The 117,955-nt window shown below is 36.1% G+C and overlaps 9 protein-coding genes and 1 pseudogene across 20 annotated transcripts; 3 read left to right on the top strand and 7 right to left on the bottom strand.

The window, feature by feature from the left end:
- Nucleotides 1-3,309: 3,309 nt before the first annotated feature.
- LOC111784118 (borneol dehydrogenase, mitochondrial) lies at nt 3,310-12,428 on the bottom strand. The gene is made up of 2 exons (XM_023664948.2): nt 12,278-12,428; nt 3,310-4,309 (listed from the first exon to the last, which is right to left on the bottom strand). The coding sequence occupies exons 1-2, from the start codon at nt 12,310-12,312 to the stop codon at nt 3,535-3,537; spliced, it is 810 nt and encodes a 269-aa protein (XP_023520716.2). The 5' UTR covers nt 12,313-12,428; the 3' UTR covers nt 3,310-3,534.
- Nucleotides 12,429-44,757: 32,329 nt separating this feature from the next.
- LOC111784102 (borneol dehydrogenase, mitochondrial) lies at nt 44,758-46,595 on the bottom strand. Its single transcript, XM_023664928.2, has 2 exons — nt 46,441-46,595; nt 44,758-45,747 (listed from the first exon to the last, which is right to left on the bottom strand). The coding sequence occupies exons 1-2, from the start codon at nt 46,473-46,475 to the stop codon at nt 44,961-44,963; spliced, it is 822 nt and encodes a 273-aa protein (XP_023520696.1). The 5' UTR covers nt 46,476-46,595; the 3' UTR covers nt 44,758-44,960.
- Nucleotides 46,596-54,952: 8,357 nt separating this feature from the next.
- Nucleotides 54,953-58,081, bottom strand: LOC111784094 (NAC domain-containing protein 40-like; annotated as a pseudogene). Its single transcript, XR_015414618.1, has 4 exons — nt 57,491-58,081; nt 57,053-57,306; nt 55,803-55,997; nt 54,953-55,466 (listed from the first exon to the last, which is right to left on the bottom strand). The product of XR_015414618.1 is annotated as an NAC domain-containing protein 40-like (transcript).
- Nucleotides 58,082-60,010: 1,929 nt separating this feature from the next.
- Nucleotides 60,011-65,333, top strand: NIT4 (nitrilase 4). The gene is made up of 5 exons (XM_023664947.2): nt 60,011-60,309; nt 61,386-61,565; nt 62,649-62,942; nt 63,215-63,496; nt 65,012-65,333. The coding sequence occupies exons 1-5, from the start codon at nt 60,168-60,170 to the stop codon at nt 65,164-65,166; spliced, it is 1,053 nt and encodes a 350-aa protein (XP_023520715.2). The 5' UTR covers nt 60,011-60,167; the 3' UTR covers nt 65,167-65,333.
- Nucleotides 65,334-66,081: 748 nt separating this feature from the next.
- Nucleotides 66,082-67,484, bottom strand: PSAO (photosystem I subunit O). Its single transcript, XM_023664923.2, has 4 exons — nt 67,323-67,484; nt 67,171-67,243; nt 66,891-67,070; nt 66,082-66,304 (listed from the first exon to the last, which is right to left on the bottom strand). The coding sequence occupies exons 1-4, from the start codon at nt 67,414-67,416 to the stop codon at nt 66,208-66,210; spliced, it is 444 nt and encodes a 147-aa protein (XP_023520691.2). The 5' UTR covers nt 67,417-67,484; the 3' UTR covers nt 66,082-66,207.
- Nucleotides 67,485-69,337: 1,853 nt separating this feature from the next.
- LOC111784090 (Leucine-rich repeat (LRR) family protein) lies at nt 69,338-73,480 on the bottom strand. Its single transcript, XM_023664917.2, has 10 exons — nt 73,260-73,480; nt 73,104-73,175; nt 72,928-73,020; nt 71,725-71,806; nt 71,573-71,629; nt 71,303-71,367; nt 71,107-71,202; nt 70,864-70,950; nt 70,701-70,781; nt 69,338-70,526 (listed from the first exon to the last, which is right to left on the bottom strand). Exons 1-10 carry the CDS (start codon nt 73,356-73,358, stop codon nt 69,837-69,839), a joined length of 1,422 nt encoding a protein of 473 aa, XP_023520685.2. The 5' UTR covers nt 73,359-73,480; the 3' UTR covers nt 69,338-69,836.
- Nucleotides 73,481-75,400: 1,920 nt separating this feature from the next.
- Nucleotides 75,401-82,591, bottom strand: LOC111784103 (pentatricopeptide repeat-containing protein At2g13600). 9 transcript variants are annotated; one of them, XM_087120707.1, is made up of 6 exons: nt 82,281-82,591; nt 80,830-80,919; nt 77,382-80,298; nt 76,964-77,038; nt 76,579-76,665; nt 75,401-75,752 (listed from the first exon to the last, which is right to left on the bottom strand). In XM_087120707.1, exons 2-3 carry the CDS (start codon nt 80,877-80,879, stop codon nt 77,592-77,594), a joined length of 2,757 nt encoding a protein of 918 aa, XP_086976833.1. In that variant the 5' UTR covers nt 80,880-80,919; nt 82,281-82,591; the 3' UTR covers nt 75,401-75,752; nt 76,579-76,665; nt 76,964-77,038; nt 77,382-77,591. The 9 variants fall into 9 exon arrangements, with proteins under 9 accessions (XP_086976833.1, XP_023520698.2, XP_023520702.2 ...); XM_023664930.2 differs by having other exon boundaries at nt 75,401-75,725; XM_023664934.2 differs by having other exon boundaries at nt 75,401-76,665; nt 77,382-79,745; nt 79,830-80,298.
- A 1,819-nt stretch (nt 82,592-84,410) lies between these two features.
- Nucleotides 84,411-90,432, top strand: LOC111784120 (NF-kappa-B inhibitor-like protein). Its single transcript, XM_023664950.2, has 9 exons — nt 84,411-84,632; nt 86,526-86,689; nt 87,339-87,443; nt 87,585-87,641; nt 88,543-88,623; nt 88,918-88,952; nt 89,302-89,391; nt 89,474-89,633; nt 89,778-90,432. Exons 1-9 carry the CDS (start codon nt 84,488-84,490, stop codon nt 89,892-89,894), a joined length of 954 nt encoding a protein of 317 aa, XP_023520718.2. The 5' UTR covers nt 84,411-84,487; the 3' UTR covers nt 89,895-90,432.
- An 849-nt stretch (nt 90,433-91,281) lies between these two features.
- On the top strand, nt 91,282-102,956 carry LOC111784105 (uncharacterized). Of its 2 annotated transcripts, none has more exons than XM_023664936.2 (14): nt 91,282-91,786; nt 92,290-92,459; nt 92,672-92,775; nt 93,561-93,627; nt 97,370-97,462; nt 97,550-97,714; nt 97,900-98,040; nt 98,158-98,235; nt 100,257-100,369; nt 100,492-100,552; nt 100,828-100,995; nt 101,545-101,646; nt 101,837-101,926; nt 102,475-102,956. In XM_023664936.2, the coding sequence occupies exons 1-14, from the start codon at nt 91,507-91,509 to the stop codon at nt 102,535-102,537; spliced, it is 1,695 nt and encodes a 564-aa protein (XP_023520704.1). In that variant the 5' UTR covers nt 91,282-91,506; the 3' UTR covers nt 102,538-102,956. The 2 variants fall into 2 exon arrangements, with proteins under 2 accessions (XP_023520704.1, XP_086976796.1); XM_087120670.1 differs by lacking the exon at nt 91,282-91,786 and adding an exon at nt 91,920-92,062.
- A 2,400-nt stretch (nt 102,957-105,356) lies between these two features.
- On the bottom strand, nt 105,357-112,930 carry OTLD1 (OTU-like cysteine protease family protein). 2 transcript variants are annotated; one of them, XM_023664924.2, is made up of 10 exons: nt 112,759-112,930; nt 112,462-112,498; nt 111,495-112,380; nt 110,949-111,110; nt 108,509-108,586; nt 108,328-108,406; nt 107,916-108,061; nt 106,147-106,212; nt 105,878-106,055; nt 105,357-105,797 (listed from the first exon to the last, which is right to left on the bottom strand). In XM_023664924.2, the coding sequence occupies exons 3-10, from the start codon at nt 112,200-112,202 to the stop codon at nt 105,583-105,585; spliced, it is 1,632 nt and encodes a 543-aa protein (XP_023520692.2). In that variant the 5' UTR covers nt 112,203-112,380; nt 112,462-112,498; nt 112,759-112,930; the 3' UTR covers nt 105,357-105,582. The 2 variants fall into 2 exon arrangements, with proteins under 2 accessions (XP_023520692.2, XP_023520693.2); XM_023664925.2 differs by lacking the exon at nt 112,759-112,930 and adding an exon at nt 112,597-112,717.
- Between the last annotated feature and the right edge of the window lie 5,025 nt (nt 112,931-117,955).

Raw genomic sequence — 117,955 nt, 5'->3', positions numbered from 1 at the left:
TATAGTATGATTACTTGAACTATATGTAGAGACATAAGAGTGGATCAAGTTCAAGTATATAGTCAAAATGATCTATAGTATAAGGATAAGGCTGAGTACCTTATTCTGGGGACACTATGGATGCGGCCCACTTTTGTATATGATATAAACAATGTGATCACTAAATTGTGCATGTGGAGACATGTGAGTGGGGGCGTCCTATGCAATGAGTATTGCATAAGATCGGACTATGAAGAAAACCACTCTCACTTTATAAAGTCGTTTACTGTTGAGACTGATTTTCTTTTCATTCGATAACCTAGGTAACTCGGTTTTAATCCTGAGCTAACCATGAACTCCTGTTTATTCGGAATTATCCTTAGATTTGCATGGGTGAGAGTGGCTCTAGTTCGCCGACTCAACAGGCCTCCCATTTCAGGGGTAAGACTGGGTGAATGGCTGGGGACGTGGGGTGCAAGACGGAATTCACTCCTACCCACTTTTAGGGATAGAAGAAAGGTAGTTCCCTTAAGCACTGACTCCAGGTCTTGAACAAGGGGCCCCACCCTCTCATTGGCCTGAGAGGGATTCGGTTTACTGGTTGGACCACAAACCAATTGTTCATTAGAGGATCAGTGAGACATAAGGAACAAGAAATAACTTCAGGGGTAAAACGGTAAATTGACCCAGCTCTAGTTACGAACAACCTGTGAAGGATCGACTTACTAATCATGGTTATATCAGATGGACAGAAATATATCTATAGTGAGGGGAGTGCAACTACTAGGCTATAGTGGAGTGTCCTAGTAGTTAAGGAATGTTGGTTAACCAGGTTAATGAGTTTAATCGGTTAATCTTGGATCGTTGGAGCCCATGATCTATAGGTCCATTAGGTCCCTCTGCTAGCTCATATCGGACTAAACCATAGAACAGTGTGACGAGTGAGTTCGAAGTGTTCGAATTCAAATTAGGGAATATGCGTTACATATATACGATATATTTAACCGCAATTTTGTTTTATTTACGAATTAAACGAAAAGAGAGAATCTGAGATATTTAAATAAGATTTAAATATCTTAATCAATTATGTGTCGAAATTGATTGGGATTGGCATTTGAATTAATGTTAAATATTAATTAAATAGTTTAATTAATCATTTAATGTTACTTTAATTTGAAATTCATTATTCAAATTAATTGTTGAATTAAAATGAAGAAAGTCAAAATGTTGACTTTCATCAAATGGAAAAATCCATGTTAGTGGAATTTTGAGGTGTCAAAATTTGGTTTAACCAAACTTGCATGTTTGCCAAATAAACCCCACAAGTTTGAGTGGAATTTTGAGTGTCAAAATTTGGTTAACTCAAACATGCATGCTTGCCACATAATCCCAAACATTTGAGTGGAATTTTAAGTGTCAAAATTTGGTGATCTCAAGTTTGCATGAACATGCAAACTTGACTCTTTAAATAGAGTGATCATGATACTTGGAAGGAATTCTTGATCTTGATAAAAAAACCTTGAAACAAACACTCTCTTTCACATATACAAAATCCCTCCCAAGTTTAGTCACTCACCGGATTCCACAATCCCGTTCTAAGGCCGGAGGATAGTGGAGAAGACACTAGTGGTGGTTCGAAACCGGTTCGTGAGGCAAAAGGAGTTTGAACTACAAAAGGTTAGTATTTAAACCCATTAAGTTTTAATACTTATGAACATGCTAGTTATTTACAATAATTGATGTTCTAAAAGTGCCTAAGATCCAAAATGCTTCCGCATGTGTTATATTAACACCGACACTGCGATGATAAGAACCTACACTCGTTTAGGTGATCTAGATTATGAAGAGTTGAACTCAAATTCCAAATGCACGATTTCATATGAAATGCTTGTGAAGCAAGCTCATATAGAAGAGAGCCTCTAGATAACACGATTTAAGAACTATCTCAGTGGTGGTAGTATTCACGACTAGCAAGTAGACAAGACTAATAGAAGAGATAGTATGTCACAAGGGATTCAAGGGATGGTCGGGGCCATTAGGTACTAAATCCAGATTTAAATTATGATTTGAAACCTGGGTATAGGACGTTACAACTACCTGTAGAGGAAGTACCAGGAAACTTAAGAAAAGCTAGCCACCACATTTGAGCTTATAGAGAGTTCTCTAGGGTCTAGTACAGGAGCCCAAGAGGTTAATGTGTTTGGATGAGCTAGTGATGAGATATCACGCCTAGAGGAGGCTTGACTGGGCCAACCTTGATATATTATGAGAACTTTCTTAGGTAAACACCAAAAAGACTCATAAAATTATTAACTACTCTCAAATAGCCTCTAAAAAAATTTAGATGAGTAATAGTGCTCTAGCGAGCAGGTGACAGAGTGTCACGCTATGAGAACTCGAGTTGGTCACATGAGAAGGAACTCTGAGGCTATCCTCGGTAAGACAAAGGACTACAAGGGTCATGTCAAGGTCATGTTACATCCAAATGAGGATTAGAGAGAAGAACATACCAAAAGTTGCCTTCACGAGCTATAAGAGAATTAAGAGATTACCCTTATGTCCTTCGGCCTAACTAATGTCTCGTCGAGTTAAAGGAACTAACAAATCAAGTGTTCTTTAGCAATTTCTTGATATGGTCATTATTGTCATCGCTGATGACATATAAGCGTTCCAAGGTGGAGGTGGATCACAAAGATCACCTAAGAAAGATCTTGATAGTGTCAAGTGTGTGCCAGCTAACGCCAAGTCCTCGAAGTCTACCTAGAGGAGTTTGAAAGCATTCATTTGAAAATTACTTATAACCGAGAAAGCACTAATAGATTTCCTACCCTTTCTCCACAATTTATCAACTACTAACAACTTGATTACTACTAACAATTATCCTAAAATTACCTCAAGTTAATAACTTCTTTTGCTAGTCTAATTTATTGATTCACAGTCGAGGCCTAAGTTAACCAAAAATCGTAAAAGAGCACTATGGTTGACTCTCGAGCTACCCTTAACTTTATGAAAGAGATTGGAGTGAAATGCTTAAATATTCTATAGCATTGAGATAAAAGAAGGATGAACGACGTCAACTCAACCGCCCTACTCGTCTCAAGAATTGTAAAAAGAACTCCAATCAAACTAGAGAATTAGAATGAATAGATCGATTTTGTGATTGTCTAGATGAATGACTTTGATGTCGTGTTAGATATGGATTTTCTACCAAAATACAAAGTAATTTCCATGTCTCTAGCTAAATTCTTAGTAATTACAGGATCCAAACCCACCATTGTTCAGATTAATACTCGACCACTAAAGTGGATGAAGATGATGTCAACACTACAATTGAGACAAAAACCAAATTAGAAATTAAGGAGCGAAAAATTAAATTACATTATTAGAATTCATATTCTTATAATAATGTTAAACACGAGAAAGATGCAACAAACACAAGTTGAAATAGTTCAATTGAGACACAAACTATAACAAGAAAACTTGGGAACATAATCCATGATCAAGTTTAGGAAAGAACCTGAAGTCTGAAACAAGTAGTTCTTCGTTTCAACTTTATTATTGGTAGGAACAAAGACCTTGGTTTGCTGAAGTGAAGCCTCCATCAACAATTAAGTTATGTCCACTCACAAATCTGGATGCATCACTTGCTAAATACAAAGCAACTTCAGCTATATCTTCTGACCTTAAAATACCTCCACATTTGAAATGCGAATAAACATTAGGAAACTCATCGCTATCTTCAAGCTTAAACAGGTCTCTAGTCATCTGCGTGGGCACTACATGGGGCGACACACAATTAACCCTTATCCCATATCGTCCTAAATCAACCGTTGCATTTTTCATCAATCCCAACAAGCCATGCTTTGAGCTCGTGTATGCATATGGCCCAATCCCACCAATGATCGAGCAACCACTTGCCATTATGATTATGCTGCCATGATGAGCTGGAATCATCACCCTTGCTGCATGTTTGGTGCCCAAAAACGCTCCAAGTAAGTTGACATTGAGTACCTTTTGAAAGTCTGATAATTCGTTTTCAAGAATGTTGAATTTGAGAGTTCCAGAAATGCCTGCGTTGTTTAACATGATGTCTAACTTTCCGTACTTGGAAATGGCTGTGTTAACCGCATTTTCGATGTCTTTCTCTTTCGTTACGTCGCAGTGGACGAATGAAGATGACGAAGAACAGAGATGGCGGGATAGAGAGTGACCGACATCGTCTAGGATGTCTGCAAGCACCACTTTGGCTCCATGCTTAAAGAAGAGTTTTGCTGTGGACTCCCCAATTCCTCTGGCGGCGCCTGTGATTACTGCCACTTTGCCTTCAAGCCTAGTAGTGCACCAAATAGTGAAGTGATCGTAGAAATTTAAGTGACCAATTAAAATTAAGCATATTAAAATTAAAATTCTAATAATGCAATGTCCCATGCTTAGAATTGGAATCTAGATTTGATACGTAACGACCTTGAAATTCTCTTGCATACAAACATTACCATGTTACCAAGAGTGATGACTACCACTTCCACAAATCATCGTGGGTTCTTTTAACATGATTTGTTATCACTCACATAGAAAAATTTCATGGAGGTCACACAATATAGAATCGCTATAAAAAAAACTACGCTTAATTTTAAAGTTTTTATGGTTGAGTTACTTAAAAAGAAAGTGCACTTTGTTAATATAAATGGTAACTTTAATCCTTTTAAATTTTTTTCAACCATTTTTCAACCCTTATAACTTCATGATCACTCTCATTCAAATGTGATCTTGGTTCATTCATGTACGCATCTTTCACTCGAGCATCGCATGCCCACATATATTATTATAGTCAAATGGAAAAAGAATTTTCGATCCGTTGCCTTGGCTCGGCTTGCCTCGTTTTGCCCTTTTGAACCGTTTCAGAACCATTTCTAGTACCATTAGTGCCGGAAAAGGTCATCATAACCACGATTTTAGACAATTTAAATTTTTTAGCATTATTTAGAATTAATCTTGGAATTGTTAAGTGATAATGGCTCTATGGTTACGCTCTAAGCCTAATTTTTTGAATGGATGAAACATGATAGGTGAAATTGGATGACATGAAGTTGAAGCTAGGAACAAATCAAGCTAAGGAGCATCGAGTTGAGTTTGACAGTTGGAACACCTACGAGATAGGTTGGATGAAGTTGTTTGTTGATGCATGAATAACACATCACTTATGATTCTATTTACATGTTATTATTTAAGTAATGATATCGGAATGAATTATGTGATGCATGTAATTCCTTTTATGTTTGATAATGATTGTTATGTTGATGGGACTATGTTTATGCTTAGAGAGATAACATGATATATCATGTATGATAAGCATGAATGAAATATCATGCATATGGATGTACGTCTCCTAAGGAATTTATGTCTTGATAAGCATGAAAGTATTTGTGTATCATCTTATTGACCATGATTTTAATGTGGGACCTCATGGATATTGTATGTCATATGATCATGAATTACTTCTCTAACATGTTTTGTATGGATGCGTACACCATGACATGTATTAGTGTTCCTTTCCTTTTTGTTAGTTATTGGCCGCACGGGTGTGCACTAGCTCATAGTCAAGCCTATGGTGTATGTTAACAAACCCACCTAATGGGTTTATGTGCTCGTGCATGAATTGTGTATATAGAATCACTCTGCATCTAACCCTATTAAGAATAGAAAGTAGAGCCTAGTGAACAATCATAAAAAGTTAGGTCCCACCACTCTGATACATATTGTATATAAATTCATTTTCTCAACTCCAACGGTGAAGTCACTTACTAATTTTTTTTTCACACTCATCATACGTTTTTTTAAGGTAAAGGAAAAGAGTTGATGCACAGTTGACCGTGTTTGCTGACGAGGCCATGCAAATGATTTAATGTTCGAATACTTTAGTAATATTTTTATCTTTGAATTTATGTTTAGAGATATTTGATCTTAGTTACAAGTGTACGAATGTCTAAGTAAAGAATGTTAGAGCCTCGTATACGAATGGTGGTGAGCTGACATTATTCCAAGGAAAATAACTAAATATTAGGGCCTCAGGTATAACTAGTGAAGGGTTGGTATGTTCCTTTGGGTGTTGAGGCCTCAAGTATAAATGGTTGGGGTGATACGCCAATATTGAATAAAGAGAAGCATTGATACCCTAAGTATAAATGGTTATGGGTTGATATAATTAATCTTGAAGCAAGTATTGAGGTCTTTGGTATAAATGTTCAAGGGCCAATATGTTGCTCACTAATTGAGTTCTTGGTATAAATGGTCAAGGGTCAAGTGTTGATATTTGTATAGAAACATTAGTCAAGTGTTGATATTTGTATAGAAACATTAGTCAAGGGTCAATGTATCTTGAAAGAGTAAGTCCCGAATATGGAAAAACGATGGATAAGAACTTGGAAAGAGGTTGAAAAGATATGTTAGGACTCGAGTAATGTTTGAAAAATAATACTTGTTAGAGATTGAGTGAGTAGATTGTTAAAATATCATCATTAGCCCAACAGGGTCAAACTCAATAATTGTACGAGCCTTGTCTATATACTTTAGTAAAATAATTTAGATATTTTAAGAATAAATAATTAGATATTTTAGGATTAAATTATCTAGCCTCTGCTATAAATACTCATCCACGGTACTAAGGTTTTCATCCCAAGAATCATCCTACTAAGGTTTTCATCCCAAGAAATCCAAAAAATCAAGTAAAGTGCAGTAGTATTCTACAAAGTGTCTTGTTTTCTCGATTGGTCTTAATCAAAAGTTCAAGTGTTTCTCACAAAGAGTTGTGTTCAACCATCTCCTATTATAGCAAGGTTGGTGTAGGTTGTCTGATCTCTTGAAATTCTTAGTATGCTCTATGTGGCAGCTCTATTTTATCTTCCACATCAGAAAAGATTTCTTAAGATTAGTAGTATGTGAGTTTTGTATCGTGATTAGTCATTGCCTCTGCAACTTTTGTATCGAAAAGGTTTGTTTGGTATTACTAACGTATTGCCAACACGATGGGTGATTTCCAAATTGTTGGAGGAATTAAGAAAATCAACCGTAATAACTATAACAAGTGGGCAACAGGCATGATGTCCTACTTACAAGGATAGGACGTTTGGGAGGACGTTGGCGGGAGTGAAACTACGTCACCAGAGGAGGACCCTAATGGTGCCTTTATGCAAATGGAAAATCAAAGTAGGCAAAACGATGTTTTCCTTGAAGACCACAATAGAAGAAGAGATGTTAGAGCATATTTGGGATGATAAGACACTGAAAGAGGCATGAAACACATTCATGAAGTTGTTCTCAAAGAAGAACGATACGATTCTACAACTTCTACAGAACAAAATGTTATCAATCTCACAATGTCATTGGATATGATTGAATGAAAATGATCATTATCCACGAATTACGACTAGAATATAGAAGTTTCTTTATTGTTGTACAAGGGCAACAACAAGAGTTCTCAAGGGAAGAGATTTGAAGGTATTTGCTACAATTGTGGAAAGAATGGCCACATGTCCAAAGATTGTTAGTCCAAGAAAACGTCTGTTGAAAGCAATGCGGCAGCATCCAAAAAGGAGATGGAAGATGAACGGGATACAGTGGTACTATGCACCATAGAAGAAGACGTGCTAGCACTCATGGTGATGATGAAATAGCATATTGATTACGAGAATGACTGGATCATTGATTCAGGATGTTCAAACCACATGACTGACTATCAGAGTGACGCAATGGAAGTAGAGTGGCTCTGGGAGAAGGAAGTATTACCAGACTGGGACAACATTGAAGAAATTCTTCCATAGAAGACGGGGGGGGGGGGGGGGGGGGTTGGGGGGACGGTACATATTTGGTTAATTGCTTATGCACCTTAAAATCCAAGTGACACTTATGTTGGTGAACAAAAAGTGACTCAACCAAGCGAACCTAGTGAAAAGGAAATGGCACCTCAACAACTTAGATGGTTAGAAAGAATCCAAAATCCAAATCCAAATCCAAAATATGTCAATGCAGCTATTTTAAAAGACGAAGTTACAGAGCTAGAGAGGTATGAACAAGCATCACAAAATACGGCTTGACAGCAGGAAACGGAGGAAGAAACTATAGCCATAGAACAAAATCAAACTTGGGAACTAGTGCTAAGACCAAATGATATTAAATCCATCTCTTGCAAGTGGGTTTACGAAATAATTTGTCTCTTAGAGGGATCAATCGAGAGATACAAGGCTTGGACGGTAGCTCAAGGGTTCTCTCAACAATATGGACTAGACTATGATGAAATGTTTAGTCTAGTGGCAAAGATCACTATTGTATAGGTTCCTCCTGCACTTGTGGTAAGTAAAGATTGAAAATTATGGCGGATTGATATGAAGAATGTTTTTTTTGCACGAAGAGTTGGACTGGAAGTACATGAACCTACCGAAGAAATTTGAGAATGCAATTGGAGTCATGAGTCAGTATATACAAAATTTGAAGAGAGGCTTCAACTTGATAGATCCTGCGATATGTTAAAGTTACAATTGGCTATGGTCATTTGTACAAACCAATCCAAGCCTTGAAACAATAATATTGTGATGTTGACTATGCAAGATATCACAATATCCAAAGATCAAACTCAGAGTATGTGTTCAACTCGGTTCGAGAACAATTTCTTTGTGTAGTGAAAGGCAACCAATAGTATCATTGTCAACTACAAAAGCGACGTATAGAGCAGCGATTGGAGCAACTCAAGAAATTACGTGGCTGAAACTCTTAATGGAGAATTTGCACCAAAAAGTTGTCTATCCAATACCACTTTATTGTGACAATAAATCTGCGACTTATCTAGTAGAAAATTTGATGTTTCATGGTAGAACTAAGTAGGTAGAGGCTACCATTTTATTAGAGATAAAGTCATGAAGGAAGAATACAGATGACCAAGTGGCGGATTTGTCTATAGAAGGCTACGAATAAAAATCTAACGTTTCTTTTTTTTATTTTCTTTTTCTAAGTTACTTAAATTTTAGAGCTTTTAAGAAAGAAATTAAAAAATGGAAGAAGGAAAAAGTTCCCAAGATAAACCTAAGAATTTGAGAGAAAAAAAAAAAAATAACTCAAGGAATTTTAAGAAATTTGGATATGGGAAAGTGACTTTTTGAATTTAACGCACGAATTTATCTATAGGGTCGACTTAGAATTGCATGGGTCGACTTAGAATTGCATGAATATGTAGGTATGAACTTATATCTAGAATTATGCATGTTGTAGCCTATAAATCTCGAGCTATTTATGCTTGATTGCATCTACAACCTCGTGACCTACTATTTAATTCTACTATACGCAAACTTTTCAAGATTGGTTAGAAAGCTTATGTAGGCTACTTATGCAACTCCAATGACTACTCCTTGACCCTAAGCCTAGTTAGTCAAGAGGTGTTGTTTCTAGAAGCTCGAGCCTAGAAAACGATAAATATGAATGTACGTTAGGAAATAAGCAGTTTGACTATAGATTTAGGACCTACAAATTAGAGAATATGATTGATGCCATATTCTTTAGTCCCTAGGGGACTAAGACATCCAAGGGTACTCCGAAACTCACAATAGTAGTTTAGATCTGAAGAATCTTTCTATTGTCCCAATAGTGGTGTAAAGGCTAAATTAACACGAACATAGGTTGCACTAAGGGTGCATGGAAGCACGTGAAAGGCACATGTGAGTCCTCTTTAGCTTGTTCGGCTTCTATTTCTTCATTTTTCGTCATGATTTTGATATTGACTTTGATTTTACTTGAACAAGGACCTACTAGTAAAATTTTCAAGAAATTTGAAGCTTCCAACAACCGGATAAGCAAGCTCAAAAAAAGCATTTATAGGGATTGCTAAAACGTGCTAGTATGAGCATTCCTTACCATAGGTGATTAGAATATGGATGTTTAGGACTTCAGACGAGAAATTTTGGAAGATAATGCATTGTACGTAGGTTATGAATAATCATTGTTGGTCTCTAAATGAAATTTTGAGAAGCATGTTGTTTTTATACTTTCTGCATAGCTAGAAAGCAGTTATGCACGACTAGGTTTTTAGTTGGGCAATTTAGATAAGTAAGCTATATAAAATGTATGAAATTACCAAAATGCACTAAGACGAGTTTTGTGATGAATGTTGGTTAATATGCTTTTTGCTGCGTAGAAAGAAGGATGGACTAATGTGATCTGTGCTTGGGTGATTGATGGATGTTATCTTCCGGTTGGATTCGCATGAGTTTTTTAGTTTATGTTTTCCACGTTTTAGGTGATTTATAGGATTATCTCTTTAATTAGCTTACACGAATATGTAGATTATGTATACCATGCTCTAGGTGATCGATAAGATAATCTTCCTAGCAAAGCATATACAAGAGAACCAAGTTAAGACTAAGGCACAAGAGTTAGAGTGATTTTGTGTCGACCTAGGTCAATACATTTCCATTAGACCAAGCACCCTAAAACTGTGAGCAGCGATCAGAGGTCTAGACTTGTGTACATCCAAAGAATGGATTAGCTTGAGGAGAAAATCCTACGCTTGCTATAAACAAGAGACGAGATTTAAACTGCCTAAATGTCCCTAAGAATCTTAGTAAACCTCCACAATATTCAAGAATGACTAAGGTAGCACTCCAAGCTATAAGTAGTAGGAACCGTGTCATCATAGTCTCCACTGCCCTTTCCCCTTTAGTACTAGTACTATCAAGCTAGGCATAGATCGGTTAGGGTAATGCGTGTGAAATAGTCATGGGTCTCTTGAATAGGGCCACTGAGTTGTAAACCTGTTTTTGAGAAGGGAGCACGAGACCACATAGGTTGATCCAGTAGCTGGCCAACACATAGGGAGTCGGTCCCCTCAAATTCAAGAGTTATTAAGGGTCTATCAATTAACGTTCCATGTGTTCAGATTAGTAGACACCATATTGTCTCATCAAATCTTTCTGAGATAGCACCTCAACCCAAGACACCAATCTCTCACTACATTGCAAAAAAGGTACCTTAATTCAAAAAACACAAATGTTGTAGAACCCGGACAAATTCCTAGAGGATAAGATTCAAACCAGAGAACAACTCAATACTAAGAGACCTCCCCACCAATAGATATGACTCTAACTACTTGGAGCGTAGAGAAAAGCCTATGGTGACCTACTAGGTTAAGGATGCAATGAGAGAATACCAATAGATTACGTACGGAGTATTTTATACCCCACCCTTCTCCTTTTATTCAAGTGATCACAGGTACTGGTTAAACTAGAGGTGTGCTTAGGAGCTACGTTATCATAGTAGGGTGTCCACTATGGGCTTCAGTTTAATCTGTATTTTGTGGGTTGTCATTTGTGTTCATGTTGTCTCCCACTTCCATTTTAATTGACAGAAATTTTTACCGTATTTTGCCTTCATTTATTTATCGTGGTTGTCTTGTCTTTCAAATCACAGTCTAAAATTCGAAGTATCAAACATCGAGTTATGACATCTCTCTTTCTCCTTTCCATCTTCCACGATACCAACCATTTGTTTTCCATCTTCCACGATACCAACCATTTGTTTTTGGATTGTGATGAGAGGAATTGGGTTTCTAGTTTTTATAGGATTTGTTTGGTTAGATCTAAGTTTTTATAAATCATTCTTAATGTACCCAACCCATCTCATTTTCACCTCTACCTTTGGTCTGGTTAAATTAAATTTAACCAATAAAAACGTGAGGACAAGGGCCTTAGGTATATCCACTCCGTGAATCTCGAAGACAAAGTCTACCCAACCTCAACATGATGTAAATGTTTTTGTATAAAATAATGATTATGTTCTTTTTTTTTTTTTTTTTTTTTTTTTTTTTTGTGGTTCTTGTTTTTGCCACCAGCTACCACCTTCAACTCATAAACTCATTAACCTTAATTTATTATTTTAATTATTATACTTTTCAATGTCTTATTATTGTTCATATAGTTTGATTAGATGTTCTAAAATCTCTTGTCTTCCCAAATTAACCACTAATCTTTTCTTAATTCCTATTAAAATATTTATTTCTCTCCTTAAATCTAAATAAAAAACTAATATTGTAGCCCAAATCTCTTAAAAAAAAACAATATCTAATTGATTCTTAGGGTTTTAACCGTGAATTTCTTCGATGAAGCCTTAGAAAATATGATCTGGAGCGAGTTATTTATTTGGATTAACTTAGATTTTAAGAGCGCTTTTTAAACGGTTAAAAAGTTAATCGAACGGGCTTAGATATAATTTTTTTTTTTAAGTAAAAGATATCGAAGTTCTTTAGAGAAAATAGAGTTACCTTCTTGCAGCAGCAGGAAGCAAGGAGACGCCCATGGCTGCTCTTGTTCTTCTTCTTCTCTCTAAGCTCTACTTTGTTGTTGTCTTTGAAAAAGTAGTATAGACAAAATGGAATAAACGCTTTAAATATGAGTATGTAAGAAGGAACCTTCAAAATATGAGTAAAGCTGAGTCAAGAGTCCTTGGTTCCATCCACTCAAAATTTTACAGCCTCGTGTTCAATCTCTCATCAATAAAAGTAGCTTTGGAGATGGTAACTTTTTTAAAAAATGTAACAACTCGTGTCTACGACTCAAAATTTGGATTTTGCATTTGATAGTCTAGACATGACGTTTTTGTGTGACATGGTCATGTTATTTACTCATTGATTCTAAGAGTGAACACTATCTCCATATACCAATACGAGTCCTGTCAATATATTGACTAATTTTGATAAAAATTTTAGCTATTCAAAGAAGGCGGTATCGAGTAGATGATGTTCAAATTCAAAGGTAAATTAATGAAAGCAAATCAAATATTTACTAGAATATTGTTTCACTATAAAAATGTATAAAAACATTGAAGTTAATAAACTAAACTATATTAATTTTAAACATCTAAAATATTATCAAAAAAGGAAAAAAAACAAAAATGAAAGGGATTTTATTTATAAAAAGAAGACAAGAACAAAGTTATCATTTTGACATTTGTGGGACAATGAAGGAAATGAAAGGTAGTGAGTGAGTGAGTGAGTGAGTGGTTCATGTTTTGTAACAGTTACTAACAGCAATGTCGCCCACCAAATGATCGACTTTTGACAGTGACCATTCAGTTCACGTACAAATCCACCCGTGATTGAAGTTAGGGGTGTACATCCAATCCGACAACCCGAACTAATTCAACCCAAAAATTGTAAGGGTTGGGTTGGGTTGTTTTTTCTGAACCCGAAGTGATTCGGTTCGATTTTCGGTTCATAGGATAAAAATCCTAAAAGTTTGAGCTTGAAAAAAAATTAGGTATTTAATCCCGCTACGGCTGGAGTATTACAAATTCTCCATTCTTTAACAAATTTTGGCCATGAAAGTTTCTTATTCTTGATTTTCACGGTTGGACATCCTCTTGTCCCTTTTCCTTACTTAAGTTACTACGTTGTTCGGCGTTAACTATACTGAACCGCGACTATGGGTGTCCACTCACGAACATCCTTTTTGTGGATGGTGAAGTCTACCAAAACTTACCGTTCTCTTGGGAACACTTCCTCGAATTTCATGTCCAATAACATGTTTTTAATTCTTGGGATGCTTCTAGAGCTACCCACCTTTTTTAGTGACATTTCATCTTGTCAAAGGTTTAAAGGTCATTATGAGGGCATTGTCGTCCATTAGGGCGTGATTACAATCTCATAGTTTTATAGGCGCCAACCCAAGTGAGCATATCAATTAATATAGCATTACGCCGTACCTTCTACGTAACGAGGAAACCTAGGCTATCTCAAGTTAGAAATTGAGACCAGAACCAAATTAGAAATTAAGTAGCTAAAAATTAAATCACATTATTAGAATTCACATTCTTATAATAATGTTAAACATGAGAATATTTCTCAATAGCTCAATTGAGACACACCACAAAAATAAAATTATGAACATAATTCATGATCAAGTTTAGGAAAGAACTTGAAGTCTGAAACAAGTAGTTCTTCGTTTCAACTTTATTATTGGTAGGACAAAGACCTTGGTTTGCTGAAGTGAAGCCTCCATCAACACATGTCTACTCACAAATCTCGACGCATCACTAAAGCAGCTTCAGCTATATCTTCTGCCTTTAAAATATCTCCACATTTGAAATGCGAATAAACATTAGGAAACTCATCGCCATCTTCAAGCTTAAACAGGTCCCTAGTCATCTGCGTGGGCACTACATGAGGCGACACACAATTAACTCTTATCCCATATTGTCCTAAATCAACCGATTGCATTTTTCATCAACCCCAACAAGCCATGCTTTGAGCTCGTGTACGCATATGGCCCAATCCCACCAATGATCGAGCAACCACTTGCCATCATGATTATGCTACCTTGACAAGCTGGAATCATTGCCCTTGCTGCATGCTTGGTACCTAAAAACACCCAAGTAAGTTGACATTGAGTACATTGAGTACCTTTTGAAAGTCTATAATTCTTTTCGAGAATGTTGAATTTGAGGTTCCAGAAATGCCTGCATTGTTCAACATGATGTCTAACTTTCCGTACTTGGAAATGGCTGTGGTAACTGTATTTTCGATGATATTCTCTTTCGTTACGTCGCAGTGGATGAATGAAGATGACGAAGAACAAAGATGGCGGGAAAGAGAGTGACCGACATAGTCTAGGATGTCTGCAAGCATCACTTTGGCTCCATGCTTAAAGAAGAGTTTTGCTGTGGACTCCCCAATTCCGCTGGGCGCACCTGTGATTACTGCCACTTTGCCTTCTAGCCTAGTAGTGCACCAAAGAGTGAAGTGGTCGTAGAAAATTTAAGTGACCAATTAAAATTAAGCATGTTAAGAATTTTTTTAAAACAAATATTAAAATTAAAATTCTAATTTTTATTAGAATTTTCTCACTTTTGGCCACTCTCCTACGAAATGAAACCTTTTACATTTGAATATATAACTTTTTCGATCATAAATTAACTATGCTTGGAAGTTTAAACTTTCTTATTTTTACTATTTTTTTTGGAAATGGTTAGCTACCTTAATTATATCTTTAATTAAGAAAATAGAGATTTAAATATCTCAATATCCACTTATTTATTGTTGAGTTAGAATGAAATGAAAATGATTTTTTTTTTTCTTGTCATGCCACATGCTTGAGATTCGAATCAGGATTTGTATGAGTTATATGATGATACATGATGTTATTTCCTTAATATGACGTTATGTTCCATATTAAGTTAAGATGCATGTTGTGAATGCCAGATTGCATTATGTAGGTAATTTGGCCTATGATACAACCTCTACAAAATATTATTTATGATATTAAGATCGAAAGTTAATGCACATATATTACTAATATTAATATAAGGATGCAACCAGGGTTGTGTCATAAATACGTTTTAAAGACGAGAAACCATAAAGACCTCATGCATTTTTGTATGTACATAAGCATAAGGATACTTTCCCTTTTATGATGACGAGTATGGACGTGTACGCTATGATGATGATGGTGATCATGTCGAGTATGACTCTCCGGGGTCTGCTGACCTCCAGACGTCGCTATGGACAACTAGTTCAACTATGATGGGTTTAGGGGGGTGCGAACCACCTGGAGTTTCACATTCGCACGTGTGGGTCGTGTGTAGGGAAATACTGCACATCCAATTTCGTCTGGACTGGAGGTCACCCCTAGGATGTTTTAATGATAAGTCCCTAGAGCATTATTGCATGTGTTTTCATCTTTTCACGGCCCCTGTAGTGGGGTTAGCTACCGAGTATTCTTTGAAATATTCAAACGTGTGCTACATCATTCTTCAAGTAAAGGCAAGGTGTCCCTATACGGTTGACGGTAGCATCGCAAATCAGAGACCATGACATATGCATATGAGATAACATATTTAATTTCCTAGAATTAGGTTAGAATGGGTAGTTATGCATTTCATGTTTTAAATTTATTTCATTTTTGAATTATGTATTGAACATGTAAGACCATGATGGTGTTTTCAATGATGAAGTATGTTTACGTTTGAAATTATTTAAATGAGAATGTTTTAAGAGTTATATTCCGAATATGAGCTTAGATTAAGATGATAGTAGCGGCTTTAGGTAGCTGAAATCTAGGGTCTTGCATTTGAAGTCTTTCTCAACCATCATAACCTCATGATCACTCTTAGTCAGTGTGGTCTCGGTTCATTCATGTACCCGTTTTTTACTCAAGCATCACATGCCCACTTATATTATAATAGTCAAATGGGAAAAAATTATTCGATTAGTTGCCTTTGATCGGCTTGCCCTGTTTTACCCTTTTGAATCGTTTTAGAACCATTTGTAATGCACTTAGTGCCAAAAAGATAAGCATAACCACTATTTAAGTTACAGCCGCTGTTCGTGGTCGAGCATTAGAGATAGTTCGAACTCAGTCCATAGATCTTGGAAAATTTTCACCTAGGGTTGCAAGATTGCGATGTGTTGGAGCTGCCATCGACGTAGTAGACCTTGTTGCGAGAATTCTTAATTCATGAGTTGTTGGGAGGGATCTTTATTTATTCTAATAACAAACCGTTGAAACGAAGTTTTTTAGTCCTCTACTCTACCAACTGAGAGATATCAGCTTAGCTTTCAATTTTCAAATGTTGTAAACCTACATGTCTAATTGATTTCTTGAGGTGGATTATTCAAGAATCAAAGTCGAGTTACTTTATAAAAAGAAGATATCAATATTTGGTCTTAAAGGAGATCTTCTATAATTTCGCATGTGACTGGTTATTTCTTGGTTTCATCCCGTCATTAATAAATTGATTATTTTAAGATAATAGGTTTATCGTACAATGAAATACCACATGAGTGGATACACATGTGCTGAAGTTCTTTCTTTCCTTTCTGGAGTTCACGGCTGATTGTTTGATAACTTGTTACGTGCCTTTCTAGATGCTAAACCCTGAGGGATGTAGCTACATAAAGCACTCTAGATGCTAGCCAAGAGCGGAGGTTTTCAATGCCTTGCCTACAAGCTATGTTTTTTTTTAATGCAAGTTTGCCAGCACACAGGATAAGATAGACCCATAGGGTAAACCAAAATATGATAAAAAGAATGAGAATAAAGCGTAGATCTCTGATTTACACATAGTTTAATGCATCAAAGAGTTTAGTTTGTCAACGCCTTAAAAGAACCTTCCTTCCTTTCTTTTTTCGTTAGAATTCATTCCTCACTACTCTAAAGGTACGTGTACATAAGCCTGACATCCCCATTAAATATGGTCCCAATTGGCTTGTAAGACATATTTCACTGTAGCTAGTCGAACCCAACATGAACTAAACTCATTTTACAATGCATTATTGCATATTTACCGTACAAACTCAATGATCAATTAGACCTTTGATTAATTAACATCTCTTTTTTTACCTCCTCCATTTTTGTTGCTTTAAGGGATAAGGGAGGTCAAATTCTATTAGGTTAGTGAATTTATTTCACTGTAATGCAATTAGTGAAAAAAAAAAAAAAAACAATTTAATATTATTAGCATTATTTTGAATTAATCTAGGAATGACATATGCTTTAAGCCTAATTTTATGAATGGACGAAATAAGAAACTGGACCACGTGAAGTTGAACCTAGGAGCAAAGCAAGCTTAGGAGAACTAGGTTGAGTTTGTACCGATACAATTAATCTATTCTAGAGAAAGTAAAATACATTAAATTTTTACAACGATTACGATAATAATTTAGAATAAAGTAATATACCGGAGACAAATTGGAAAAGAGGTGATAGGAAATCAAAAAAGAAATAATTTGAAAAGAAGAAATGATATAGGGAAAGAAGAAGGGGAGAACATGTCAAGATAAATTTTCGGATTTTTTTTTTTGTTTTTTTTTTTTTTTTTTTTACAAATAGTTTAATGATTATTCAGTCTTCTTTTGTAGATGGAGATTATTAACACCGTGGTTGAGAATCAAAAAATGAATCATTGATCATAGATTGTACCTGCTTCTACTACCATAGTGGGAGAGAAGAGATTGAAGGGACTGATGCCGCCTCTTGAAGAAGTTTTTGGAAATCAGTAAGTTGTCTCGGCTAATGCGTAGCCTAGATTTTGAATTGAGAAACTAGGTGGTTTCAATTTAGATCAATCTTAAAGGTGGCCGATAACCAAACCTTCACTACTTTGATATCTGCGTGGGTTCAAGTGTATTTATTCCACCATTTGATTTTGATTATCTTGAAGACCTGTTTTATCTAATCTTTCGTTTCTTTTATCTTGAAATGAATTCAGGAATTTGAAAATATATCATAGTCAATGGGAATGGAGTTTTGGAGATATTTTGATGGAAGTAATGAAATGATTCTTATATTGGAACGGGAAAGATATCTTTGGCAGATCCAAAGATATTCGACCACTTGATAAACTAAAATGGATAATTGATTTTGTAAGCATTGTGGCAAAATTGAATGCGGCTCGTAGTTTTGATACTAAATGACATTGAACTATGCCATCTCATAATCTTTATAGGAGAACGAATGAGGAACACAGGGTTTTGAAAAGGTTTTCTCCGTGTTTGGATCTTGATTCCAATACATCGAATTCATGACTTTGAAAATTTTTAATTTTGAGTATCCAATTTTTGAAGGATCATCGCAACTCGGAATATGAGTAATTTTAACAGAGTTGATGTCGACCAAGATGAATTCATAGAACCTTCAGGTCTTATGGAGGTCTTCCAAGACATAGAAGAATCCCGTGGATATGCTTTTTTGACGACCTTACTGATTTTTGGATCGTCATATTCTGGTTCTACCAGAGCTTCTGGTACTGATACAAATTTTTTAACGTAAGTCCTGATTGCAGGAACTGGAGAAAATTGAACGGGAACAACCCCGTCCTAGTAGGTTGAGGGGACAAAAGGTCCCTTTGAAGTGGAAGAGACAGTAGTTCTCGATGGAGTAACGGTAGATGGTCATGTTGAAGAAGCAGAAGGCTTCGTCGAAGTGATAACCTCCGATTGTTTTTTAGCAAGTTTTGCTTTAGATCTGGTCACCAAACGAGCATCCATAGTATAGCTATCTACTGTCAATGGATGGGGAGTGAGAAGCAATAGGTTTCTTCCATTTTTCAACTATATTTTCTCTAGTCATCAATGAAGGAGAGTGGTTGGAGAGAGTGTTTTTTTAGGAGAGTGTTTTTTTAGAGTAGGAATAGTCATTGAAAGGTAATCCTCCAAAGGATTTTTTATTCCTTTAGGCAAAATTTGAAAACAGAAGCAAGATAAAATTGCTTGCCTCGTTTAGATACAAGATTCTTCCCCTCATTTTCTAAAACAAATTTGGATGCTTTGAAAACCGTTTTGATAACAAAGTTTTTGTTAATTAAATCACTTTGAAATTTAGGTATTTCTTTACTCTTGAGTAATTTTTTTAAGTAGAGTTCCATATCCCCGAATGAAAGCGGACAATGGATTCTTTCTTGTCAAAGGACTGTTTCAGATTCCTCCATATCCTATATCGGATGTGTCGGTCTCCACTATTAAACTAGCCTTTGGATTTATCAGAGATAGACACAGAATTGATTTGACAAGGGATTTGATGTTTTGGACTGTTTTGGTGTGTTCTTCAGTCTACGGTTTTTTATTTTTTTGAGCCTTTCAAAGAGTAGTTTGCAAATGGGTCTGATATTTTGAAACAAACAGACACATAATTGAGACATCCAAAAATCTTTGAAGTTGAGTTTTATCAAATTTAAGGCAAACGCAATTGATTTTTGAATTGGTTTAATTAGACCCAAATGAATTTCAAATCAAATAAAACCGAGTATGGTTATCTGAAAATGGTCACCTTCAAAATTTATCTAAAAAGAAAACCACCGAGTTTCTCAATTCAAAGTCTAGGCATGCTGCAAGCATTAGCCCAGACAACTTCAGAATCTGATTTTCAAATCTTCAAGAGGCTGCATCAGTCGGTTCAACATCTTCTCCCTGTATACTAGTAGAAGAAGATATAATCTATGATCTCAATGATCCATTTTTGGATTCTCAACCACCATGTTAATAATCGCCATCTACAAAAGACTAATAGTCGTTAAACTATTTGAAAAAAAAAATCCGAAAATTTATCTTGACATGTTCTCTCCTTGTCTTCTCTTCCTATATCATTTCTTCATCTCAAATTTGTCTTTTATGACGAATTATTTCCTTTATATGATTTCCTATCACCTTTTTTCCAATTTGTCTCTGGACCAATTTCATCTCCATGTGAATTATTTATTACCTCTTATATATTACTTCTTCTAAATTATTATGGTAATCGTTGTAAAAATCTAATGTCTTTTACTTTCTCTAGAATAGATTACTTGTATTTGTGCCAGAATAGATTACTTGTATTATATGAAAAACCTAAAGGATATCAAGAATATCCAACATCAAAACAATTACTCAAATAAGATTTTATCCACGATTGCTACACAACTTGAGAGCATCGAAGGAAAAATCTCGAAGAAATCTGGTACTCAGCAAGAAAACGTGAGCAATTCTGTACCAAAGATCGATGAGTCAATACCAATACTCAGACCGGCAAATCTTGATATGTTTACAAGAAGAGTTTCAAAAGAAGAGGCTGTAATAGCCAAAATAGAAGAAAAATTGGATAAAATTTTAAATCCAAAGGTAACAAGTTTGGAACCATCTATCAATGTCGTCAACAATTACGACGTGATCAAAGAATCCGAAGATGAGATTGTAAATGAGGTAGAGGAACCTCTGAACAATCAAACAAAACAATACCAGTAATCAAAGAAACTAGTATCCTCAACCGTCTTTTCTGGATATTCAATTTGAAGAAAAGATGCTACAAACTCAAGCCCACTATGATGACCTAGCAATCTATGAATGGAGCGTCAATGGACTATCCGACTATCTAATAATGAATGTTGTCAATGAGATGATGATGGCCGCAGGCGCATATAAATTGCAAGGCCATAAATCCGACCATCAGATAGCCCATGTCCTAGTAACAGGATTCATCGGGCAACTCAAAGACTGGTGGGACAAATATCTTTATGAAGCAACTCCCCAACAGATATTAAACCACTAGGTTATTAGACCAACTACTCAAATCATTAAAGAAGAAGGTCCATCAACCAGGACCGAGGTACAACGTGAAAGGATAGAAGACACTGTCAACAACTTATCTATACCCTCATAGAATTTTTCGTAGATGACCCTCTGAAGTACCAGAAGAGATCGCTAAAATACTCATGAACCTAGAGTACCCAACCATAGGTGATTTTAGTTGGTATAAAGACATGTACTTTAGCAAAGTCTTCATTAGGACAGATAGTTCGTTGGAATTTTGGAAAGAAAATTTCATCAATGTGTTGAACACAACTCTCTGTGGGAAACACTCGCACTCTTTATTAACACCAATCGAGAAGAGAATACAAGACATTCGGTAGAATACTACTACTTTTTATTGTTTTTGGATTTCTTGGATGAATAACCTAGTTAGGGTGGAGGGGTATTTATACTACAGCCTACGCAATCTAACCTAACAAATCCAAATCTAGACCTAACATCCTAAAATATATAGATCTCTCTCTAACCTAACAAATCTGAATCTATTTCTAAAATATATAGATCTCTTTCTCCTAAAATCTATAGGTATCTTTCCTAACATCCCTACTAAAATAAATATACAATGGGCTCATACAATTATTGGGCTTGACTCTATTGGGCTAGAATGATATTTCAACACTCCCCCTTAGCACTAGTCCTCATTCGCTGCACCATGTTGAGCTGACAGCGAAAACTCTCATGTTTGCCAGTATTCAGCCCTTTTGTAAACAAATTTGCCACTTGGTCATCTGTCTTGATCTGCTGCATCTCGATTTCTTCCTTCAAGACTTTCTCTCTAATAAAATGGTAGTGTACCTCCACATGCTTTGTTCTAGCATAAAACACCGAATTTTTTGCTAGGCGAATTGCAGATTGATTGTTGCAATAAAGTGGTATTGGATACTCAATTTTCTGGTGTCAATCTTCCATCAAAAGTTTTAACCATGTATTTTCCTAATCTACCCTAGCTGCTGCTCTGTACTCTGCTTCTTCAGTTGACAATGATATTGTTGGTTGTCTTTTGTTACACCAAAAAATTGTTCTCGAACGGAGCTTGAACACATACCCAGTGATTGATCTTCGGGTATCGTGGTCTCCTGCATAGTCGACATCAGTATATCCAGCTAGCTTCTAGTCTTCGCTTCTTTTGTATAAACGATCGTAATTGATTGTACCTTTGACATATCTCAAGGTCTGTTGAGACGTGTCCAAATGAGTCTTCTTTGAATTTTGCATATATTGATCAATGACTCCAACTTCATTTTCGATTTTCTTCGGTTGGTCTATGTAGAACTGTCAGTTTAACTCTCCATGCAAGAAAGCATTATTCATATCCATCTGCCATAATTTCCAATCTTTATTTATCGTAAGTATTGGAGGAACTTGTACGATAATGATCTTTGCCGCTGGACTAAACGTTTCATCATAGTCTAGTCCATATTCTTGAGAGAACCCTAAATCTAAAGTCTGAGCTTTGTATCTCACGATTGATCCATCCGGGGTACACATTATTTCGTAAGCCCACTTGCAAGAGATGAGTTTGGTATCTCTTGGTCTTGGCACTAATTCCCAAGTTTGATTTTGTTCCACTATAATTTCTTTCTCCTTCGCTTTCTGCCAAGCTAAGTTTTGTGATGCTTCTGCATATGTCTCCGGCTCATTAACTTCGTCTTCTACTTCGTTGGCATACTCTGGATTTGCCTTTAGGATTATTTCTGAATGTTTGAGTTGTTGAGGTGTCATTTCATTTTCACTAGGCTCGCTTGGTTAAGTCACTTCTTGATCACCAACACTAGTATCACTTGAATCTTCAGGCACAGCAGCAGTTAAGCAAATGTGTACAATTTGCTCCCCCGTCTTTTGTGGAAGAATCTCTTCAGTTTGCTCCCCTGTGTTCTGTAGAAGAATTTCTTTAATTTGCTCCCCCGTGTTCTGTTGAAGAATTTCTTCAATTTTCTCAAGGCCTGGTAATACTTCTTCTCTGAGGGCCACCCCTCTTCCATTGCACCGCTTTGATCGTCAATCATGTGGTTTAAGCATCCTTAATCAATGATCCAGTCATCCTAGTAATCGATATGCTCTTCCATCATTGCCATGAGTGCTAGCTCATCTTCTACTATTGGACATAGTACCTCTACATCTCATTCATCCTCTATCTTCTTTTTGGATATTGCCACATTGCTTTCAACAGACTTTTTCCTGGACCAACAATCTCTAGACATGTGGCCCTTTTCCCCGCAATTATAGCAAATACCTTCAAATCTCTTTCCTTGGAAACTCTTGTTGTCGTTCTTCTGAGCTCTCTCAGGTTGTGAAGTTCCTTGGTGGCTTCTTCTTTTGTCACCATTGTATCCACGACGGCCTATTATTGCTCCAACTTTCACTTGTGTAGAGTGCTTCTTCTTTACCCTTCAATGTCATGTCTCCCATTTGTTTAGCCGTGGCTTCTTGGCTGGCTAACAAATTTTCGAACTCTACAAGTGATGGTTGAATAGGCCATCCTTGTACAACAGTAATGAAGCTTCGATATTTCGATCGCAATCCATGGATTATAATCCTCTTCATTTGAGATTCTACAATGGCGGACTTCGGGTCTAGTTCACTAATCTCCTGACAAATCGACTTGACCTTGTGGAAGTACTGAGCAATTGTCATGTCCCGTTGTGAAATTGACAACAACTCATTCTCCAAAAGTTGTAGCCTTGTATCGTTCTTCTTTTAGAACAACACCACGAACGTGTCCCATGCTTCTTTCGGTGTCTTGTCGTCCCAAATATGTTCTAACATCTCTTCTTCGATTGTGGTCTTCAAGGCAAACATTGTTTTGCCTGCTTTAATTCTCCATTTGGGTAAGGTGCCGTTAGAATCCTCCTCGGGCGGCGTAGTTTCACACCCGCCAACGATCTCCCAAAGAAGCTGTCCTTCTAAATAAAACATCATGCATGTTGCCCACGTGTTGTAGTTGTTGTTGTTGAGTTTCTTGATTCCTCCAACGATTTGGAAATCACCCATCGTGTTGGCCATACCTCAGTAATACCAAACAAGCTCTTTCGACATAAGACTTGCAGAGTCACAGACTACTCACGACACAAAAGAAATTCACTCACTACTAATCTCAAGAAATCGTTTCTGATGTGGAAGATCAGATAGAATTGCAACCACAGAGCATACTAAGAATTCCAAGAGATCAGATAACCTGCGCTAACCTTGCTCTAATACCATTTATTGAACACAACTCTCTGTGGGAAACACTCGCACTCTTTATTAACACCAATCGAGAAGAGAATACAAGACACTCGGTAGAATACTACTACTTTTTATTGTTTTTGGATTTCTTGGATGAATAACCTAGGTAGGGTGGACGGGTATTTATACTACATCCTATGCCATTTAGACTTAACCAATCTAAATCTAGACCTAACAAATCTGAATCTTTTCCTAAAATATCTAGATCTCTTTCTCCTAAAATCTATAGGTATCTTTCCTAAAATCTCTAGCTATGTTTTCTAAAATCTCTAGCTAACTTTCCTAAAATCTCTACTAAAATAAATATATAATGGGCTCGTACAATTATTGGGTTTGACTCTATTGGGCTAATGATGATATTTCAACACAATGGACTGCCAAAACACTTGTCAAGAAGAATCAAAGACGGTCTTAAGACGAAGTATAATGGAACAATTCCATGGCAGACTTTGTCATATGGATCCATAGCCTCCTTCATCATAGAAGAAGGGCTCAAACTTTGCAATGAGTCAAAAGATTCAAAACAATCTCAATTCTTTGGTATCAAACATAAAAGAGCTTGGAAGATTCTGTGATCAATATGGATGCAGGGGAGTAGAAGCTCCCTCGACCTCTAGGAGAAAGAGCATCAAAATGTATCCAAGATCATATAGATCGTGCAGGCCCAAAGAAAAATATCGGAGTAAACCCGTGCAATCTCAAAAGCCAATATATTCAAAGAAAAGGTATGCCTCTACAAAAACCAACAAAGGCAAAAGAAAGCAAACTTGCTTTAAATGTCGGGAAGAAGAACACTATGCCAATAAGTGTATGCTCAAAGGAAAGATCAATGAATTAGATATTGATCAAGAGCTGAAAGATCAACTACTAACCGATTCAGAACAATCAAGCGAGGGAGAAATCCTCGAACTACATGAAGAATCTGATTCATATTCAAGCACAGAGTACGAATCAGAACAAGAAAGAAAAAGAACATGCGAAGGATGCATAAATGTCCTTACAAAGGATCAAGAGATTCTACTCGAGCGTGTAGAGAAGGTCCTAGATTCAGAAATTCAACAAAAAAAACCAAAAAAATTGCTCAAAGACTTAGAGACACAAGGATGATCTCTAAGCCACCAGAAAGGAAAGAAAGAAATCTCTACCGGCTCCAATTAGTTCTCCAAATGTTTGAAAAACCTAGAGAACTAACTAATTAAGACCGTGAAAGAGAGATAAATAATCTCAAACAAGAAGTCCATGCATTAAGACCTGAAACAATGTTAAAATCTTATATGCTTTGCCAAGAAATTCTCAAACTTCAGGAAAGGCCGCCCGAACAAAGGAAAACGATGCAACCGAACTTGGACGAGGATGATTTTCAAAGCTCTTTTGTTGGAGCCAACACCACTTCTCAATATAAAAAATGGTATGCTCTCATTATCCTAAAAGTTTATGATTTCAAAATAATGTTAAAGGCTCTCATAGATACAGGAGCCGATCAAAATTGCATTTAAGAAGATATACAAAATATTTTGCAAAAACAACGAAAGGTCTTAGAGGTGCGAACAACAATAGACTCAAAATTAATTACAAATTATCAAAAGTTCATATTTGTAATGACGAAATTTGCTTTGTAAATTCCTTCATTCTAGCAAAGGACTTATGACAAGAATTAGCGGTACTCGTTCATTACTCAATTATACCCTTCGCAATAACTGAATAAGACTAGGATCAAAAGCCTTAGGAAAGAAGATAAAGTTTAATTTGCTTTCCCCGGTAAGGATCAATGAGATAAATAATCTTCAAAAGAATTCAATCTTTTCGTCCATCAATGTTTTGAATTACAAAGAAAGGCAAATCTCTTATGTGAACGAAGAGATTTCATTCAAAAGAACAGAAGAACAACTTCAAAGTAAAGTTCTTCAATCTAAAATCAAAATCATACAAAACCAAATAGAAAAAGAAATTTGTTCAAATATTCCTAACGCCTTTTAGACTAGGAAACAGCATATAATCAATCTTCCTTACATCAAAAATTTCGAGGAGAAAAATATTTCTACGAAGGCTCGACCTATTAAAATGAATAAAGAGTTACTACTCTTGAACTTCAAGATAGGTACAAAAATGTCGTTGATCAAAAAATTAAATTTGCGACAGTGAGCAGCGATAAGAAAGTTCTCTGTATCTTCATTTCCAATATTTGGATTTTCACCAAATTTGATTATGTTCTAGAGGAGATACACCTCATCACATCTAATGGCCATAATTCAAATTGGAGGTCAGTTGCTCGTTAATCTGAGATGATATTTTCGACGAAAAAAAACTCAAACTCCAAATCACGAAGATTCTAGAGGTTTCAACATCGGTTTAAACTCCCTCTATAAAGTCTAAAGTGAGGGCTTTCATTTGGAACAAGAATCAAGCTAAGTCGATCTCCCAATTGCAAGTTATAGTCGTCGAGTTTTTTGGGTTTTCTACTCTCTAGTTTCTTCCAAATTCGAGAGGAATTGTCCAAAATTTCCTTAAATACTTGTTCTTACACCTTCTAAACAAGATTACCCACAAGTTTTATGAAGAAATCGAGTGTTGAAAGAGCCTCAAATACCAATTCCCAATCGTGGTCGTCATTGAAGAAGAAGCTTATAACTTGAAAAAATCAATTTGTGCCTACAAGCAAGTTCATTGAGTGATACCCATCTCATTCGGTTTCTACACTTTCAAGAAGCATTTCAATAGAAGACTACGAAGGCTAACAAGTCTCAGAGCGTACCCAATTGAAGAATGTCATTCTTTTGTACAAATTGGGGGCAAGGCTTGAATTCCCATCTGTAGTCCCATTTTTCTTAAAATTGAGCATTTCTTTAGCTTAAGAGGATCAATATGAGTAACTTTATTAAATAAATGAGAGCTAAAACGTGTTCGAACAAGCTGCCCAAGAAAATGAAAATTTGCTTTTTCTGGTGAGTTTCAAACTGAGGAGTAATTTTCAAAATTAAGGCCACATACTTAAAGACGTTCCCTTCAAGTGTTTCAAGTCAAGACTCAACTAAAGAGTCATTCTCCTTCACCTATCGATTTCTTCTAAACGATTCTTTTAGCTAGAGAGGAGTACAAGGATGAAATATCATGAAGAAATCAAGCCCTGATAACCTCTAGAATCGGTTGTCCAATAAGAAGTTCTCTAGTTTGAACTTTGGCAAGGAAACAATTTTTCGATGAACTTTGGAGGTGAATAACTCAGGCTAATCCATGAGAAGGTATGAAATAATTCTCTAGCTCTTCCCTATGACACCATCTTTGATGTAGGCAGTTCAACTGAACCACCCATGTCAAGCCAAAACACGATCCTCCCTCGGATTTTCTCAATATTAACCTTCTTTCAGACGGGTTCTCAAGAAAAACTTTATGGTTCCAGAAACTAAAAACTCTCTAAGGATTCAGTCAAAGAAAATTTTAAGTAATTCGAATACCGGAAGCTCGAGAACGAAGGTCCCAAACTTCAACAATAAGATAAGTAGTCACCTTAGACTTTTCTTAAAAAATAATTGTAGGAATCGATTGAATTTCTGTATGAACCTTAAAATGAATATGAATTAAGTAAATACGAAAGAAAAATACCAAGAACCATGAATTAAGGCCCTAAATCGATCAATTTGCTCGAAATTCAAGTAACAATAAAATAACTCACTAAATGAACTCCGTTGCCTATTAATTAAGTCTTGTCTTTCAAATCATAGTATAAAATTCGAGGTATCAAACATCGAGTTATGACATCTCTCTCTTTTCCATCTTCCATGATACCAACCATTCGTTTTTTGGATTGTGATGGAAGGAGTTGGGTTTCTAGTTTTTATAGGATTTGTTTTTCTTAGATCTAGTTTTTATACATCATTCTTAATGTAGCCAACCCTTCACAATTTCATTGGTTAAATAAAATTTAACCAATAAAAACATGAGGACAATATAATTCACAATGTTTGTCTAAAATAATGATTATGTTTTTATTGTGTGGTTCTTGTTTTTGCCCCAACTACCACCTCAACTCATATTATAAATTAAGCTTGATGGCAGAGTTCATATAAATTTTAGAGCTCAAGCCATTAAGCGTCCCGATGATACCAGAGCATCGATTTTTGTGAGGGAATAAGAGTTACTCAATCTTTAAAGAATGATAATGTTGAAAGCAGGAAGATGATGAGAGAAATTCAGAGGAATTTGGAGTATGTGATAGCTGAGCGAATAACCCTTGTGTTCCAGGTGGCAAGACGCGAGAAGCGCAGTAAGTCCGTTTGCAAACTTGGGTGCTTAGTCATACGAAAGATTCCGAAGAAAATTTTATCATCAACCTGACATCTTTATTAAAGACAAAATGAAGATTGATAACTTCTCAGCCACACACGGAAGGCTCGCATGTGAAATATCAGTTTTTGTCTTTGTAAATTATTAGTCTTTTAAATTATTAGTTTGCATTATGTCTTTTCTTACTTTTAGAAAACCGATCTCGCATGGGTCCTATCCTGATCTTATCACTTAGTTTACGTTTTTCAAATCAACTCTCAAGTCCGAAGTCTATAAAATGACTTCATCAATGTTAAATAGGAAATCGATCAGCCCATAGCTCTCTCTCTTGAAAATCAATTGAGAAATTCAAAAAAAGAATTATTATATTCTATCTATCTCTTATTTCTCATATCTCTTCTTATGAACGAATTTCTGAGAAAATTCAGAAAATGAAGTCATTTCAAATGTCCTAATTAAAGAAGAAGAAAATTCAAAGGAACACCAAAGAGGAGAAAATCTCACCATCTCAAATATTGTCAACCAAGAATATCATATTGGCAGAATTGAAGATCAACTCCAAAATTGGACTATTCCAAAGGTAGATCCTAAAACAATCAAACAAATTTCAACCTTCAATTTTACTCCAAAATCAGCATCAAATTCTCACATAAATAATCCAATTCATAGCAATACGGAATCTCTGAATCATTTTTCAAAATCTCTTGTACTCCAACATCGTGAAGAGTTTAATTATCTTCACGTCGGTCTTGTTCAAGTCGCTGTAAAGCCATTCTTCAGACTTGGATTAGATATCCCAGTCCTTATCTCCCTACGAGATAAGAGACATGAAGACTTCTCAAATTCTTTACAGGGAATGGTTCAATCTAATTTAGAGAATGGACCAGTCTATTTCAATTGTAATCCAAATTTTACTTTGTCGCTCACGACCCGCACATATTATCAGCCCTTATGCTGGACTTACAGTAAAAAAATCTGAACATCAAGGCTAAAACTCATTTTTCAGTCGTCATATTCAGGGTTTATTATAAACTCATGAATACAAATATTTGTCCGAGATCATTAAGATCCTCACCAAAGGGATCAACCATGCTCATAGAAGCAAATATTGGAAAGTCTTCCGTGACTGTTCCAAAAACTCTCTATTGGGATCAAATAACTAGAAATACTCTCTGGAATAGAAGATGCAAATCTTCCAAAAAGAAAAGAATCTCAAAACCCAGTCCAAATCATCGAACATGATGACGGAAGCGTTGAAATAAAATTCAGCTAAGAAGCTTCGTCAGATTCGAAAGTAAAAGAATTCCTGAATTATAGACCAAGTACTTCAGGAGTTTCGAGATCAACATATGACCGCTTAAAGGTAAAAGAGGTCAGTTATGATCAAAGAAAGGCATCAATCCACTACGAAGATGGCTCAAGATCTCCAACCCATACTGATATGGATACTCAATCCGTCTGCGAAAGTCAGCTAAATGTCATTAGAGCTGATTTCCAAATAGACAAGGAATCTCTAAAAATAGATTTTATGTCGGCTACCAACTATTAAAAAAGAAATGCCTTCTTTCAAACCTACAAAGAAGCTGAGCGAAATGAATTAAAGGCTCAGTGGTATTCTCATATGGAAGCCATAGAAGAAAATATATCATTCTTCGAATGGTTTGAAGAAAATATTTTGCAGATATGCACCTTGACTCAGAGAAGCTAGAAGACTACGAGAAGAGGCGAGGTATATTCAAAACATCCTCCGTGGGAAGAAGTTGAATTTGACAACTACTCCGGAGAAAAGGTCAAAGCTAGTCCTTTTAAAACGATTCCAAAAGGACTAGAAAAGGGTAATCTGACCATAAAGGATATCAAGAATATCCAGCATCAAAACAATTATTCAAATAAGATTTTATCCACGATCGCTACTCAACTTGAGAATATCGAGGGAAAAATCTCGAAGAACTCTAGTACTCAGCAAGAACAAGCAAGCAGCTCTGTACCAAAGATCGAGTCAATCCCAATACTCAGACCGGCAAATCTCGACATATTTACGAAAAGGGTTTCAAAGGAAGAGGCTGCAATGGCCAAGATAGAAGAAAAATTGGATACGATTCTAAATCCTGGAATAACACCTCAAGATTCATCTGTCAATGTCGTTAACAATTACGACGAAATCCAGGAATCCGAAGATGAGATTGTAAATGAGTTAGAAGAACCTCTCTACAATCGAATTGAAATATTCTCTAGAAGAAGTCAAAATAGTACCAGTAATCAAAAAAACTGGTATCTCAACCATCTTTTCTGGATATTCAATTCGAAGAAAAGACGCTACAAACTCAAGCCCATTACGATGGTCTAGAAATCTATGAATGGAATATCAACGGATTGTCCGACTCTCTGATAATGAATGTTGTCAATGAGATGATGATAGCCGCAGGCGCGTATAAATTACAGGGCCACAAATCCGACCATCAAATAGCTCAAGTCCTAGTAACTGGATTTACGGGGCAACTCAAAGACTTGTGGGACAAATATCTTGACAAATCAACTCGCCAACAGATATTAAACCACTATGTTATTATGCCAACTACTCAAATCATTAAAGAAGAAGGTCCATCAACCGGGACCGAGGTACAACATGAAAGTGTTAGGTTATGTAGCCTGCTGCTTATTTATAGCTTGGTCAACCGTTATATCCGGTAAAGCTATATTTGGTAAAGCTATATCCGGTAAAGCTATATATGGTAAATAGCTATATATAGTAGATGGTTAAATCGGGTAAAGCTATATATAGTAAATAGCTATATATAGTAGATGGTTAAATCTGGTAAAACTATATATAGTAAATTGAACTATATATATATCCCGTCCGGTAGAGGTTTGAAAAAGTACTTTCTATTCTCTGTAATTCTCTCTTACTGTACATACGTGAAGTCATCAATAAAAACAAATCCTTTTAGCCAAAGTTCTCCTTGCACTTTTCTCTATCCTATTCTTTGTGTTCATCTAGATCGAGCGTGTGAGTTGTTGTGTGATCCTAACAGAAAGGGTAGAGGTTGCTGTCAACACCCAAGTCTATACCCTCATAGAATTCTTCGTAGGTGACCCCTTGAAATACCAGGTGAGATCCGCCGAAATACTCATGAATCTAGCTTAATTTACAATAGAAAATACTTAATTTACAAGTAGTAGACAAAATTGGCTCTTGTCCACGTGAAAGTAGTACATTGAAAAGGTAAGAAAAGAAATACTAGCATGACAACCTATAAAGAAAAGAAATACTAGCATGATATCCTATACATAAAAGAAAAAAAAAATAATGTATCTCATCAATTATATTGATGAAAAAGGAAATAAAGAAGAAGAAGGCAAATAATTTAAAGGAAAGATAAGTTAAAAGGATAAAGAAGACATATCCTTTCACAATTTGTTTTTTCAAGTAGTTTAACGACTATTCAGTCCATTGTAACTGCCAAATTTTCGCAAGGTGGTTGAGAATCCAAAAATGGATCATTGAGATCGTAGATTGTATCTTCTTCTTCTACTATAGAAGGAGAAGATGTTGAACCAACCGATGCGTCCTCTTGAAGAAGCTTTTGAAAATTAGCTTCTGAAGTTGTTTAGGCTAATGCAGCAAACAGCCTACACTTTAAATTAAACAACTCGGTGGTCTTCTTCTTGGATAAATCCTAAAGGTGGTCATTCTCAGATAACCCGACCTTTCCTACTTTTAAATTTGCGTGGGTATAAGTGTATTTATCACACCATTTGATTTTGATTACTTTGAAGACATGTTTTACTTGATCTTCAGTTTCCTTTCTTTGGAAATTCCAAGTTAGAATCAAAAGAATTCTTGAAAATATACGCTAAAAGCGCATAACCATGGAAAAAGAGTTTTGAAGATATTTTGAACGAAGTAATGGAACGATTCCTGTATTGGAACGGGAAATATATCTTTGACAAATCCAAAGATTTTCCACCATTTGATAAACTAAAATGGATAATGAATTTTGTAAGCATTCTGGCAGAATTGAATTAACCACGAGTGCTCGTAATTTTGATACCAAATGACATTGAACCATGCCATCTGATAATCTCTGTAGGAGAAAGAGTGAGGAACAAAAGGTTTTGAAAAAATCTTCTCCGTGTACGGATCTTGGTTCCAGTACGTCGGATTCACGACTTTGAAAATTTTTAATTTTGAGTACGCGATTTTTGAAGGATCATCGCAACTCGGAATATGAGTAATGTCGACAGACTCGGTGTCGACCAAAATGAATTCATAAAACCTTCTGGTCTTATGAAGGTCTTCCGGGATATAGAAAAATCTCGATGGATAGGCTTTTTTGACGACCTCGCTGATCTTTGGATCGTCGTATTCTGGTTCTACTAGAGCGTCTGGTAGGGATACAGATTTTTAAAAATAAGTTCTGATTTTAGGAACTGGAGAGAATCGAACGAGAACAACCGCGTCCGAGTAGGTTGAGGGGACAGAAGGTCCCTTGAAGTGGAAGAGACAGTAGGTCAAAATCTTATATGCTTGGTTGATATTGAGAAGTGGTGATGCCTCCCACGAATGAACTTTGAAAATCATCTTCGTCCAAGTTTGGTTGTGCCGTTTCCCTTTGTTCGGGCAGCCTTTTCTGAAGTTTGAGATTTTCTTGGCGAAGCATATAAGATTTTGACCTTTTTCAAATCTTAATGTCTGTACTGTCTCTTCCACTTCAAAAGGACCTTCTGTCCCCTCAACCTACTCGGACGCGGTTGTTCCCGTTCGATTCTCTCCCGTTCCTGAAATCAGGACTTATTTTCAAAAATTTGTATCCCTACCATAAGCTCTAGTAGAACCAGAATACGACGATCCAAAGATCAGCGAGGTCATAAAAAAAAAAAAAAAAAAAAAAAAAAAAAAAAAAAAAAAAAAAACTATCCATCGAAATTTTTCTATATCCCGGAAGACCTTCATAAGACCAGAAGGTTTTATGAATTCATTTTTGTCTACACCAAGTTTGTCGAGATTACTCATATTCCAAGTTGCGATGATCCTTCAAAAATCGCGTACTCAAAATTAAAAAATTTCAAAGTCATGAATCCGACGTACTGGAACCAAGATCCGTACACGGAGAAGATTTTTTCAGAACCTTTTGTTCCTCACTCTTTCTCCTACATAGATTATCAAATGACATAGTTCAATGTCATTTGGTATCAAAATTACGAGCCCTCATGTTTCATTCAATTCTGCCAGAATGCTCACAAAATTCATTATCCATTTTGGTTTATCAAATGGTGGAAAATCTTTGGATCTATCAAAGATATATTTCCCGTTCCAATGCAGGAATCGTTCCATTACTTCGTTCAAAATATCTTCAAAACTCTTTTTCCATGGTTATGCGCTTCTTGCATATCTTTTCAAATTCTTTTTATTCTAACTTGGAATTCCAAAGAAAGGAAACTGAAGATCAAGTAAAACATATTTCAAAGTAATCAAAATCAAATGGTAGTAAAACAGATTTCAAAGTAATCAAAATCAAATGGTGGGATAAATACACTTATACCCAGGCAGATTTAAAAGCAGTAAAGGTCTAGTTATCTAAGAATGACCACCTTTAAGATTTATCCAAGAAGAAGACCACCGAGTTTCTTAATTTCAAGTCTAGGCTGCTTGCTGCATTAGCCAAGACAACTTCAGAAGCTAATTTTCAAAAGCTTCTTCAAGATGTCGCATCGGTCGATTCAATATCTTCTCCTTCTATAGTAGAAGAAGATAAAATCTATGATCTCAATGATCTATTTTTGGATTCTCAACCACCTTGCAAAAATTTCACAGTTACAATGGACTCAATAATCGTTCAACTACTTGAAAAGACAAATTGTGAAAGGATATGTCTTCTGACATATTCCTTATCCTTAACTTATCTTTCCTTTAATTATTTGCCTTTTTCTTCTTTATTTCCTTTTTCATCAATATAATTGATGAGTATTGTATACATTTTTTTTTTATTATTATTATGTATAGGATATCATGCTAGTATTTCTTTTCTTTACGGGTTGTCATGAGTATTTCATTTCTCACCTTTTCGATGTACTACTTTCACGTGGACAAGAGCCAATTTTGTCTACTACTTGTAAATTAAGTATTCTCTATTGTAAATTAAGCTAGATTCATGAGTATTTCAGCGGATCTCACCTAGTATTTCAGGGGGTTACATACGAAGAATTCTATGAGGGTATAGACTTGGGTGTTGACAGCAGCCTCTACCTTTTCATGTTGTACCTCAGTCCCGGTTGATGGACCTTCTTCTTTAATGATTTGAGTAGTTGGCATAATAACATAGTGGTTTAATATCTGTTGGCGAGTTGATTTGTCAAGATATTTGTCCCACAAGTCTTTGAGTTGCCCCGTAAATCCAGTTACTAGGACTTGAGCTATTTGATGGTCGGATTTGTGGCCCTGTAATTTATACGCGCCTGCGGCCATCATCATCTCATTGACAACATTCATTATCAGATAGTTGGACAATCCGTTGATATTCCATTCATAGATTGCTAGACCATCGTAATGGGCTTGAGTTTGTAGCGTCTTTTCTTCGAATTGAATATCCGGAAAAGACGGTTGAGGATACCAGTTTTTCTGATTACTGGTATTATTTTGACTTCTTCTAGAGATAATTTCAATTCGATTGTAGAGAGGTTCTTCCAACTCATTTACAATCTCATCTTCGGATTCCTGGATTTCGTCGTAATTGTTAACGACATTGACAGATGAATCTTGAAGTGTTATTCCAGGATTTAGAATCCTATCCAATTTTTTTTCTATCTTGGCCATTGCAGCCTCTTCCTTTGAAACCCTTTTCATAAATATGTCGAGATTTGCCGGTCTGAGTATTGGGATTGACTCATCGATCTTTGGTATAGAGCTGCTTGCTTGTTCTTGCTGAGTACCAGAATTCTTTGAGATTTTTCCCTCGATATTCTCAAGTTGAGTAGCAATCGTGGATAAAATCTTATTTGAATAATTGTTTTGATGCTGGATATTCTTGATATCCTTTAGGGTCAGATTACCCTTTTCTAGTCCTTTTGGAATCGTTTTGAAAGGACTAGCTTTAACCTTTTCTCCGGAGTAGTTGTCAAATTCAACTTCTTCCCACGGAGGATGTTTTGAATATACCTCGCCTCTTCTGGTAGTCTTTCAGCTCCTCTGAGTCAAGGTGCATATCTGCAAAATATTTTCTTCAAACCATTCGAAGAATGGTATATTTTCTTCTATGGCTTCCATATGAGAAAACCGCTGAGCCTTCAATTCATTTCGCTCAGCTTCTTTGTAGGTTTGAAAGAATGCATTTCTTATTGAAGAATTGGTAGCTGACATAAAATCTGTTTTTAAAGATTCATTGTCTATTTGGAAATCAGCTCTAATGACATTTAGCTGACTTTCGTAGACGGATTGAGTATCCATATCAGTATGTGTTGGAGATCTTGAGCCATCTTCGTAGTGGATTGATGGCCTCCTTTGATCATAATTGACCCCTTTTATCTTTAAGGGGTCATATGTTGATCTCGAAACTCCTAAAGTACTGTGTCTAGAATTCAGAAATTCTTTTACTTTTGAATCTGACGAAACTTCTTCGTTGAATTTTATTTCAACGCTTCTGTCGTCATGTTCAATGATTTGGACTTGGTTTTGAGATTCTTTTCTTTTTAGAAGATTTGTATCCTCTATTTTACAGAGAGTATTTCTGTTTATTTGATCCCAATAGAGAGTTTGTGGAATCGTCACTGAAGACTTTCCAATATTTGCCTTTATGAGCATGGTCGATCCCTTTGGTGAGGATCTTAATGCTCTCGGACAAATATTTGTATTCATGAGTTTATAATAAACCCTGAATATGACGACTGAAGAATGAGTTTTAGCCTTGATGTTCATATTTTTTTACTGTAAGTCCAGCATAAGGGCTGATAATATGTGCGGGTCGTGAGCGACAAAGTAAAATTTGGATTACAATTGATAAACTGGTCCATTCTCTAAATTAGATTGAACCATTCCCTGTAAAGAATTTGAGAAGTCTTCATGTCTCTTATCTCGTAGGGAGATAAGGACTGGGATATCTAATCCAAGTCTGAAGAATGGTTTTACAGCGACTTGAACAAGACTGACGTGAAGATAATTAAACTCTTCATGATGTTGGAGTACAAGAGATTTTGAAAAAAGATTCAGAGATTCCCTATTGCTATGAATTGGGTTATTTATGTGAGAATTTGATACATGATTTTGGAGTAAAATTGAAGGGAATAGTCCAATTTTGGAGTTGATCTTCAATTCTGCCAATATGATATTCTTGGTTGACAATATTTGAGATGGTGAGATTTTCTCCTCTTCGGTGTTCCTTTGAATTTTCTTCTTCTTATGTGGGACATTTGAAATGATTTGATTTTTTGAATTTTCTCAGAAATTCGTTCATAAGAAGAAGATATGAGAAATAAGAGATAGATAGAATATAATAATTCTTTTTTTGAATTTCTCAATTGATTTTCAAGAGGGAGAGCTATGGGCTGATCGATTTCCTATTTAACATTGATGAAGTCATTTTATAGACTTCGGACTTTGAGAGTTGATTTGAAAAACGTAAACTAAGAGATAAGATCAAATCTAGCAGGATAGGACCCATGCGAGATCTGTTTTCTAAAAGTAAGAAAATACTTCATGCAAACTAATAATTTAAAAGACTAATAATTTACAAAGACAAAAACTGATAATTCACATGCAAGCCTTCCGTGTGTGGCTCACAAGTTATCAATCGTCATTTTGTCTTTAATAAAGATGTCAAGTTGATGATAAAATTTCTTCGGAATCTTTCGTATGACTAAGCACCCAAGCTTGCCAACGGACTTATTGCGCTTCCCGCGTCTTACTACCTAGAACACAAGGGCTATTCGCTCAGCTATCACATGCTCCAAATTCCTCAGAATTTCTCTCATCGTCTTCCTACTTTCAGCACTATCATTCTTTAAAGATTGAGTAACTCTTCTTCCCTCACAAAAATCGAGGCTCTGATACCATCGGGATTTTTCTATATCCCGGAAGACCTTCATAAGACCAGAAGGTTTTATGAATTCATTTTGGTCGACACCAACTCTGTCGAGATTACTCATATTCCGAGTCGCGATGATCCTTCAAAAATCGAGTACTCACAATTAAAAATTTTCAAAGTCATGAATCCGACGTACTGGAACCAAGATCCGTATGAAGACTTTTTCAAAACTTTTTGTTACTCTTTCTCCTACCGAGATTATCAGATGGCATGGTTCAATGTCATTTGGTATCAAAATTACGAGAACTCGTTGTTCATTCAATTCTGCCAGAATGCTCACAAAATTCATTATCCATTTTGGTTTATCAAATGGTGGAAAATCTTTAGATCTGCCAAAGATATATTTCCCGTTTCAATACAGGAATCGTTCCATTAATTCGTTCAAAATATCTTCAAAACTCATTTTCCATTGACTATGCGTTTTAGCGTATATTTTCAAATTCCTTGGATGAATTTTCAAGTAAAGGAAACGGAAGATCAAGTAAAACATGTCTTCAAAGTAATCAAAATCAAATGGTGGGATTCTAACGTGTAATACTACGCAGATATCAAAGCAGTAAAGGTCTGGTTATTTGAGAATGACCACCAAGTTTCTTAATTCAAAGTCTAAGTTGCTTGTTGCATTAGCCCAGACCCTTCATAAGCTGATTTTCAAAAGCTTCTTCAATAGGCGGCATTGTTCAATTCAATATCTTCTCCTTCTATAGCAGAAGGATACAATCTACCGTCTCAATGATCTATTTTTGGATTCTCAACACTGAATAGTGTTAAACTACTTATAAAAAAAATAAAAAATAAAAAATAAAAATAAAAATAAAAATCCTGAAGGATATGTCTTCTAACATCATCCTTATCAACTTATCTTTCTTTTTAATTATTTGCCTTTTTCTTCTTTATTTCCTTTTTCATCAATATTGTACATTATTTTCTTTTTCTTTAATTTATAGGATATAATGCTAGTATTTCTTTTATTTATAGGTTGTCATTCTAGTATTTTTTTTTTTTTTCTTACTTTTTTAATGTACTACTATCACGTGGACAAAAGCCCATCTTGAGTGAGGGCTTTCATTTGGAACAAGAATCAAGCTAAGTCGAGCTCCCAATTGCAAGTTATAGTTGTTGAGTTTTTTGGGTTTCCTACTCTCTAGTTTCTTCCAAATTCGAGAGGAATTGTCCAAAATTTCCTTTCATACTTGTTCATACACCTTCTAAACAAGATTACTCACAAGTTTTATGAAGAGATCGAGTATTGAAAGCACCTCAAATACCAATTCCCAATCGTGGTCGTCATTGAAGAAGAAGCTTATAACTTGAAAAAATCAATTTGTGCCTACAAGCAAGTTCGTCGAGTGATACCCATCCCATTCGGTTTCTACACTTTCAAGAAGCATTTCAATAGAAGACTACAAAGGCTAACAAGTCTCAGAGCTTACCCAATTGAAGAATGTCATTCTTTTGTACAAATTGGGGGTAAGGCTCGGATTCCCATCTATAGTCCATTTTTCATAAAATTGAGCATTTCTTTAGCTTAAGAGGATCAATATGAGTAACTTTAATAAATAAATGAGAGCTAAAACGTGTAGAACAAGCTGTCCAAGAAAATGAAAATTTGCTTTTTTTGGTGAGTTGAAGACTGAGGAGTAATTTTCAAAATTAAGGCCACATACTTAAAAGACGTTCTACAAAAACAATTCTTTTAGCTAGAGAGGAGTACAAGGATGAAATATCATGAAGAAATCAAGCCTTGATAACCTCTAGAATCGGTTGTCCAATAAGAAGTTCTCTAGTTTGAACTTCGGCGAGGAAACAATTTTTCGACGAACTTTGGAGGTGAATAACTCATGCTAATCCATGAGAAGGTATGAAAGAATTCTCTAGCTCTTCCCTATAACACCATCTTTGATGTAGGCAGTTCAACTGAACCGCCCATGTCAAGCCAAAACACGATTCTCCCTCGGATTTTCTCAATATTAACCTTCTTTCAGACGGGTTCTCAAGAAAAACTTTATGGTTCCAGAAACTAAGCCCTCTAAGGATTCAGTCAAAGAAAATTTTAAGTAATTCGAATACCGAAAGCTCGAGAATGAAGGTCCCGAACTTCAACGATAAGATAAGTAGTCACCTTAGACTTTTCTTAAAAAATAATTGTAGGAATCGATTGGATTTCTGTATGAACCTTAAAATGAATATGAATTAAGTAAATACGAAAGGAACCATGAGTTAAGGCCCTAAATCGATCAATTTGCTCGAAATTCAAGTAACATTAAAAATAACCCACTAAATGAACTCCGTTACCTATTAATTAAGTCTTGTCTTTCAAATCATAGTATAAAATTTGAGTATCAAACATCGAGTTATGATATCTCTCTTTTCCATCTTCCATGATACCAACCATTTGTTTTTGGATTGTGATGGAAGGAGTTGGGTTTCATTTTTTCATCTCATTGGTCCTTATTTCTGTTTTTATGGACAATATAATTCACAATGTTCGTCTAAAATAATGATTATGTTTTTTTTTTTTTTTTTTTTTTTTTGGGTGTGGTTCTTGTTTTTTCCACCAGCTACCACCTCAACTCATACACTCATTAACCTTAATTTAGTATACTTTTCAATCTCTCATTATTGTTCTTATAGTTTGATTAGATGTTCTAAAATCTCTTGTCTTCCCTATTTAACCACTAATCTTTTCTTAATTCCTTTTAAAATATTTATTTCTCTCTTCAAATCTAAATAAAAAACAATATTTTAGCCCAAATCTCTTAAAATTTAAGGAAAGATTCTTATTCTTATCCATATATCTAGTGGATTCTTAGGGTTTTAACAGTGAAATTCTTCCATGAAGCCTTAGGAAATATGATCTCGAGCGAGCTAATCGAGGATTTGTTTGATTAACTTAGTTTTTAAAAGCTATTTTTAAACCGTTAGAAAATTAATCGAACGGGCGTAGATATAATCGAACATAGAATTACCTTCTTGCAGCAGCAGGAAGCAAGGAGATGCCCATGGCTGCTCTTGTTGTTCTTCTTCTTCTCTCTCTCTTTACTTTGTTGTTGTCTTTGAAAAAGTAGTATAGACAAAATGGAATAAACGATTTAAAGATGAGTATGTAAGAAGGAACCTTGAAAATATGAGTAAAGCTGAGTCAAGAGTCTTTGGTTCCATCCATTCAAATTTTTACTCTTTCGATCCGTGTCCACGATTCAAAATTTGAATTTTGCACCTGATAACTCTGACATTTGTCTATGATATGGTCACGTTATTTACTCATCGATTCTAAGAGTGAACACTATCTCCACATACCAACACGAGTCCTGTCAACATATTTACTAGCTTTGATAAAAATTTCAGCTATTCAAAGAAGGTGGTGCTGAGTGGAGGATCTTCGAATTCAACTACCCTAAATTTCTACTTCTTTATTGTTGCTACCGTCGTTATCATCTATACTCATATGGAGAATTAAACATTTAAAACTTCATCATAAAACATAAATTTCATCTTAAAACATTGTCATAGACTTACCTATTCGAAAACATCTTTAAAATGACACAACAAAATGCTAAATTAAAAATTAAAAACATCATATTCTAACTTAAGTCTAAGAAAACTCAATGCAAGTCTCATGGTCTCGAATTGCGATGTCACTATCAGCCGTACAGAAATGTTTAAAACTACCATATGCATGTGTCATGGTCTCGAATTGCAATTTCGCCGTCAACCATACAGGGATGTCTACAACTACCATATGCATGGAATTCTCGAACGGTCGGCGACTATATTTTTTTATGTTTTAATCCTTACATCAAAGGTAAATTAATGAAAGCATATCAATATTTACTAGAATATTGTTTCACTATAAAAATGTATAAAAACTATTGAAATTAATGAACTAAACTATATTAATTTTAAACATGTGAAATATTATCAAAAAAGGAAAAACAAAAAACAAAAGGGACATTATCAATAAAAAGAAGACAAGAACATCGTAATCGTTTTGGGGACAATGAGTAAATGAAAGGTTGTGAGTGAGTGGTTCATCTTTTGTAACAGTTGCTAACAGCAATGTCGCCCACCAAATGATTGACTTCTGGCAGTGACCACTCAGTTCACATACACATCCACCCGTGATCAAAGATAAATGGACAAAATGACCAATTTCTTCTCCATTTTCATTATTTTTATTTATGTTTTTCTTTTGTTCTTAGGACTATTTTAAATATTTTTTTGAAATCCACCCTCTAAGAGCTTGATGATGACGTGCCTTGAATCTAACAGAGTGATCGAAAGTTTGGTACGCCAGTTCTTTCAAGCGAATTCCCGAACTACTGTCCTCATCCTTAGACAGAGCTGCCAGCTTCAAGAATTTAATATCAAGTAAAGAGGACTCTATCATGATCTTACGCGGGCTTGGGTACGATCTAACTAAAACGATTCCACATGAAAGAGGATCGGACAATAGCCTTCGTCGAGTAATGGGAAGCAGGCTAGTCCCCGAAAATGCTCGTTCCTTTGACGTTGGGGCTGACAATTCACCTTGTGACTCATTCCTTCGGTCGAGCGTTCTTCGAACGTCGATCAATCTATCATAGGTCGCTCCGTCATTGTCTGATGTTTTGTTGTCTGATCACAAAAGAGACTTGATGTTAACCTTGTTAATGAATAAACTGAATTCATCAATAATGAAATGGGTGCACATGGACAGATTTTAAAAATGAGGTTCATTGGATACATTTTGAAGTTAGATTCATTCGGTGGATACATGTATTAGATTATTCATGAATCACCCTAATGATTAATACATGTACGAAGTAGATTCATTATTTCAGATTTGGTACATGAATGGCCATGGAAGATTAGTACCTACTTTTTGTAATCTACACAACCTTATTTCAAATTTGGTACAGATTAGTACCTACTTTTTGTAATCTACATAACCTATTCAAGGGTAGGTTCTTACTATCATGGTGTTCGGTCTTCTCTCCCTAGATGGTGAAGGTGTGGCCATAGCTTGACCCTTTTTTCGTTGCCATCAACTCCAAGGTTATCTGGTCTATCCTTACAGTTCCACAACCTTATCCCGATGGGCATGCTTGTTCAAATCTAAGAATAACTTAGAATGTTATCACATAATTCTAACAACCACGTATGGGCTTGGTCCTATTTTCTAAAATCCATAGCAAATTGTGATCTCTTGGGAAATCCTTTATCAGGAATATCCTTCACCCCATAAATCATAAATGGCATATCGTGCACTTTGTAATCCTAGAAGTCCATAAACTTGAGCTTAGTCACCGAAGACAACAACCAAAATCGTGCAACCATGTCCCCCATTGCTCGTCTCTCAAAGTTGATAAATCTTTTTTCTTGAAATGCCAACTTTTCTAAAACTTCCCTTGGGTAAAGATATGCTCAACAGGTGCTTGGTTCCACTGTAGTCACCCTTGCCTAAGTGAACTATATTTTCTGGGCCTACTACGTGATATGTATGGTGGCATTCTTGGCCTTCGAAGTTATGGCCATGGGAGGTTGGGTATTAGGTACCTCCTAACGAGTACCAAGTGTTAAATCTTGTACCCAAATTCATGGGTTGGATGTTGCACTCTGTGGCATTAGCTCTCTTCATTCTTAGGGCCAATCTGCTATCTCATGAACTCTCTCAACTTCAAGTTCATACACGTCTTACAGCATATCATATAATACTAAATAATACTAAATAGGATTAGATTGCATACTTAGTCACGATGAGGCATATCGTAGAGCTGAGTCACAGAGGTGTACAAATCTCCACCCTCAAAAAAAAAGTCTACATAACCCAAAACCTTACTGATCGAATACCAATTTGTCATAGTCCAATTTTTAAGGCATTAAAACTTCGTCCATGACTAAAAGATAAAGACCAAGAGAAAATAAAATAAAAATAAAAGATGAAAATCCGATAAAATGTGAAGCAAAATAAAGATAACAAACAACACAACAAATAAATATAAGAGAATCTCATTATAAAATGGTGTTGTTCAAATTTAATACAAATGGAGAAATATGTTTGGGATACATTTATAAATCGAAATATTAAAACTCATCATATAAAAATGGATTGACGCTCCGAAATGACCCCTTTTATGACCACACAACTCTCGTATGTTACTACACCTCGACTGATAGCCTGCGAACACCTGAAAAAGAAAAGTGGAAAGGGGAGAGTACAAAATACTCAATAAGCAACTTACCTGTAAGCTCTTATCGCATCCTTATCCTAGTAGGTATCAATGGAATTTACTTTGGGCTATAAAAAATTCGAGTCTAGTCTACTACTATCTAAGCATCTAGGTGCCTTGAAGTTCCGAGCAGTACTTTAGCTACTTACAGACTCACTCTAGGTTCGAGGGAGGTGGTTCACCTATTTCTGGTCGCGAATCTCCTAGGCTACAAATCTCATCTCTCAGATGAACTACTCTTCTATTCTTAGACTTGTAGCTTTCTTTGCTTGAGCAATGTGAAACCAGTGTCCTGAGTAGAGATTTTACCTCGTAAAACTCTCTCTCTCTCTCGTGAGGACAGTATGATGTGTGCTAGTTTGGTCATCTTCCATGGAATATTATCTGACGAACCCTTCCCATAAGACCATATAGTCACCAAAGGTTGGTGGAATGACCCTATGAGCCAGTTAGCTTTTGAGTCAACCTATGTGGCACCTTACCCCTCACCCCTCCTAGAGAAGGTTTACTATTGCAGCTCCTTCACAAGGTTAGGCTACTAGTCATCTTAGCGCACTACCCTAACCGGCCTAGGCCTAGCTCCATAGTACTCTTACCCTTTGTTCTTGTGAGTTATGAGTTTTAACTAGTTAATTACTTTAATTAATAAGTGTTCTTATAAGTTCATATAAAGTTAAGGCCAAAGCTACTATTATTTGTGACAATTTACTCAACAATTACAAAGGATTTGATATAATAATGAATTTACATAAGATTGAATCACATGATATTTAGCTTCTCTTTGTAAATATTTGATAAGATTGATCATATGTCACTTAATTCAGTTCTAAAGTGAATTATACACTTTTTCTTATGATGGTGTCTATTGATTTGGGTGAGCTAATATAAAATATTATAACAAGAACCAAATTACATTATTATTATAATTCATATCCTTACAATAATTTTAAACACGAGAAAGACGCAACAAATATAACTGGTGATAGTTTAACTGAAACACAAAGCACAAAATTAAAACTTGGGAAGAAAATTCATGATGAAACTTTAGCAAATAACCAAAAGTCTGAAAGAAGTAGTTCTTCGATTCAACCTTTTTTAGTTATCAGATTGTTGATAGGAGCAAAAACCTTGGTTTGCTGCCGTGAAGCCTCCATCAACAATTAAGTTATGTCCACTTACGAACCTTGATGCATCACTTGCTAAATACAAAGCGGTTTCAGCTATATCTTCTGCTCTTAAGATATCTCCACATTTGAAATGCGAATAAACATTAGGAAACTCATCGCCATCTTCAAGCTTAAACAGCTCTTTAGTCATGTCCGAGGGCACCACATGGGGCGACACACAATTAACCCTTATCCCATATCGTCCTAAATCAACCGTTGCATTCTTCATCAATCCCAACACGCCATGCTTTGAGCTCGTGTACCCATATGGCCCAATCCCACCAATTGCCGAGCAAACACTTGCCGTCATGATTATGCTACCTTGACGAGCTGGAATCATTGCCCTTGCTGCATGCTTGGTGCCCAAAAACGTCCCAAGTAAGTTGACGTTGAGTACCTTTTGAAAGTCAGATGAGTCGTTTTCAAGAATGTTGAATATGGGATTTCCAAGAATGCCTGCGTTGTTCAACATGATGTCCAACTTTCCGTACTTGGAAATGGCTGTGTTAACCGCATTTTCGACGTCTTTCTCTTTCGTTACGTCGCAGTGGACGAATGAAGATGACGAAGAACAGAGATGGTTGGAAAGAGAGTGACCGACATCATCTTGGATGTCTGCAATCACGAGTTTTGCTCCATGCTTAAAGAAGGTTCTTGCAGTGGACTCCCCAATTCCTCTGGCTGCGCCCAAGATTACGGCCACTTTGCCTTCTAGCCTAATCAAATGATTGTATTGTTGTAAGTAATTTTTCAATGAATACAAATATCCATCCATTCTAGTTTATTATTCTTTTTAAAAAATATAATATTTATTAAAAAATTATAAAAAAAAAATCTTAATAAATCGATATATTTCATAAACAAACGTATATATAATGTTTTGTTGAGAATTATTGGAAGTGAGTCCCACGTTGGTTAATTTAGTGCAAGATGATGGCTTTATAAGTGAGGAATACTATCTCTATTGATATGAGGCATTTGGGGGAAGCTCAAAACAAAGTCATTAGGAAGAGTAACCGTGGACAATATCATACCATTATGGAGTCATTGTGGACAATATCATACCATTATGGAGTCATCGTGGACAATATCATACCATTATGGAGTCATCGTGGACAATATCATATCATTATGGAGAGTCACAGTGGACAATATCATACCATTATGGAGAGTCACAATGGACAATATCATACCATTATAAAGAGTCACAGTGGACAATATCATACCATTATGAAGAGTCACAGTGGACAATATCATGGTATCAGAGTCATGCCCTAAATTTAGCCACGTCAATAGAATCCTCAAATATCGAACAAAGAATTGTGAGTCGAGCCTCGATTAAGGGGAGTGGGTTATCTCCATTGGTACGAGGCGGACCGAGATTAGGTTTTGAGAGAAAATAAGGTTACCTTCTTGCAGCGGTGGGAAGCAAAGAGACGCTCATGGCTGCTGGTTGTTCTGCTTCTCTTTCTCTCTACTTTGTTGTTATTGGCCAAATGCTATGAAAGCTTTATATAAAGGAATGCTTTGAAATATCAAAATGAGTAATGCTGAGTCACAACACCTGGTTGGTTCCTGTCCATTCAAAAGTTTAGGATTTCATCTATCCCTCTACTCTCTCATCAAAAAAAATTATGAAACACGTGCTATTAGAAACAATATCTCATTTCAAAATTTCAATCTTTTTTTTTTTTTCAATTAGCATCTTTTTTAAATGGACGGTCAATCCAAGTTGTTGGATGAAATGATCATGGGTTTGTAATCAAGGAATACTATCTCCATTAGTACGAGGTATTTTGGAGAGGTGCAACGCAAAGCCATGAGAGCTTATGCTCAAAGTGGACAATATCATACCATTATGGAGATCAGTGATTCCTAACACAAGTCATCAATAAGTCGGAGAGTCGATTAAAGATGATTATTGAGCCATAGGGATAGGAAACAGAACATATTAAGGACCGATCATCCAAAGAGATCAAATATGCTATAGAACAAGCTTTTCGACCCGCGTGTTAATTATATATACAAGAGAAAGAATCACATCACACATTAGATAGTATGTTTGTAATGACTCATACTCAAGATTCGGAATCTGGGTTCGGCACTTGATGGCCACAACATTCTCCTGCATCCCTTGTGACATGGTTACGTTACTAATGGTGTCAGAGCAGTACCTCTCCCATTGAAATGTGGTTCGAGTATGAACTAAAACAGAAGTTAGTAGACATGTGTATGAATGAACTAATACTATATATACCATTCACATATAACCGTTTTGATCGAAATAATTTTGATACAAAGATAGATGTGATACCACTAACAAAGCAAGACAAGAACAAAGTAATCATTTTGACATTTGTCGGACAAAGAAGGAAATGAAAGGCAGTGAGTGGTTCATCTTTTGTAGTAGTTGGTTACTAATAGCAACGCCGCCTACCAAACGAGTGCGTTCACATGCAAATCCACCGGTGATTTTAAAGGTAAATGCTCCAATTATTATTACATTTGTTCTTTCTCATTTTTGTTTATGGATTAGAATAAACATACTTCTAAAATTCATAGAGAAAATATTGTTGAAGTATATTTAGAAAAAGAAATCAAGGACGACTATTTTTTAAAATTATTGAATGTACGAGAATTACCAAAATGCCCTTAGGATGAATAGGACTCCCGGGCAGATCAGGTACAAGCTCCCCAATTGCATGTGAAATGTTGTGATGTGTTCTGGGCATTTGATGGATGCTATCACCTTCTTGAGTTTGCATGAATGTTTAGGTTATGCTTGTTGTACTTTAGGTAAACGATAGGAATAGATTCCTAACAAAACGTGCATTAATGAACAAAGTTAAGATTAGGAAATTAGAATTAGAGCGGTTTCTATGTTGACCTAGGTTAGTATGTTTCTAGTAGACCAATCACCTTAAGATCGTGAGCGGTGATTAGAGGTCTAGACTTAAGTGGACCTAAATAATTGGTTTAGCCCCGAGGAGCTAACTTCGAGTGACTAGGAAACGCAAGATAAGATCTAAATTGTCTACACACCCTAAGATCTTACTAAACCTCTATAGTGTCACAATCGCACTTTTCTTGGCAGCGGACTAGCGATTGTGTGGCACTTGTTGTAACCCAACAAATAAGCCAACCGTGTCAAAATTGAATTTTGCGGACAATTTTAATGTAGGGTCGAGCCTTTAGCCATGTTTTGAGAGAAAAAGGTTTTGGAAAATGCGGGCAACCAAAATCATTGAAAACATGTTGGAAGTTTACATTGTGAAAATCAATTGCATTGAAAACATTTAGGCAAGAGAAATTGAAATACTTGGTCGGGGCAGGTTTGATGACTACTTATTCCCCCTTATAGTATATTTTGAGACAATTCAGGTCGGGCAAGATTAGACATGATTTCACCGAACAGTAATACAACAAAAATAAATTTAAGAAAATAATACAACATGAAAGTAAGTAAAGGGGTTTTAGCGTGTCATGGGCATGTGGCCATGGGCAAAATGTCCTAGATGAGCATGACCATGACACACAGCACCGTAGGAAATTTTAGAGAACTTATGAGCCCGCTATCAACGTGAATGGTATCAATTTGAGGAGTCTCTAGTTTGTGTAAGATAAGCTAGCCTTGAGAGTGGACGAGGGACGACATAAATAGTTGACTTGAAGATTAACTACTACAACAACCCGAATTTCGAGGTTTCCAATCTCGAGCTGTGACTAAAAAGACAAGACAAACAATATATAAATGAAGGCAAAAACACAGTAAAATTTTGGGCGAATTAAAAACATACAACATCATTATCAAAATCCAAAATAATACAAAACAGGTGTTGTTTAGGTTATTTATAAAAAGTGAACGAGAATAGAATACAAAAGTGTACAAATGACAACCCATAAAAATATAGACTGCATTAACACCTCGGGTCGATAGCCCTCTGTGACAACATAACTTTCGAGAATTCCTCCACCTTCATCAGTACATGCATTCACTTAGAAAAAAGGGAAAGGGGTGAGTATAAAAAAACTCATTAAGCAACTTATTTGCAAGCTCACGTCACATCCATTTTCAAGGTTTTTCTCTCGACTCAATAAAGTTTGGGCCTATTCCTACAACTATCTATGCTTCTGTATAGGTCTTGAAGTTGAACAACCAACACGAATCAACTACTTCTGTAGTCTCAAGTCTCTCTTCATGACTGGTTTACAAAATCGCGATGTTAGCCTCAATCTGTTTCTACACACAATAGAAACACTCGCCTTAAAATAACTATCTGTGTAATCCCAAACTTCTCTTTCAGATCAATTTCCGGAGTGCGGCGTCACCTTAATTTATTTCTACAAACAATAGAAATACTCAGCTTAAAATAACTACCATATAGTCCCAAATCTCTTTTTAAGCTCAGTTTACGAAATTGAGGCATCAACCTTGATCTATTTCTACACATAATAGAGAACTCTCACCTTAAAATAACTACTTGTGTAGTCCCAAATCTCTTTTCGAAATCGATTTAAAGAATCATGGCGTCAGTCTTGATCCATTTCTGCACACAATATAAACACTCACCTTGAAATAACTACTCATGTAGTCCCAAATCTCTTTTCGAAACAAATTTACAGAATCACGATGTCAACCTAGATCCGTTTCTACACACAATAGAAGAGCTAGCAAACCATGTGGTCCCATGTCCCTCCTCAGGACCGGGTTACGGGATTGTGGTGTCAGACTTGATCCATCCCCACACACAATAGTAACTCAAATTACCTTAGAGGTTTTGGTTACACCATTCTTACTACCAATAAGTCTGGTAGGCTTTCTAAATCATCCTTATCGTAGAGTTTACTAGGTTCTTTGGGCATCTAGGAAATTTACATATCTTCTATCATTTCCAGGACATTCGGGGCTAACACTTCGAGGCTAATCCAGCCTCAAGGTACTCTTAAATATATACTTCTAATCGTCGCTCAAGATTCTATGGTACTCGGAGTACTGGAAACTATTGACCTAGGTCAACTAAAAAACTACCCTAACTCTACTATCCTAAACTTAACTTGGTTCGAGCTTGCTTGCTTTACTAAGTAGATATTCCTATTGATCACCTACAGTACGGGGAACATATTTAAAATATTAATGCACGCGTATTCAAGATATATTCCTACAACCACCTGAGCACAAATTCATAACAGACCTCAAAGTCAACTAGGATATATCCATCAATTACTCTGAGGCATATCACAATGTCTCATCTTCCATTATATCAAAGCGGAATACATTAAAATAGACATGCAACTTAAATTCCCATCATATGGGCATTTTCGTAATTTTCTATAACATACATTGTTCACTTATCTAAAATTGATCATTATAGTCGTAAAGATGCATATTCTAACCACCCAAGGAATGATTTGCTCGCATGCTAGAAGGTCCCAGCGATCCCTACAAGTATTACTTGCCTAAACTCCATGTGACTACTAACTGGGATGTAGAGTGTCTCTTCGAGCTTGCTTTTCCACTTATTGAAAGCTCCAAAATTTTTGTAAATTAACTTGTAGGTCCTGATTCAAGTGAAATTAATAACAATATCGAAATTGGGATGAAAAATAGTAAAAAATATAAAAAAAAGGAATTCACACTTCGTCCATGCATGCAAAGGAGAACGAGTACGCACAATTTCACGTGCAAATAAACATGTGCACCTATGAGGCGTATGTGTGCCTATTGTCATAGTCCTACTTGTCCAATGCTTGTTGCATGTAGTCACGTTTTGGATGCCCCGGTCATACTTATCCAAGCCATGTTGTCCATGGTCGTATGTTCATTCCAAATTCCTTTTGCTTGCTTTTATGTGTCGTTAGGTATCTACACTCGCCAGGCTAAAATGCGCCAAAATTGACTATGGAAGATATTACTAATTGTCAATTATTCCTATCTGGGTTGTACTATCAAAGTTATGGTTGTTGCTTATTTGCTTTTAGCCTATAACAATATTTTCACTCAAATTATTTTCAACAAATTTACTCGCTCACGTCTTATAAAATATTTTCTATCAAACGTTACTCGATGTTTGATTATATGTCAAGATTACCCATAAAGTTTGATTTTCACATGGTTGACTTGTTCGCTAGGTTAGAACAAGTGTCGCACAATTGCTCTTTCGTTGCCGCAAGAGTGCAATTGTGACAAGTGGTATTAGAGTTGAGTCAGCTCCTTGAATTATAGTAATCAAACATATCTGCTGAAAACAACTAGGTAAGTCTCGGACTGACTGAATCACGGAGATCAAAGATCAGTTGCTCTGTCTGAGTGAAGTTCCTGATGGGATGGGGCTTTTGAAGTCTCAAATGAATGAGATTGCTGCTAAAGCCAACATGATTAATAAAATGGCAGGTTGCCTTGAGACAATGCTCATTCGTGAATTAATGGTTAGGATCGAGGCTCTAGAAGACAAGGTCACAACTGTTGGTGGCTTCGAGCATGGGGATAGCTCAACAGGCTTTGTTGCCTAGATGGATGAACATATCGAGGGCCTAAACAATGCCCAAAAAACGATCATTTAGATTTTCTTAGAAATGTCTGAGATTTAAGAGTAGCCCTTGGAGTGGTTAGGGCTAAAGTGGCAGATCTGAGCGCCAAGCTAAATCTCACCATGAGAGTAGTGGGGAACAAAACTTCAATTGAGAGTGTGATCCAATTTGACACGATGAATGTCTTGAAACCTAAGCCCATCTGTGGGGCTCCAGATACTAAGGCTTTAGAGAACTTTATCTTTGACCTCGAATAGTACTTTCGAGTAACAAATATTAAGGTAGAAAAGGCGAAGGTCACGTTTGCCACAATTCATCTAGCTAACAATGTAAAGTTGTGGTGGAAATTCAAGTATATGGACATTCAAGATGACCGATGTAGCATAGTCACTTGGGAGAGCTTAAAAACAAGAACTCCGCTCATAGTTCTATCTAAATAATGTCAAGTATTAGCAAGAAGTTAGTTAAGGGAGCTGAGGCATATTGGAAATATTCGTGACTCGTTAAACAGTTTTCTAGGCTTATTTTAGATATTCATGATATGTTCGAGAAAGAAAGGATCTTCCATTTTGATGAGAGACTCAAGCCGTAGACAAAGGCCAAACTTACAAACGAATAGTCCAAAACCTTTCCACGACTTATGCTACTGTTAAACGATTGTTTGACCTAATCAACAATTAATCCTAAGCAACGATATTTTGGACAATTCTCTGTGTTGAATCTTACCGCTAGGAGTGTGTACATGTTTTCCAACATTTTTGTTCGTTGAATTAGGTAGCATATGTTTGCCTATGCAACATAATGACCAGCATCACCTCATTAAGTTTTGATGGGACAGTATGGTGTTTACTAATCTAAAAATCATCCATGAAAGTTAACTAACGGACCCTCCCACAGAACCATAAAGATCTAAGTTTTGGGAGAGCAACCCCCCATGTGCTAGTCAATTACTAGGTTAACGTACGTTATTCCATGCCCCCTCTCCGGACAGGTTTGCAGTAGAGTGACCCTATTGAGGAGAACTCTAGCTACTTCCACAAGGTTGGGGCACCTAGTCATCTTGTCATACTACCTTAACTAGACTAGTCATAGCTCAAAATACTGGTGCTAGAGTGGAAAGGGTAGTAGAGACCTTGTTGACACTGTTTATACTACTAATAGTCTAGAGAGTTACCTTAAAATCGGGGAGGTCTACTAGGTTCTTAAGAGCGTCTAGGCAGTTTAAATCTGGTCTCTCGTTTCTAGAACATTTAAGACTAACTTCTCGGGCTAATCCATTCTCTGGGTGCACAAAAGTCAACAACTCTGATCACCACTCACGATCCTAGAGTGCTTAGTCTACTAAAAATAGACCGACCTGAGTCAACTTGAAATCGTCTTAGATCTAGTGCTCTAGTCTTATACTAATTCTCTTGTGCATGGTTTGTCAGGGAGATTATTCTATCGATCACTTAAAGCATGGTATTCATAATCTTAACACTCGTGTAAAATTATTAGGGAGAAAATCCTATCAATCATCTAAAACACCAAAATCATAAGCTGAACATTCATTCAAACTCAACGAAGCAATAACATCCATTAGTCACTTAGAGACAGATCAAAATAGCACATCAAAGCATAGATTACAGTATCTCATCCTCATTTCAGACAAAGTGAAAAGTATTTAAAACAACATTCATCTCAAAATCTCGTCCTAAGAGCATTTTGGTAATTTTTTACATCTTACATAACTTACTCGTTTGAATTGCTTAACTCAAATTCTAGTCATGCATAATCCCTTTCTCGCTTTGCGAAAAGCATTAAAACTAGTATGCATCTCGAAATCGCATCCTAAGAGTATATCATAATTTTTCATAACATACATAGAATGCATTTTCATCCAAAATAGCACCTCTAGAGTCCTAAACATGCATATTCTAACCACGTAAGGCAATGAATGCTTGCATGCTAGCACGTCCTAGCGATGTCTACAAATATTACTTGAAAAAGTCTAAGTGGTTAAAAGTAATAACAAGGTCAGGCGTCTCGCACGTGTACAAACACACCGAAGGGGGGTGCAGATGCACTCTTGGTTCAACATGTGGCGCACGTAGACTGGCACATCCGTCAGGTCAATTCAATGTTAGGAATAGTGAACCTCCACATTGGTATGATATTGTTTACCTTAAACATAAGCCCTCGTGGGTTTGCTTTTGGATTCTCCAAAAGACATCGTACCAATGAAGATAGTTTCCTCCACTTATATACTCATGATCTTCCCCTTAATTAGCCAATGAAAAACTCCAACTATTTTCAATATTTGGGTCAACTGATTCGAGTCGAAGCTTGGATAGAGTGCATGTGATTTTGAGTGGACGAGTTAGGTCAAAATGGTCTGTGAGTCCTCCTTAACCATTGAGACGTGTGCCTCCCTTTTCTTTTGATGCATATCCATACCAATGGTAGCACGTTCCACCATTACTTGTTTGACGCATGTCCGCTCCTCATCAGCCAACGCATACGCATATGATTCACAAAATTCCTTTAGTTTTCGATTTCTTTTCTAATTTTTTAATTTTTTATATCTTTTTTTAGGTAACTCGAATCAACTTCTTTCTTCACCAAAGTTGTAAAGTTTTATACTATTCTTGGTGACACTAGAACTCATCTTCAGGTCCGATTTAATTCCGGCTTTATTCACGAAGGTTGTGTGAAATCACTTCAAAAACAACATATTAAAATTTTAGAACCTTCAAATTTGACCTCTAAGACTCAATTTCAAAAAATATTGGGTATCTCATTCTCGTTGGGGCTCGAATTTTACACGATATCAACACTCAAGGGAATCACTCATCTACTTCTCCTATATAGAAAAGAGCTATATATAAAAGAATGAATTTTATCTCTTAAGATTATATTTTCAGCTTCTTATTTCGCCAAGTTCCCAAAATGGCATATATATTGAATTGCATCGGTCAATTCGTGTACTTCTTCCTTTGGTGTACTTCTTCCTTTGAGGACAAGTTACATGTAAGTAAAAAGGTGTACTTCTTCCTTTGAGGACAAGTTACATGTAAGTAACCAATTCGTGTAGGTTTGTTACATGTAACGACGACTAATTCGTGTCGAAGGCAAAAAGTAATATAATACTTTTTCTCTTTAATAATTGAATTGAATTTGATCCCTAAAATTTATAAAATAGTGTTAAGTGAAAAAGATCTCTACTAAAATTCATAAATTTTAAATTTAAAAAAAATGTAGTCCGTGAATAAGAAAAGATAGTAATATGTTTTGTCATGTCATGCCATGTCACTATTGCTTTAGCCGAGTCATACGCCTATTTTGAAAGTAGAGTTACCAAATAGATATCAAACTTAAATCTTACTTATTCTACGACTAGATGTCAATTAGATATCAACTTCAAATGCCCACAGATTTATTTACTTGGTTGAAGTAACCTCTTGTTGGCATATCAGCACAGATTAGTAGAGCCCTTTGGGCATACCAAAGACCTCCAATCGAGACATAAACAAAGCTAACAAATCAACAAAAAAGATATCACAACAACTCGAACATAGCAACCAACAATGCTAATAGAAGAGGCAGTGTTCATCAACCTGCTTCGCCATAGTTCTAAGGAAGAAAACCTTACTTTCTCAACCTTATATCTGGAACCACCAATTTTCACAGCGTCCAACTTCATTGCTTTAGTGGCTTCTCTCCTTTTCAATCTGATTCTCCTATTTGCAAACCCTTGGCTTGGTAGCCATTCCAATCCGTCGTTCGCCTCAGTCTGGGATTCTCGCGCTGTGTCTGATCTATGGAAATCCAGTGGCATCAGATCTGAAGCAGCATCGTAAGGTGCCGTGTCGAGGTTTATAATGTCATCTTTTAGTATGTCGGAGTAGAAATCATCAGAACCATGATCCTGGATGCGAGAAAGCGGGACTTTACTAATCGACGTGTTGGGTGTTCTTTTTCTCTCCAGAATCCCATGTTTCACTAATCTACTTAGGCATTTAACTAGCTGAATGTCTAAACTAGGTCCAACTAAATATATAGCTTTGAGAGTATATGTGATGAAATGAAAGTCTAATAGAGTCCCCTTGCCACATTTCTGGGATGAAATGAAACTTGGGAATGAATCTCTAGTCAATAGTTTCCTTCACAAGATTAGTAAGAGGAGTGCCTATACATTAGCAGATCCATTGCACAACTGTAGTACGAAGAACAAGACTACTGGTGACAGGATGTTAGAATTTACCTTCTGCCCATCAGAGCATTCCACAAGTGCAGCTTCTGCAGCATCTTTTTGATTGGATTCAGATGTAGAATCAACCCGCTCGCCAGAATGAGCTTGCAAAGAGGATAAATTCATTTGACTACAAGAAGCTCGGTTTGAGCTACTATGTTGACGAAATTCATTATTCCTCCTGAGGCGGCAAACAACTAGAAAATCCTGCATCGTACAAAAGATAGTTTGTCAATTTTGTAACAACAAAAGCTCACTCCTACCAGATATTATCTTCTCTGGGCTTTCCCTTTCGGACTTCCCCTCAAGGTTTTAAAACGTGTCCACTAGAGAGAGGTTTTCACGCCCTTACAAGGAAAGCTTCGTTCTCCTCTCCAACCGACGTGGGATCTTACAATCCACCCCCTTGGGGGCCAGCATCCTCGCTGGTACACCACCTGGTGTCTAGCTCTGATACCATTTGCAACAGCACAAGTCCACTACTAGCAGATATTGTCCTTTTTGGGCTTCCCCTTCTGAACTTCAGTTCAAGGTTTTAAAACGTGTCCACTAGGGAGAGGTTTCCACACCCTCATAAGGAAGGCTTCATTCACCCCTCCAACCGTTATGGGATCTCACGATCCACCCCCCTTGGGGCCCAGTGTTCTCGTTGGTTACTGCCCGGTGTCTGACTCTAATACCATTTGCAACAGCCCAAGTCAACCGCTAGCAGATATTGTCCGTTTTAGGCTTCCTCTTCCGGACTTCCCCTCAAGGTTTTAAAATGTGTCCACTAGGGAGAGGTTTCCACGCCCTTATAAGGAAGGCTTCGTTCCCTCTCTAACCAATGTGAGATCTCACAATCCACCCCCTTGGGGGCCAGCGTCCTTGTTGGTACACTGCCCGGTGTCTGACTCTAATACCATTTGTAATATCCTAAGCCCACCACTAGCCGATATTTTACTCTTTGAGCAACCCTTTCGGACTTCCCCTCAAAGTTTTTAAAACGCGTCTGCTATACAGAGGTTTCCACAATCTTATAAAGAATGATTCATTCTCCTCCCCAACCGACGTGGGATCTCATAATTTTTTTTTTGTCTAAACTCAAAATGCTTAATGTACTTGCAAGGTGCTAGAATTGGAACAAACATTCTTCTTCTAAGTAAGACCAATAAGAAAAGTTATAGAAAGAATCAACTCCTAGCTTCTTTGTGACAATATATCAGTGACTATATTTGAAGGAAAGATTTCAGAACAAAGGCAAAATGTAGTTAACAGCATACCTGAGCTTTATCCTTGTTGTTATATTCATGCATAATCCACTCTGTTCTTTCCCCTTTGGGTGCACGGCCAGTATGGAAAACCAGAGTCCTCTTGGTTCCAATAACATTGGAACCTGACTTAACATTACGCTCTTTCCCTGTAGCTTTCCAGTAGCCTAAATCAGTGGCTCTCCTTGTCTGATTACCATTTGGGTACTTCTTTCCACGAGGGGAGAAGAAGAACCATTCATTATCTGATTGAATTATAGACTTGGCTGATTACATGAAGAAAGAAAAAAGAAAAACATCCCCTAATCAAACACCAGAAAAAGCCCAACCAAATTGGAAAGCATGAATCAAGAACAATCGAAATAGCCGCCAATGAGCATAATAGAATCGATGTAGGGTTTTCGCCTAGGGCTCTAAGAATCAGAGACCATTGAAAAAAGCAACACTGACCAGGTAAGTCCCAGGGTTCGTACTTGTAAATTTCGACCTCCGCGATGATTTCAACGCTCTTCTCGTAGCCATCTAATTTGTTCTTGAGATAAAACGAAATCAACTCCTCATCGGTCGGCGAAAAGCGAAAACCAGGAAACATAGACGAAACCGTCATTGAAAGCTGCAGTTCCTTGGAAACGCCGTTCTCAGCAGCAGCCGCCATTGCCAAATAGGTCGAGTTTTCGACTCACAAGAGGTGAAACAAAGGAACGAATTCGTATCTTCTCGGAGGGTTTGCGGTGGGAGAAAAGGAAAAAAAAAGGTTGGGAGAATTCTTCGCTTTGGCCGCATGTGAAAGGGATTTTGCTGAGGCGTTAGAAACCTTGAAGAAAGTGAAATGACGCATGGGGGTTGATTTGAGCGGTGTATGTAGACAGTTGGATCGGAAATTGATGGCTATGTTGGGGGCATTTCAATGGCGATAGGGTTCTTTATTGAAGGGAAATAACGGTGGAGTTTTGGATTCATCCATGGGTGAGCAGTCATCGCAGCAGAGGTGACTTGTTACCTCATTGGCCATGCCCATACTTCTCTGTCTCATGTGATTTGGGCTCTCAAGCTTTGTTCCTTTTTGTAAGAAACAAAGAAAGTGACTGAAAATAGTCTTATTGGTTGCTATAGGAAGGTTGACATCCCACACATCCTTTGTAGAGGAGAACGATTTATAAAGGTGTATAAACTTTTCATTAGCAAACGGGTTTTAAAAACCTTGAGAGGAAGCGCAAAAGAGAAAACCTAAAGAGAACAGTATCGGCTAGCAGTGGGTTTGAGTCGTTACAAATGATATTAGAGCTAGATATCATACGATGTGTCAGCGAGGAGGTTGTTCTCCAAAGAGGGGTAGACACGAGGCGGTATGACAGTAAGGACGCTGGTGAGGGTCCTACATTGATTGCGAGGACACTAGACCTTGAAGGGGGGTGGATTGTGAGATTCCACATCGATTGTCGATTGGGGAGGTGAACGAAACACCCTTTATAAGGGTGTGAAAACCCAAAAAAGAAAGCACAAATAAGACAATATCGCCTAGCGGTAGGCTTAAATAATGAGGAGTGCAGAGCTTAAATAATGAGGATTGCATTCCCTTGGAGAAACCACCATAATGTTAATATCTAAAGAGCAACGCAGCCTACTATGATGCTCAAGACTAGCTCTTCTTCACAGCACTATGGTCTTGATTGTTAGATGAAGACGACTCTCCACAATGGTATGATATTGTCCACTCTGAGCATCAACTCACATAGTTTTACTTTGGGCTCCTCCAAAATGGCTCATACCGATGGAGATAGTAGCCAAAAAGACCTCATACCAATGGGGAGAGTATTATTTGATTATAAACTCATAATCATTCCCTAAATTAGCCGATGTGGGACTTTCATCATCCAACATTGATCACTGATTGCAGCTCATGATCCTACTATGCTCGATCTACTAAAAATGTTTTGACATAGTTCAACGTGAAACCAGTTTAGCTTTAGCGCCCTATTCTTAACATAGTACATTCATGCATACTTCACCTAAAACACAAGATACGTTCTTAACATAGTACATTTAGCGCCCTAGGAAGATAATCATATCAATTACCTAAAATACAAGATACATTTTTTAAACGTTCAAATAAGCTCAGTAGGGAGATAACATTCATCAATCACTAAGAACACAGATCACAACCTCTCATCCTTCTTTCTAAGAGATCAGCAACCAATAAAAAGAGCATGCATCTTAAATTCTCAATCCTAGATATAATATTTTGAGAATATATTAGTTATGGAATATATCTTAAATATTATATCTTTTTATATATATATATATATATATATATATATATATATATATATATATATATATATTAATGATTTGATTAGTAGTATATTTTATTTTATTCTCAATATTTAATTAGTTCATATTTTCCTTATTTGTAAGTATTAGTCAGTAGCTTGTATCCTATTTAAACGTTATGAATATCTATGAGAATACATATCTTCGATCTCAATTCTATTTCTCATTCTTAACATACACGCAATTTGATTTTTTTTTTTTTTTTTCAGAATGTACTTAACTTTATTACCCAAATTGTCTTTCTCCGGTCATAATCAAGTATATTCTAACCACCTAATGCAAGATATGCTCGCATGCTAGCATGTCTTAGCGATGCCAACAAATACTACTTGAAAGTACTTACTTGGGTGATGCATCTCTTCTTGGACTCGTTTTTTCGCTCGCGACGGAGCTTCAAATTTTTTGAAATTTCTGTGATAAATCATAATTCAAGTAAAATTTAGGTCAGTATCAAAATTGAGGCGAAAAATAATCAATCTCGAGATAGAGTCATGAGTCTCGAGATAAAGCGCGTATACTCCATCTCGATGTAAACTTGTAAGTTAAACTCATAGGATATAAATGAATATATATATATATATATATATATATATATATATATGGATAATAGAAAAAGAAGGAAACGTATTCCATTTTTTACTTAATTTTATATATCCTTCTAGCAACTTCCACGAACTATCTGAAAACCACTGGACTCCATTGCAGCCATTCATCGCACACTCAATTCTCTGCTCCAATCTCAAGCTCAAGTTCAAGCTAAGAGGGAAAAAGGGCGATTCCGAACCATCCATCCACCATGGCGCTTGTGCCAACCACGGCCGCCACCGATACCCAACTGATAGCGGAGGTGGATATGGGCTCCGATGTATCTGTACCGACTGTTCGAGCCACCGTCGTTCAGGCCTCCACCATCTTCTACGACACTCCTGCCACTCTAGGTTTCCTTTCCTCACTTACACTTTAATTTTATCATTGTGTAGTTCTCTTACTGCTGTTTCTTTGCTAACCATCTCTTGGCTTGGGATGGTCATTTCAGAGTTTGGAATGAGTTCCTGGTTGTTTTTTGGTGTGATGTTAGAAGCTTATCAGTTGTTTGAATGTTTTGTTTACTCTATGAAGTTTCTTCCCTTCTATCTGCAGATTTGCGAATAATGAGATTTAGTTCATTTAAGCTATTATATCCTCGATTTTTTCTTTTCGTTTTTCATTGGTTTTCCTGTTTGCGGTCAATGTGAATGTAACTGTCCGTCCGCAGCTAACAGATATGGTACTCTTTGGGCTTTCCTTAAAACGTGTTTGGTAGCATACCCTTATAAAGAATCCTCCCAATGTGGGATCTCACAATCCACCCCTTCAGGGCCTAACGTCCTCGTTAGCACTCGTTCTTTTTTCCAATTGATGTAGGACGTTAGGCCCCGAAATGGGTGGATTGTGAGATCCGGAGCTAGATACTGGACGATGTGCCAGCAAGGAGGCTGATCTCTAAAGAGGGTGGACACGAGACGGTGTGCTAGCAAGGACCTTGGGACCTGAAGGGGGTGGATTGGAGGGTCCCACATCGATTGGAGAAGGGAACGAGTGGCAGCAAGGATGCTGGGCCCCGAAAGAGGATGGATTGTGAGATCCTACATCGTTTGGGAAGGAGAACGAAACATTCTTTAGAACGATGTGGAAATCTCTCTCTAGTAAACTCGTTATAAAAACCTTGAGGGGAAGTCTGAAAAGAAAAGTCCAAAGAAGGCAATATCTACTAGCAGTGAGCTTGGACCGTTACAATGAATTTGGCAATGTCGCCTAACATTGTACTCTGATTGTTCTTTTCTCCTTAATTTCAGTGGATTGGAGAAATTATTTAATTCATAAATTCCAAAAGTGATTAATAGAGTTGTGGATCATCTCACGTAGATAGCTACTATTTTAGTAGATTTTACGCCATCTACTAGCCTATGACCATGTGGGTGTTGTTTAATTTCTGGGGTTGTAATGAAAAACTAATTCTGGTTTACATGAACAGATAAGGCCGAGAGGTTGTTGGCTGAAGCTGCTGGATTTGGATCCCAGCTAGTTGTGTTTCCAGAAGCCTTTGTTGGTGGTTATCCCCGTGGATCAAATTTTGGTGTTTCCATTGGGAATAGAACTCCCAAGGGGAAAGAGGAATTCCGTAAATACCACGCAGCAGCGATCGATGTACCTGGTTAGTCTTTGTTTCCAATTTGACTTTGTTTAACTTAGTTTTGGTTGCATCTGTAAAGAGAACAATATTAGTGTCTTACCATGGATGATTCCAGGTTAAATGGACGTTGTTAGGTTCATAATAATAATACTCATTCTTGAAGGCCGACTTCGTTCCTCTATGAGTCTCTACCAAACTTTATTATATGGTCATATATTAATATCAAAGTCTTAAATCTTAGTATGCATCTTCTGTTCTTTATGAACTTTCAATCTTTAAGTAGATACTAGCTCATATTAGGACACTACAATAAGAACTTAGTGATGTCACTCTATTCCATCTGAAATATGAGTCGGTTGTTCATGAAATGTGAAATGGGACTTAAGCCCTATTTTAATGGCTCCTGTAATTTACAATTGATGAATGAGAAACAATGCTTCAAAAATCTACAGGCATTTCCCTGGTCGAGTCTTTGCGAGTTCATCCCAAATAAAGCGAACCCCTTCTTTCTGGGTCATGGTCAGGAAGATGTAGATAAAACGCCAATAGTTTGATTCTTCTATGGCATAAGCTTTGAAGAAGAGAGTTATCAATCATCAGAAATTTGTCTTTTTTTCTCTCTTCCAAAACGAAACAAAATCCGTCAATAAATGACGAACCCCCTTATATGGATGATTGGACAAGGCTAAGGCAGTAATCTCAACGGAGATTAGGATGAACTTTGACGAATAAAAGACGAATTGGTAGAAATTCAAACCTTCCTACTCTTGCTTACACCTAGACATAATATTTTGAAGGTCTAAAAGCTATAGCCATTGTCTGTCTTAGGTGCTGCTTGGGTTTGTTTTGAAGTTCTTTTTTTGCCTGGGACTGGGTTCATGTATGACCTTGTTTTTACTTTCATTCATTCTAATACAATCTGGTTGGCCTTGTTTCTAATTCCATTCATCTTAGTGAAATCTGGTTTTCTCATAACTAATTGTCTAAAACCATTCTTATTCACTTATATGGTCGTATGTCACAATCACAAAAGAAAGCACTTGAAGTGCATTACATGTAGTTCTAATTGAGTAAATGTTAATATGTTGATAACGATACATGCAGGTCCTGAAGTCGATCGATTGGCAGCAATGGCTGGAAAGTATAGGGTGCATTTGGTAATGGGGGTAATAGAGAGAGATGGCTACACACTGTACTGTACTGTTCTATTTTTTGATCCTCAAGGTCGTTACTTGGGTAAGCACAGGAAAGTGATGCCAACTGCATTGGAGCGGATAATCTGGGGATTTGGTGATGGATCAACAATTCCTGTTTTTGAGACTTCAATTGGAAAGATAGGTGCTGCCATTTGTTGGGAAAACAGAATGCCACTCCTTAGAACAGCTATGTATGCCAAAGGTTAGTTATTCTTCGCTTGAAATAATAAAATCCCTGACCTTCCCATTTTAAATCCAATTCCATTCATTTCGTTAGACTGTAAAGTGCTCATTAACTGAATTAGATGAAAATTTTCATTTAACAGAAGATTTTCATATGGTTAAAGTTCTACTGCTACCTTAACGTTCAAAATTTTTACTTGAAAGTTACGTAACTTCCGTCCACACGTTCCTTTTCTTTTGCTCGGCCTGTCGATCACTAGAAATGACTTATATTTGTGGTCCTGTTTGTAGGCATTGAAATATATTGTGCACCTACTGCTGATTCTCGGGATATATGGCAAGCATCTATGACCCACATTGCTTTGGAGGGTGGATGTTTTGTTTTGTCAGCCAACCAGTTCTGCCGAAGAAAAGACTACCCACCTCCACCAGATTATGTTTTTTCTGGCACAGAAGAGGAACTCAGCCCAGATTCTGTTGTTTGTGCTGGGGGTAGTGTCATCATATCGCCATCAGGTACAATCCTAGCTGGACCCAATTACGATGGAGAGGCACTTATTTCAGCAGATCTAGGTATGTCATGACGTCCTTCTACTTATAGTCATTAGAGCTTTAGTTATGTACTACGTTTAGTGGTTTATATAAAAAAAATGTTTAATCTTTAGGAAACCTACTATTTCATTGAAGCCACTTTTTGGGGATTCTTTCTCCTAGATGATCTAATACTCCTGACAGTCGAGTAGTATGAAAACCATCATTCTAAGCTCTTATTCTATGCTTAGCTCTTTTTTAGTTACAATACGAGTGAATGTATAACAGCCCAAATCCACCGCAAGCAGATATTGTCCTCTTTGGGCTTTCCCTTTCAGGCTTCCTCTCAAAGTTTTTAAAACGCGTCTGCTAGGGAGAGGTTTTCACACCCTTATAAAGAATATTTCGTTCCTCTCTCCAATCGATGTGGGATCTCAAAATTCACCATCCTTCGGGGCCCAAAGTCCTCGCTGGCACTCGTTCCCTTCTCCAATCGATGTTGGACCCTCGTTCTCCTCTCCAACCAATGTGGGATCTAGAATGGCTTGTCTTCCCTAGTACAAATTGATTTCCCAACCAAGTGGGTAAGTTATGATGAACCAACCAACCATTTTAAGATAGGGATGGCCTATATGTCTCTTGCTAACTAACAAGTTCCTTGGAGAATAGAGTGATAATCCGAGGTAGTTTTGTTGAACCTTCCATGCCTTGGTTGTGAAAATTTTCCATCTTTGTGTGAGCCAAGGTTGAACTTGAGATTCCTAAGGTAAGTCTCTTAATTAGGTTGAAGGGTTTTCCTTCACTTACTAAGGTTCCCTTCTATTTTTTCCACAACCACAGTCCAAATAATGAACGTTAGATCACCTTCAAAGGGAGCTCCTAATATTTGATAGGTCAAGAAGCAATAAAGCTAAGAGAGAGTTATCGGATTTTTTAACCTCTTAAGAACGGTCACTAATGCCAGCTTCTAAACTTGAATAAGAGATTGGTCTTCAAGCCAAACATTGAATAAAGGATTGAATAAAGGATTAAAGACGCACAATCAAATCTCTCAAGCAGAAGCACTAGTATCATCTGCAAATGAAATTTAGAGAGATTGTCGAGGATTGTTGGGTGTGAGTCCTACATTGTCTAATTTAGAGGATGGTCATGAGTTTTTAAGCAAGAAATACATCTTCATAGGAATGAGGCCTTTTGGAGAAGCCCAAAGCAAAGCCACGAGAGCTTATGCTCAAAGTAGACAATATCATACCATTGTGGAGAGTCGTTATTTCTAACAAGATGAACTATGTTCCCATTTCAAATGATGTTAGGATTAGCCACCTGGATACTAATAGTCCCACTATTTACCAAAGATTCTACAATGTGCTATTCTATAAAGGGGAGCTACCCATTTAAACAAGCAACCATAATGTGTGGTGCTATCCCATCATGGTACATTATGATATTATTGATCCATCCCAACTCTTAACAAGTTAAACTTTCTGATTTTTTATTGTTATAGAAAGTTTTTGGTATGACTTGCATTTATATAATTTGGATGAATAACTGAAACAGATCTTGGAGATATAGCACGGGCGAAATTTGATTTCGACGTGGTTGGTCATTATGCAAGGCCTGAAGTGCTTAGCTTGGTTGTGAGGGACCATCCTACAACCCCAGTTACTTTCACATCTGCATCTACAAAAACCGAAGATTCTTGTAAAAAATAGTAAGTTTATTGTCGAAGCTTCAATTTAGTTCCATTAATTGTTCTAATCTACATGTGTTGTCTATGTTTTACTGTTTCCTCATGCGTTCAGTGTTGTATTATATTCATCCTAATCATTCAGAACTGTGAATATTTCTGAATTTATATCAGCGGTGGATTTTAATATCACTATTTCCTTCATTTCTAGCCTAGATTGATTCATGATACTGTATTTAGGTGGATCAAGATATTGGTATATTGATGTTAGTGTCTAGAGAGATGAATAGAAACTTGGCTGAAGATTATTATGATGGGAAAGGGCAAAGATCATCTGAATCACCCAAACTAATATGGATTGGTCTAGTGGTCGAAAATGTTATTGCTTAGAGAAAACCTACCTTGAATTTAATATCCTACCGGTTACATAGGCAACTAAATGTAGTAGGGATAGAGTTATATTATGAGACTAGTTGAGATGCGTACAAGCTGAGTTGGACACTCGTGGATGTCTAAAGTAAAATAATAATATTGTCTTGATTTAGTTCAATCATTCTCAACTATGAAACCAAAACTAGTTCGACTTATAATCAAATTGATATGGGTTGGTCTCAAAATAATAGCATTACTTATGCTCTGAGTTGGGTTCGGGAATTATTTATGTGAGATTATTGTGTAAAATGTACTAGTAAGGAGTGAAGTTATTGTTTACTTCCATGCCCAACTTACACAAAGTTTGGTTGACATGTTGAATATTATTAATATCAAATTTTATTTATTTATTTGTAATATAATATTTTCTTTTTCTCAAATTAGACATAATTTGACTATCATCCAACTTAGTCAAATTTTGAAAAGATAACGTTTCAAAATTTTGACATTTAAAACTTAATAAATTTTAGTATAGCCAAGTGAATATGATCCAATTTCGAGGTTGGAATGATAAAAAGGCGAAGAAAATGATAATTATTCAAACACTAAACACTAGTTGATAACTTAATAAAGTAATAAACATGAAGAATAAAAACTGAAATTACATTTCCTTTAATAACAATTATTACATTTTTCACTTTTGAAAATAGTCTTCGGTCCTCCCCTTGAACCCTATTTGTCCAAATGTCAGCGTAATGAACAGACCCAAGTGCCACGTAATCAGCCACAGCCTGAGTTTCACAATATTTTTGTTCTAAATATATATATCATTTTTATTAATAATCATTTCAAGTTAAATACACCCGAAAAACTCGAACAATCCAATTTAATCTATACTATTTACATTGAGGTTAGATTTGATTCATGAATTCTCTTCAAACTAGATTAAATTTAATTGAATAAACTCAAAATTATTGTTAATTTTTTAAAAAAAAAATTGATCTAAATAATTATATATATATATATATATATATTATTTAATTTTATAATTTTTGCTTATTTATTATCCCACTAGTTTTAAAAATAATAGTTTAATATTTTTGAAATAACTCTCCAAAATATATATTAAAATTGAGTTAAAATAGAGCTATTTTTAATAAATAACCAAAAGTCAAATCAAAACCTAAAAAAAATTATGATAAATTGAGTTTATTATTTAATAAAATTTATTTTAGTTGAAATAAAACAATTAAGTTAGTCTAAAATAGGTTTGGACAAATACCCTAATTTTTAGTTTTAAATTATTTAAAATAATATTTTAACTATTAATTTTAAAATTCTGCGAAAAAGAAATTGGCGGTAAATTATATATGTTACCAGAACTGAGAAGTGAGCGCCGGTGGAGACGGGAAATGCGCAAGCTCTGTTCCAATGCTCTCAAAGAAGAGCCCCGTCAAGCTCTTCCCGTCGATCACCGGGATACTCGACGGCGCAATCCATCCGATGAGTCCAAATCCGATCACATTCAGATCTCTCCTCAGCCAATCTCTCTGAAAGCTTTCAAAACACGAAACCGTACAACAAAATCGTCAATCTCCAAATCGAATCCCAAACCGATCACAACTCATATACTATCTCTCACTCTAATCTTACTTACCAGGTGATCCTTCCGCCGAATGAACGCGGCACGCCGAACGGATTCCTCGCGACGACGGGAGGCTTGACGAACTCTGCGAAGACGAGAAAAAACGCCAAAATCAATTAAAGAGGAGAGGAAGGGGAAAATAGTTGCAAGTGGAAGTCGGTTACCGGAGACGAGACGGGGAGATCTGGAGGAAGGAGAGGAGAGGGAGGAGCTCCCGAGGCCGACGACGGAGGAGGAGGTAGCGAAGGCGGACGCCATTTTTGGGAGGGATGGTGCGGATTAGGGTTTGGGATTGGTACGTAGTGGAAGTGAGGGAGGGGTTTTGTTGGGGAGGAGATTTGGGGAAGCGCTGTTGATTCGATTGCTGTGGATATTTGGATGTATTTTTGATGAATCAGGCTTTGACACGTCGGATTTATTTGGATAAAGTGGGCCCATCAAACATTTGTGGTATGGTATGGTGTGGTGTGGTGTGGTGGTGGGAGCTTAGATTTTTCATTTCAATTATATTTTATTTATATTTCTCTAATAATTAAATATATATCAAAATTAGTACATGAAACTCTATCGATATATATATATATATATATCAACTACTTGATACCTTGCTATTACGAGTCGTGCCGTAACAAACCATACTGTGTAGGGTGGATACGTGGTTAGGTGCTCCATTTTATTTTCCCATTGAGGCCGAACCTAAACTTGTGCTCGAGAGATAGCTGTCCATATACTAATAAGGGATGCATGAGCAGCCGAGGTGGTCCCCCCGGACCGCTCGGATCCCACGAGTCAATAGAAAGTTAGATCTACATTGGATCTCATTTGAATCAACTCATCTATCCTCCTGAGGAAACCTCAGTTCAAACAGGATATATATATATATATATATATATATATATATATATATATATATATATATATAGACATACGTACATATATGTGGAAAATTATGTTGTAATATTTAGTAATGTTTAAATTTTTAGAAATGATTTTTTTTTTATGATATATTATTGAATTTATTACAATGTTTTGACTTTAAAGAGATTATATGGAATATGGAAATTATCGATTAAAAAAAAATTTTAATGTAGTTTTTTTAAAATATAATATGTGCCGTAAACACGTTAATTTCTACCCATTGTACAATGATGTTAGGGTATATTAGGGATCGACTTGTTATTTCATTAACATATAACTAGAAATATCGATGATTAAGTAAATCGATGAGTTGTAATTAATTGTCATGTATATGAGTAACCCGTTGCATCGTCTTTTTTAAGGTTGTGGAAGATAAAATTAGTTTTAATATAAAGTAGGTAAATTATATAAGCGAATTATCAGTATATATTATAATAGATATATCAATGATATAGTTAATATAAAATATATTTGTAAAGACCCTATTTTTCTACTGAAATGGAGTCGCTACCACATGCATGATGCTTTTTTTTATACAAAAACATTTCTTTTAAATAGTTTATAAATGATGTCATAATGTTAAAAATAAAATAGTTAATCAAAGTAAACAGCATTTAATAAATGAAAAATAAACAAATTAAGAAAATTAGGAAATAAATGATGTCCTATACTAACCTAGGACTAATAAGCAAAATAAAAAAAATAGCTACTCGAGTACCGGTTTTATGGTCTCTAACGTGACATCGTTGTCATCCGTATAGGAGCGCTTAAATTTATGAGTAGCACATGGTTTGAGAATTTTAATAAATACTAAAATGTATGAGTATGCACATGGTTTGAGAATTTTAATAAATACTAATAAATACTAAGTAAACATGAGGACCTATTCTTTTAATGTTAAATGCATAATACTTCTCTATACATGACACACGCATGCGAGTATAGGTCCACCAGGCAGGCTTGCACACTCCCTGGGCCTAACTTGTCGTACCAAACACTTACTAACGGACTCCTTGTTGAACACTAAGGAATGGTATCCTATACAATGAGTTTGTACAAGACTAAATCCCGAAATCCTTAATGTCTCCTTATAAATCTGTTAATTGAGAAAATTGATATTTCATGAAATGATCATATGTGACTCGATATTAATCTTGAGTGAGTTATGAGCTCGACTCTCAATGAACCATGGAGCTTCACCCCACCCTTTTGTGGACTAGAATTGAATTAGTTTATGATAGATTCATAAACAAATGGCTCGTTAAAGAATCAGCACCTTTTCACTCGTATTCACTAAATATTCCTGGAAGCAAAAACTTCAAGAAGCATTTAAACCTATTTTCCATACCTGAAGAAGCAAAATATCACTTCCAAGGGCGCAATATGATCATGAACTAAAAAGTACAACTAATTTAAAATTGTTCTCCCTACCGAAACCGATCGAACCTGAAACTTCGATTGCATCAAGTCTTGCTCGGTTGCCCCAAACTAAGCCAACATGCTACAACGTGATTTGGTTAGTCACAGTTTAAATTAACTAGGCAGATTGAGGTATCATGACAATTCTTCACCATTCCATGTTTGTGAAAGTCTCCCAACATCAGTAGACGATGCCCAACAGCAGCTGCTTATGCTTATGCTTCATAGCTCATAGCCAGACTAAACACCGAAATGAGTTCATATTCTAAACATCTGTTCAATCTAGGAACTCCCAGGAGATCAAAACTTCCCCCAAGTAACTGAATGGATTTGTATCGCAGTTACTCATCAGCCCATGCTGATGGTCCACCCATTCCGATTTCAACTACTGGGGATATTTGTAACCTTGTAGCTCTGTCTGGCTTTTTAGATTCCTTTCTATTAGCTGCAAATGATACCAAGTTGGACTTTAAATTCATGTCCTCTGCTACTTTCTCATCAACCTTTCTAAGACCAGCATCCATGTCTTCAACACCATCTCCTCCGAAAAGCTGTTCGAATGGCACTTCAGTATCGTCGACAACATCAACCTGCTTTTCCCCTTCCTTCTTTGCTTTCTTCTTCTGCTTTTCGATCTTGGGTGAAGATGGCTCCTTGTTGCTTTTTAACTTTTTCTGCTTCGAAGTCTTCTTATCCTCAGCAATATCATTTGTACCATGATTTCTCTTATTGTCGAGAGATGGAGCTTCTTTCTCCTCCCTGGTGACCTTGTCCATCTTGCGTTTTTTCAGCTCCGATTTCGATTTCTTTTCCATATCATCATGAGAATGATCAACTTCGCCATCACTGCCTTCATCAGACAGCATTTTGGCATTCCTTTTCAGTTTTCCATCCTTTTTCTCTTTTTGTAGCTCTAGCTTCTTGATTGAAGTGTCATCATCTTTATCACTCCCGTTATCCTTCTCATTCTTTATGTATTTATCAATTGGTCTAGCATTCAATACACGCAAGCCTGGAAGCAGTCGACGAATCTGTAGTTTCACTTGTCAGAAACGTATTTTTCGATGAACAGATTTATTTAAAATGGGTAGCCAAAGTAAGTGTTGCTCAACGTTAATTACATGTATTCCCTCCATTGAGGTCGGAGGTTCAAATTAAGAAAAAAAAGTAGAGGTAGAAGATTTATAGAGAGAATGGGGACGGACCTTTTTATCTAACTTAGCACTTTCTGCAATAGGATTCCCTTGAAGATTAAGATTTCTCAGATTACCTAATGAACTCAATACCTAGAATAGTACAAACAGTGATTCATGAAAAAGAGGATAAAATGGAGACAATATTAAGGAAAAATGTTAGGATTTATCTTACCTTCACATCTGACCATCTTATTATGATATTATTTCCCAAATCCAAATTCAACAATTTCTTGTTATGAGCCAAATCCTTGGGGAGCATCTGGATAGGGGAAGTACGCTCGAGAATGAGTACGAATTAGTTTCCAAAAGCAAGACAAATAAAGATTCTATCCCATCATTGTGCAATCTTAGTTGTAATAAACAAGTTCTCAAGAGATCTGCATAAGTAAAACAAACTAATCCAAACAGCACATACCTTGATTTCATTGTGAGCAAGTCGAAGCTCTTTCAATTCGATACAAGATTTGAGGGAAGAATCAATAGATTGAAGTTTGCAATTAGAAAAAGATAGCTGAAACAAGGATAAATATATCACTTATAAGATTCTTGGACGTATTCAAGTACGAGTAATCATCAAACAACATCGAACAGAAGAACAGATTGTTTCTTACTTTTTTCATTGATTTCACTTTAAATAGAGAATCTCCAATACTATGGATTGGATTTCTGGAAAGAACTGCATAATAACTCGAACGGTTAGATAACTTAGTTTATGTTTCTAATGAGAATAACTCTGGAACATGTAAGACAGATTCGAGAATAAGAAAAGGCTATTCTCAGAACATGTTATTTAATAAAAGAAAATAAAGCTTGGTAAGAATCTTGAATATGCGAACTACCAGAAAAGCATTAAAAGTGGACATGAAAATGAGAAACCATACCCAGAGTATTCAGGTTCTTCATCTGATCAAGCTTGCAAATAGAAGATATCTCATTGTCTGTAAAGCCCCAAAATGAAATAATCTGATTGATATGATCATAATCAACATATAAACCTGATGAAGAAGTTTTTTATGTCAAGCAAAATGCTTACCATTCAAAATCAAAGCACATAAGCCAACAAGGGGTCTGATTTCGTCCATTGATTGAAGCTTATTCTTTCCCGCATTTAATACCTGATTAGGAAAATACAAAGGACACTCAAAATCAAATCCATTGCATCTACATCCATATATTTACCGTATAAGAAAATGTAACAGCCCAAGCCCAAGCCCACCGCTAGCAGATATGGTCCTTTTTAGGCTTTCCCTTTTGGCTTTACCCTCAAGGTTTTTAAAATGTGTACTCGGAGGAGGTTTCCACACCCATATAAAAAATGTTTCATTCTCCTTCCCAACTGACGTGGGATCTCACAATCCACCCCTTTCGAGGCCCAACGTCCTTCCTAGCACTTGTTCCTCTCTCCAATCGATGTGAGATCTCACAATCTACCCCGTTCGGGGCCCAACGTCCTCATTGGCACACCGCTTAGTGTCCACCCGCCTTCAGGGCTCAACGTCCTCGTTGGCACACCACCTAGTGACTGGCCCTGATACCATTGTAACAACTCAAGCCCACCGCTAGCAGATATTGTCCTCTTTGAGTTTCCCCTCAAGATTTTTAAAACACGTCTACTAGGGAGAGGTTTCACACCCTTTTAAAGAATGCTTCGCTCTCCTCCCCAACCAATGTGGGATCTCACAATCCACCCCCTTCAGGGCCCAGCATCCTAACTGGCACTCGTTTCTCTCTCCAATCGATGTGGGAGCTCATAGAAAAATGTTAACGTATTCCAAGTAGCATTCATACAGAAATTTGTGCATATCAAAAATCTATAGATAACCATGATTGAACAATTGAAAAAATACTTATATTAGATAAACATAGGGTTTCGAACAAGATACATATACTGCATAAACATTAAGATTCATCTCAAAACCAATTGACAATGAAAGGAGTAACTACATATCTTATGACGTCTCTTTATCTTTCTCATGTGGAACTCTCATTGCAAAATTCTTAAGAGAGTATAGAAAGAATAGAATACAAAGAAAAAAAAAGAAACTACACCCACATAAATAAATGTACTCTCACATAGTGTTTAAATAGACGGTGAATAATTCTACAGATGGACAAAGGCGATTTTCTATATTCAAGAAAACAGGTCATTTCATATCTCAAGGATCGAAGAACACTATTTACATTATGCTTATGGTCCATTGGCAATAATATAAGATGAAGGATAAGTGGTACTTACAGTAAGTTTAGAAAGCCCCTCAATTCCTTTTAAGCTTTCAAGCTTGTTTTGTACAACTGAGAGCCACTTCAAATTGGTGCATGACTTCAATCCCTTCAATTAAACGTCCAGAATCGACAAAAGCCCAATAATACATCAACACATTAGTGATGAGACACAGAAAAACGCGCACATACCTCAAGCGATGTAAGCTTGTTGAATGTCAAATCGAGCTTCTCCAAGTTTTTGAAGACGGACAAATCATTAACCTGCAAAACAACACGATTGCCGAAGAACTCAATGAAATGGAAAAACAGAGAAAACAACAGAGATAAAGAAAGGGAGGATCGTACATCAGAAAGAGCCTTGTGATTGAGCTTGAGAGTACCGATTGCGAGCGGGTCTTGGGTGCTGTTATCATTGAGAACTTGCTCTGAATCCAATCGAGTCATTGTAGCGAAAATCCAAGTTGCTCTGCTCGGAACGGACGCTGCCTTCCGAAGACGCCTTCAAATTCTGTTGTCGGCTGGATTGATTTTGTTGAAACTTGGTGTCTCATGCATCCCTACCCTAAAATATTGAATGGCATATTTTCTGTAATTATTTATTTTGGAAAATAAATTACTTTATATTCTTTTAATCAATTAAATACAAATTATGATCGTCGATTATCGATACCCGAAAAAATGATCGATGTGTACGTTGCAAACTCATACATTATCGAGGAAAAATTCATATTAAATAACTAGAAAATGTGAAAGATAAAATAAAAACATGTCGTAAACATATAATCACGATAATAATGAGAAATCAATGGACCTATAAATCGTTGTATGACCCGAAAACATTTTGAAAAAGTTGAGTATTCAAAATACTCAATGAATGACCTCCCTTCTCAAGCTAGATATGCATATAATCACAATAAATAACGAGAAGACATATAAATCGTCCTGAATTTATCAATTTTCATCGCATAGATGAGCAATTGTTGCAAGTAAATTCCGTGAGATCCCACATCAATTAGAGAGAGGAACGAGTGTCAGTGAGGACGCTGGTCCCGAAGGGAGTGGATTGTGAGATCCCACGTCAGTTAATATTTTTTATAAGGGTGTGAAAACCTCTTCCTAGCAAACGCGTTTTAAAAACATTGAGAGGAAACTCGAGAGCGAAAGCTCAAAGAGGACAATATCTGCTACCAGTGGACCGTGGGCTTGAGCTGTTACATGTTCAATCTCCATACACACAGATATGCGATTGTCGTATGGCCATATCATGAAAATGTGATATAATCCTTATACACATATAGACAATTTACCCAAGACTCTAACATAATATCCAAAGTAATTTTCATGCATAGATATAAGTAATTGTCTCGCATCGGGTGTAATTCTCATATACACAGATAGACAATTACCATAATTCCCAGGAACACATATAAGTATTCTTCTTAAATCAGATGCATATTGGTCCTACAAAGTTTCATAAGGATCAATTCCAAGTAAACAAAACATCAAAAAAAATTATACACCAATTTATAAACGATCACATACATACACATCTAATAGTTGAAAAATGCTTAAAGTGGGTTTAATTAATTGAAAAGTCTCTACCTTGAAATCCAAGAACTAAGCTGGAACCATTTCGATGCTCCTTAATATCATGTTGACACGTTATGTCGTTGATGAATGAGACATGCTAAGAAAATATGGTACCATATTGTACATTACCTTATGTAATGACATGAAATAATTATGGTATGTATGAATATATTGCATCGCAGATACATGTCATGATTTTAAACTATGGGATCTTATGCATATTGTATGTTCACAGACATCGGGTACTTTTCTTTTATTATTAGTAAGGACACGTAGCTTACGATATTTATGTTCGCCATGATATTATAATACGACATTGTATACACCAGAATACTATGTGTGCTCCCTTCCCTCTGTGGTATGATGGTAGCATGAGTGTAAGCTAGTTGAATGTTAGATTCAAGGGATACGTATACGAGCTCACCAAGGGGTTCATGTGCGAGTATGTAGGCCGTTTGTAGAGAAGTACTATACATCCAAGTTTGCCCATACTGGAAGTTGAGACCAAGGCTATGTAATGACGTGTTATAAAACAATAGGTCCCAGATATAATTGTATGTGATTGCATTTTCTGACCCTAGTTGTGGAGTTACTGAGTATTTTTTTTCAAAACTTAAGCCACGTGATACTCTTACTTTTCAAATAAAGGCAATGCACATCTTCACAGATGACGACGTCACGACGATAGCCATGAGATTGAAGCTAGGGTAGATGCGTTTTCATGTTGATGGCACCTACACAGCTGCATTGCATACAAGGGTTGGTTCATTGTCCAACCAGTTTGACTATACAAGCTTCAATCCAATCAACCAATAAATTAAATTCAAGTAACCTATTCGGACCTCTTTAAAGAGATATGCCCTCACAAAGTTCATTTATTTGTTTGAAAATGTATGAATTCGAAACTTGCATGTTTTCTTTCATTTTCCATTTTAAGAATGTCATCAACAAACACTAGGTAACACATTGAATCAACCTAGAGTTTTAGAAAGTCGAATCTTAGATACATATTTGGGTTGCGAGGGGCGAATAGGATTTAGCACCGACTTGAACACGAACTCGAAGTTTGTCGCAGAGAGATGGGCAAGAAACTCTGAGTTAAACGTAAGAAGGCTCGAATCCAAAAGGTTGGTGGCTGCATTCGCAAGACATCTGAACTTCGCTTCCATACTTGATCTTGATATAATTTGTTGTTTCTTTGAGCTCCATCTTACCCTATTCCTGCCAAAAATAAACCATTTTCCATCACTTCGATCCATGCCCCAATCCGCATCAGCAAAGAATGCCCTTAAAAATCACTACGTCTAGATGATAACAAACCAAAACACTGAGTCCCTTGTAAATAGAAAAGAATACGCTTGATATGAATCCAACCACTAATCAATTACATGTACCCAAAGAAGCAATTACAAGAACCAAGGCAAAGAAGATTTAAATATCAAATCAAAAAAATAATGGAGTGGCAATAAATACCGGTTGACATTGGAAAGTGATTTGAAGACTTTTTATCTTTGATAGTTGAACTAACATTTAAGACTATTTATGCTGTTGTTTTCTTCCATTTTTATTTAATAGTTTTTATTGGTAGTTTGTAGTTGATAGTTTGGATTATCTTTTTGGCTTATTTGAAGGCATGTAATATTCAGTTTAAAAATCATGTGTTGTTTTGAAATCCTACTGGGTGTTACTTTCTTTTTCAAACCTTGCTTTAGGTTTGAAGTATAATCGATTCATTAGATTAGTCTTGATCAATCTAATTCTGAAGTGAGCCGTCTTGGGATCTAAGAATGACCATCATAGATTCTATGTACGATCTAAGAGTTATTAATCTTTCTAACTAGCTCTTAATTGGAAGCATTCGATAAATTAACTTTATTATGAAATTTTGCAAGAAACCTAAAAGGAACTCTAGCTTTTGCAAAATCTAAGCATTGTTCAGCAAAGAATGCCCTTATAAAAATCACTACGTCTAGATAATAACAAACCAAAACATTTGAATCCCTTGTAAACAGCAAAGAATACGCTTCATAACCCTCCAATGCAGAACAGTAGGAGAATGAACAAATTGGCATACCTTGTTGACACAATATGCATGCAGGTTCAGCACACGTTATGGCTTATGTATCAAAGCTTGCCTGCAATACACCTCCTTGTTGGAGGGCTTGCCGCCCAAATAAAAAAACAAAACAGTTATCAAATAATCATTTAGTTTCGAAAATTAGGCTTATAAACACTACTTTCATATACGTATTTCTTTATTTGTTATATACTTTTTAGGAATATTTTTGAAGTAACTTAACCTATTCCATACGAAATATCAAAATCATTGTATAGAAATCGTGAAAAAAATGAAAGCAACTTTCGAAAATAAAAAATAAAAGAGAAATGGAGCATAGATATTCATTAACTGTACATATCTAGAGCATAGATACAACAAACCAATTACTGTAAATATGTACCTCTGCTCCAATGAGTTGCAAAGACGCTAGTTTTCTCTTTGGAATGTTATTGAACGCATAAGCAATAGCAACATCCTATAAACAAATAAATTTGTATGATCAATAGCCATCAAGGTGTAGCAAGGAATGTACACATATATTCCCTGCTTCAGATCTATGCATGGTTAGCAAAAACAGAAAGATCGAAATATTTATCAAACAACATCACCAAAATCACTGTTTGTTCGGCAGACAATTAAATTGTACTAACTATACAATAGAACCAATTGGAATTTGAAGCAAAAATACTGAAAATGAACAAAACCAACCTATCTTTCTTACAGGATAAAAGACCATAATAACAGGCAAGACACCTAAGATTAGTGCGAGAAACGGGAAGCATTTGAAACATAAACACTATAAAATGGAAAACAAATACCTTTCAATCTCTAATGTCCCTGCATCTTTAATCGATTCGTTTAGAGTCACGTAAACTCAAGACATGATAAAGCCAGCAAGTTGAATCAAATCACTGGATGAACACCCTCACTTCATCCCTTTCACAATCACTGGGGGAGATGAGTTCAGTAATGTGCTAAGCTTCTTCCTATCCTTTCTTAAATCAAAGCATCAGAATTCAAGTTTATGACTACCAGTAATCTCCACAAGAGCAACTCCCATTCTCCAAGTGATGAAATCGGTGCCCATCGCGCACAACAAGTTTTCTCATGGAAACAAGAGAAATCAATTTCATCACCTGGTGACAATCGTTGCAAACTCGAAGGTTCTTCATCACATGGATTGGCATCCAATCAGGCAAGCTAATCAAACCAAAGGCAATAGCAAGCTTCTCACTATGATAGCCAATCGAACTTGACGCATCAACATAACCATAATCATCTTTGATCTTCTTAACAATGTCTTCCAATGCCTTATAAATATCCTTGATTTGTGGATGGTTTGTGTCATTGACAGTGAAGACATGGACCCTATTGCTCACCTCTATCCAGCTGCAACCAGGATCTTTCTGTACTCCTTTCTCTCTCATCAATTGTCTCACATCAGAAACACATTCCAACTTTCCAGAGCTGGAGTAGACATTTGCTAGCAGAATGTAACTTTCAGAGTATTCAGCGTTCAATTCTAGCAAGTTCTTCATTGCCACCTCTGCCATTTCGGTGTCATGGTGGATCCTACAAGCGCTGAGTAGAGTGCCCCATATGGTGACATTTGGCTTAAATGGCATTTGATCAATCAGATCCATGGCTGACTTTAGTAACCCAGCTCGACCAAATAAATCTACCATACACGCAAAGTGCTCGGGAGTTGCAGAGATGCCAAAATCTTTAGTCATGGAGTTAAAGTAATGTTTTGCTTCTTTCACAAGGCCTGAATGGCTGCAACCTGAGAGAATTGCTACAAAGGTGATATGATCAGGTTTGCAACCAACCATCAACATGTTCTGAAACAGTTCAATCACCTTCCTGCCTTGACCATTTTGAGCATATCCTCCCATAATTGAGTTCCAAGATATCAAGTTCTTCTCTCGTATTGAGTCAAAAACTTTATGCGCATCTTCAATTTTACCACATCTAGAATACAAGGTAATTGCACTGTTAGCAACTGAAACATCAGAACCAAGCCCTACTCTTACTGCTTGGGATATTATTTGTGTTCCAAGTTTTGAAATTGCTAACTCCGAACAAGAACTAATCGTGGTAACAAAGGTGACCCAATCGGGCCTAACTTCTTGTCTTAGCATACAAATGTATAATTTTAAACCTTCTTCCCAAAAACCGTTCTGGAAATATGCACTTAACATTGAATTCCAACTTACGACATTACGCTCCGGCATTCGGTCAAAATAATCCTGTGCTCTTTCTACATTGCCATTGCGAGTGAATGAAGTGATCATTGTTGTCCATGAAATAACATCTCTAGCAGCCATTGTTTCAAAAGCAAGACTTGCCTTCTCAACATCTCCACATTTTGAATACATTGTCAAAGTAGCATTGCCTACAGGCAAAGATGAATCCATCCCAGTCTTCACCGCAAATCCATGTAATTGCTCCCCAATTGAAATATTTTCTTCCCCTTCACATACACCAAGAATGGTTGCAAGAATAAAGCCATCCATAATAACACAATCTTCTCTCATTCGATAAAAAATATCATAAACTTCTTCTTGACTACCAAACTGTGCAATTCCACTTATTAGTGAAGTCCAGGTTACTACATTGCGTTCGGTTAACGAGTTAAATACCCTTTTTGAAGCTTCGATGAGCCCACATTTTGCATACATATCTACCAACCCATTGCCCACCAAAACATCTAAAAAGGGTTCGATGCGCACAATTCGGGCATGCAAATGTTTACCCCATTGAAAATCATAGATATTGGCACATGCGCTAAGAACGCTTGCATATGTCATTGAATTTGGTTGACAATCATGAATCCACATCTCAACAAACGTACTAAGACTCCGTGTGTGCAGGCCATGTTGAGAAAATGCTGAAATGATTGTGTTCCAAGAGACGGAATCGTGTTCAGGCATTTTCATGAAAGTGTCAAGTGCTCGTCCCATCTCGTGTAATTTAGAGTAACCATAGATCATACTATTCCAACTAAATAAGCTTGGCTTTTCAATCCTTAGAAAGACCTGCTCAGCAGCATAAATAGCACCACACTTTACATACATATCAATGACAGAATTTTGGATGGCTTCGTTGTTTCCAATGCCATATTTCACTGAGAGACCGTGCAACTGAAGAGCTATCCGTAAATAACCAACACTACTACAAGCCTTCATTGCACAAGAGAAAGAAAACAAGTCAGGAACACAATCTGAATCCCGAAACATTGAAACAAAAAGCTTAATAGTATCCACCGCTTGACCGTTACGGAAGTAGCCCGACATCATTGCAGTCCAAGAAACAGCATCTCTAAGGGGCATTTCACCAAACATCTTTTCTGCTTCCCTTACTCGACCAGAATCCAACAACCCATTAAGAATCGTGTTCCAAGTAATGACATTGCGATGCTCGCTATCAAAGAAAATCCGAAGAGCCTCACTTATTAATCCACATTTTGAGTACATATGTAAGAGATGGTTTTGGAGGAAAACAGAGGAACACAAACCAGTGGAGATGAGTTGGCCATGAAGCTTTGATGCAATGGATGTTGATCCAAGAAAAGTACAAGCTTTCATGGCCTCAAAGAATTTTTGGGAGAGTTCCATGTAAGAAAGCTGAGCAAAGGGATCATGACCGAGATTGAACCTTCCATAGAGGAATTGTTCCTGAGTTGAAAAACGGCGAACCTGAGGAGGGAGGCCATGGAAGAGCCTGAGGAAGAACCTGGAAATAATCTAGGTGAGAAAGCCAAACTAATAGAACTGTATACTTGCATCTTCAAAATTATAAATGCTCCATGAATAACTTCCATTACACTAGTTCAGAGTTTCAAAGAAATTCATCAACTTAATGAACAAGTCTGGAAATTACCATAAGCTCTATCAAACATGTGAGAAAGTCAAAAATTACAACCTAAATGTATTCACCATATTGGAAGTATTTTCAAAATGATAAACCCCATCAACCAATATGAAACTATAAATGTATTCCACCAATAATCATGCTCATACACAACTTGTATTTAGCAAACTTTCAAAACTAGAGATTCATGTAAAAAACTACAATTTGACAACTGGTAATCATATAACAGAAATATAAAAGCCAAAAAGATCGAAGATTATCGCTTCCATAACTACAGAATAGCCTAGCCAAATAGCATGTGATATATTTCCTAAAAAGTAAAGAAACATAAAAGTATAGCAATCACAAACTCTATGGTAGAGCCGTAAGGAGGAAGGAGTGAGAGAAATAGACCTTGTTTTGGGGAGACATGTATACAATGCAACCTTTGTGCAACAAAACATTTGTGTCTGATGTTAAACTTCCTACGCCAAACCTGCAAAACTGAAAAGACACGTATCACTAATACATGATATCACCTTAACCACATGGAACAAGTCCCATCCAACAAGAGGTTTATTTAAATACATGAATTCACCTATAACATATACACACAAATGACGTTTATTAACTCAAAAGTACCAATGAACTACAAGATGGCGGATGGTGAAAAACACTATCGGCACTCACAATTGACAACAAACTCCAAACTCAAATATGTCAATAAACTCTAATACTTCATATCATAATCTCCTTACAAACTTACATATTCCTGAACCTTCTTATGACGATTTCTTCCCTTCAAGATAAATCCTCGAGTAGTTTTTTTTTCTTCTTTTACTCTTCTAACAGGTCCCTCCCCAAGGTAAAGTGGAAAGAAAAAAAACCTCAACTAAAATACATGAAAGTGGTTAGCTTAGGATAAAATAATGCAGCAGAATTGAAATAACAAGACTCTTGAACCCATCATCCCAAACACCAAAAATAGAAGTGCATTCCAAGAAAATAACATTTAGATGAATCTAAACTTTTTATTTCCTTGAATATTTAACTAGTATAACATCCCTAATTCGATTTACTAAAGCACCAAGAATTCGAACTATTGCTAGGAATTGAAAGAAACAATACTGCACAACCACTTTCTATATGGTTGTTTGGCAAAGTTCCAAATCCATCAAATGTTAATAATGTGAGAAATTAATAACAGGTGAAATAATAAAAAAAAAAACAAAATCAGTAGCTCATAATCTCAAGTACTAGGACAAAACCGACACTGCACTAACCAATGAGATACGTGATGTTCTTATGAGGCAAAAACAAATACTACAATATTAGCTATACAAATGATAATATCAAGGCTTTGTCAAGTAACCAATTCATAGAACTCATTGCATACTAGGTCCACCCCTACTAAGAGATGTAGGCCCCCTTCTCATTCATTAATGTTAAATACTTCTGAGAAAATATTTTGCTGGTTTTTGTGTGATTCCATATCAGAAGACGTAAATTTTGTTTACCTCCCATTGCAAGTTTGCTTCGCAAATTTTCTTGCACTGAACCTCTTCATCTGGGATTAGAGGTCTTATTTGTTCCCTACACTTGCTGGTCATTTAGTTGTAATCTTATCTATATATTTAATTTCAAATGGCAAATGATACATTTCCTCTCTTTCTATTCCTGAACTTCAAAAAAAGTGTACGCCCAGATTCTACAAAGTACCGAACTAATCAAGCAAAAAGGTAAACTGTTCAAAAAAGCTATCAGGGATACTATAATTTGAACTCCATGCTTCAACAAAGAATTCATCTAGGCAGACCTCATAATGCTTATGATATGGAGGATTTAAAATCAAGCATGAGACTTACTTCAAAAAATGTGAGCGGATCGGGCCGCCCACCCTCTCTTCTTGCTTCTCCCTCCCGCCGCCCCTCCCCTGTTCAGCTTCAACTCCGGCGACCTCTTCCGGCGGACGACGAGCTGCAGTCCATGTGCGACAGTCCGTCCAGTTGACGAAGATCCACGGCGTGCTGCTTCTGTATGCAGCGGCCAGTCTCCTTCTCCGACAACGAGCAGAAGGCGATACACAGCTTCCTGCGGCGGTTTTCACGACCGGCGACTCAAAGCAGCAATACCGCGCGTTTCTCCTCGGTGAACAGAAACCAAGAGCTAAAGGTAAAAAAAGTGTTCAAAGAAAAACAACATGGCTTTATACAACATTTAAAAAATACTTTAAATTTTAAAAATATATATATATATATATATATATATACTTACAATTAGATACACATTTAAAAAATATTTACCCAATATCAAAAGTTACATTAAAAAAATTTGAAAAACGTCGCTAGAAATTTCGAGGATCTCAACCAATCACCCGTCTTCCCTAACAACGACGAATGGTGCTCAGATCACTTTAGTGTGAAGTGAATTCGGGATATATCTTGTAAGAGCTTAAACCCATCATTAGCAAATATGGTTCTCTTTTAAAAAACATACATTTACCAAGTAAAGAAGAAGAATCTATGGGTTCAAAACTCGGGTTGGATCCAAATCTACTCCAGGTGCACATCCAACCCAACGTTAGTGCATCTAACCCGCGACCTGGGAAGTATTACAAGCATCCAGCCCACGAGCAAGTTCAGCGACTCCCACACACCCAAAATACACAGCCCACTTCATTTCTGCAAGCACGCACCCGTGCATCTGCTCCGTAAACCGACCTAACTTTTAAGTACATTAAGCTTGTTAATATCTTCTAATCTGATGTTGTGGGTCCATATAGGTTGAATCGAATGTTGAGGAACAAATATGGGCCAGCTCTAAGAATATCTAGCGACTCCAGTCTAGGGCAACCGAGTAAGTGGCTCTACTGTTCGCTTGGTTGGACAAATTTATATGATGTACATTGATGCGTGCCTTGTCGCCCCTACATTGTCATAAGTATGAAAATTTGACATAAATTATGTATGCATGATTCATAGGCTTATTATGTTATTAAATGAACGGAGACATGGCCTGTATCATAAACTTATGTCATGATTTTAAGTTATGGGGACCTAATACATTATTGTGTATTATAAAATAAGTGGGATACTTCCCCATTGTGATTAGTACGGAACCCCATAGCAGGAGGTCTCCATAAATATCGAAGGTACGTGTCCGTGCTAATCATAACGGAGAAGTATTTTGATGCATATGACACACAAAAAATGCATGAAGTTCTCATAACATCGAAACTCTATTAATTTATAAAATAATTAGTCTATTAATCATGCATTCATAATTCCTGTCAAATCTTTGGTACGTAGCATAGCTTACATGGTGTGATGTATAGAGGTTTATGCATCATAGATTATCAACATCATAACATAATTCTACGACATGTCATAGCCACTCTATAATATAGCGTATAAACACGACATAACACCACACATCACAAAGTAGCATAACATGGTATAACATAACATGGCATAATATAGTACAATATAACATAGACACATGTAAGGGCCATAGGGCACATGTCATCATACATCATACATTCATCCAACCAAACAAACAGTAGAGTCACTTGCATAGTTGACCTACGCCAACATTATATTAACTTATATTTGGTGCGAGCTCGAAACTTTCATCTGCAATCCAAATCAACCTAGAAGATCATCCAGGGACTCTCGTGATGGACGTAGCTCTTCTAATATTTCCAATGAGTGAAGACTATCTCCACAAACCGTTCGATATAGTCTCGGTTCATTCATGTACCTCTTTGAGTCTTTCTTAGTTATCCTATCCCTAGGATCGCTTGTCTTGATTCATTCATGTACCTCTCATTTACTCGGGTGTCATAATTTATTAACCATCATATCTTTATGATCTCTTTCATTCGAATGCACTGTCAGCGTGACATATAGCCTTCAAGTATATTTTCAATTTATTTTAGTTTTAAATTAAAATGAAAATTTTTAGAGGTATTTTAATAATTTAATCGAGAAATAAAGTCGAACTCAGCCGGCTTACAAAAAATGCTTCCCGGAAAGATATTTTGGTTCCCACGATTGTGAAGCTCGGATAAGCCATGGAAACTCTTTCTATGGTTACATGCTTCACCTGCAAGCAGACTCCACCGCCAACCAGATTCCTACCTCGCACAGCTACAGCATTATCTCATTTGCAGAAATCAAAGCTCCCTATTCCATTATCGCGAACAAGAATTCGGGCAGGTCTGTTCTTCCATACTTCTTTTCACATTGTTAGCTTGATTTTCCAGTGGACTGAGAAGAGCGTAATAACGCGAGGTTAGAATCGAAGTTAGGAGTCATTTTTTGGAATTTCGGTTTGGTGATTTGATATTCTATTGATTCTGTCCAATTTGAAGACTGTTTGGTTGCTTCAATTGGAAGGTGATTATAATGGGGGAATTTGAAGTTTTTTCCACTGAAATTCAACAGCGTTTTGATAAGAAACTGAACGCTTTGTTCTTAACTCTGTATACGTAGAGATAGGGAATTAATAGGTAGTCTTACTTCTCCCATGTAACTCAGTTTTCATTGATCCCAACTTCAAGGACACTAGGATGTGAAAAGTAGATTATTCGTTTGAGTTGTTGACGTATTCTAACTTCTAAGCTACGTTTCCCAAAGGAATTGACAATTTACTGGGGAAAGCCAAAGTTACTAAGTCCTATTCTTCAGAAAAGCCAATTTTCATGCGGTTCCTCTCCTTAGAAGAACCAATGGCTGAAGAGTGATGTCAAGCTATTATGCGATCCCAGGATGACTCATGATATTTTTTTTAAGAATCAGAGAGATATTAGAAAAGAGAGCTTAGAGAACTCGAATGATTTCTCCCGCATCTTCCTCCTTCATTCGAGTGGTAAATGCTCACTCACTTCCTGCGTGATTTCTTCACTTAGAGTTGTGAATCTAGTGAAAGTCGAAGTCTAAGAAGAATGTGTCAAAAGTTGAGATAACGTCTGGATACGATAATCAGACCATTCACCACAGAATAACAGAATAAGAAGAACCACTGTTGAATCAACTTGAGTTATCAAGTCAACAGTTATAATTAAGAACTAGGATAAGTAGGGTGGGTAGCAGCTAATATTTACTAATGCAGTAGGATTAGTGGTAAATTCATGTTAAGCTTAATTCTTACTGGATTACTTTGTTAATGCCTTTAGTATCTGTTTTTATTTTTATACTCCCTTTAGACTAGAATCTCTCTCATGTATTCAATAATATTTGATGCAAAGCCTTTGGTTTGAGGGGAACATTAGAACTTTCAATGATAAAGCAAAAAAGCATAGATTACTGCCTTGACAATGTTTATTTTGTAGGCTTCTCATGGTGTAAACTGTATCCTTCCTTCAATGGCTATCTGTAATTTTTTTTTTTTTTTGCTTTGGGGCTTTGTTTCTCTTCCCTCTGTTCGTAATTTGTTAATTTAATACCATCTATGAAATTCCTGTTTGCTTACTAAAAAAGTATATCATCCAGTTAAATTTTCTTCAATTAATTTGATTTTGCAAACTATCTAATGGCCTTGAATGTCTTTTTATACGTAACTTTTAATTCATGTTTTTTAAAATAAATTCAGTAATATTAATATGTTTTCTTGAAATATTCTTTATATATGAAAAGGATATTATTTGACTATTTTTTAATCAAGTAGGATACGATCAACTTCATAAGTTTTGATATCATTAATATATAGCAATTGTTTTTTATTTGTTCTTACAATAATATATTATAAAATTCATCATTCAGCCTTTTTCTAATTTTTGTAATGAAAAATATTAATTTTCATGAAGTTATTGTTTAAATTGCATGTTATCTATGCATAGATACTCTTAACTATTTATTAATAATTGTTTATATTAGATACAAGTACATAGTAATTTACTGGCCTATTTGAAACTTACAAAGATTTTGTCCTCTTCTTTGGGCTTTGTACTGTTGACACAATGCTTGTGATTTTCCTTGCATTTTCATTAGTAGTTTCTTTACTACAAGTAATGTATTATTGTTATTTTCTGGCAGCCTATTCCAGTGGTTTTAACTTTTAGTTGGCTAACGAGCGCATGCTGATCTTCACATAGTGTCTTGTTTTTTCAGTAAGTGAAATTGCAGAAGAGGATGTTTTACAAGCATTCTTCGAGGAACGAAAACTAAATGCAGATTTTATATCAAAAACTTCTGATATGCTTTGGCAGAGAGAGGTCGTGAAATTCGAAGATGTGACTGATGACAGATTTACTGATACTTCCCAAGAAGTTCTGGTACAATATGCTTAGCATTTTTAATGCTTTCAGTTTCAATGTTCAATTTATGATAGCATTTCAATGCTTAGTATTTATGATGTCAAAGGGAGGTCTGCATCATAGCCAGCCATTGGAAACTAAGAAATTAATATGTTTCTACAATATTTAAAGAACATATTTGTATCGTCACTTTGGTACCCTAGTAGCATTTTGTTACTCTAGCAGTATGATAGTAGATATCTTCCAACTTAGTATAAGTAGATGAAACACAGGCTCAATCATGTCAAATTATGTGAAGAAAATGATAAAAGTTGTGGCTATGCCCATCTAATTTTTCAGGAAGATGAACAAATAACACCAAAATGTTCTATGTAAGAATTGTTTGCAAACTTTTTGGCTATAGTAGAAGGAACAGACACTGAATGTGAGTTTCCACGTATGCTGTTGAAATCAGTTTTTTTATCTGCACTACATGTACTGTACATTACACTAAATTGATGAAATTCATGTAATTTTGAAATCTTTGTTAATTTTCTGAATACTAAACTGTATTTTGAATGGTTTTATCAATGCTTAAAATGCACCAAAACGGTGTTCTGCTTTTTTTTTACCTTCTTAAGAGGATAGTGTAGTATTTTCCCCTTAATTCTTGATTTACAACTTGTAGGTTGATGAAAACAATGATGGTGGTGGATTTTTGAAATTGTCCGCCACTCAAGCATGGGTCTCAGGTGGTACCTCTGCACCAATCAATAAAAAAGCTGGTGATAAGGTGTGCCTACTCCAGCTCTTATGTTATGAGTTATAGAATTCATTTTATATGTGGTTTCCATGAACCAGTTTAATTGCTCTGGATCAGTTGCCAGATAAGATCAGTCAATCACTTTCCTTAACTCTCTATTTTCTTTAACAGATACTGCCAGATGACCGTGAAAGAAGGAAGAAACTAAATTTTCTCAAATATGAAGCTGTATGATACTTGAACTCAGTATGTTCATTGGTTGTTTATGTAAGGTGGTAATACTTTTATGTCATCTAAGATCATCTTGATATAAAATTAATGTCTGCCCTTCAATCACTAAACTTGTCCAAAATCAAAATTTCCCATATTTTTCAAAGTTTGTTCCTAATATAAATGGGTCACCAAAAGAGTTGGGGCTGGATTGAATTGGGGCCTACAGAGGTAAGAGCCTCCCAAGGAATTGTTTTCATTTTTGAAACATAGGCGGTTGAATGGACCAAGTCTAGCATAAAAACATTTGGCCCAAACAACCCTTAAACCTATAGTTCGATTAGTTGGGCTGTACTGGCTAATTGGGCCATAAGCAGACCTTATAGTTTTATATTTTTAATAACTGATTTTAGGAAAAAATTATGAAATTATTATATGTTTACCTACAAGCTTAAATAAATTATTTTTTTTTAATGGAAATCAGTTATATATTAGTCATTAATAAATTCTACGTAGATAATATTCATTATGCATTTTAACCTACTTTTTTTTTTTTAAGTTTCTATAGTAATTTGTTGAGCATGTAAACTTTCTGTGCTTGCACACTTATTGGTTTACAGATGCTTCCATTTTGTTTTCTTTTCAATTCGCATGGGCAGATGATGTTTTGCTCCTTACACTACTGTGGCTTTGGCGTTGATTGTATGAGATGCTTTGAGTATAAAATTGATTTGATAAAGTGCTCCCTTATGTAATCTAGTTGCATTTAAAGCTTTTCTCCTTTTCCTTTTTCTTTTGTGGTAATTTACTTTTTGGCTACATCATGAAACTACAGAATAATTGGCAAAAAATGATGGAAGATGAACATTTGACCATTAAAGAATTTGGAAGTTGATCATTAATTCCCTTTTTAACACAGCTCAAGAGGGAACTGATGCTTTTGTCTGTTGGCATTGGAACTGCATGCAGCGGGTATTGCCTGATAGTGTTTTCGTTCCAGGTATATTCCAATTGAAGAAGATAGGGCATTATCTTGTGTGCTACAGTAAATTTTTTTGGTTGATTTACAGTTCTTTTAGTACAAAGTAGAAGGAAGGATGCCATTATAGACTAGAGTCATTATATTATAATATAGTTGCTATGTTACTTAGACTCCAGTATCTATTTCATTAACATTTATTGGCCTGGATCATCTCATTTTCTTCAAGTGACACCTCACTTTTTCTTAACATGACTCATGAGTTGAGAGGAGCTTGCTTGCTGATGAAGGAATTTATATGTTTTTTCTGTTCAGGCTGCTATTAGTTATGCAGTAGGAGCCCTTTCGAGGTTAGTTGATATGAGTTTAATGTTGCTGTTATTTTGCAACTTCATTTTGGCATGCTTTGGTTCACTACCAAGAGTTAAGTTTTCATTCCAAGATTTGAAGTTTTCAAACAAGATCTTGGTCAGGATATAAGAATAAATATTAATTAACAAGACTCTTCCAAAACAATTTCTTGGAGAAGTTTGTAAGAATCAACGTGACATCTAATCAATTTTTGCCTCCTACGGAGGAAATAAAAAGAAAATATATCCGTTCTCAAATTGTGATTAGATTTCTATTGCACATTTATCAGAGAAACCTTGTTATTTTGTTGTAATTGTGCAATAACATCTGGGATTATCTCTAATGCAGCTGCTTATACCTCCAGCTATTATATCGACATGCTGACAAACTATCTAAAGACACGGTTCCCGATATCTTCACGCAGAAAAAGACGAAAAAGTATGGATAAATGCCATAGTCGATCTATTTGTTTATTGAGTATAACTTGTTTGTCACAATCAACATTCATTCTTTGTGCCAGAATTGGAATAAGAAGTGAAGATATCCAGAACGTGTTTGAAAAATCAGTGAGGGGAAGTAGCATTGCCCTGTCATCTCCTAGGCTTTTGATTCCTGCTGCAATATATGCAATATGGATCCTCTCTCATAAATATCTTGCCAACGACTTCTTTGACTTCCAGGTAACAAATGACTATATGTGTGGACCCTTTCATCGTTTGAACCAATTGAACTAGTCTCGAGTTGAAAAGTCTATTTATTTTAAATGCATGTAGCCCCGAAAATAACTCTCTTATGTTGTCATGTGATTCTCTTCCTGTGTTTAGCTCACGCCAGCCATGGTTGGGATGTTTGTCTATAAAGCAGCTGCACTTGTTCAAGTTTACAGGGACAATGAAAACCTGAAATTGGACTTTCCAGAAAATGATGGGGGCTCGGCATGACTGCGCCACGCTTTTCGACATTAACCAGCGACAAATGACCTGCCCATTTTATGTTCGAAGCAACTGCTGGTTGCAGGTCAGCGTTTTAACTCCCTTTCCTACACCATAACTGATATGGAGATGATATGCAGACGTTCAGTAATTCAATCAAACACCATTGGGATTAAGTAGTATGCCATTTCATGTTTTAGTGCACAAATGGTTGGTTGCTTAGTGAAGAGAAGAATTAAAAAGTGCCCTGTTTCTGCCATTACTGAACCCCAGTTGTTGTTCGAGTCGGTTTTAGCTAGGCCAGTGATTGATATGTTATTTATGAGTTATATGATTGAACTTTTTCTAAGATTTATTTTGGCAATCATCAGATTACAGCAATGACCATTGTTTTTTTTTTTTTTTTTTTTTTTTTTTTTTTGTTTTAATTGGCCCTTGATGAGTAGGCAGGGGGTTGCTTGGTAGCTCTTTCTGGATGTATTACTCGTTAAAAATGTTTATAGGAGACAATTTCGTTAATACTAAGTACATAGATTGGATGTTTTCATATTTTTCGTATAAAGTTTATTTTTTATTTCTAATGCATTATCTGTCCTTTTTATTAACATCAATCGAAAAGAGATTACGAGACATTTGTACAAATTACTACATAAATGAGCTCGTACAATTATTGGATTTGATTCTATTAGGTTTGTAATGATATTTTTACATTATCAACTTATTTCGTTCAATGCAAAAATGGATTGAAAAATGAGATAATTGGTGCTAGGTAGTTTATTTACATGTAATTTCTCTCTCTAAAAAACCAGTGAATTGAGAAACAAACCCAACCACATGAATATAACAACATAAGTTCCATCATAATTAGAGAAGAGATCCCAAAGAAGAACCATGTGGCAAAGGATCCGGAACGCCACCACGCCACCCGAACGACCCAAGAAACACAACACTTCGATTCTTCGATAGCCCTACAGGGCACCCTAGGGAGTTGAACGTTGAGAGATCAAATCATCAATCTTTGAAAGAGTAGTTACTTTTTAAAAAATTTCAACATTTATCGTTACTATCACATTCAACAAAATATTCATGAATTTTTAAAAGTAACATAAAAAAAAGTTTAGAGATTATCTATAAAATATCGATAAGACAATTTTTATCCATATATTTCAATAAGAATTTTTTTTTATAAAAAAGCGTTAATTTCATGAATATTTTCTAAAACTAGTAATAATGATAAAAATATTTTTAAAAATTTTAAAAAAATTAAAGAGTATTAATAAAAAAATTTAAATTTAAAAGTATTTTTGAAATAAATTTATTTTTGACATCTTAATATATTTTATTAAAATTATATATATATATATATATATTTTTTTTTTTTTGAGAAATATGTTTCCGTTAATTTAGGCGGCGCTTAGTGGGCGTTGGGGTGGAAGGGCAGGTGTGTCATTTATGCAGCCGGTGGGCATCTGAACTGAACGGCGAGAAGAACCGGCAAGAGGCACGAGCTGATTCCATTTCCATGTGCGCATCCAAACCCATATTATTGTGATCAAATTCCCTATCCCTCCAACGCCCTTCCCCTCCCCCAACTGAGCTCCTCCAGATCTTGCATCCATCCATGGCTCCTCGTAAACCCCGCGAGCCTCAAGTCCTCGAATCCTTCTACCCTCTCCTTGCTCTCGTCTTCCTTCTAGTTGCCTGCACCGAGCTCTGTGACGCCGCCACTGTCGTCGATGTCTATCGCCTCATTCACTACGATATCTCTGGCGTTCCCTTTGGATCCCGCGCCGCTTCACTCAATCACCATGCTGCCTCTCTTCATTTTCCCCCTGCTGCTGATCTCTCTCGCACCGTTTTCATCATTCCTCTTTGTGAACTCAACTTCACCTTCGTCAAAGGTACACCGTGCTTTTCTTTTTCCTACTTCTCGACTCCCTTTATGCACTTTGTCGTTATCTTAAACCACTACACTTTCTTAGTTGCGTGTGGAGATTTTAGGAACTGTGTTTTAACTGTTGGCGGCTTGAATTACTTTCGTAGATACAGTTTTAGATTAACTTCGTTTGTTGTGGGGAAATTTCGTTCACGACCCCCCGGCTTCAATGACTGAACAAGTCTGTGAAGTTGTTCACCCTTTGAGTATTTGATGCATTGGAATATGCCAAGTGTGGGAGGTTTGATCTTCTTTCTATTATCGAACAATAGCGTGCTTGAAGAATTGCAGAACTTCGTTAATCTAATTTCTCCTCTATTTGAAGGATGAAGAATATGACTGTTCTTACTTTTTAACTTCTCACATATTAGAAATCCTGAAGATTATGTGATATAAGAATTGTGGGTTTACAATTACCGCTCTTCTTTCTCCTGTTGGTAACCGGGATATCTTTTTGGTCTTGTGCAGAATGTATATCTCAAAGAAAGCGTCTGGGAGGTCTCCTGATCTTGCTTCCCAAGATTCTTGGCTCGGATGGCCCGAAAAATGATGACTTTAAATGTCCACAAAATGGAGATGGGATGATTAAGGATTTACTGGTTGAACTTGAACGGTTGCTCATACATGCTACTCTACCTGTAAGTGAAATGAAAATAACTTCTGGTTGAAACATTTAAGCATTTAACTTCTTTTATATCAATGAAAGTTTTTTCTTTCTACGTTTGATAAATGCACGTTATGTTCTATCAGTTTGTGAATTATGACCACCGTCTTGTATTCCCTTACTGCAATTTATATTTTCAATTTCTATAACATGTTTGTGTTTCTGAAAGTATCTGTGTCGTTCCAGTACCCTGTATATTTTGCCTCAGAAGGTGAAGATATTAATGCTGTTTTGGCTGATGTTAAGAGCAATGATGCCACTGGTCAGCTTGCAACTGCAACTACTGGCGGGTTAGTTGAATTTATTATGAAATTTTGCTGCTGCAAGGGTTCTTTTTGCTGCTGCATAAGCCTTCTATTGCAACAGACAACAACATAAGTATTGGATGTTACATTATATTATGTTTCTCCTTCTTATGTTTTATTTTCGCTACTATCTCCTATCCTCCCCTTTCCTGTTATTTTCCTTTATTAGTTCATACTGAAGGAATTAACTACCAATGATTGTGATCTCAATTTTTTTAGAAATTTTGATCTAGTTATCGATGTGAATTAATATTTTGGAAAAATTATAGAAATCAATAGAGTTTCTGCACTTCTTAAATAACTTATGAAATTCTTTTGGATTGGAGCCCCATTTTGTATTTGGTTTGGGGTTATTTTTTGTTCTTGGGCTTGTTTTTTCTTTCTATGCTCATGTATATCTTTTCATCTCTCTCAATGAAAGCCTGGTTATTTTTAATTTTTTTTTATTTAATAAAAAAACTTATAAAATTGTGATCATTTTTTTTTTGGTGAATTCTTAATATGTCTTGACACTTCTGATGTTTGATTGAAATTTACACCATGTTAAAAAGAAAATCTATCAGCCTTTAATATTGATTTGATATCAATTCATTCAGTTTTGCATTAAAAGAAGTACTTGCAGTATAAACTGTTGTGCCATTTGCAACTTTTTGTTTATTTATTTTTTTAAATTCATACTATCTACAATCTTGTTCATCATAAAGAAGATTTGAGAGCTTGAGGTTAAGTATATAGTTGCTAATCTTCTCGGTATTCATAAATGTTTGCAGGTACAAGCTTGTTGTTTCAGCAGCAGAACCAAGGAAACTTGTATCTTCCACGATTACAAATATTCAGGTACCTTTTCCGGTTTCCTTAAAATGTGAACAACTAGAGTTATTGTCTACAGTTGTATATTTGAATACATTTCCCTCGACAAACAGCTTAATTAAAGCAAGCTAGGATGCACCATCTGCATTATGCTTCTAAGCAACATGTTGGAGTCCAAGTGATTGTCTTGATATCAAATACAATAGCAAATTAGAAAACTTTTACTCAGAAAAAGTGGTTGGGCTTGTTGACCTTACAGTTTTATATACTCGAGTTTTCTTTGAGCAAAATGAAAGAATGCACTTGGGCATACACTCCCTTAAGGGTGCATTTGAAGATTTGGTTAGAAAGGAAAGTTGCAGCTGGAGGTAAAAGGCGAAAGTGAGATGGGCTAAAGAGGGGATTGTAACATGCCCCTTATTTCACAGGATGGTTAATAGAAGAAAATGCAAGAATTTTATTGGGTTCTTTCGGAATGAAAGAGTAAAGGAGGTTAAAGGGGAAGGAGAGTTGGATGAGGAGATTCTTTCCTTTTCACGACACTCTATGACCCGATTGTTTCTCCCAAGAACTTTATTGAAAGGTTTTTGATTCGTGCCCTATTTCTGTTTCTAATTTTGAGAATGTGGAGTTGGTGGCCCTATTTTCTTTGAATGAAATTAGAAGTTTGGTCTTTGTGTGTGATAGGAATAAGTCTCCTGGTCCTGACGATTTTTCCATAGCCTTCTTCCAAGATAACCAGGATATTATCAAGGATGACCTTGTTAGAGGGAGATAGTGGTTAGTACCTGGAAAGAAACCTTTTATTTGCTTATCCCTAAAAAAGGCAGGGCAACTAAGGTGAAGGATTTTAGGCCCATCAATCTCATTACTACTATTTACAAGATTCCTGCAAAAGTGCTTGCTAATAGGCTGTGAAAAGTTCTTCCCTTTGACTATCACTTAAGTTCTTCCCATAAACCAAACAAGGTCAGCCAACAAGGCCACAGAGTCTAAACAATCTGACAACCTCACAATAAGTGATGCAATTCCTTTGAGTGACACCTACAAAGGGTGCACCACCGTAGGAGCAACACAAAGGAAGAATGTCTATGAATACGGTTCATATTTTTCACTCTCCCATGTAAAACTTGCTATTTACCTTCTGTAGTGAGGAGAAGACTAAGTAGGTTGGGGCAAGGAAAGGTTTGAAAACAAACAAAAGAAAGAACTGCAAGAGAAGCCCCTCGAAGATTCCATGGTCCAAAGCCTAAAGTCCTTTCTCCTTTGCACCAAATGTTAGATCATGGATAAGAGAAAGGAGGCCTACAACGTCTAACGTCTATCTATAAGAAAGATGACATTTGAAACCCAAAAACGAGGAGGAGGGATCCAATGATAGTAGAATAGAAGCCACAAAATGCAACTTCTTTCCCAAAAAATGATATGAAACTCGTAGAGGGTTTCTAACCCACCAATCCTCCCAATAATACACACGGGTTCCTTCCCTAACAGGTTCTAACCCAGAAGAAAAAGAAGGGAAGCCAAGGGCAATCACTTTTTAGAGAAGTTTATGAGGCCCCTTGGTGCCACTGACATCATACCCCGCTCAAAAGGGTCTGGGGTCATTTGACTTGTAATAACTTTGTGCCACAAAGCATTGGATTCTACCGCAACCACTTGGGCAATAAACCCTCAATACATAACTTCAGGCTCCCAATCTCAAGGCCACCTAACGCCACAGGCTTAAACTCATTATCACTCTCTTGTTACATGATTTTTTGTTGGTTGAATGGTTCTCGTGGTTTTGAGTCAAACCTAGTGAGTAAAATATAGTCCTCATGGATGTTGGGAGGGGTCAAAGAAGTGAGTAAATATAGTCCTCATGGATGTTGGGTGGGGTCAAAGGCACTTTTAGATATTCTTGGAAAGACATTTCCATTGAACTCCAATCCTTTTCTTATTTGGTCGAGTAAGTAGGTGATGGGAGGGAAATGTACTTTTGGAAGGATAAGGAGGTATAGACCCCTATTGAACAGAGGAATGGTGGATGTCATGGCTCTCTTATCTTTGATTAGTTTGAGCTTAGGCTAGGGAGAAGGATGTTGGTTTTTGGAGTCTGAACTTCACTATGAGTTGTTCTTGTAGCTCATTCTTTCTGTGTTTGTTGAACCCTTTTTTGGTCATTGAGTTTGTTTTTTTCAATTGTGTGGAATGAGAAAATTCTGAAGAATCGTTTGCAAATCATCCATGCAAAAAAGATGTCTACTTTGATAGAACCGTTTTGTTGCATTCTTCGTTAGATGGTAGAGGAAGATCTTGATCATATTCTCTATAGTCGTAACTTCGGCTTTTAGTTTGCTCAACACAAGGGGTATAGAAAGATGATCGAGAAGATCCTTCTCAATCTGTCTTTTCGAGAGAGGAGAGGTTTTTGTGGCAAGTGGGAGTTTTTGTCGTGTTGTGGAACTTGTGGGGGATCCTAGAGATGTTTGGTCCCTCATTAGGTTCTATATCTCTTTGGTCTTTGGTGACAAGTTTCTTTTTTTTTTTTTTTTTTTTGTAATTATTTCTTAAGTCTCATTTTACTTGAGTGAAGCCCATTTCTTTAGTTGTCTTTTTTATGGGGTCTTGGTTTTTTTGGATGCCCTAGTATTTTTTTTTTCAATGACAGTTCGGTTCATTATAAGAAAAATTAAATGCTTGTATTTGGATAAGTAAGATAATTATTACCGGGAGAATTAAATGGTTTATTTTATAGGTTCCACTCTGGTAATTTTTTTAATTACTACATTTGATTAAATATATCTAAATTAGTTAAACCAATTAGAATTAGTTTAGATATTAACTTGAAATTATTCAATGAGTATATTTCTCTCTTCTCTTTCCCATTCATTCTTTAAAAAAAGTCTCATCTCCGAGAACTATAATAAAATCCTATAGTTCATATATTGCCAGCTTTATTCTTCAAAAAAAAAAAAAAAAAAAAAGAAAGTTTAGACAATTATTATCTAAGCTTTAAAAAGTGAACATTCATCAGACAAACATGAATTTTGTAGATTCTTGCTAAAACCAAAACCCATCTTGAAACATTTGAAACAATCCAGGACAAAGGAAAAAAAATACTTCTGGAGTCTTGGGTATCCGTACCACATTAGAAAAGCGTAGGGATAGTATCTGTGCGTATCTGAAAGAGGGGTGGAACTTAAAAGTAAATGTGGAAGATCAATGGGAAGTTTCACTCTCATCAGGCCATCATGCTCTTTATTTATTTTTCATTTTTGGGTTAATTTAGGAATGTGAAAAATATGAAATTTTGTGTCTATGTCTCTTTGACTTTTTAGTACCCAAGTGTTTTGTAGTTACCCTCTTAATGTGTTATTGATTTGTTGGAGATCTTTTTGTAATCTTCCGAGTCCCTAGCTTTGGTTTGGATCCCCTATACCTTTCAGTCTATTTGACCGCTCTGTCAGATATATCTGTTAAACTAAATTGAAAATTTCACGTGGCATTCATGTCAATGCTTTCTCTGTTGACACCTAATGATGATTAGATGAGTCAAGATGGAGACAGGTCAAGCGAGAGGTCATGTGTCCAAAAATACAACGGTGTAATTGTGTATTTTCCATATAATTTACACTTCCCTGGTTGGTGTATTTGTGTAGTTTGTGTTCTGTTATTGAGGTGCTGTGATTAGCTTTGTTCTCCCCTCATTTTGGTTTAATTCTTTTTGATAGTGTTGCATCGTTTTTTTCATCTTTGTATTTATTTATTTTTAAATTGGTGTCAGGGTTGGCTGCCTGGACTAAAATCTGATGGAGATGCTAATCAACTCCCAACAATTGCAATTGTAGCATCATATGATACATTTGGCGCTGCTCCTGTATGTGATTTGTTTAGTGCACGAACATTATCTACCATACTTGTCTATATTTTATCTCGATGATGTGGATCATCTCTCTGGTTGTAGGAATTATCTGTGGGAAGTGATAGCAACGGAAGTGGAATTGTTGCACTTCTTGAAATTGCAAGGTTATTTTCTCTTCTTTATTCCAGTCCTAAGACACGAGGAAGGTACAATCTACTTTTTGGGCTCACTTCTGGCGGACCTTACAACTACAATGGGACTCACAAGGTTCTCATTCTTTCTATGTACATACAATCATCATAATTATTATTTCTTTCTATCATTACAATGTATTCCATTTAGTTAAACTTCTTCATTTCAATTTTTTTTTTTAATTTTTTAATTTTTTATTTTTTTATTTTTTATAATTGTTTCTATTTGTTGTCCATTAATGTAAAGTATCGTTTTCCCAGTGGCTTCAAAGCTTTGATCACCGTATCCGTGAGAGTATTGACTATGCCATTTGCTTAAATAGTATTGGCTCATGGGATGACAAATTATGGCTGCATGTCTCTAAGCCTCCAGAAAATGCTTACATAAAGCAAATCTTTGAAGTAAGCAAATGTATTTTTAAAATGTTCTGTCTTGTGTAAATAAATAAAAAATGTTATTGTCTTAATACCGTGTTATTATTGTAACGGTTTATTGTGGATGACCTGGCCTCTCTGTAGGATTTCTCAAATGTTGCCGAGGATTTGGGCTTTAAAGTTGATCTGAAGCACAAGAAGATTAATATTTCAAATCCTCGAGTGAGTTAATTCACCTGAATTCTTTTCTTTTCTTTTTTTTTTTTTTGGCAGAAAATTAGTTTTCACTGAAAAGAATATTATGGAATTCAATTATTTCTTTTGAAAATTGATCTACAATCTAAAACGTTATATAGAAATATTACTGAAATAGAAAGAGGAAAAAGAAGACAGGACGGTTTGAAAGGTTCGTTCTCACCCCAGAACAAGCCTAACTCCCACCTATCTGTTACACATACATTGCTCCTAGAATCTTCCCTTAATATCTAACCAAGGGTGTCCCATACCCACTTTATCCTCTTAACAAAATACTCACGTCCATTTACTCTGTGCCTCGTGCTTCCCCACCTTTCTTTCTACGTGTGCATGCAAATCTAATGGGTGGTTTAAGTAAGCCTATTAGTCTACATGTTGATTATGATACAAAAAAACTACAGATGCTTTGTGACTGTAATGTCTGGAGAAAAACTCTCTCCTGCCTTTCCGTACCTTGTTTTTGGCTTCTGATTGATGCAGAACTCTTTAACAAATCAGACTGGAATTTTATTAAAAAAATAATTATTCAGTAAAATGATTGCGTAGGTATTTTTATGTTGGTCTTACTTTTAGCTACTAACAGTAAATAACAGAAAATAACAAACCACCTAACACTAAAATAACAGAGTTAATAATGGTCAAGTAAACAACTAAAAATAACAAGTACCCCACATGTATTGGTCCCTTAAGAAAAACTCATTCTTAAGTTTAGGATTGCAGCTTTATGTGTGGATGATACTCTCCATGTTCTGGAACTTGTTGCCTTAGATTTTGAAATTTTCTTTTTAACCTTTGTCCCCCATTTCTTCACATGTAAAATTTCTATTTTTGTCTTTATTTTGTAAGATATTTAAAAAAAATTATTTTCCTATTTTTGTGTGCTTCATTTCATGCTATTGCACTCAAATGCATGTTGTGCTCGAGTTTTTATTTTAATATTTTCTTTTACCAAAGATAATATTAGAAAGATTAGAAGCCTTGGAGATATGTAAAACATCTAGAAATTCAAGAACCTATTTATTAGATCCCACTCTTTTGAGTATCTTATATGGTCCAACCTTCTTTCTTCAACTTGTGTAGATATCCCAAAAGGTTGTCAATTTTTGCATAGGTATATCCACAAAACCATCTCACTTTTTTGTCTCTTACTAGAGTTCTTGCATAGGTGGGGTGAACCATGACTAAATCCTCTTTATGAAACTCCTCAGCTTTCCTACGTTTATTAGCTTCTAATACATCTATAGTATAGTTTAGCATTATTAACCTGAGTTGACACCCTTTTTGATATCAGGATTTATAAACAATCACACCAGACCTTCTGGTAACCTGAGTTGAGATCTTGCCCACTGAGTGGTTTGTTGAACTTGGACCTTGGCTCTGGTTCCATTGTCATTGGTAAAAGAGTGAGAATATTAGTGGAAATTTGATGACTAGGGTACCAGTATCGTACAAGATACTTCTATGAAAAGTGAAATCTGTAATTGTGATTCTAAATATAGAAATCATTGTATTACTATGTTTGGTTGTTTTGACAATGTGGGCTTGCATTGTTTATCTTGTGGCTGGGGTAATATAGCTCAAACGAAAGTAAGTGTGCATGCTTCTTAGCTTATAATTAGTTAATAACCCAAACCAACCCTGAGTTCTTTTAGTTACTGTATCCTTTGGTGTATGCAACATGAAAAGGATGTTTCTAGGATAATAGCAACATTTAGTAGGAAAGAGGATACGGTCTTTTTCTTTTTTCTTTTTCCTTTTTATTCAGGGGGCGGGAGAGGACAAAGCAGAAAGAGCCAAAGATTTTTGCTTGTTCTCAAATTGATCTAACGTACATCTCCATCATCACATGTTTCATCATGATGTGTGCTATTTAATAATTTTCTTTTTTCCAAAAAGACTGTTCTTGGTTTCCTTTAGCATAGTATATGATTTTTACTTTTATTTTGTGATTATCGTAGCCCACTCGATAAATCCTTTCTATGATGTAGGTAGCCTGGGAGCACGAACAGTTTTCAAGATTAAGAGTAACTGCTGCTACCCTTTCTGGAATCTCTGCTGCTCCTGACCTTTTGGAAAGGACCGGAGGTTTAGCTGACAACAGGTTCTAATTTTTAGAAATTGATCAGTTTCCTGGTTCTGTTTCACTTCCATGTTTGCATGTGTGCGAGCATGCATATTCATGCAGAAATGTGTATATTCTGACAAGACCGTAACTTCCAATAGATTGTTTTTGAACGAGAGTGCAATTGCCAAGAGTATCAAGTTAGTCGCAGAGAGTCTTGCAGTAAGTTTTACTATGTCTTGCTTAGCCATACTTTTGCTGCAATCGCAACCTTTTCCTTTTTCCAGCTGCAAGTGTTTGTTTTTGGCAATTGAGAATTCACCTCAAGTTCAGAATGTTTAAATATGACACTTAGATTCTACTTTTATTTATAAGTGGAGAGCGCACAAGTATGGATGACATTCATTATTGATTTTCAAATTGTAATTGGTTCATGGTATTATTTTATAATTTTTTTTGAGAATTCTCTAATGCATAATTCCTTGTATTTTATCCAGAGGCATATTTACAGATATGAAGGAAAGAATATACAAGTATTTGCAGATGATAGTAGTTTGGCAGTCAATCCAACTTATATTCGGTCATGGTTGGATCTTTTGTCACGGACGCCTCGAGTTGCTCCATTTCTGTCGAAAGATGACCCTTTCATATCGGCATTAAAAAAGGTTTTATATCATAAACAAAATTGTGCCAATTGATACCATCTACTTCCATTTGTATACTGTATTCGCCCAAAGATTGATTGGCAATTTCAAAAGGAAAAAGAATTGATCTGAAAAGATTACTCCTTCCTTCTCTCTGGCATCAGAAAAATTTATATCATAAAACAAAATTGTCAGGTGTTACCATTATTGTCCCCTTCCATTTAGCTCAACCTGAAAATATTGCTCTGAAACATACTTGACGTGCTAAAAAATTCTGAATTTTTGAGAAATTGCAGCTCTCTTTTTGAAATTAGTTTGATAAAATCTACTATTTCTTATATGGTGGAACTTCTACGGTCAGTGCTAATCCATATTTTCCTTGGATACGGTCAGTGCTAATCCATATTTTCCTTGGATGTTTGTCTGTTACAAAAGCACGAAAACCATTTACGCAGACGCAATGTTTTAGTGGTTGCTTAGTTTGGCTGGGCTGATCATACGAATGCTTTAGGTTACTAATTGAAGTCACCTCCCAGGCCTCGTCCAATGATATGTTTCTACTCTTTTCAGGAACTGGAGGTCCATACCCATGATGTGAGCTTGCAACATGAGCCATTTGACGGGATGTTCACCTTTTATGATTCAACTGCAGCTAAACTTCACATATACCAGGTACTTCGCAGATCAATTGTGAACTTGACTCTCTACTTGCTCCATCTGAAAATTAAGCTCCATTTATTTTAGTTTTGTACAACATTATTTTCTATATTCGTGTTAGCTGATTCTAGATCGGTGGTTATGTTTATCCTTGGGTGTTCTTTCTTGGCTTGGATCTAAGCAAGCTTTATGTTCGTTGTTTCAGGTTGCTAGCGTGACATTCGACTTGGTTTTGCTTTTGGTCTTGGGATCGTATTTAGTTTTACTCTTCTGTTTCCTTGTGATCACAACCAGGGTAAGTTGTATTATTTACTTTATCGACTTGACAAAGTTATCCCTCATGATATAGAATTCCTTAAACATGAATAGAATAGATAAATGTCTATGAGATGAAAAAGGCTCTTGGGACATTTGATTACAAGCACTTGTCACTCAAAATGATCGTATATTCAGTTTGGAATGAATTTTCAAGTGCCTAAAAAGTTTTTGGTACTTGAAAAGGTCCTTCCAAACAGGCTCATTGGAAACATAAAAATAGTTTTGGAAGAAGTCTTGCGAGAAAATATTTTAGTGTTTTGGCTCAAGTGCTTGATTGTGAGTTACTCAAGAGTATAAAACAAATGTCAAATCTGATTTGTTAATAAGCACCTTTGTCAAAAATACTTGTTTAAAAGCACTCATAAGCACATTTTGAGTTTGAGATGAACTGTGAGAATAGTGTTTTGTAAGTAAACTATTTGTTTTGCTCCTTGGAAAACACTCTTCAAGTGTTTTATTTAAAAGAATTTTTGTACTTTTCACCCTTCCAATAGTACAAACTCACAAAATGTTTCTGTGCCATAGGGTCTCGACGATCTGATTGGTCTATTTAGACGCCCTCCTTCCCGAAAAGTAAAAACAGCTTGATGACTGCAGTAGATTTTGATGCTTGGATTTGCATCATTGCCACCTGAATTTTTTCCCATCTAGATTAGACAGGCCTTACGATGGGGTCCAATGTGGCATAAGAGATCGAGGAACTGAAGATTTTATGTGGCATTCCTCTCAGGATTCTCTCTTTCTTCTTTTTGACATCCTTACATAATAACAGTTATGAGAACTCTCGAGGTGCGATAATTTTTCGTTTTCTCATTTAAATTCGCACAGTTTAACCCTCATTTGTGGTTTCCACTTTGGGCAATGATTTTTTCTTTAGAATTTGTTGGTGTCTATTATTTCTTGCTCGGTTGATGTTAGAGACAGGCAATAGATTCAGTTCGAACAGTTCTGAAAATCTCTCAGAATATATTGATGTTATTTATCATTATTATTTCACAGTTGCTTGATGGCTTTGGAATTAACTTCACTTAGTCATTAGTTTGTTATTTTGTTAATTACTCAGCTTTATCGAACCCCTGACTTTCAGTATGAAAGCATGGAGTTACTGACAGGTGAAATAATATACATGATTTCATCTCACATATCTCCATTTCAAGTTCAAAATCCAGAGTGATAGGCTTTTGTTCGTTTCCAAATTCTTCTACCTTTTTCTCAATTTGCAGATGGGGTACAATCCAGAATCCATACTTTCTAGATCATAATGATATGTTAGTTCTTGTTCTTGCTTCTTAGTGTCTTATTTGATTCTTATAGCTCTTTCTATCAAGAACATTTCAGGTTTCATCTTGGAATTCTTCTCAAAGCCAGTGATGAATTATTACTTGCTTGGACTTGCAATCATCATATGGTTTTTGCTTGGGTGTATTATTTAGTCTTTAAAAATGGATCTCTTAATGTCCTTTTTTTTAAGAAAATAATTACTTGAAGTATTGAATAGTTAGTGTGTTGGGATTTATGCTCTAATTATTCATTCCAATCGCCATTAACTTTTGAATTAATTGCATCACAAAATCAAAAATCAACATGGCTGTACATTAGAATACATGAACAAATCAATGCAAACATTCATTTAATCATATATATCAAACTAAGTCCAAAGCATTTGTTGGGGTTTATGCTCTAAGTATTCATTACAATAGTAGACGTAGTAAACAAACTCAACGATTGAACCCTCAGATCATTGTCACATGCCCGAATATGCAAAAAAAAAAAAAAAAAAAAAAAAAAAAAAAAAAAGAAAAAAGTTCAACCATCGGTATGCCCATGGGGAGCCCTCATTTTTTTCTAAAAATTTTGGTAGGTTTTGGTGGCATCATTGTCATCAAATTGATCGATGCAATGTAAGTTGATTCTAAATGAACTTTTCTTCTAGAATTAAGCAAAATTTAATTAAAAAATTGAATTTCCTATACTTCCACAAAGTCTTCCTGCGACTCGACTCGAATACAAGACCACAACTTGTGAGAGTTTATTGAAAGAAAATCTACAATGAATAGGGGAGGGAGAGGTATAGAGAGAAATCTCCATTCTATAGAGTGCATATGTGTGAGTTCCTAATTTAGCTAAACCCAAGAGCTATTGATTAAATCTTATTTGTTTATCATCTAATTGCGTCAATCCAAAGGTAGATGATTTGATCTCTAATTATAAACGGTTGAATTAAAAAAATCTATGATTTGATCTCTAATTATAAATTGTTGAACTAAAAAAATATGATTTGATCTCTAATTATAAATTGTTGAACTAAAAAAATGTCAGAACACACCAAAGCAATCGTCAAATGTTAAAATGTGAACCATTAAATACTACATTAGTCTTTATACTTTCTTTTAGGTTTAACTTAATTGATTCATGTTTTTTTAAAATGCTTTAAATTTGGTCTTTATACTTTAAATTTAGTTAAATTTAATTTTTATAATTTCAAAAGGTTAATTTTGGTCTCAATAATTATTTTGGTCCTTTGATTTTTATTTTTCATTTTATTAATTTTATGTTAATTTTTTTCCTCATTTTTTGAGGACAAAAATAAATATTTTGATGCTCACTAAAATGAATCAAATTTAAAAATACTGAACTAAATTGAATATTTTCTTCACTGAATATTTTTTTAAGTAATGGGAACCAAAATAAACTACAGCTAGAGGTACTTGGATCAAAGTAATATTTAAATCTAAATTGTATCATATCACTCACCACTTCCTTCATCTTTACTATTTTTAAATTCAACCATTTACTAGGTCAAGGAATGAAAAGATAAATGTACTCAACCATTTACTAGGTTAATGAATGAAAAGGATAAATGTACTCGACCATTTACTAGGTTAATGAATGAAAACCGCTATTATAATTCAAAAAAGAATTGAAAACAAGAAATAAAGGGTACATGTAACACATTGAATTGAAAACGAGAAATAAAGGGCATATGTAACACATTGAATTGAAAACGAGAAATAAAGGGCATATGTAACACATTGACTTCAACCTAACAAATCCAAAATTTTGAACGGGTCTATAAGATTTGTGACTTTGACTTGTGTACACCCAAAAGTCAACTCGTGTACCCCCTAAATCAAAATCATGTATGTAAAAATTTCAAAAGCTTTTTAAAAAGCAACATGAAGAAACTTTGACTATGCACAAAAGGGCTTGTTTAGATCAAAGCCTTCTTTTTACCTCTTTGAGAAAATCTCAATTTGGGTTCAAAACTAAATCATCTTCCCCTAAACTGATACAGATTCATAGTGTTTCAACAAAAAATTCCCTTTATATTCAGAAAGCATTGAGAATTTTCTTGGAAGACATTATTTATCAACCAATAGAGGAGAGATTGTAATAGAGATGAGAGATTAAAAGGGTAGAGTTTGCTTTATTATCATATATGATGATGATGCCAGAACAGGATCCAAGTTCGTTCCCATACACACCTCTCTCTTTAATACTTTCTCACTTACCCAGTGAAACCAATGATGATGTTGTTGGAATATTAGAGAGAGATTGAGAGACCAACCCTTTTCCACCAGTAGTAGTGTTTGTCCTAAACGTAAAAGCTGGCTGCTGCTTTTACTCACTCCATCATTCTGTGGCCTTGCCTTTGCGTCTGCTGCTCTCCCCAGTTTCCAACAAATAACAAACCATTGAATCCACATCGTCTCCAAATATGCTATAAGCTTCGATCACCTGTAGGTAACCGAACCCCATCGAAAGCACTGTTTGCATCCCATTGCTTAAAACCGACTCTGGCACCCCGCCGCTTTCTCTCTTACAGGTACCCTCACTTCCTGACGATCCTGAAATTTTTAACATAAAGCTAACGTTTTTTACTTCCCATTTCCAACGAGTATGAGAGTCATAAGAAGAGTATACGTACTGGCGCCTGAAGAAGATGGTTCTGCACCCGGGGTTGAGGAATTGTCTCTTCGGTCCAATTGCTGTTTCGAGGAATATTTAGCGAGATATTCAGTTCTCGAAGCTTCCATCACCATCTGTTCTATCTCCTTTTCAGTAACCTCAAGATCTGAGAAATACCGTCCTTGAGCAAGAAGGGACTGTCAAGTCAGAAAAGTAAAATAATGTTAAGATCACTTTTACTTTACAAATCTCCTGTGATCTAAAAATTTAACAGTCCAAGATACTTGCATTATCAATCTGTTGATCTTGCTGCGCTTTCAAAGCAGCCTTCACTTTATCCTTGTCAACATTTGCCTGCAGACCGAAAACATTAAGGTCCATAAGATGTTCGACAAAAAGTTCAAAAACACACAATAGTCATCAAAGGAAACTGATGCACAATAGTCATCAAATATATTTTAAAAGAATGATCATCCATTGAAGTTCTTCCAGTTAAATTTGGCCCTAGGAACCAGTTGGTGGATAAACTAACTCGTAAGAACTCAGTCAGAAAAATCTCTCTATCTGTAGAAGAAATAGTGAAATGATATTCCGACTCATTAATCTAAACTGCTCAAACTCAAAATATTTTCAAACTAAGAAAAAAACACCCGTGCAACCTTACGGATTCAAAAAGCTTAAAAGAGGCTTTGTTTCAAGCAGAGAACACCATTGAATTCTTCCAAACCACGGATCTAAAAAAGAACAAGCCCTTGGACTACATATCAATGAATGTCCATGTCATGGACAAAGATAAAATCTCACAACCGTCCACAACTGAGCTTATCTCTCAAGCTTACCAAGATCACAATTGAAGTCAAAACTAAAAATTTCTTCTTGTCAAAATTAAAACCAGATCTTCGTTGAGATTGACACAAAGCAAAAGAAGATGATGACATCACTCTTTCATCTCATTAAGTATGAGAACCTCATCTAAAATGTGTCTTCTAAAATTTGTTTCCTAGCTCCAAATGCTCCCTTAGAAAAATTCAGCAGCAATCTCATCCTTGTTGCCAAGACCTTAGCAAAAAATTCTTGTGGTTCAATACAGATTCAGTCCCTAGTTTAGTCTCTGAGCATTAAAAAATGAATCACGGTTGCATCTACATAGTCACTGATATTATAAAGTCCATTTATGTGTTGAACTTTCAATTCCGATACAATTTTCCTATCATTCATATTAGTTATATATGGATAACACATCATATTAACTAATAATAAGTGAGATTTCACACGACCTGAAGATGGCACAAAGTGGTAGACCAAGCAAATAAAATACAAACGCATAGAGTGGTAAAACATCCAGTTTAAAATGTATTACACTCATGCCCCACCATCTTTTTTTGTCTCCCCTCCCACCCTCATTTATCCAGCTAAACTACTCCCTTATGCGATGTTATACCATATCATCACCTGCTAGTCCCTTCGGCATGTAAGGTCAATATTTAAGTAAAAGTAGTAATGACAATGGCTAGTTAGAGTTTAACATTAAAAAATCATTAAGGAAGTTAAGCCATACTATTCAGGAACTAAATTTAGACTAAAAATTCATGGTCCAAAACTACGGCTCTAAAATCTTTTGCCCTAAGACCTATGGGCAGAATGACAACATTTATTTAAAGGTTTAGGGCAGTCAAGAATTTTCTTTTGATTGTTTGTTTATTTATTATTATTATTATTTGCTTTTTTGCAAGACATAATTTCATTGAAAAATGAAATTACAAGAAAGGGAAGGAAAACCAAAACCCTAAAATTTTCTTAAATTCTTGGTTATACTTTTTTCTCAGAAAGGAATTGTCTGGTCTCTGACAATACCACGCCTTGAACAGGCCATATCATACTATGCCCTTCGAAGGCTTATTGGAAAAAGCATTTTAAAAACCATTTGATCGGGTGGGTTGCCATCTTTTCACCTTGTTTTATAGATCTCCCTGTTTCCAGGGAAGCCTTTAACTGTTTCCTTAATTGTTGTTATAACAAACAAAGAAGAAATGTAGAGCTTTAAAATATAAGCATACCCCTCGAAGACTGCTGAAGCCAAGCCCTGCACCAATTGCTAAGCGTCGTGGATCAACAAGAGAGTTGTAATGATTGCCATGATGATAACTCAACCGAATGGGAGGCAGGTCAGTAGTATAGTTTCCATGAAAGATGTTAATAGGTTCTGCATTATAATAAAGGTAATTATAAAAAATGTATAAAAAAACCAAAGACTTTCATTTAACACTAAAACTAATGATAATAGTAACAAACCATGAGAACGTAAAAATAAAAAAAAATAAAAAATATAAAAAACTGCCCTCTTTGCAAAAAAGTGCAGTAATCACAAACTATAAGCATAGACGATTGGGCACTACTTTTTAAAAAGGTAGCTAAACCACTATAAAAGAGCAGTAACCAAAACCATATGAATATACACACAATTTGCACCTGTGCCATATGAGAAAATATGGATTGGTCGATTATACATCTCACAAAGCGCTTGGATTTCAGCATTATTTCCATATACCTGCAACAGATGAAATAACCTCATTCCATCACCAAGCACCAAAATTGAAGGAAAAGGTTATAGAATTAGAACATAATAATAACAATCTAAACTACACCAAACCTTATCTCTTCTTTTCCTCTTGCAATAAGATGTAAATCCTTCAGTTATAAACTGGGAAAAGTGATCCCTCTCACGCTCCTGAACAGTATAGTAAACTCAATTAAATGTACAGGAAAAACTGGATCCAAATGGACCATGATCCTTACACTAAAGTGAGATGGAATATTATCAAAATAGTCATCTAATAGTGGAACGATTTTGGACAATCAGCTCCAAACTTGCAAGAGTTCGCCATGAGGATTTTAGGTCTTACTTGTAGTGATGCGAACATAATTGGAGAGTTTTTTTGGCAAGTTAGTTATTTCTCCTCAAATTACCTTGAGAAATAAGTTTCAAATTCTTAGTTCAAATTGTGGAGGAATTTCAATATAAACGCTTGCAGCTTCATAGAAAGCAAAGGAATAGGCTTGCAGAAAGTTGTTTGGATGAATTGGTGTTCATCAAATATAATAGGGCATTGAAACGTCGATATAAAATTAGGGAAGTCATTGACCCCATCTCTTCAAAAGATATTGATGACAGTACAAGAAGAATAAATGATGATTCTGAAGATGAGGATGATCTTGCATCCAACGATGATTCTTTAACAAGTGGCAATGTTTCAAGAGAAACTGGACCAAAAGAACTTATCTATTATCTAAATACTTTAAGAACCAAGACTAAAGCTCCATGTTCATCCTCCACACAACCCACACCCACACTAGACAATTTGGACAACTCTGAATTTGAAGACAAAAACTTACAGATGGCTATAAGTCTAATAATGGGAAGAATGAGGATGAACCCTTATCTAGTGTAGGACTTTAAACTTTCATGTATGATTTTTGCTGTATTATTTCATGTTTTGTTCTTTGTTTTGGAGTACTGCCTCTGACACTATGTTAAAAGGCAAATATTTGGACCTTGTTCGTTTATACATTTTTCTTCGTTAGAACCTCTTTTTTCTCCTTGAAGGTTTCTTATTGTGTATATATACACGTACCTATATTTTCTGTTTTTGATACAGTTTACCTCAAAAACAAAACGTGTTTTTTTTTTTTTTTTTTGCACCTTGCACTTCAGCCCCAAAGAGTCATTGCACCTTAGTGCGCCTCTGGATTTAAAAAACATGGGTGACTAGTGAGTTCAATTTGCTGTTTCAGTATAACTACCCTTGATTTGTTTACAGTTAGTTAGGTGTCGTTAATAGTTCATTAGTTGGTAGGCCATACAAAATTTGACGGAAAGCTAAATCCAGCTTTTCTTTGATTGTTCTTTCAATTTATTGTTGGATAAATTGCTGAATTCTTCAGGAATACATTTTTTTTAACAACACAGAGTGTCCATCCAATTGTTGTGGGGTTCAAGGCTTAGTACTGTTTAGAATGTTGTCATGGCTACTTTTTGGGAATAACTTAAAAAGAAGTTAACGATAAAATTAGAAAGGTCGTAATAACTTTTAAAAAAATAAAGATAAAATTCGTAAGATGGGAATAACTTAAAAAAAATAAAGATAAAATTAGAAAGGTGGACGACTCTAGTGTAGGCTAGCTCTACTACAAATAGTTTGTGTCCCTGTACCCCCTATACTACAACAATCATTTTTTCTTTAATCAAAAGCCAACACCATTTCCAACTGGAGATCTTTCATGCCTTCTTTGGCTATCTATCATAGTTCCGTTTTTTTTATATTTAAATAAAAAACTTAGCATATCCTTTTTGTCAAATATGGTTTACCTTTAAACTATAATAAATTCGAGCATCCTTGTTCGGTTTTCCTATCTCCAAACAAACCCCGTTGGGGAATTTTAAGATAAGACCAAGATCAATTTGACGTAAAGAGATAATAGCTCCTTCACAGGAGGCCTCCAGAACGAAGGAGAACTAGACGTAATGAGAATTCCATGAAGGGTATGTTCTCTCAATTATCTTGCATTATTCTTAGCCGTCGATGATTATTGCTAGTTAAGTAGATTTTACCTAATTCCCTTGGCATAAGTTCGGGAGGACAATTGTCCTACCTCCTTTTGAACTCTCCCTCTATTTAATGAAGATTAATGCTTTGATCTATTCATTGGTTTCTCTAATATCTTCTCTAGGCATGCCTAAGGTCACTATTTCACTGTTTCTCTGTTATTCAACCTATATATATCTCCTCCATTATTGGAAGACCAGCTCTGTATAAAAAATTTAAAAAAAAAAAGATAAATAGGCATGTATTGTGTCTTTTCCAACATCAGTAACAAAAACTAATCTGGGGTCTTATTTAACTAACATTGTTATGGTGAAAATGAACCTTACCATATCAAAATATTAAATTTTGGTTCAACATTAACATTCAATTCAATCCAAATTAAATATTAAATCCTTCAACTAAGTCAAATGCAGAAGCTGAAACCAAAAATCTTTTGAGATCATTAACTTAATATCATCAAAGAGAGATCAACAGAAATCATCATACCATGTAATCTATACACATCTGTCGAATCAGATCGTATGCTTCAGAATCCCCATACACTTGATCTGCAACAGCACGAAAGAGGCAATTCCCATCCTCCAGCATTCTTTTAACTTCAAAACCCTTTACTCGCTTAATTTCAGCCTCAAATTGCCTCTCTCTTTCCTGAAATGAGTTAAAGTGAAACGTACATATTGGATCAGTACAAGAGTTTATTACAGAAGATGCAGTAATGTTCAAGGTATTCAAATACCTAGATAAATAAACCCCTAAAAAGAGGGAAAAACCTTATTTGATGGTCAAGAAATAGAAATGGAGAACCTTGACATTCAATATGAGTTGCATGAACATCTTTAACTACTAAAGCACAATATATCAGGGGAAACCACTAGAAGAGAGGATCTTTAGAATTCCACTTCAGCGTCTTAACATTTATTTAGAACAAGAAAACAAGAAACATTTCAGAATTTTAAGATATTTGGTCTAGGAAACACGAAAGAGTAAACCAAGAAATCGATCAAATTATCTGCATCATTCTAAAAACCTTACCAGATCATAATAGGACACATAACAAGAGTTGTGCTCATCGGCACTGTTGTACCCCTCGCTATCGACATGTGATCTTGGAGATGAAGGCCGTGACCCAGTGAGGGAGGTCCTATTTGAAACAACAGACCGGGCAATGCCACTACTTCTTGGGGACCCAATTCTACCCGCATTAGAACTTCCCAAAACATGTCTCCTAGTGTTTGATGAGCTCACTGAAGACGGCTTGAGCGGTGGGGCAGGGGGTGGTGGAGGTGGTGAATTCCCCGGAATGGCCATCGAAGAACCCCCGGTACAGCACTCATTTTCAAGTGCGTTCCTCTCCAGAATTTGCAAGTGATCCGATATCATTCTAAGTTCCCCTACATCCGGAGCATCATCTTTAACAACTTTCTCATTATCTCCAGAAAGTTCATCTCTCAAAATCTCCATGTGCTGATCGTTATAAGAGCCTTCGATCAAAACATCTTCTGTTTTCACTGTCTTGCTTTCGCTATTGGTGGCGTCCAAAACCTCATCAACAGTAGTAGACTGTTCCTGTACATTCTCTCCAAGGTCCTCATCTTTCGAAACTGGGTGTGGAGAAGTAGAAACGTGTTGTTGTTCAGGGCGAGATGATGAAGAACCACCAGGGGCAGAAGATCGGTTGGGGTTAGTAGAAGAAGAAGAACCACCACCAGAGGAAGCTCGCGATATAAAGACCCTCGTCATTGGAGTGGTTTATTAAAAGGAGGACGCCTCGAGAAATGAACCAAGAAGCTCAGAGAGTCAAGAAGGCAGTAATAAGCATGGGTTTATCACGAGTTCTTGCCTTGGGAGCAGTGACACCCAACCCTCGGCAGAATATATTCTTCCAGCCCAGCTCCTTCTGCTCCTTGCAAAACGATTTCTGCATTCCCCTAAAAATTCTCATGAGACCCAGACCTCGAACTTTAAACAAGAAAACCCTCTTTTAAGTAGTCGAATTTACCCGGAAATGATCAGAGAGGCGGTTCCACAAGTCCAAGCTGCAATCAACAACCATGAATGACAAAGAAAATCGATAAAGAGAGAGAATTAAGAGCAGGAAAAACAAAATCAAACAAAAAGGGCAAGAATTATCCACCGGTAACGTTTCAAAATCTTGATGAAAGAATTATCCACCAAAACAAAGGAAAAGAAGAAGAAAAGAGCAAGAAAGATCGGATCAACAGAATCAAGACGAAATCGGACAGGAAAAAGAAGAAATAAGGGGAAAAATTTGACTGGGGGAGAGTAAGATGCTCACCTGGAGAAGAAGAAAGGGCGGAATGTTGGATCTGAGAAGGAAGGAAGGAGGGAAGGAAGTGGAGAAGAAGAAAAAAAAAAGGAGTGGAGAGCAAAAAGAAAGGAATGAATTGAAAAGAGGGAAATTATTTTAGGGTTTTTGCAGCCAAAACTGGGAAAACCAAACTTGGGGGCTAAGAACACCAACACTATTATTATTTTTTTATTTTTTTATTTTTTTATTTACATATATATATATATATATATATATATATATATATATATATATATATATATCATGAAAATTTCAGAAAAATCGTCTTATTATTTATTATTTATATAAATAAATATATAATTTGCTGCCGCCTCAATCACGCACGTGGCAACTCTCCCACGATTTCATCTCCACACAATTTAATGTTAAATTAAATAATTTACTGTTTTATTTAAATTATTCATTCATATTATTGTTAAAAACCGATGTTGTTAATACAACCATGACACACTGCTATGGTCATTCCTCTATCAAATAATGGTTGCATCGATCCTATAAAATTTTGTAGACGAAGAATGACTACTTGTTGAATCTTCTTAATCTTGGATTGTGTAATAGGTCTAGTTGGAACATTTGGAATATCGTCAAGGCCATGTTATGGTTTTAGAGAATAGGTCCCAAATCATGATACGTGTATGATTGCATTACTAACCCCAAGAGTTGGGTGACTTACTGAGTATTTCTTAAAATACTCAAGTCATGTGCTACCCTTATATTTTCAGATAAAGGTAAAGCTCCCATTCACGGATGGCGGTGAATGCAGGAAAGGCCATGGAAGTCGAGATAAGTCATGATAGGCTAGTAGAAAGCATTGTTTTACATTTAGTAGTTAATAGGTGGTTTCTTTTATGTTTCATGTTAAAAGAATGTTATTTCAAACCTATTATTTTTTTAACTTTATTTTAAAGTATTTATTATGAGTTTATTATGAGTTTCTGCATATATTTAAGGCATGCATGCAATGATGTCATTAATTTAGAGCTCTAGGTTTTAGATCCTGTAGGCCCACTATACTTTCATGGTCCTCTAGCAGATGTACCGTCACCGTCAGGTATGTTTTTTTGAAGATAATACTAGTTTAGTCAAATGATGCATGTAGTAGATTAATTTAATAAAGTAAAGTTTGACATGTTATGTTTGATATGTTTGCATGGTTATGATGATGCAAGTTAAGTATGTTAATGTGAAGTTATAAGCATGTGTTGGATGTATTTATGTAATTGAGTGGAAAAGTATGTAATGTAAGTAAGTGGAATATTATAGACTTAGTACGTTATGTGCTATACATAGATTATGCCACCTAGAGGAAAAGGAAGAGGGCGTAGGGGATGACCCCCTACTAAAGGTAGAGGAAGAGGTAGAAAAGGTCCGATACGCAAGGAATTGGTAAATTGACCTGAGAAACAGTGCCACCCCCACCTCCAGCGGAACCTCAGGTCGCACCAGACCTCACAACTACCTTAATGGAATCGTTACAAGCAGTTATGCAACAATAGTAACAACCCAACAAGCCAATGCTTTGTCATCAACCATATAGGCAAAATACCTGCAAAACTTCAGGGATGACCCTTGTAACTTTAATGGGATTGCAAATGATCCAACAGTGGCACAGTTGTAGTTGACGTCAATAGTGACAATGTTTGGGCTGACAAATTGCCCAAATGATCATAAGGTACAATATGGAGCGTTCATGTTGCGAGGCGATGCAGAGTTGTGGTGGCAGTGCACTCGTGAGATTCTTAGTCCTGAGGGAAGTGTAATCTCGTGGTCGGACTTCAAGAGTGCCTTTCTAGAACATTCATTTACCAGCTGAGTAAGTAAACAACAAGAATTCACACAATTGAGTGAGAGAGAACGGTCATTTACCACATATGCAAGGGACTATATAAGAATGAAACGATTTGCCCCATAGTTGGTGGACAACTGAACATAAATTAGCACAAAGATTCACCCTGGAATTGGACAAGAAGATTCATCGTACAGTTGAGGCGATAACGCATACTACTTATGTTGCCGCTCGAAGAGTAGCTAAAGCCATGGGAGGAGAAGATGGATCTCAAGAACCCCCTCCACTGACTATTACAGTAGGATAGAAATGACGTCATGACCAGATTCATCATCACGAGCAACCTTCTGCTTGACCACAATGATGACCTAACAGACATCGTCGAGATCCTAGGCGTGGTCAACAATCAGGTTGATATGATACTAGAGAGGATGACAGACCTAAATGCAATGAACATAGGAAGAATCATTTGGGGTAGTGCTTAGCCCGTATCAGAGCCTATTTTCGGTGTGGGCAAGAAGGTCATTTAGCCAAAAATTGTTCACGGGGGTCGCGTGGATAATCCTGAAAATCAGCAAAGGGGTTCGACTGCAGCGGATTGCCCTACTCATAACCATCCTCCGGCGGAAGCTTATGCCTCCACTAGTAAGAACACTAAAAATCCCGACATTGTGGTGATAAGTACTTTATCTATTTTTGGTCATCTTACTTTAACATTGTTTGATTCGGGATCTATGCATTTGTTTATATCTACTGTTTTCATTCGTCAAGTAAAATTTGTATTGGAACCTCTGTGCATGAATTTTCTGTTAGCACCCTGGCATAGGTGGATTTGATTGATGCGAATAGGGTAAAAGACAGTCAAGTGATAGTGTCAATAATTAGCCTAGAGGTAAATATAATGGTCGTGGATATGAATGACTATGATGTAATACTGGAATGGATTGGCTAGTGGAAAACCATGCTAACATAGACTGTTATATGAAAGAAGTGGTGTTTACATCACTGTCGAAGACTAGATTCAAATTCAATGGTACAAGTCCGGGTACTACGCCTAAAGTGATATCGATGGTGGAAAGCGAAAAAGTTGGTATAGCACGGAGTGTAGGCTATACTAGCTAGCGCCGTGATACCAAAAAGGAAGAAACTTCCTTGACTGAGTGTTTGTAGCAAATGAATTCTCAGACGTGTTTCTAGAGGATTTACCAGGATTCCCCCATATCGAGATGTGAATTTCATAATAGAGATGGAGCCAAGTACGACCCTATCTCTAAGGCCCCGTATCATATGCCACTAGCTGAACTAAAGGAACTCAAGGCATACTTGCAAGAGCTATTAGATAAGGGATTAATCCACCCCAACTCATCTCTATGGGGTGCACTGGTGTTGTTCGTTAAGAAAAAGGATTGCTCGATTCACTTGTGCATCGATTATAGGGAGTTAAACAAGAGTACAACGAAGAATAAGTACCTCCTTCCACGCATTGAAGACCTATTTGATCAGTTCAGGGAAGTAATAGTTTTCTCTAAGATAAATCTCTAAGCAGGCTACCATTAGATCAAGATAAAAAAGGAAGATGTGTCGAAAACAACTTGCAGAATAAGGTCTGGTCATTATGAGTTCGTGGTTATGTCATTTGGACCTACTAATGCCCCAACAGTATTCATGGTTCTAATGAATCGAGTGTTCAAGGAATGTCTGGATACTTATGTCATAGTGTTCATAGAAAATATCTTGATATACTCTAAGACAGATCAAGAACATCCATTGCACCTTTGAAAGGCCCTGACAATTATGAGAGAGAGTAAGTTGTATGCTAAATTCTCCAAATGTGAATTTGGTTACGCGAGGTCTCATTTTTGTGAGATGTTGTATTTGAGAATGGTGTGCCAGTAGACCCTGCCAAGGTGGAAGCAGTCACTAAATGGGTTCCCCAACCACTGTTACTGAGATACGTAGTTTCTTGGGTCTAGCAGGTTACTACCGATGCTTCATACAGGGGTTTGCCATGATAGCCTCATCACTTATGCAACTTATGCAAAAGGGTGTGTCGTTTGTATGGATCGAAGATTGCGAGGCAAGTTTTCAGGATCTAAAAGATAGACTAGTGACTACATCAGTACTCACGATGCTCGATGGCATAAAAAACTATGTAATTTATAGTGATGCTTCCAAGAAGGGCCTCAGTTGTGTGTAGATGCAGCGCGAAAAGGTTTTTGCATACACATCCCGACAATTGAAGGATTATGAACAAAATATTCCCACGCATGTCATGGAACTAGCGGCTGTAGTTTTTTGGGTTAAAGATTTGGTGACGTTACTTGTATGGGAAGAAAACTCAGATCTACATCAACCACAAAAGCCTAAAGTATTTCTTCACTTAGAAGGAATTGAATATGAGACAGCGGAGGTGGTTTGAATTAGTGAAAAACTATGACATCGACATCTAGTACCATCTTGGGAAGACCAATGTTGTCTTCGATGCCCTAAGTAGAAAGACAACCCATTCGTCAGCATTAATCATGAGAGAGCCCGGAGTATAGACAAATTTTAAACAAGCTGGGATAACGGTGACAATGGAAAGAATTAGAGCACAGCTAGCCCAATTAACGGTATAACCCACACTCCGATAGAGAATCATTGATGATCAAATAGGAGACACTGGGTTAGGAAAAAATACTTAACGAGTTAGCGACAAGACCAGTTGATGGTTACTCCAAGTTGTCTGATGGCGGATTACTGTACTAAGGGCGTTTATGTGTACTAGTGGTAGAAGAACTGAAAAATGAGATACTAAGCGAGGCGCATAATTTCGCGTGCGTGATGCACCCCGATAATACCAAGATGTATCAAGAAAGTAACACTTTTTGTGCCGTGGTATGAAGAAAAACATAGCAAAATTTGTGAGTAAATGCCTAGTATGCCAACAAGTCAAAGCACCTAAATAAAGAACGACGAGATTGTTGCAACCCCTTAGTGTGCCATAATGGAAATGAGAGAATGTAGCCATGAATTTTATAGTAGGATTGCCAAGAACATTGAAGAGTTACAGAGTTATATGGGTAATTGTGGATTAGCTGACAAAGTGAGAACATTTCCTTGTTGGTAAAGCTAGCTACACAATGGATAATTAAACACAACTATACATGAAGAAAATTGTTAGACTGCATGGAGTTCTTGTGTCAATTGTATCAGATCGAGACCCACACTTTACGTCAGCATTTTGGTGAGAACTTCAGAAAGCGTTGGTACTCGCCTAGTTTTCATACAACACTTCACTCACATACAGATGGTCAGACGGAACGTTTGAGCCAAATCTTAGAAGATATGCTACGTGCCTGTGTGTTAGACTTTGCGGATAACTGGGACTCAAAATTA

This window comes from Cucurbita pepo, chromosome 20 (genome assembly GCF_057944985.1).
Source record: "Cucurbita pepo subsp. pepo isolate OVF chromosome 20, ASM5794498v1, whole genome shotgun sequence".
Taxonomy (NCBI): domain Eukaryota; kingdom Viridiplantae; phylum Streptophyta; class Magnoliopsida; order Cucurbitales; family Cucurbitaceae; genus Cucurbita; species Cucurbita pepo.
The sequence above is the reverse complement of the archived record's forward strand: the minus strand, read 5'-3'. Positions and strand labels throughout refer to the sequence as shown.

Bases quoted from the DNA above. Each gene is read 5' to 3' on its own strand.
- PSAO (XM_023664923.2), bottom strand. From the start codon at position 67,416: ATGGCGTCCGCCTTCGCTACCTCCTCCTCCGTCGTCGGCCTCGGGAGC. The intron at 67,071-67,170 runs GTAAGTAAGATT...GTGTTTTGAAAG, and splicing joins TTCGGCGGAAGGATCACCTG to CTTTCAGAGAGATTGGCTGA. The intron at 66,305-66,890 runs GTAACATATATA...TGTGAAACTCAG, and splicing joins GCGCTCACTTCTCAGTTCTG to GCTGTGGCTGATTACGTGGC.
- LOC111784118 (XM_023664948.2), bottom strand. From the start codon at position 12,312: ATGGGCGTCTCCTTGCTTCCTGCTGCTGCAAGAAG. The intron at 4,310-12,277 runs GTAACTCTATTT...GTGCACTACTAG, and splicing joins CTTCCTGCTGCTGCAAGAAG to GCTTGAAGGCAAAGTGGCAG.
- LOC111784103 (XM_087120705.1), bottom strand. From the start codon at position 80,879: ATGTTTTGTTGCACAAAGGTTGCATTGTATACATGTCTCCCCAAAACA. The intron at 80,299-80,829 runs GTCTATTTCTCT...GATTATTTCCAG, and splicing joins ACATGTCTCCCCAAAACAAG to GTTCTTCCTCAGGCTCTTCC.
- OTLD1 (XM_023664924.2), bottom strand. From the start codon at position 112,202: ATGACGAGGGTCTTTATATCGCGAGCTTCCTCTGGTGGTGGTTCTTCT. The intron at 108,407-108,508 runs GTTTGGTGTAGT...CATCTGTTGCAG, and splicing joins AGAGGAAAAGAAGAGATAAG to GTATATGGAAATAATGCTGA. The intron at 105,798-105,877 runs GTACGTATACTC...TAAAAATTTCAG, and splicing joins ACCATCTTCTTCAGGCGCCA to GATCGTCAGGAAGTGAGGGT.
- NIT4 (XM_023664947.2), top strand. From the start codon at position 60,168: ATGGCGCTTGTGCCAACCACGGCCGCCACCGATACCCAACTGATAGCG. The intron at 61,566-62,648 runs GTTAGTCTTTGT...CGATACATGCAG, and splicing joins AGCAGCGATCGATGTACCTG to GTCCTGAAGTCGATCGATTG. The intron at 62,943-63,214 runs GTTAGTTATTCT...TCCTGTTTGTAG, and splicing joins AACAGCTATGTATGCCAAAG to GCATTGAAATATATTGTGCA.
- LOC111784090 (XM_023664917.2), bottom strand. From the start codon at position 73,358: ATGACTCGATTGGATTCAGAGCAAGTTCTCAATGATAACAGCACCCAA. The intron at 71,368-71,572 runs GTATGGTTTCTC...GTTATTATGCAG, and splicing joins GAAGAACCTGAATACTCTGG to TTCTTTCCAGAAATCCAATC. The intron at 70,527-70,700 runs GTCCGTCCCCAT...GTGAAACTACAG, and splicing joins GTGCTAAGTTAGATAAAAAG to ATTCGTCGACTGCTTCCAGG.
- LOC111784105 (XM_023664936.2), top strand. From the start codon at position 91,507: ATGGCTCCTCGTAAACCCCGCGAGCCTCAAGTCCTCGAATCCTTCTAC. The intron at 97,715-97,899 runs GTTCTCATTCTT...TCGTTTTCCCAG, and splicing joins ACTACAATGGGACTCACAAG to TGGCTTCAAAGCTTTGATCA. The intron at 100,553-100,827 runs GTAAGTTTTACT...TATTTTATCCAG, and splicing joins TAGTCGCAGAGAGTCTTGCA to AGGCATATTTACAGATATGA.
- LOC111784120 (XM_023664950.2), top strand. From the start codon at position 84,488: ATGGAAACTCTTTCTATGGTTACATGCTTCACCTGCAAGCAGACTCCA. The intron at 86,690-87,338 runs GTACAATATGCT...TACAACTTGTAG, and splicing joins ATACTTCCCAAGAAGTTCTG to GTTGATGAAAACAATGATGG. The intron at 87,444-87,584 runs GTGTGCCTACTC...TTTCTTTAACAG, and splicing joins ATAAAAAAGCTGGTGATAAG to ATACTGCCAGATGACCGTGA.
- LOC111784102 (XM_023664928.2), bottom strand. From the start codon at position 46,475: ATGAGCGTCTCTTTGCTTCCCACCGCTGCAAGAAG. The intron at 45,748-46,440 runs GTAACCTTATTT...TCATTTGATTAG, and splicing joins CTTCCCACCGCTGCAAGAAG to GCTAGAAGGCAAAGTGGCCG.